A 143,688-nucleotide genomic window follows, 5' to 3' on the forward strand; every position below is an offset into this window, starting at 1 on the left:
CTTCTGGAATGGCAGTGTGAGGGGCCTGTGGACCCATTCCCCAGTAAAACAACCACAACTGCTGAAAACTGTAAAAATAACCAGCTAAAGTTTCTGGAAATTGTCCTAAAAGCTGACAGCAAATGAAGAAGCATTTACTAAAGAAAATCTACTACACCTCCACAGGAATAAGGAGAATCTGTGGCCCGGGAGCCACAAAGCCATGACCAGCTCCTTCTTCCGCTCCTATCCACCCCTCCCCCTCAGCGGGAGGAACACGCCATTCTGGGCAAATGAGGCCAAAAAAATAGGGCCCCCTCTGCCCTTATCTCTCATTCAAGGGACAGAGTATCTCAGCAGAAAGGACAAGAAGCCAGTGTTTCTCCAACTCCGAGCTACAGAGGGTGCATTCCTGGTTCTACCCCTGCATGACCAGCTGAGAGTGTCTGAGCCCCAGGGCCTTTGCTCCAGCTGATCATCGGGCACAGCTTCCAGGCCAGCAACTTTCACATTGATGTTCACAGCAACACTATTCACAATAGCCAGAAAGTGGAAACAACCCAAACCTTCATTAACTGGTGAGTGGATAAATAAAATGTGGCATGTCCACCCAATGAAATATTATTTAGCAACAAAAAGTAACCAATTACTGATATGTACAATTACATGGGTGAACCTTAACCACATACTAAGTGAAAGAGGCTACACATGAAAGACTACCTAGTGTCTGATTCCATTTATATAACGTTCATAATAGGCAAATCCACAGAGACAGCAAGTGTGTCATGAACCATGGTTGCCTAGGGCTGAGGATTCCAGAGGAAATGGAGGGTGACTACTGATGGGGATGGGGTTCCTTTTTGGGGTGATGAAAATGTTCTAAAATTAATTGTGGTGATGGTTGCACAACTCTGTGAATATACTAAAAAGCTTTGGATTGCATACTTTAAGTGGGTGAATTGTAGAGCATGCGAATAATAGTGTATCGATAAAACTGTTATTTTTTAAAAGCTCTTATTACAAACAAGGAAGACAGTTGGAATGCACCTTTTAGAATTTGTGCTTCCTCTTCTACCTACCTGGCATGGAGCTGTGGAACCTGAGGCTACAAAAGCCACCTTGAATCTGTGAGAACAAAAGCCACATGCTAAGGCAGACTGTGCAGAAAGGGGGAAAGAACTGGGACTTCAGTGGGACCACGAGCTGATCCCCATCCTTGGAACAGAGGCAAACTACAAAGTCTTGTTTCAGTCACCGTGAGGCGGGCATCTGCTCATGTGCATCCACTTGAAAATCTTGGATGAACAACCACCCTCTCCGTCCCATCCCACTCTCAGAAGCACCCACTTCTACATTTCCAGCTCTCTTCTCTTTTTGTTTATCTCTTTACTTTCAACTTTGCTGACACTGCTATTTCTTGGTTCTTCAGTTTTAGACATTGTCCACTTCCCTTCATGACAGTTGCACATTCAGTTCTTAAGCCTTCATTTTGCTCTCCTCTTCCCTTGCCTCTGTTCTCCCAATATAGTTTATCACCAGTTTAAGTTAAACCATTCAGTGTTTAGGAATGTGTGGCTTTATCCGTGTCCTTCACTGCAAAGCCAAGGACTGAACTAAGATTATCTTCTTGTACTTTTATTTTTTTCATAAGTTAATAATCGCCTTCATTATTTTTATAATTTTTGCATAATTTTTTATATCAGGACCCTTTATCACATAACTTCAGTTCTATGAGTCTCCTTTTTTTTTTTTCCCCTGAAGATTGTCCTCCAGGTCCTCAGTCCTCCTAACACAGCCTAGAGGAACCTAGACAGCTTCCTCTCTAGGGTGACAAGGCCATCTACCTATAACTTTTCCTAAACAGTCACCTGAGTCAGTGCCATCATTTCCAGGATCCCACATCTCTCTCTTTTGTGATTTGCTCCCTTGACTTGCAGAAGCACCTCCTCCGGTAGCTTCCTGAGAAAGGAATCATCAGATAAATACCCTGAGCCCTCCATCCTGGACAGCGTTTATGCTTTGTACTCACACTTGATTAATAGTTGATAACGCTTCTGGCATCAAAAGTTGCTTTCAAGAGACACAGACATTCTTATTCTTGTTGCTTTACATGTGATTTCTTTCTCTTTGTTCATTTTTTTTCTCTTCTCTGGATGCTTATAAGACCGTTTCTTCCCTGGTTCTAAAATTTCAACACGATGTGAGTCTTTTGTGCATTGATCTTCAAGGAGCCATTTCGACTTGAAAATGAATGTGAATCTGATCTGACAGACGTCTTGTGTGATTTCTTTGATTATTCCCTTCCCTCTGTGTTCTCTATTTTCTTTTCCTATAAATCCTAATAATTGACTTTTTTGTCTTTCTGGGTTGATCCACCAGGGTCTTCCATCCGCTTGTCATGTGAATCCATCTTCTAATAGATTCTGCTCACTTTAACTTCCAGCACTTCTATTTTCTTATTAATTTTGACTCTTAAAATTTTAACTTCCAAGAGTTCTAATTATCAGGTTATTCTTACTTTACAATGTCCTGTTCTTGTTTATCTCTACATGTAAAATGTTAACTTTTTTCTTTTAGTTTCCAGCTCTTTTCTTTTTTTATGTTTATTTCTTTACTTTTAAATTTGCTGACACTGCTGTTTCTTGATTTTTCGGTTTTAGACATTGTCCACTTCCTCTGCATTTTTCCTCTGCATTATGTTTTCTCACACTTTTTTTGCCTCATCTTGCAGATTTTCCTTCAATTCTTCTTAAGCTTTCTTAAAGGTTTTCCTCTAGATCCTTGATCAGGGCCAGCCCCGTGGCTTAGCAGTTAAGTGCGCGCTCCACTGCTGGCGGCCCGGGTTCGGATCCTGGGCGCGCACCGACGCACTGCTTCTCCGGCCATGCTGAGGCCGCGTCCCACATACAGCAACTAGAAGGATGTGCAGCTATGACATACAACTATCTACTGGGGCTTTGGGGAAAAAAAGGAGGAGGATTGGCAATAGATGTTAGCTCAGAGCCGGTCTTCCTCAGCAAAAAAATGAGGAGGATTAGCACCGATGTTAGCTCAGGGCTGATCTTCCTCAAAAATAAATAAATAAATAATAATAAAATAAAATAAAATAAAATTTATAGATCCTTGATCATCTGTTACACTTAACAGTGAGGCACTAAAATAGGAGACTGAGGCTCTGAGGTCACGGGTGAGGCTTATAAACCGGGCATGGGGAGCTTCTCTTGTGGCTCTGGGTATGGAACTCCGTTTTAAGGGGGATACTCCAAATTTAAGGATGAGGAGGTATTTTCTCTGGATGCATCCCGTCTCTCCAGACCGGAGTCCACTGATCTGCATCAGCGGTCGACCTTTGGCTGCTGAGGTTCTGTAGTTACCGGGCAAGCTGACTTCTCAACTCCTTTGTCCCAATGTGTTCTTCTTAATCCCAGCCCCCTCTGCGCACACTACAGGTGGTAGTTTCTTCTGTCCCACATCATTAGTTGTCACATAGAGTGAAGACTGAAATGTATATACAAATAGTGGAAGTAAGCAAAGGAGGACTATTTTCATCGTCTTGGATTGGTAAATGCTTTTAAATTATGATACAAAATCCAAAATCCATAGAACACTGGTAATCACATAAAAATTAGACATTTTTTTTCATGGCAATAAAAAAGACAAAATTGGAAAATAATATCAGCAAGAGAGAGTCAGCTTTTAAATAAATAAAGTGTTCTTACAGATCAACCCAATAAAGATTAACATTCTAGTAGAAAATAAGATAGACAAAGAATTTAAACACATAGTTCACAGAAAAGACAAATACACAAATGGCTTATAAAAATATTTTAAAAATATGCTTAATTGTACTGATAAACAATTAAAAATTGAAACAAGAAATCATCTTTTTATATTTCAGAAAAGTAAAGACTAAAATCTTTGGTAAAACACAGTGTTGGCCAGAATGTGGGCAGATAGGGACCATCATCCACTTGAGAGAGCAGACTGCGGGAGTGTTTTCACAATGAGACCGAGAGCTGCCAACATTTCATGAATCCACTGAACCACTATTTCTGTTTCTCAGAATTTATCCTGCAGATGTATTTGTAATGTACACAAAGATGTTCACTGAGACAGTGTCTGCGACATTTCAGGACAGGGAACAAGCTGGCGTCCGGCTGGAATGACCACAGGTGAGGCTCAGCCCGGGAACTGGCTTTGACCACGCTGAGAAAAGAATCTCGTGCTGGCATCTGTGTTGCCCACTCGACTCTGCTCCCTGCCTCAGAGAGGGGACCTGTTGAGGTACGTTTGGGTCAGCCTCTTGTCCCCTGGACTGGCACATTCAGTCACGCTGGTTCTGGGACTGTATAAATCAATGTGGCTACAACCAAAAAATGTGCAGTCTCGAAAAAGAATGAGAAAGAACTATTGAGTTATTTTTACAGTTAGGAAAAAAAAATCTTGAGTATGTGTGTATGTCTCCAAGATTAATGCTATTAGATGCTTTTATTTGTGTAAAAGGAGGGAAAGGGATGTTTAATCATGTATCTATATTTCTGGAAGATGTATAAGAAATTGGTCTCAGTATTTGCCTCTGGAGAGAGGGACTGGGAAAATAGAAATCTGAGGGAAATGGAGACTTGCTTCCCACTGTATGTATTTCATTGATAGCATTATAATTATTTGACCACGTGCACATACAAATAAAAGCAGAATTTTTAATAATTAAATATAATAAACATTAGAAACACTAAAAAGAAAGAATTAAATAGTTATTCTACCTCTAGATGTAAATGGATGAATGGAGTCTGTTTAGAAGCAATAAGAGAAGACACCAAGAAAACAAATTGGCTAAAATATTTACACATTTTAAATATCTGTATACAAATAAATGTATAAAGGCAAATAAAATTTTTGAAAGCTATATGAATCAGAAGCCTTTCAAAAATGTCATCCCCAAAATGGATGGTGGGGCTTGAAAATTCATGGGTGCAAAACTGTCTGTTCCTGAAGGAAAGTGAGTGAAGGGAATCCCAAAGAGGGTTCATGGTAGATTTTCAGTAAGCACCATACTACAGTTTAAAATCTCATGCCATTCAAATACAATGTGATATGTCCATGCTATGGAATGCTCCACAGCTGCTACAAAGAATGAAGTAGTTTATACTTTAATAAACGGGTTATTTAAAAAAACCGTGGCTCCACCAAGGTGGAGAAGCTCCATCCCAGGTCCTCCTTACACCACCAAAGACCCCTGGACACAACGCAACAAACACACACTGGGGTCTCTGAAAGGTCTGAGGAGGGCGCGCCGCCTGGGGCTGTCACGACTTGAGGAACTACAGGGCGGCAGGGCCCCTGGTTTCTTTGTTCCCCCCGACCATTCTGGACAGGGCTCTGCAGAATCCTCTGATGGAGTTCAGGACGCCTACCCTGAAACATGGCACACCGTGTATTGAAGACTTCAAGCTGGGGGAGTTGAGAAACAGCAGGTGCAGGAGGGACTCTGTCCTTCCCCTGAAGCAGGTCATAAACCCTTTACCCGGGTTCCACCCAAGGGACAGAAGCATCCTTATCTCCAAAGAAGGAGGGACACAGACAGGAATCTGAACCTCAACAAGTTTCAAATTTAAACAAACTGAAATCATACCGAGCACGTTCTCTAACAATGAAGGATTAAACTAGAAATCAACAGTTAGGATCATAGGAAAATCTCCAAACCCTTTTCACTACCACGGGCCCAGATGTAGACAAGCGTTTCTAGATGAGAAGGAACACGGCCTCCTGCTGGCCAGCCCACGTGCCCACACAGTCCAAGCGAGGCGCAAAATGAGAATATTGGTAAATGTCTATTTAAAAAGAGCAAAACCCCAAGGAGGAGCGTTGAATGGGGAGATGTGGGCTGTACAATAAGCATTGAAAAGTGTATTTCTTGTCAGTAACCTGAGAGAAAGCAGGTTGTGTTAAATATGCTTTAAATTTTTTTAAACCATAAATTGCAGACAAATAGGAAATGCCATCTAATATACAAAATCGCAAAACCTGAAGCTATCCATAAATACGTGAAAGCTAAGTCTGAGTTGTACAACTTTGGGGCAAATGTGGACGAGCATTGGGCAAACCAGTGTTAGGTGAACTGACTTTTGGGCAACTGGCCTGCTTCTGACAGCAGGGGCATTAGGGAGGGACCCCTGACTTGAAATATGCTTCCCCAAGCTGCCCAGCTCATGTCCAGAACAGTTTTTTCAGAAAACACGTCCTTTTATCCCATGTAAAAAATGCAGAGGCTCAAATTCACATCACTTATAAAGGACCCATCAGCACCACCTCTGAGGATAGATGTTGGTAAAAAAAAAGGGCAGAGTTGGCAGAGTTGGGAGGACGAGTCGGGGTGGATGAAGGGAGGGGCCTAGAAAGGGACGAGTACTGGGAGGACCCTCTTGGCGAGCTTCGAGGAGAGGAGGGAGAGGCCTCAGGGCTGAGGAGGACATGCAGGGAATAATCTTGGAAGAGAGAGGGAGGGAAAGGAAGACTCGAGTCTGCCTGCAAGCATCCTCCTCCACGGTGCAGGTGAGAAGCCTCCGGCGAGGTAAAGCTCACTCACGCTCCGAGGATGGACGCTCAGGTTGTCTCCATCTCATGGCTACTGTGACTAACGCTGCAAAGTCCACAGGGGTGCAGACATCTCTTTGAGGTCCTGTTTTCATTTCCTCAGATATATACCCAGAAGTGGAATTGCTGGATCATATGGTGTTCTATTTTTAATTTTTTGAGAAACCTCCATACTATTTTCCAAATAGCTGAAACAATTTACATTTCCACCAACAGTGCACAAGGATTATAGTCAACAATACTGTATTACATGCTTGAAAGTTGCTAAAAGAGTAGATCTTAAATGTTCTCACCACAAAAAAGAAATGGTAGGGGCCGGCCTGGTGGCGTAGTGGTTAAGTTCGCATGCTCCACTTCGGTGGCCCGGCGTTTGTGGGTTTGGATTCCAGGCACGGTCCTACATACCACTCATCAAGCCATGCTGTGGTGGCATCCCACATACAAAAAAATAGAGGAAGGTGGGCACAGATGTTAGCTCAGGGACTATCTTCCTCAAGGAAAAAAAAAATAGAGATGGTAATTATGTGACATGATGAAGGTGTTAGGTGAAGCTAGGGTGGTAATCATTTTGCAACACATAAATGTATCAAATCAACAGGTTGTACACCTTAAACTTACACAACGTTATATGTCAATTATATCTCAATAAAGCTGGAAAATAAATAAATAAAAATGAAAAGCGTTCGAAGTAAAAACACATATAGAAAAAGCTCATTCAGCCTCAGAAGCCCTCCCCGGGACACCCCCCGGGCAGGGCTGGGCTTGTGTCTCCAGAAGGCCTGTCCCATGCAGATGCTTCTTTCTTCCCATCACACAACCGTAAGCACTCGTCCATTTCCAGGCCACGCGGTCCTTGTGCCACACGTCTAATATTCTTTTTCTATGTAACTATTTTGTTCAAAGCACAATATTGTTGCAAGATATTTCCAAGTATGATAGGATGTTTAAAAAAAAAAAAAATCCAGCCTTTCAGGTAATAGTGAATAGTGACAAAGACTCACTCCTTGACCAAAATTTACTCGGGCTCCTGTGAGTCGTCTTCTGGACCAGGCCTTGAAATTGGCCCTGGTCCTGTCTTCTGCTGGCCACACTAGGCTTAGCAAGAATCCTGCTGGGTTGTCCCCACCCAGATGTCTGATGCCCCTGGACGTCTGATCAGGTTTGTCATCCCCACTCTTGGTGTCTACGCCCTTGGCGGCCTTTAGCAGGAATCCCCCTCCCCAATGTGTCCTCTTAGGAATCTTCCATCCTGCTCACTGGCCCCTCACCCTCTCGTTAGTATCAGTCCCCAGCTGTCTTTGCTGTCGCTGGACTTCAGCTGGATCTCTCTCCCCCTTCGTGATACCTCTATCACAACAGTCCTGCACAAAGTCCTCCTTACCGCTTTAACAAGCGTCAGACTAAGTTTTTCTTTAACAACAACTGTTGCACAAGCTCCTAATGGTATAACAAACCCCGGTTCATCTAGAATCCCAGAATGAGGTCATTGTGCTAAGAAAAAAACTCCAAAGTTTTGTGTCAGGTCAGATATTTCCATCACTGTCTTTTTTGTGCCCATAGAAATAAACGTATCATTGCTCTGGACCTTGAGTTTTCTGTAAAAGGAGGCCTATTCAAGGTAAACATTGAAAACAAACCACGATTTCATAACCGTGCTTTGTCATTTCTTGTTTTTTTTTAACGCACTGAGATTCTCAAAGCAAAAAAAAAGAAAGAGAAAGAAAAAAAAATGGAAGTGGCCTGGAACTGCTGTCACAACACTTTTGCTGCCCACGTCCAGGCACTTCTCCTTTCCAGACCCTGGCTGCAGCCGCGTCTTGGCCTGGGGGTCTCAGCACCTCTCGGACCTGGCCTCTCCTTTCCCCTCTGGGACTGCGAGTGACAGGGGCCCGGCCTGGCCTGCCACCCCCGCAGCTGAGCTGCCTACCCGCTGCTGCTGCCCTCTGCCGGCCGCGGGTGTCAGTGTCCCCCAGGTGACAGGAGAGGCGAGGACCGGAGGAGAGGGCGAGCAGGAGCAGAGGGCAGCCAGTCACTGAAGGAGACAGCGTGCGAGGCGCCGACGTTCCCAGGAGAGGCGACGGACCGGCCACCGTGTTCCTGGATGAACCTTAACGCGGTTCCTGCAGGGGTGGGGAGAAGTGGGCGGACGAGGACAGGCGGGAGCCGGTCTCCTATGCGGTGATTAACCTGAACTTTTGTGAGAAGGGCATTTGGTCGCAAAAGCAGTGAGTCCTGACATCTGAACTCTACACGCCTTCGGGCACAGCTGCCGCGCCCGGAGCAGGCTGTGGGGCGGCCCCCCCACCCGCCCGCTGGGAGCCCCCGCGAGCCCGGGGCTGTGGGGCGCACACCCCCCGCCCGCTGGGAGCCCCCGCGAGCCCGGGGCTGTGGGGCGCCCCCCCCCGCCCGCTGGGAGCCCCCGCGAGCCCGGGGCTGTGGGGCGCCCCCTCTCCTGCCGGGAAGCGGCCGAACGCCCTGCGCCCGTCCAGCTCTGCCGTCCGGGAGCCCAGGACACCCGCGGAGCTCCCGGCGTCCCCTGGCCCTCAGGGCGGGACCCAGCCTCCCGCGGGGCTTGCTCGGTTCTTCTGTCCCGGGCGTCAGGGACCCTTCATTCGGGTCAGGTATCCGACCGCACCCCCGGCAACCTTTCCATCTGACCCTCTGCTTCGGATCCCATCCCTGAGGAGAGACGCCGCCAACCGGGCGGAACTCCCGGGCGCTGCGGACATTGACCCGGCGGGGTGGCCCCGACACCCTCCCAGGGCGGCCACTGCCCTTCTGTCCACCCCTCAAAACCAGGGCACGGGAAGGGCTCTGCGAACCTGCGTGCGGAGCCACCTTCGACTGTCCGCAGATGAAGAAATATTAGAAATCACCCAGTCTGCTCTCCTTCCTTGATAGAAGGCAGACTGAGGCTCAGAGGGGTCAGCTCGCTCCGGGTTAAACACTCGAGTGAGAGCAAAGGTTGTCAAGAGTTGGTCTCAAGGCCGCTTTACACTGTCAAACATGAAAACCCCAGGGCGCTCCTGTGCGAGGATCATATCTATCAACATTTACTGCACCAGAAATTAGAACCGAGAAACAATGGTTAAGTACTCATTAATTTATTTAGAAATAATAATAAACGTGAACCTAAGTAACAGTTCTCATTAAAAAGACTATTTCCCGGGCGGCCTGGTGGCGCAAGCGGTCAAGTGCACGCGATCCGCTGCAGCGGCCCCGGGGTTCCCCGGTTCGGAACCCCGGGCCCGCACTGAGGCACCGCTTGTCAGGCCATGCTGTGGCGGAGTCCCACATAAAGTAGAGGAAGATGGGTACGGATGTTAGCCCAGGGCCAGTCTTCCTCAGCAAAAAAACCAGAGAAGGATTGGCAGATGTTAGCACAGGGCTGATCTTCCTCACTGGAAAAAAAAAAAACAAGAATGTTTCCCAAAACAAACGTCTAGTGAGAGGTGACACTGGTTTACGCCTTGCACACCTCACGACGTTGATTCAGTGGACAACTACTCGTTCTCACACCTGGGCTGACACCTCACGACATCTGATTCAGTGGACAGCTTCGCGTTCTCACACCTGGGCTGACACCTCATGACATCTGGTTCAGTGGACAGCTGCATGTTCTCACACCTGGGCTGATGCCTCACGACGCCTGATTCAGTGGACAGCTGCACGTTCTCACACCTAGGCTGACACCTCATGACATCTGATTCAGTGGACAGCTGCACGTTCTCACACCTGGGCTGACACCTCATGACATCTGGTTCAGTGGACAGCTGCATGTTCTCACACCTGGGCTGATGCCTCACGACGCCTGATTCAGTGGACAGCTGCACGTTCTCACACCTAGGCTGACACCTCATGACATCTGATTCAGTGGACAGCTTCGCGTTCTCACACCTGGGCTGACACCTCATGACATCTGGTTCAGTGGACAGCTGCATGTTCTCACACCAGGGCTGTGCTCCTCTGCTGCAGCATCACACATCACGTAGCCTGTTGACAAAGCCACTGTGCCCTCGTCTCAGTGTTACCCGGAAATAGTTCTGACCTTGCAGATCCCTTGAAAGGAGGCAGGGTTCCACGTGGGTTCCCCGACCACAGTTTGAGAACTGCAGTTGTACACCTGGAGTGCATGTTTCCCAAATCTCCACCCGCTGCCTTTACATCCTGTGACCATTGTGGGTTATGTTATCTCCTACCTACGAAAAAATCAAAATTTCTGTTAGAGCTTTATGGAAACATCTGGAAAACGTATTAGGGATGTCAGGACTGAAAAGAGAAGTTGCGTGAGTCACTTCAAAAGGACGGTCAGTATTCTCTTCACAGAAACCGAACTGGAATTACGAAAGATCTTCAAGTGCTGCTGTGGGCGGCGAAGCAGGGGTTTCCAGCACAGCCACTTGCTCGGCCTCCAGATGGGAGCTCTTCCGTGGGCGCTGAGCTGTATTTCGTAAGGAAACTCTACGTGGTACGGTCCAGGGTAAAACTGTCCTGCTGTCTTTAATTATATGGCAGTTGGTGGTTTAGGTCAAGCAGTTTGAGCCCACCAGTGACTTAAGGATTTTTTAAGTCTTCATCTCAGCATTAGGAAGCCGACAAAGGTCACTGCAGGGAGGGAAGCTTTGGTCCTAGGACCTACAAAATGAAGAGAGGGCCCTGCAAGGCGGGTATCTGCCTGTCTCCCTCTACCTCTCACCAGCTCTTGGCTCTGCTTGGCTCTACCTTCTTCTACCTATGCCCTCTGCTCCACGACCCAAAGGCAGATGCCATTTTCTCCAGGTTTAATCCGGATATGCTGAATATAGATGCAAAACTGATAAACAAACACAGACACCCAGACTCAGCAGCACATCAAAAGACTAAGAGTGGGGTGAAGGAGAGTGGGCGAGGCTAAGGATACAGTTAATAAAATTCAACATCTTTATTGATTTTTTAAATATTCGCCTATTATTGATTTTAAGTACTCTTTAAAATAATAATATAGTCATATGACCACTTACACGACATGATGACAAACATATCTGTCACCACCTGTTATAGACTGACTTGATATGTTGCAGTCCTAACCCCTAGCACCTCAGAATGTGACCTTATTTGGAAACAGGGTCATTGCAGATGTAATTAGTTAAGATGAGGTCCTACTTGAGTGGGGTGGACCCTTAATCCAACGTGACTGGTGTCCTTATAAAAAGAGAGGAGACGACGTGAGGACAGACACACGTCGGCGGCTACGTACCCACAGAGGCAGAAACTGGAGTAGGGCACGTATAGGCCCAGGAGCGCCCAGGGTGGCCGGCCAACACAGAACCCAGAAGAGGCAAGAAAGGAGCCTCTGCCACAGGCTTCAGAGGGCAGGGCCTGTCCACACTCCAATTTCCGGCTTGTGGCCTCCAGAACGGTGAGCCAGGAATCGGCCATTGTTTCCAGCCACCTAGTTTGTAGCACTTCGTCACCGCGAAACACATACAACATCCACGGGTCCACATCGTGCTGAGTGAACCCGAGCACAGGTGGGGACAGGACAAGTCTGCCCACGACTGCGTAACCTGCCCCAGAAGCAGTGGCCTCACAATCAGATGAGAGAGAAGTAAGAGTATAAAAATTAAAATGAGGACACCCAATTGTCATGCTCTCCAGATCATCTGATAGTTTACTTGGGAAATCTGATCTCCTAACCAGAGAATTAAATCGGAAATTGTTAAAAATGAGGAGAATTAAAAATTGCAGCTGAACACAAAACCAACAGGCAGAAACCAATACATTTGACATATAAAAATTAAAGGTGAAAAGGAAGAAAAATATATTTATAACAGCAAACAAAAATAACAAATACCAAATAGGTAGATTTTACTTAACAAGAAATGTGAAGAATGACACAAAGAGACATGTTAAGAGGTCCTGAGGGGCACCAGGGAAGACGTGAACTACACTCTCAGCCAGAAGACTCGGTCTCAGAACTGATCAGAACTGACCCCGCTCCCTAGTTCATCTACATTGTTAATGCCTTTTTTATTTGAACAATACAGAATTATGTGAGAAGAGCCAGAAAACTCTAAAAAGAAAGAATAAAGAAGGAAGACAAATCCCTCCAGAGATTAAAATATTTTAGAAACCAGAGCTGGCCCTTAGGGGCAGGTTCCTGCCCTGCAGCCTCTGCACTCTGGGCACCTCCCTGGGGTGGGCACCGCCTTCATCCGTGTATGTTCAGCTTTCCAAGCAGACGCTGTGTCAGTCCCGGGGCTCATTCCTCTCTCGCATCCAGTGCCCAGGAGTGCTGGACCACAAAAGGAGCGCAATAAACAACCCAAGGAGTGACTCCTCTGCGCACCCTCCCTCTTCCCACCTGGCCTGCGGGGCCGCAGGTGTGAGGGTGGGTGGCAGGGCCGTGAGGCCAGGTTGGCAGCACCTGACGTCTGCGTGCCCTTGCAGGTAGAGTTCCCTTAGGTGTCATCTCCATTACACCTCCAAACTTGGAAAGCAGAGACATCAGTGAGCTTCTCCACTCACAGCACAGGAGACCTGTGGGCTTTCTGAAAATAAAGGAAAACCTCGTTTAAAGTGGAGAGGGAAGCCCTGAAGGGGAAGCTCTCATGCACGCCCCACTCGTCGCAGCCGCGCAACCAGGAAGAAGGAAGAGAGCAAGGGCTGTTGGTGTAGACTTCTCCGTACACAGTTCTCTCGGTCTCAGCCTCTTCTCTACAGTGATAGGAATGTTATTTTTCTTCTAGTACAAGGAGGATATTTTTCACACGGGAATTTCATCTCCCGCTTTTAAGAAAAGGAAGGGAGACCGCCCCCTGGCCCAGCAACAGCGCACCCACCAGCACCTGCAGCCACTGAGAGCCCGCCACAGCCTCAGCTCCAGCTCTTCTCCAGTGAACACAACCCTCCCCATTTCCTCCTAAAACCTAATAAAAGCTGACCTTCCCTTTGTCTCTTTGGACTTGCCTATGGTTCGCCATAGTCTGCTTGTCCCAGACTGCAATTCCTCTGCTATTCCCAAATAAACTCATTACTTTTTGAGCTTGCCTCAGTTTACCTCTTTATTTAGGTTCACAGCTTTATGGGAAGTTGCTCTCCCAGTCAACTCCTTTCCCTCCTTACAGTGGCCTAGCTGCCCAGCGTCTCTCCCCAACTGAGGGCACTTGCAGTGCTGGGCTCCTGTCCAACACCCTCAGGAGGACAGACAGCCCCTCTGAATCCTGGAATCCTGGAAATCCCCACCACCCACACATCTGTTGTGATGCCTAGAAGCCCCCACCTCCTGAGCGTGCCTGCTGAGATGCCCATGTTATGGGAAGCTCAAGGGATCACTGACCACTAGCTACTTATCCTGAGCTGTTCTAGCAGCTCCCAAGATCCCCAGGGGCCTGAAGCAATGGGATACGGCAGCGCTGCCAGCCAGCGAGTGCTCGTGTGCAAGCCCGAGCTCACTCACACACAGCAGCATGGCTCTCATCAGGCCTCGGGGCGTGCGTCCGACTCTCAGGGCCCCTTTCCTTAGGGGTCAAGTGAAAGCAAGAACTGAGGTGGCCCTGTAGTCTCTCCCAGCCTCTTGACCACATAAAGCTCTAGTGCCATGTCCCCTGGGTTATGGGCTGAATGATGTCCCCCTCCTCCAATTCATATGTTGTAGTCTTAGCCCCCAAGACCTCAGAATGTGACCATATTTGGAGACAGGGTCTTTAAAGAGGTAATTACAGTTAAATGAGGTGACTGGGGTGGGCACTGATCCCACGTGACTGTGTCCTTACGAGAAGAGGAGATGAGGACACAGACACACACAGGGACGACCACATGAGGACACAGGGAGAAGACAGCCACCTACACGGTGGCCAAGGAGAGAGGCCTCAAGGGGAACCAGCCCTGCCCACACCTGGACCTCTGACTTCCAGCCTCCAGACTGGGAGAAATAAATGTCTGTGATTTGAGCCCCCAGGCTGTCTGTTACAGCGGCCCTAGCAGACTAACACTTTCTGCCACCTCCATGCCTTTTTCCTGTCCATCCCAGTGTTCAAAATGGGGGTAGTACTGGCATTTTAAGAGGGGTAATCTAGGGCCAGCCTGTGGCGTAGCGGTTAAGTGCACAGGCTCCGCTTCAGCGGCCCCGGGTTCAAAGGTCTGGATCCTGGGCTCGCACAGATGCACTGACTCACCGCTCGTCAAGCCATGCTGTGGCGGTGTCCCATATAAAGTAGAGTAAGATGGGCACAGATGTCAGCCCAGGGCCAATCTTCCTCAGCAAAAAGAGGAGGATCGGCAACAGATGTTAGCTCAGGGCTGATCTTCCTCACAAAAAAAAAAGAAAAAAAAAAAAAAAGAGGGGTAATCTACTGTGAGGCAGACCCTGGCCCCTGCCCACTAAGTGCTAGTGGTGCTCCTCAGTCCTGTGACACCCGGAAGCCCTCACCCATACTGCCCTTGCCACCCACAGGTCCCCATCTGGACTGTGTAAGGCACTCACAGGACAAGGCAGGCTTGACTGAAGCAGCTGGTAAAGACTCAGGGGGCCACTTTCAGGTTCAGACACTCCATTACTTAACACAGCAAAAGGAAGAACAGCCACGGGGGCTGGCTCCCATGGCCCTCATCCCACACACCAAAAAGACAACATCCCAGCAACAGGGGCAAGGTGGGGGATGCCCTTTAGCAGGAGCCCATCCTAAATTGCAGTTAAGCAGTTTTATATTCTGCAGCTCTGTTCCCAGCGGGGCAGGCAGAAAGCCCCACACCTCATTAGAACCCAGAAGGTCCTGAGAAACAGCCTCATGACAGCCTCCCCCAGGACAGAGGGAGGTAAGTGGTAGATGGCCTCAGAGCAGCTCCTTACAGGCTTACCATGGTCTCGTGCTCTGCAGGATCGCAAGGCATTCTTCCAAGACTCAGTGAGCTGTGGTTCAAGCCTGTGACGGACTGAACGTTTGTGGCTCCCCCAAATGCATATGTTGAAGCCCTAACCCCAATGTGATGGTGTTTAGAGACGGGCCTTTGGGACATAATCAGTGCTGGATGGGGTCCTGAGGGTGAGTCCCAAATGAGAAGAGCAAGAGAGAGAGAGAGATCTCCACGAGTACAAAGAAGAGGTCACACAAGCACACCGTAAGATGGCGGCCACCTACAAGAGAAGAGGCCTCAGAATGAAACCTGCCTTGTCGGCACCCTGACCTCAGACTCGCAGTCCCCACAACTGTGAGATATAAGTCCTGTTGTTACAGCAGCCGAGCTCACTGAGACAAAGCTTTGCCTGCGTGGCTGTGTTGCCTGGGCCCCGTGGTAGATCCACGGCCCTACCGTCCCCTCCCTCCAGCACTCCCCAGCCTTTGCTCTATCACCAACACACTCTTGGTGGCCCACCTCGGATGGCTGACCTCAGGTGGCTGACCCTCCGGCACCCACTTCCGGAATAACTCAGAGGAAGTGAGGAGGAGGGAAGAAGCTGATGGCCCAGTGGATCAGATGGTCTTGCTTTTCCTGGTTTCTCAAGTATCTTTATTCCTAAGTGTGAAAGCACATTCCCAGTCTACTCCACACACGGCTGCCTCCTCATCTGCCTCTCCCAGGATCTGGCACCAGGCTTCGCAAATAGTAAGTATACAATCAGTATCTGTTGGATTATACACATTAATTTAAAAAGATTCCATTTCTTTTTCACAGTAGTTTCAGGTAATCATCATGGAAAACCATGGGCCAGGACTATGCAAACACTCTGCCAACATCACCGTATTGAACCCTCTAAACTGTTTTTACTCACACTCCTGCCACCAAATGTGTGGGTTTTTCCTCCAACCAAAAACCAATTCTCCAATTCTCCAGACACCAGCTGGGGGTCTTACAACTCGATTCAGATACTGTCTACCTAGAATTAATGTCAAATCTCACAGGTGAAGGGCTCAGTTCCACAAGACTGTCCCCACTGGAGATGCCAATCACAAGTCCAGGTTGTCACTGGTACTTCTAACTGACCAGCTATAAATTCAAGGGTTTCCAGGCTCGCTTTCCACCTCAGGTTCAATAATTTTCTAGAATGACTCACAGAACTCAGGAAAGCACTTTACTAATTTATCGTAAAGAATACAACTCAGTAACAGCCAAATGGAAGAGAGACATAGGACAAGGTATTGGGGTGGGGGGCACAGAGCTCCCATGCCCTCTCTGGGTATGCCACCCTCCCAGCACCTCCACATGTTCACCAACCTGTAAGTTCTCTGAACCCTGTCACTTACCGGTTTTGTGGAGGTTCCATCACGTAGCCATGATTGACTAAATCATTGGCCATTGGTGACTAACTCAACCTCCAGCCCCCCCCCCAAGGTCTGGGGTGGGGCTGAAAGTTCCAACCTTCCAATGATATGGTTGGTTCCACTGGCAACCAGCCTTCATCCTAAAGCTATCCAGGGGTCCCACCTGGAGTCACCTTGTTGGCATAAATCAAGTAGGGTTGAAAGGGGCTTGTTATGAATAACAAAAGAAGCTCCTCCCATCCGTGTCACTGAGGAAACTCCAAGGGTTTTAGGAGCTCTGTGCCAGGAACTGGAGACAAAGACCAAACACACACTTCTCAACTACTAACACTCACAGCCATCCTCCCTGGTATGCACTGTTATTATCGACATCCCCACTCTATGGATGAGGAAACTGAAGTTTAGATAATAATCACGGCATGCACTACAGTGCCTGTTATGTGTAAGCAATGGTTTTGGACAGACCATGGACTGCATTCTAAATTATACTATAGTCTCTATACAATCACTTGTATACGATGTACAAGACAGTACTCTATAATCTAGGAGTATTATACATCAGTATGTGTTATGGCATTAGATAGCACATCTATTAAATGTTCTCTTCCAACAATAACCCTATCTGGTGAGAAGTATTATACTATGATTTGACAAGTGAGGAGACTGCACTAGGAAAATAATGTGCCCAAGACCACCCTGCAGGAGGCAGGCACCGAGCTGCTGATCTAAGGCTGCACAGCCCAATCCTTTGCTCTAACACTCACCAAAACCATCCTCCTCCTCCGTGAGTCCCGGGCTTGAGCACGGATCTGTCTCAGGTTCTTAGTCGCCATGCTTCCTACCACATCAGAGACCCTTCTTCAATTTCACAGTATTCTCTCCCTACTTCAATTTGAAATGTTTATCCCCCAATCACTTATTAAAATACCAGCTTCACATTTCCTAGATTCTAAATACTGTATTTGACCAAAGATGTCATTAAGTCAGAAAGACAAATGGTGAAGCATATATTTGTGAAAATATTCTCATATTATATAATAAATTATTAATATCCAAAAGGTGTAAAGAGCTCCTAAAAATAAACAAGCAGATAAGAAGACACTGTATTTGATATCCGTTGCCATATGTATAACAAATGGCTTAAAATAACACATATCTGTTATCTCAGTGTCTGTGGTTCAGGAATGTGGGAGTGGCTGAGTGGGTGGTTCCGCCTCAGGCTCTCCGGCAGCTGCGTCTGAGCCACGGGAAGGAGCCGCAGTCATCTGAGGCTTGCCTGGGTCTAGAAGACCCACTTCCAAGCTGGCACTGGGCCCCTGCCAGCAGGAGGCTTCAGTTCCTGGCTGCAAGGCCCTCCCTGCAGGACTGATCACCATATAGAAATCAGCTTCCCTGGAGCAAGTGACGAGAGAGGGAGAGAGCACAAGCCTTGTGTGAGCTACAGGATGAAAGCCACAGCCTTTTAGAACCTAATCCTGGAAGAAACACACCATCCCTTCTGCCATATGCTGTTGGTCACACAGACCAACCCTGGTACAAGGGAGGAGGGGCCGTGCATCCTGTGAGCAGCAGAGGATAGAATAGGGGCATCCTGGATGCTGGTTGCCATCAACATAAAAACAGTTATCCGTATAGAAAGATATTTGTCTCCACAGTGATTAGGAAATACAAATTATATAATAAACCCATTTCTCACTTGTCAGGTTAGCCGAAACATTAAAAGTTTGATATTTTCTGTCAGTGACCACAACGTAGGCAAATGGGTAGCTTCAGCCTTGTCCTGGAAGTGTACACGGAAGGACAATTTGCAGTAACCTCCAGGCATCTCTCCTGAAGGACTGACTCATGTTCATACGACTTACGTTCAAGGGGGCTCAGGGAAGAACTGTTTGCTGAGAGAATAGAAACAAACAATGCCCAGGAATGGGGAATCGTTATTTCGTAGCATATCCACAGTGCATGTAATGTGTTGCCAAGTGAAGAAAGCTCCATGTCAAATATGTCTTGTGATCCAACTTAAGTAAAATAATTTTTAAAAATCGTTTGTGCAGGTAATACATACACACACACACACACAAGTTAACTGTGAAAGCACAGGAAATTTGTGAGCCTTGTTCACAGCTCAACCCCAGGGCTGGATAAAAAGGATACCCCCAAATATCTGAGTATAGATAAAGATATATCTGGAAAGATACATACTCAATTATAGAGAAGAATAATGGTACGATCAGGGGACCTTCACGTGTGTGTGTGTGTTTTATATATAAAACAATTATGGGCTAAAGTTTTGTGGTTTATTTCTTTCTAATGATGTTGTCACAACTCTAAAAATCATGAAACTGGCCAATGTCAGCCAGACTGATGGGCTTTTCAATCCCAAATTCAATATGAAGAAGGAAGACAGAAGAGGAGGAAGAGGAGGAAGGAGAGGAACAGAAGGAGGAGGAGGGGAAGACCAGGAAAGAAGAGGCAAAAGGCCCCTGTCTCTTCTTTGCTTCTGCAAAGCGAAGGCCCTCCGGAGGAGGGTCCCGGTGGCTCCCTTCACACAGCGAGCACAAGAGCCAACATGCTTCCACAAGGGGCGCAAGGAAAGAGACCTCGGACTTGCTCAGCTGAACTCAATCCTGTACCTCTAAGTCAAGAAAAGAGAAGAAAAAGGAAGCCCTGCCAGGCGCCGCGGTGTGCTGGTCCGGGGGCCCGTGTCCGAGGCGGCAGCCAGGTGGGCCCCACGAGGGGACTCCGGGGACCGGGCGCGCATCTTCCGACACGTCGGTCTCGCCGCGCCAGCCGTACAGATTGGAGGACCCGAGTCAGCGCCGCGAAGGGAGCCCGGGCTCCGTGGGGAACCACTCGCCAAACCACTTTCTAGCCGACCGGCTGGACGCACAACGATTTTGAACCCGATCGCAGAAAGCGCCCTAAGCATCTGCGCCGCGCTCTGGTGGTGACAGCAAAGTACAGCTGGTGGAAAAAGTCACCTCCAGCTAAACTCCGGGTGGAAGGGATCGATTTATGACTCCTCTGGGAGGACAGTGCACAACTCTGCAATTTGTTTAAAAAACGCCCAGAGCTCATGGCTCTCCACCGGTCGCCGTTTCACCGAATGTGCACGTTTCAGCTTATCCGGTGGTGGGTGCGACGTCCGCGCAGCACCTGAGCGGCTTGCGCCCCTCTGGGGCCTGAAACCTGCGCGGCAGAGGGGATCGCGCGTCACCGCGTGTGCGTCCTGTCTCCAGGGCCTCTGTGCGCATTCGCCGGACTCCTCCGGATAACCTTTGGCGCAGAGAGGGTGGCTTCCCAGGATCTCCCCACGAGGCGGCGCGCGCAAGACACTAGTTTTAAAAACGTTGTTCAGCCTTTGAGCCGGCAAGCCACTTTAATTTTAGAAGAGTACACAACTGCTAATGCGCAGTGAGAGCCGACGTTTGCAGGGAGCTCATAACTGAAAACGCCCCACTCCACTACCAGGGGTACCGGGGTGCCTCTTGGCCCTCCCATTCCTGGGGAGCAAAGGGAGGTGCGCTCCGGGAAGACCTGACGTCCACCACGGAGTTGGGGCAGGAGAGTGATCCTCAGGCTTTATAGCCCCTCCCTGCCCGGGAAGGTTCCTTTTGTTCCACATTAAAATACAATCGTTGGGCCAGCCCGCTTGCTTAGCGGGTAAGCGCGCCCGCTCCTCTACTAGCGACCCGGGTTCGGATCCCAGGCGCGCACAGACGGTCGGCTTCTCCAGCCATGCTGAGGCTGCGTCCCACATACAGCAACTAGAAGATGTGCGACTGTGACATACAACTATCTACTGGGGCTTTGGGGGAAAAAAAAAAGGAGGAGGATTGGCAATAGATGTTAGCTCAGAGCCGGCCTTCCTCAGGAAAAAGAGGAGGATTAGCACGGATGTTAGCTCAGGGCTGATCTTCCTCACACACACACAAAAAATATATAATGGTTGGTGGTGGGCGAGGTGGGTGAAGGTGGTCAAAAGGTACAGACTTCCAGTTATAAGATAAATAAGTCCCAGGGATGTGATGTACAGCATGGCGACTATAGTTAATACTACATTGTGTATTTGAAAGTTGCTTAGAGAGTAGATCTTAAAAGTTCTCATGACAAGAAAAAAAAATTTTGTAACCATGTGTGGTGATGAACAGTAACTAAACTTACTGTGTTAACTAATTCCCCAATATATACATATTTCAAACCACTTTGTTGTACACCTAAAACTAATACTATGTCATATGTCAATTATACCTCAATACAAGAAATACAATGGAGTTTTAGTATGTACCAAAATCACCTAAAGCAGTGGTCTTCAAACTTTTGTTGTGCGTAAGAAACTCATCTGGGGAACTCATGAAAAAGGAAGATTTCTTGGCTCTAGGAAGGCTTGGCATTAATGAAAACCCCAGGTAGTTTTGATGGGGTGGGTTTCCACTGCATTTTGAGAAAAACTGATGGACCGTAGTGCCAAAATGGGGACTCTAAAGGGCCCCTCCCAGCATTTCCCATCCGGGAGGTTTGCAGAAGCCGTCAGGAATCAGCATTGTTGTTATACACACGATTTGGATACAATAGAGGAATTCCACAGACTGCTCCTTAAGAACTCATGGTCTGGGGCCAGCCTGGTGGCGTAGCGGTTACGTTCACGCGCTCCACTGCTGGCCGCCCCGGTGCGGATCCCGCGCACGCACCAAGGCACCGCTTGTCAGGCCGTGCTGTGCCCGCGTCCCATATAAAGTAGAGGACGATGGGCACCAATGTTGGCTCAGGGTCAGTCTTCCTCAGTAAAAAAAACAGAAGAGGACTGGCATGGATGTTAGCTCAGGGCTGATCTTCCTCACAAAAATTAAAAAAATAAAAAAAAAAAGAACTCATGGTCTAATATGGTTACTGTCTTTCACAATTTTTAAAATTGAAAGTCAAAGAAAGAAATACATTTAGCATTATATCTAGTACTATGTATTTATGTGTATGTAAATATGCACGTCTGTATAAAATGGGAACATTTCAGGGAACAATACTTACCCTGACAGTGTGATGAGAAAAGCAACCCTTCTACAATCAGAACTTTCTCATGTGTTCTAAAGGTTAAAAACTTAACAAAAAACTCCTTACATCTTCTTCCCTCCAGGTCCAGCTTCTCTTTGTTGTTCTGAAGAAAGCTGGGACTCCTCTAACTCCTCTTTTAAATGTATATTTGATGGCTTTTCAAATGCACATTCCACCTTATCTATGGTTATTTAGGGTGGATTTCAAAACGTGTACTACTTGAAGAGCTTTTCAAATGTATTTTGTGTGTTTACATCTGAGGACTTCCCCGGCTCCACCTTTTGGGGTAGATTCCCAAACCACAACTATTTATGGAGGTGGGCGTCTTCTTTTGTTCTGGAAAAGAACCCACAGATTTGTGGAGATGAAACTATGGTGAGGTACCCAGCAGTCTCTGGCTGGTGGATGTCCTTCTGTCAGATCCAGGATGTCATAGGATGAAAGCCCTATTTCAGAAACACCAGAGCCTATGGGGGCATTTCCAGAGCTGGGCAGTTGGCTCCTCCATTAACAGATAATAACACTGGCGTTGGCCCAACTCTGTTGACTAAGCCATGCACAACCCACAGGGTGGAACACGCCAGTCCGAGGCCTGTAGGAAGGGGATTGTTGGAGGTTCCAGGTTTAAAGAAGGGCTCCTCTCCTTCGGTGGTGTTCAGCGGACCCCCAGGAGCTGGGCCGGTAACTGTCCAGAGAAACTGAATGCGGGAATCTTCCAAACGCCCCCAGTAGGAAAGACGAGCGCAAAGGTCTTAGCGTGGCGCTGGGTATTGGCCACGCTTCTGAAGAGGAAGAAGGAGAGGGAAGGCTGCACTGGCCCCGAATTCACAGGACCCAGTGAGCAGCTGGATTTCAAGTTGAGGATGCAAGCCCAGACCCAGAGGTGAGAGCCCCAGGGCAGCGGTCCTTGCCTCCGGAGCCCACTTTCCATTTGCGAACGGGAGGCCCTCCGCGGGGGCGCACGGCAGGCGCAGTTCCACGCCTTTCGTTCTCGCCTGTTCCTTTAATTTCTGTCATCAACACCGCATCGGAGCAATCCAGAGGCACAAGCATGCTAGCTTTCTTTTTTAAGAAGATTCTCTGGCACAACTATTTGCTTTTTAAGTTTCTTCAACCTTCCGCCCTAGAAATGAGGACTGAAATTGTGGTTAATGGGGATTTCCAATATCTGCATGGCAATTTGGAGATAAACATTCATCCCAAGGCCTCTCCCATTCATCTGTGGGGGAGGGAGGAGCTACCTGGCACCCCAATTCCACTCCTTTGAGGGTGCGGGGCCTGCGCGAGCCCATCCCACCGCCGAGTCCCGGAACCCAAGTTGGTGACCGGCGGTGGCCAACAGTGGAGGGTGGCCCCAAGGTCGGCGCGGCGGTTCTACACCCTCCCTCCGCCGCGGGGCCCGCGTGAGGTCTGGGGGACGTGTCCCCCGCCCGAGGACGCAGCGCTGGCCAGGCTGGTGCCCAGAAAGACCCGTCCCGGGTGGGGGCCTCCAGCGGTGATGGGGAGGGCCGGAGGAACCGGGGGAGGGCGTGGAGGGTCCGCCCCCGGCGAGCGTGAGGCTCTGAAGTTCTGGAGACCAGGCGGCGGTCCTTGGAAAAGAGCCCAGGAATCGGGGGTCAGAAGCGCGTGGTGTCCGCAGAAACTCCTCGAACGCCGTGTGGGTGCTTCACTTTTCCGCGCCTTGGTCTCCACACTCCGATGAAGGAGTTTGATACTGGATAATTTTCTGAGAATGTATCAGGGTATTAATTCTGTGTTTGGAAAAAAAATATCTTTTAAAGAAATTATACCAAATAGTTGGGGTTAGTAATAACTGATCCTGAGATACAGACTTTTTTAAAGTAATGCTGAGGACACAAGTAAATTCTAAGCTTGCGGGGGAGAGTAAGGAATGTAGAGAAAGAAAATGCAAGAACAAGGTAACATTTAAACATCTCCCCTTAGGGGCTGGCGGGGTGGCATAGTGGTTACGTTCTCTTGCTCTGCTTCTGTGGCCCGGGGTTCATAGGTTCTGATCCCCGTGGGGACCTACACACCACACATTAAGCCATGCCGTGGTGGCATCCCACATGTAAAGTGGAAGACAATGGGCACAGATGTTAGCCCAGGGCCAGTCTTCCTCAGCAAAAAGAGGAGGATTGGCAGATGTTAGTGCAGGGCTAATCTTCCTCACCAAAAATAAATAAATAAATAAATAAATAACATCTACCCCTAGAGTGGGAAACCTGGGTCATGCGAGCTGTGCAAGAGGCACTGTAGTCACATCATGTTAGCTACATGCCTGCATCTGTCCATTTAAGTCCCTTGGCCTCCCTCCAGCACAGCTGGGGAGTCAGTCCCAGGATGGCCACAGTGTGAGCCAGACTCAGAGCCACCTCACGGGTGCGGGTTCTAGCTCCTACCATTCTGGGTGAGGTTTAGGAGCCAGACCTTGTTCCCAAAGCCCACAACGCAGGCTTTTGGATGCTCTTTCTTGGTAAGCTACTACAAGCTGAGGGTTTTTGGTTCCCAGACATTCTGCAGATCTGGGGGAGAATTTTTACCTGACCATGTCTTTCCACAGCCTGCCAGTGGCTGAGACATAGAGGGCCCCCTTACATGACTGCTGGACTCAATTACAGGTAGGGGGCAGCTGTCTTTCCAGCCTTCAACTCCTGTACTAACAATTGTCTATTCTCTCATCATGCCAGTGAGCCCCAGCCCACACTTCTCTCTCCTGGACTTCCCAAAAATGCCAACTGAACCTCAACACCTCAAGATCCCTTCAGCCTGATGGGAACCTGCCATCAACCCGCCATTGTATGAAAAGACCTGTTCCAGCACATGTCTTGAGCGTTCAAGACAAAATGGTCATGACCCTTGTTCAAGCACGGTAAGGGCAGGGGATGGGTGTAGGAAGCTCTGCAGTGGGGTCTGGCCCTGGGGGAGAGAAATGGGCTCAACTCTGAATACAAGGGGAGGGGGGATTTATAGCCAAGGAGCACGTGGAGGGTCAGTGGATGGATAATTACTAAGAGGAAACCTCAGGGGTGAACATCTGGCTAAACCAGCCTGGCCTGAGGGGGGGTCAGTGGATGGATAATTACTAAGAGGAAACCTCAGGGGTGAACATCTGGCTAAACCAGCCTGGCCTGAGGGGATTCCTGCTGAAGGCAGGCCCCGTGACCAGACATCCCCAGAGGGATGGCAGCGAAGAACCTGCTCAGACATCTCAAGAGTGATCAGATATCTGGAGGGTGGGGGTTCTGGTTAAGCTGAATTAGCAGGATTCTTGCTAAAAGTGGACAGTGCAGAGATGAACATGAAAGCCCCAAAGGCAGGTCTTGTTGAACAAATGCTCAGAAAAGCCAGAGTAGAGTTCAGTTGAGGAGAGAATCTTTGCCAACAGCAGCCCAGCCTTTTCCTAGCAGAACAGAGCAGAAATTATGAGACTGAATTGCCATGTGTGTGCCTTTCTCGGCTGCAGGCAAAGAAGTATGAGCGACGCTGGTCTGCAGAGTGAGGTCCACACTCTTCAGCCTGGTGTATGAGGGCCTCCAACCTCACCTCTGGGTTTGCCACACAGCTCCTTCCAAATAGCAAGTGTTTTCAAGAGGCCTCGCCTTCGCATAAGCCCCCAGGATGCCCTTCCTTCCAACTGTTAAGCTCGTGAACCCCAAAAACCTGAACCAAATGTAACCAATGCCACAGTGGAGCCATTCCAGGCCGACCTTGCAGGGAGGTCCTGGGGGCCCCCACCAGCCTGCTGGCTTCCCTGTCAGTTCCCTTCGAAATGCAGAGGCCCTCCTTCCCTGCGGGCCTCCCCTCTGGCTGGAAACACCCTGCAGGGGATGAGGCTTCTGCAGACCTGTCCTGCAGTGGGACCTGGGGCCTGGGGCAGGCCTGGGAGGCATTTTGTTCCTGTCCCGGAATGGTGATCACCTTTCTTTTTACACAGTAGTCCCTTGTTCTCTTAATTCGTCTTCGGCTGGTCATGCCTATGAGGTTTCATGTCTTCCAGAACAAGCCCCACTTGTTCACCCATGAGCCAGGCTGCTCTGAGTGGACACCCAGTAAATGCTAAATTGAACTAACTCAAAGAGGAGAAAAGTTAGGACAGCAGTCTTCTGGCAATTATCTCAGAACTCCAAGGAGATGACTCAACAAAGACCAGCAGAATGCAAAGAAGATGGGAGGACATTGTCAATCTGACCAGTCAGATGTGGGAGAGAAAGGGCAAGACAAAGCTGGAGGTGACAAGTTTCAGGTCTCATTGAAGGGTCTCAAATTTATCTACAAGAAACTGAATGAGAGACTGGAAATAATCATTATAAAACAAGCAGAAAAGTAAGATTGTCAACACGTTTCCTAACATTCAGGCCAAGTTCACGGTGTGCCTACATGGGTGTTTCCAGGCATGTGTTAGTCCTGGGGCTGCCGCAACAGATTGCCACAAACTGGGTGACCTGAAACAACAGGAATTTGTCCTCTTACAGTTCTGGAAGCCAGAGTCTGAAATTAAGGCATCGGCAGGACCAGGCTCCTGGGGAAAATCCTTCCTGCCTTCTCTTGGCTTCTGGTGGTCACCAGCAATCCAGCTGATGCCGGCTCAACACCAGGTTGACGTGAGGGAAGCCATATTACAGAAAAGAAACCCTATTGTAACTTTGAATGACCTCTGACTAACTGACCCAGACATGCTCTGTGGATTTTATGGCCCCTCCCAGCTGCTACAAGTTGATAACTTTGTTCTTTTGAGTTCTTTAGGAATGTGATGACCCCTGGGCAGAGTCTATGCTGACAGCCATCATCAATGACAACTGAAAGATCAGGGTATAGGGTGTTGCTTCAGTATCTGATGTGTATCAAGTAAAACAAAAGACTGTCAGGAACTAAGACCAGCTGCCTCCTCCACCCAGAGACCAGCCCCCTATATAACTGGCCTGTAGTCTTTGTTCTGTAAGATGGTTCTTTTGGACATGAGTCTGCCATCTTCCCTGTTGCTACCAAGCTGTAATAAAAAGTCTTTTCTCTCCTACCTCCTTGCCTCTTGACTATTGGCATGTCTTGCAGTGGGCAAACGATACCCACCTTGGGCGGTAACACAAGGTGATTGATCCTTGCCTCATGGATACATCACTCTGGTCTCTGCCTCTGCTGCCACATGGCCTTCATCCTGCGCGTCTGTCTTCACATGGCCTATTTACAAGGACACCCATCACTGGATTTCGGGCTCACTCTAATTCAGTATGACCTTGTCTTAACTTGTTTACTTCTGCCAAGACCCTATTTCCAAATAAGGTCACATTCCCAGGAATAAGAGATTAGGACTTAGACATACCTTGTTGGGGGCACATTTCTAACCATTCAGCCCCCTCACTGCCACCCCGATTTGCAGATGAAGTAAACTGAGCTGAGGGAATGGGGGTGAAGGGAGACTGGAAAAATTGGAAGGGCCAGTAGCTGGAGAGTGTCAGGAAATTCGTGGAATAGGTCATGCTCTGTTTAAAAGATTTAGTGAAAGCACTTGGAGTGTTTGAGGAATGAGGAGTAACTGAGAAGTCTTTATGTCTGGAGTAAAAATATGTGGTGGCCTCCAGTGTTTAACAGCAGAAAAGAACCTGAGATACACTAAAATAAGAGGTGTCAAACACTAAAAAGTTTAAAAGTTCACCTGCCGCTACTGAAGGGACTGAGGAACGTGCCTGTTGAGTATCTCGGGCTCTGTGCCGGGGCACTCAGGTAAGCTGTGTCTGATCCATTTGAGCCAGGTGTGTGTCACCATATCGTGAACAGAGAAATTTATCCACTGCCTCCAGCATCTGAGTAACTTACACAGCAAGGAGGCGGAAACTGGACTTCTCTGCTCCTGGGACTCACTGAAGGAAACACCCCAGGTAGGGGCTCCATGGTCATATGACAAATTGCACCTCAGTGGGCAGACTGGATTAGGAGATGGAGGGGCCAGGACAAGGTCTGTGCTCTTAGATGGGATCAGGATACAGATCAGAGTGTGGGATCCAGGAAGGGATCTGTGCTCTGAGATGAGATCAGGACACAGATCAGAGTGTGGGGTCCAGGACAGGATCTGTGCTCTCATGGGATCAGAACACAGATCAGAGTGTGGGATCCAGGACGGGATCTGTGCTCTGAGATGAGATCAGGACACAGACTTGGGCATGGGATACAGAGAGGGATCTGTGCTCTGAGATGGGATCAGGACACAGATGAGGGTGTGGGATCCAGGAAGGGATCTGTGCTCTGAGATGAGATCAGGACACAGATCAGAGTGTGGGATCCTGGACAGGGTCTATGTTCTGAGATGGGATCTGGACACAGATCAGGGTGTGGGGTCCAGCACGCAGCAAGCCCTTCTTTCCTACAGGACAGAAGCCAAACTCTCTATGTGGTACTTGGGGCTCCAGATTCTGGGGATTCTGGTGAGAATTAAGCAATAAATGCAGGGGCTGGCTCTGTGGCTTAGCGGATAAGTGCGCGCGCTCTGCTATTGGCGGCCCGGGTTCAGATCCCGGGCGCTCACCGACGCATCGCTTCTCTGGCCATGCTGAGGCCGCGTCGCACATACAGCAACTAGAAGGATGTGCAACTATGACATACAACTATCCACTGGGGCTTTGGGGGAAAAAAAAGGAAGAGGATTGGCAATAGATGTTAGCTCAGAGCTGGTCTTCCTCAGCAAAAAGAGGAGGATTAGCATAGATGTTAGCTCAGGGCTGATCTTCCTCACAAAAAAAAAAAAAAAAGGCAATAAATGCAGGTGATAAGCCTGCAGATGCTGGACATATTGTGTGTGCCATCTCCCTTCTCCCCACACACATCCATGCAGCACTGGGTCCTGGACCAGTGTCCTCTCCCTGAGCCTCAGTTTCCATCTTGAAATTCTAGGATCTTGGGATTCACCTCACTTGGGAGCATATAGAAAGGAGGAACTCAGAAAAATGGAAACATCCAAAGAAGTGCAATGATCAGGGTGTTTCCCTCCTGAAGAAGTCGAACCCTGTCCAGGAGTGAAAGCCTGAAAATGGGCGAGGACTGAGAAGAGAACAGGCAGGGAGGACGGACCCAGGAGAGCAGCTTCGTGTTCACAAAAAACGGTCTGCCCCACCCCTGTTCTTGTGGCAGCTAGAAATGCCACTGTGCCCCATCTCGGAGTGACTCCAGCTTTCTTACCATGACGTCCCGGATCCACTCACGTCGCTCATCTGTGGCTCCAGGGCTGAGCCACCCTCACCTCACGATGGCCCAGGACCCCAGTTAAACCCCCTCCTGAGCCCCCTTCTAAACAGTGCTAGATGCGGAAGTGACCACACTTCCCGACACCCTCTCCCCCTCCTCCTCCTCCATTCGTCAGCTAGGATCAAACCTTTCAAAAGACGCCTCCCTTCTCCCTGTATCCAGCCTCACTCAGCCTCCTCGGGTGCCCTCCCTCATGGCACCAGCACAATTAATCTAGCTGTTTCCGTTCATCTAGATTTTTCAAACTACAGGCTGGTCCCTGGTGGTCTGGCTGAGCTGGCATTAACACCCCGATGCTCATGGCCAGCTCCCCAAAACTGATGTTTGGGGTCTTGGTTTTGTTTCCTTGACCACAGCACCCAACACCTGACTTCAAGGGATGGCACCTTTCCCTAGTGACAACTGGGGCATTTCAGAGGGACTTTCATTGGAGCCCCTGAGCAGTTGGCCTGTGTGTAGTTCTTCACATCTTTTTGCCTTCAGCAAAAGGAAAAAAAACCCCATAAAAATAGACGAGCAGGGGCCAGCCCGGTGGCGCAAGCAGTTAAGTGTGCGCGCTCCGCTGCGGCGGCCTGGGGTTCGCTGGTTCGGATCCCGGGCGCGCACCGGCGCACTGCTTGGCAGGCCATGCTGTGGCGGCATCCCATGTAGAGTGGAGGAAGATGGGCACAGATGTTAGCCCAGGGCCGTCTTCCTCAGCAAAAAAAGAGGAGGATTGGCGGATGTTAGCACAGGGCTGATCTCCTCACCAAAAAAAAAAAAAAAAAAAAATAGACGAGCAGCCCTCTTATGCAGCTGGGAGGCCTGTAGCGAGAGAAAATCAACCAAGCCAAGTTCCTGCCCTGGGTGGATCCTCACTGAGCCCTCTTCACGGGCCGTAACCTCTGCTGGAGATGGGGGCTCCAGGGCAGACCCGCTCTCCTGTCTCCCGGAGCCTGTGAACAAGTCACAGGCATATTTGCAGTGATATTGTTCCCAGGACTGCTAGTGATGGGGCAGGCTGTGCTTGGGGCCCGAGGCTTCTGCTTCTAATGAGCCCCCGGGGAAGGCAGATGACGTGGCTGGCCCAGGAACTGGGTGGCGAGGTGGCACATCCTTACACACCTGTAGTTGTGGTCAGGCCACAAGCATATTTGTGTAATGATGCCCTCCTCCCCGGGGGAGAGGTAACTGCTGCCCTTCCGTACGGAGATCCTGGCTATTAGGAGAGCTACACAGGGTTCCTTGCTGTGCACAGCTCACTTTCCACGTTGGGCATAATTTGTTTCCTTTGCTGCAGCTCATTCACCATCCCCCTCTGCAAGGTGAGATGTTACCCCTGTTCCTCCTCGTCAGCTGCGGGCCCAGGGTATCATTTAGGGTTCTCCAGAGAAGCAGACCCAATAGGATGTGTGTGTGTATGTGTGTGTGTATATATAGAGAGACAGAGATTTAATTTAAGGGATCAACTCATGCAGCTGTGGAGGCCAGCAAAGTCCCAGAGAGGAGCTGACGTGGCAGCTCAGGACTGAAGGCAGCTTGCAGGCAGATTCCTTCCTGTGGGGGTGGGTGGGGAGAACCTCAGTCTTGACTCAAGGCCTTTGACTGATTAGATGAGGCCCACCCACTATGGAGAGCAGTCTGCTTCACTCAAAGTCTACTGATTTTAATGTTAATCTCATCTAGAAAACATCTTCACAGCACATCTAGATTAATGTTTGACCAAATACCTGGGAACCCTGGCCTAGCCGAGAGGACGCTTAACGATGAAACATCACACCCGGCCTCTTATTCCCAGGAGTGTCAGAGCATCCAGAGAGGTCCACCTGGACTGCCTCGGGGCCCGGCCCCTCCCCTGCTCCTCTCCCTTCACAGTCGCTTGGCTCCGCCCAGCCCTACCTCCTTCAAGCCACACATGGTAATTTCTCCATCTTTAAGGGACCCACGTTCCCTCTGCCAGCCCACCGCCACTTTTCTCCGCTCTGCTGTCTCCACTCCCTCATTCCTTCTCCCTCCAAACTGTGCTCCAGCCCAGCAGCCCGCCCGTCCCTCTGCCCCAGCCTGGCTGCCAATCCCACGGGCAGGGCATGCTGCTGCCGGGCTGTGTCTCGTCTAATCTGATCTCCTAGCAGCACTGACCCCCACCGGCCACCTCTTTCTTAAGACACACTCGCCTGTCTGAGGCTAGGAGGCTGCTCCCCGCCCACCTTCTCCCCTTCCTCCTGCCCCTCCCCATCAGCACACCCCACCTTCCCAGTCTCTGCGAGGCTGCTTCTCTCCTGCCCTTGCAGTGGTCCATCCCAGGGTCTCAGCTCCGGCTCCTGCCTGACTCCAGACGCCTCTCCAGCCTCGGCTTTCTCCCGAGGGTCATCACTACTTGTGCTTGGGCACTTCAGACCCATAGAGTACAAAGCCCACCATCGTCTCCCAGCCCCTTCCCAGAAACTGCTTCGCCGTCTCCCAGACCCTCCAGTCACCCAGCTTGGGCCAAACCAGAGCCGCTTCTCACTCTGTAACGCCGGCAGCACACCGGAAATCTCTGCCACGCCAGCCAGCTCTGCCTCTACCGCCCACTCTGGAAACATCTCCTGCCTGCATTTCTGTGGCTGCTTCTAGCGTGGCCTCTGCTTCCTCGTTCTCTCTCCAATCTGTTCTGCACAGTGGTCATGGCAAAATGAAGGTCCCATCAGGCCAGGCCCCTACTTGAAACCCTCTGAGTGTAAAATCCACAGTCACTCCACTCCAGCCTCCCCTGTCTCTCGCTGTTCTTGAGTCGAGGGGGGTAAGCTCCTGCTCCTCAGCCTTTGCACGCGCTGTTCCCTCTGCTGGAATGCTCTTCCCACGCACCTCTGTACGGCTCTCTCTCCATCTGCTCTCTCATTCAAATGTCACTCCTCATAGAGGGCCTACCTGGCTGCCCTGAAGGCCCCCCCTTCCCTGCTTCATTTCATTTTTTACCTGGTGTCCATCACCAATGATATTACACCGCACAGTCACTTATTTATTATCTGATGCCCCTTCCAGCTTCCAGAAGCCAGCCTCTTCTGTCCACCAAGGTCTCCCCAAGGATGGAAGAATCCTGGCACACAGCAAGCATTTCATAGAAATATACACAACCAGCAACTGTAATATAAACTGAGTAAACGCAAAGTGTGAGGGCTGATGGCTGAGAGCAGGGTTTACACACAGGGCTCTCTTCCTGGGGCTTCGTCCATGGCATCTGACACAATCCCATCTGGTGACAAGGAAAGCTCCTTCCCATGGCCTCCAGTGCCCCCCAGCTTTCTGATGCCCTCCCCTTGCTCACTGGCCCCCTCACTGTGGCCCCCTCAGGGCCTTTGCTGTCGTTGCAGTGGCCTCTACCTGGGACCCTGTTCTCACCCAGGCCTGAGCTTGATCAACTCCTTCTCAGATGTCACCGTCACAGTGGAGCCTGCCCAGACCTCTTCTTTAATGTGACAGTCGCCAGCCCATCCCCAGCGCCTGTTACGTGACGCTGCTCCCCTTCCCTTCTCTTCTGCAGCATGGTTCAAACACAGCTGATCGTGTTATTGACTCTGCTAACTGCTTGCCCCACCCCCTCCTCCCGCACTAGCCAGCTGTGTCCACAGGTGTACCCTTCGCACCTGGAACGGTGCCAAGCACCGTGAGTGCTTAGCAGGTCTCAGTATACGTTTGTTGAATGACTAAATGATCCCACACATCCACCCAATGAGGTAGACAGCATCATCTGTTTTCTGGATGAGGAAACTGAGGCACAGGAAGGTTAAGTAGTCTGAGATCACCTGGTCAGGAATTGATGAGGCAGGATCTAACCCACAGGCTCCGCGTCAACCCACGTGGTGAGCAAAATGCAGAAGAAACCCAAAGTCAGGGCATATTCTGAGCAGAGCTGCACAGGGCCTCGTCAGCCCAGGGGAAGGAACTGGCTGGGGTGGGGAGGATTGACCTGATGCTGTGTGCTAGCATCTCTGGGGTCTGTATTTCACCTGCTTTAGGGCTGCGCTGGGTGGAGCTACGAGCACTGAGTCCCAACAGTCGACAGCTGGGTGCTCCGCAGAGTCTGGCCCCCAGGATGTCTGCTAAAGCACCGAAGCCCGACCTGCCATGGCTATCCTGGATTCCTCCTCGGGGAACCTCTCCTGCAGGCCAGGCGCCTGGCTGATGCTGGGAGGGGGCCTGCATGAATCCTGTTGGCGCAGAGTCCAGTGAAGCCCAAGGGGCTGGCTCCCCCTGGCACCCGCAGGCTCCCGGTAAGATCTCCAGGTGGCGTGCCTTGTGTCTCACTCTCATTTGGGGGAACAACACTGTTCACAAGGAGCTTCCCGACTCGCGTTGGTCCACCCCCACAGTCAGGTATTTGACAAACGGTGGCTCCCAGTAACTCCCCTAGTCAGGAGCGACTGTTCGCACCCCTGCCCCCGGAAGGAGGAGAGCAACACAGCCCAGGGGTCCTGCTCCTCAGTCCACCCACCTTCTCCCCACCTGCTCCGCCAGGCCCCTTTCTTTGGGGGAATTGGTTTTGTTGTGCTTGCCCTTGAAACAGGGTCTGAAGGAAATCAGAGTTATCTGCAGTAGGATGTCCCTCTGGGAGGTGAGACCGTCCTCTGCCGTCTCCTCTGCGGGAGAGTCCAGCTTCAGCGTGTGGCAGATGGAGGAGGAGGAGGGTTGATGGGACTCAGACCTGCTCGAGCACCGGGCGCTGCGCTTTCTCCCAGCTCTGGAACTTGGAGGATGAAGGAAGGCCCAGGAAGACCCCCTGCGCTTTGGGCTGTGTTCAGCATAGAGCAGTGGCAAGAAGCCCTGTCCAGGGGTCTGGAAGCCCTAATTCCTGCTTGCCCCGCGCTGCCTCTTGACTTCACCCTCTCTCTGCCTCTGTGTGAAGAGCCACATCCTTCACTTCAGCGAGCAAAGAGCTCCTGACCCCCACTCGGGGCCGGATTAACCACAGCCCCTTCGTGCGCTCCAGAGGGCGCGGCGGGCAGCCTTTCTTAACTGACCCTGCGCAAACCGGCTTACCCCCGTGGAGGCGCGGGCTGCCACCATGGGCGTCCCACGGAGGGCGAGGCGTGGAGGGTCCCCGCTCCTCCGGTCCTGCTCGCCCTTCAGCAGCCGCGGGCCGGGCGGAGAGGAGCGGTCTGGGCTGGAGGAGGCTGGGCCTGCCCGGGCGCGGGCCGGGTGGTCTCGGGCGGATTCCGAGTGGGGCGGCCCAGAGCGCGCGGGAGCCTCCCTCTCGCCCCCTCCCAATTCCAGCGTCCAGCCGCGGTCCCAGATCGGCCCTCCGGGCGTCCCCAGGACCCTGGCGGGCGGAGGGGAGAACAGCCGAGAGAGCAGCCCCCCACCGGGCTGCCCGCAGCGACTCCCACGCCCCCGCCCGGCGCCCCCCGTGCGCGCGTCCCCGGCGCGGTCCACGAAGCCCCCGGCCCGGCGCCGAGGGGGCGCGCGCGGAGCCGGGCGGGGCGGGGCGGGGCGCGCGGGCCGGGCCGGGGGTGTCGGATGTCACCCCGCGCACACCTCGGCCGGGGGGCGGGGGAGCGAACCACTGAGATGCGGAGACCTCCCCGGTCCTAGAGCGGAGCAGGAAGTGTCCCAGGGGAGGGAGCGGAGGGCTCCGGCCTTTCCTTTCCTCCGCGTCCGGCGGGCTCCGGCGGCGGCCAGGCCTGCGCGGCCCGCCAACGGGGACGCGCCGCGGGGGTGAGTGCGGCCCGCGCGCCCGGGCCCCGGCCCCACAGCTCCGCGCGCCCGGGCCCCGGTCCCGGGCCCCACACCCCGCGCGCCCCCGGCCCTTCAGCCCCGCGCGCCCCTGTCCCCGGGCCCCGGCTCCGCGCGCCCCGGCTCTCCGCGGGGGCCGCCTCCTCTCCCGGAGCCGAGCGGCCGTGAATCTGCGCGCGGGGGATAAGGCAACACCAGTGTTGTTTCCCAGGCGCCTCCATTTGCTCCCACTTCTTCCTTCCCAGGCGGAGCCTAGGTTTTCCGGATGAGCAGGAGACGGGGGCTCGGCTAGCCGGGGACGGAGCCTGGCCCTGCGGAGAACCCGCCTCGGGAAGGACGCCCGGGAGCCCGGGCTGGAAGGATGAGGAGCTGCCGCCCTGGACTTCAGACGCAGCAGAAGGGATCTGAGTTAGACGCTGGGAAGGAGTTCCAGGCTGGGAGGTGAGGAGCCGGGAGCCGGTTAACCGGGAGGCGTGTGTGGGGGTGTCTGTGTGTGGTGGGGGAAGCGGGAGCGAGCGGGAGCGAGGAGAAGCTTGCTCCTTTCCCTGGCTTACAATGCCCTCCGCTTTCCTTTCTGCTCACCCAGCGCTGTCCCTCCTCCCAGAGCTGCTTTAAGACGCCCCGCCCGCTGCGGGAAGCCTCCTGGGAGTAACGTTAGTTCATTCATCGCTCACTCCTGAGCCTGCTGCGTGCCAGGTGCCAGGGTGACAAAGAGGAGCGGGCGTCTGGTGAGGGGTGATCCGCAGAGCCCAGAGCGGGATGCCCTCCGGCGGACACTGAGTGCTGAGGGTGGGGCCGCGTCCCCTAGCTGGGGGCGGACCTGAGGAACCAGAGGCCCTGCAGGTGTGTGGTGGCTGGGCTCTGGGAAGATTGGAGATCCGGGTCCAGATGCAGGAACCTGAAGGAAGTCCCGCGGTGGGGCCAGCTGCAGTGTGTCCCTCCTGTCACCGAAGAACCTCTTCTGCTGGTTTGTGTTTGTTGTTCCGTTGGAAGCAGAGAGATCCAGAGACCCTGGTTTTTCTGACTGCCATTCAGTGTCCTTGTTGCTCCTCTGGCCTCACTTGTCTTCCTGTGGAATGGGAGTGAGGTCGGTATTCGGCATTGGACCGTTGGGGGCACTGAGCTGTTGGAGGTTAAGGTGCTGGCGTGGTGGGGTGTGGAGGAGGTGGGGAGGTGGGTGACCTGCCCCGGAGGTCTCAGGGGCCTGAGGGTGGGGAGGGGACTGAGCGTCCCGTTTGCCCTTCACTTTCCCTCGGTCCCACAGTTGGGAGTAGTGGCCACTCTCTGGTGTCACCCTGTGTGTGTTCGCTGGGCAGGTGGCGTTGCCGATGAGGGGGCTGTGCTGGGAGCGTCCTCCCTCTGTTCTGCGTGAGGGAGGGCTGTGAGCTCCTTTGTGGTTTGAAGATGATAAGGGTGGGGAGGGTGGAGGCGAGGTTGAAGGTCAAGGCATCTTTAAATGTGTGCTAAAGCATGGTATTCAGGCTTTGGAGTGAGTTGGGCGGAGGCTGATCTGAAAGCTGATGTTATTCTTCTCTAGTGAAGTCAGGATGTGGCTGCTGCTTTTGACTCTCCCCATCTCTCGCCTGAGTATCTTCTCGGCTGTCTGCTTCGTCCCCTGCCCCCGGTGCAGACTTGGCTGGGCGGGGCGGGGCAGACCGGCTCTGTGTGGGTCCAGCAGGTCCAGCTCCAGTCGGCCTGGCCACCAGCAGTGTGGATGTCCCATCCTGGATCTGCTTGAAGGCTCTCCCATGCGTCCCTGTCTTTGTCTTTCCAGCTCATTCTGTAAAGCTCTCAAGGGCAAGGACGGTGACTTTGGCTCTGAAGGCTCAAGATAGCGGCCTGCTCTGCTTGTCCATCTCAGGTCCTCTCCAGAAGGACCTGGCCACCGAAGGTACCACGGAATGTTAATTATGTCTCTCTCCTGTATGTGGCCCCGTTGGTCTCCTGGGATGCTTGAGACACCAGTGTCACGTTGAAATGCAACTGCTTTTCTGCCTTGTTCGTCTGGTCACCCACTTAAGGGAATCATGTAATGATGCTTTTGGGGGTGGGGTCCTTCTCTTTCTCCTTCTGTGTAAGGACCAGCCACAGTGGCACTTCTCACACGTCCCAGGGCTGGTCTCTGTGGGCTTTGTCACTTTCCCCATAACCACCCCCCAAAAAACTACTGCAGGAGACCAGAACATTGAAGCCAGCGATTTCTGTTTGGAAATAGGGTCGTCTTCTGCTGCTGACCCCCATCAAATCCCATCATGCCCACAGCCCTGTGCCCCCGAGTCTTGGCTCCAAAGGAAAGTGAGGAGCCCAGGAAGATGAGGAGCCCACCGGGAGAGAACCCTAGCCCCCAGGGGGAGCTTCCCAGCCCTGAGTCTTCCCGCCGCCTCTTCCGCCGTTTCCGCTACCAAGAGGCGGCAGGCCCCCGGGAGGCCCTGCGCCGGCTCTGGGACCTGTGCCGGGGCTGGTTGCGGCCCGAGAGGCACACCAAGGAGCAGATCCTGGAGCTGCTGGTGCTGGAGCAGTTCCTGGCCATCCTGCCCCGGGAGATCCAGGGCTGGGTGCGGGCCCAGGAGCCTGAGAGCGGCGATCAGGCTGCTGCTGCGGTGGAGGTGCTGGAACGGGAGCCAGGGAGACCCTGGCAGTGGGTGAGCAGAGTGGCTGGGCTGGGCTGGCTGGGAGGGCGGGCAGGAAAGGGAGAGGGTGGCCACCCTGTGCTTAGATGCTTTGGCAGAGTCACGCCCCCTGGCCAGGGAGGAGGATTCTGTCCAGAGCTACACACTTTGGTTAGGTGCACACTAGAGTTTGGTTTCCCAAGAAAGCAGATTCCATTCCCTAAAAGCACTAATTTGGGGCACGGTTATGTCGTCCCCATTTACAACCCCATCAGAGGCCCGGGCTGAGCCTCTAGCCATCAGCCATGGAGTCAGTGGTCATCAGGCTCGGGTAGGGGGGTTGCCCATCCTGGCACAGCCACTGGCCCTCCTCTGGGCGAGGACCTCTCCACTGAGCCTGAAAAGCTCTCTCTGGGATTGCAGCTCAAGCACTGTGAAGACCCTGTGGTGATTGACGATGGGGATGGTCCTCCGGACCAGGAGCAGGAGCAGCTGCCGACGGAGCCTCATAGTGACCTTGCAAAGAGCCAGGACGCCCAGCCCATGGCCCTGGCTCAGGGCCCTGGGCTCCCAAGCAGACTACCAGGCCAGCTCAGTGGGGACACAGGTAGGTGGCCGGAAGGAGTGGGGGAGGGGCGTTTGTATCTGCCCTTTGGGCTTGGCAGGGGCTCCTGACGTGCGTGCGTAGTTGTCTCCTGTCTGCTGAGGAGCCGTGAACCGTTTTCAGGGTCTAATCTTTATCTAGAGTGATTCTATCAGAATCTCAGGAGAGTGTCTTCTTCATGGTGCCAGGTCCACCCGAGGGGCCTCTGCTGTAGGAGGGTGTCTTTGAAGCTGCACCATGTCATCTCTTTGAGGGCACATCTCTGGGCTTTGTTGGTTGGGGGCAGCTTGGCACCATTGCTGTCCCAGTAGGGCTTGTGTGGGGAGCTGAGTCCTCTTGTCCCTCTGAACCTCTCAGTGCCCAGCTAAACATCTGCTCCAGGATTGCTGTGATCCTGCAAGGAAATAAAAAATGCTTTGGAGGAACCGGGGTGATGTCTTGAGGGTCTGGGGCCTGAGTGTCACCTAGACACGTCTGAATGCCTGCTTGCAGTGCGCTGGTGGCTCTAGGCACGTGGTTTTGGCCCGGCTAGCTGTGACCGGGGCATGCCTGTAAACCCTCCAAGCCTCCAGACCAGTTTCCTGGTCTGCCCAGTGGAGATAGTCATCACCCTTGTTGGGTTTTTTGAGGACTAGAGGATTACACCCATAACATACCGAGCAGGGGCCTGACCCCCTACGATGTTTAGTTGAAGCATCATCATGGGTTGTTGTGGTGCCCGAAGGTTGAAGGAGTGGCTTTCGAGGTGTGAGCTTGGCTCCGTGGACTTGCCACGTTGCGCTGTAGTTACAGATGGAAAAAGAGAGTGTGAGGAGGCCAGGAGTGCGTTCTTGTGATTCGCAGGAGTTGTCCTGGGCGTTGTAATATGCTTTTCAGTTTAAAAAAAAACAAAATGTGTACAGTTGGCCTTCTGTATCCGAGGTTACATATCCAAGAATTCAACCAACTGTGGATCAAAAGGCCTACAATGGTGGTGTCTGTACTGAACACGTTCGGAATTTTTTTGTTATTATTCCCTAAACGATACAGTAACAACATTTACATAGTATTTAGGGGGGATATGCCTAGGTTGTGTGCAACTACTGCACCATTTTATATAAGGGACTTGAGCGTCTGTGGATTTCCGTCTCCTCGGGGGGTCTAGGAACCAATACTCTGTGGATACTGAGGGACGACTGTATTAAATTTCTCTCTGTGTGAAACTATACTGACTTCTGTACAAATCAAATAAACTCTTCAGCCTCTCCGTGGTTAAAAGTCAAGACAGGTGTGTGAGTCAGCTAGGGCCGCCAAGACCAACACCACAGCTGGGGCGTCTGAAACAACAGGCGTTCATTGTCTTACAGTGCTGGAGGCTGGAAGTCAGAGATCCAGGTGTGGGCAGGGCTGGATTCTCCTGAGGCCTCTCTTCTTGGTGTGTAGACAGCCGTCTTCTCACTGTGTCCTCACGCGGCTATCCCGTGTGTGTGTCTGTGTCCTCATCTCCTCTCCTTATAAGGACACAGTCATGGGGGCCGGCCCCGTTAAGTACGCGCGCTCCACTGCTGGCGGCCCGGGTTGGGATCCTAGGCGCGCACCAACGCACCGCTTCTCCGGCCATGCTGAGGCTGCGTCCCACATACAGCAACTAGAAGGATGTGCAGCTATGACATACAACTATCTACTGGGGCTTTGGGGGGAAAAAAATAAATAAATAAAATTATTAAAAAAAAAAAGGACACAGTTATGTTGGGTTAGGGCCCACCCTGGTGACCTCATTTTACCTTAATCACCTCTTGAAAGACCCCATCTCCACATACAGTCACATTCTGAGGTCTTGGGATTTAGGACTTGAACATGTGAATTTGGTGGGGACACAGTTCAGCCCGTAACCACAGGCATGAGGGAAACAACCATTCACCCTAAATAACAGTGCATGTGCAGGCAGCCTGGGGTGCCGCCGTGGGTGGCCAGGGGTGGGTGGCCAGGGGTGGCCCGCAGCGAGCGGGCTCTGAGAGTGCCCTCAGGCGGAGGGGGAGGAGCGAACTGTGGCAGCCTGGCTTGTGCATCCCTGTGAAGCTCTGAGATAAGCCGGCTGCCAGGAGGGGCTTTGGGTCAGAAGGGTCAGCCCTTCCATTTTCCCTGAGCAATAATAAATGGACGAGGGAGTTGTGAGGAGACGTAGTTGTTAGGAAGACCTTAAACACGCTGGTGATTTGTCATTGGGATGAGCTTCCAGTAAAAGCCATTCGGTTCCTGATCTTGAAGATCTTCCCAAAAGGCTAGATTCTGTTTAGAGGCCAAAGCTTTCCGAAGTGATTTGCAAAGTGTCTGTGTACTCGTTTATCGTGGAAAAGTAGGGGAGGGCTGTGGTTCATCCCCCAGAAGGTGGCAGGTGTGCAAGAGCAGAATTGAAACGCTCCTCCTCAAATCCACGCCCACTCAGCCTGAGCGTCGGGCAGCAGCGTGAAGAGGCAGCCTCACACCTGGGACCCCCGATCTCACCGCTGGCTGAGCTGGCACCCAGCCTCTTGTTCCAGGTAGCCACCCCTGCTGTTGGCTGAAAGCTTTGCGTCCCAGGTCTGAAAGGTGAGGGACCCTGGCCTCCGGTCTTAGCTTTGACGCTGATTTCACATGTGACCTGGGGTCAGCCTCCAGGATTTTCTCTAAACCGAGAGCCGGAAGTGCAGCTTTCCGAGTGTGAGTCTGTGAGAGGAGCACCTTCTGAAACAGCTGTTTGGCTCACTGCTGACGGAAGCCTGAGCAGCGTCGATGCTGGTCAGCAGAGAGAGGTCAGAGTGGCTGTGGCCGAGGCCCACGGTGAGGGAGAGGGAGATGGTCCCACTCCCACGGCCTACATGTTCACGTGATGGAGGGCACTGTGCTAAATGCTCCTCCAGGGGCACCCATGATGGTGACGGCAGCCTTTCGTATGGAGCTTTGCAGTTCATAAACTTACAAATGTATGAAGTGTGTATGGCCCTGGGGTCCCACGTGATCTTCATCAACTCCCCAGAGCTCTAACCCTTGTTTTCCCCATATTGTGGATGGACAAAGCTGAGGTCCCTGCACCTGTGGGCAGTCGCATAGCTACTTGGTGGCAGAGCCAGCTGGGCATTCCTCGTCGAGTCTTGTCGTGTCTGAAAACGGAGTGAGGGAAGTCCCGGTGGTCTGTCTCCACGTCGTCACCCTCCGACAGGTGAGAGGAGACCAGGGTTTCATGGATACCTTGTCCCATCTCTTTCAGGTCCACAGGACACTCCCCTGCTTCAGGAGGCGACTTTGAGGGATGCACAGCAGATGGCCGCCCTTCAGCTGCCCCCGGTGAGTGATTTCTGCGAGAGTCCTTGGGAACCCTCGTTTGCCTCTCCGTGAGCTACAGGGCAGCATTGCCGGGAGCCCGGCCGGTTTGCCATCTGCCGCCCAGGCTGTTCAGCCCCGGCCTGGAGAACTAACACAGGAAGACTGAGTTGATGGGACGCCCATCCCTCCTCCTGCCCCCATAGTCCCAGCTGCTCACAGGGCTGGCTGTGTGACCGCCACCTTCGAGCCTTGGTACAGACAGTGATGGCTCGAAACAAATGCCCTCCAGTGCCCCGTCATCCTCTTGGCATCCTAGGGTCCCCTCTGCGAGACAAGAGAGACCTCTCCACTCTGACGTCCCAGGGTATTTTTTGTTTCATAATAATCACAGTAATGTGTTTCAGAAATGCTAGAAAATGGAGGAAAGCACACAGGTGATCTCAGCGCCATCACACGGGCGCTGCTGGGTGTTTGGGGGGTTTCCTTGGCGTTCCCCCTTGATGTTTCTGCACCAGCGTCCTCATGGATGGGGCTGGTCTTGGTCTGGCAGGTGCCCTCACTCACTTCTTCCCAGCCTGGCTTCTGCCTTTGGCTGCGGTTTCCAACCGTACCCCTCATTTGTCTTCCTCTCCCCAGCTGCCGTGATGTGTGGTCACTGCAGCGTCATCTTCCGTGAGAGAGTGGGCTCTGTGAGGGGGCGGCCCTGTTTTGTCACTTGTTCCCTGGCAGACGGGAGACCGTCTGAAGGATAGAGACACACAGTAAATGCACCTCAAGCTTGCCCTCAGCACCATGTATTTGATGTGACTGTAAGCTTGGGGAGCGATTACTGGGGTACAGGCCGGGGTGTCTCCGTTCCTTCAGTGCTGGACCCACGGGCCTGTTGCTCCGCTGAGTTTCCGCATCTGCTCTGCTCCGATAGCTGTTGAAACACGAAGTCTCAAAGGAAGTGAAGCCTGTAATTCTGATTGGAAGTTGATGCCCTTCACCTCTGCCACTTTCGGGGGTCTGATGACAGACTTTAGTGTCTGATGAGCTTGGGGGTGCGTCTTGGATTTTCCTCAGATTCCTGTAAATGCTGTAGTGAGCAGACGGTAGAGATTTTGATAAATTGCTGCTGTTTTGTCTGTTGAAGATGGTTTTGGCCCAGTGCACCAGAAGTCACCGTCATGAAGCTCTTATTTTTTTTAAGAGTTTTAAAAAAGATTTATTTTTAATTGTGCTAAAATATACATAACATAAAATTTACAATGTTAACCATTTTTAATGCACAGCAGTATTTTTGTGTTCAGTAGTATTAAGTATAATCACATTGTTGTGTAGCCAATCACCACAAGTTATCATCATCCCAAAGTGAAACTCCTCACCCATTAAGTCATAACTCCCCATTCCCCCAAACCCCAGCCCCTAGAAACCACCGTTCTAGTTTCCCTATGAACTTGACTATTCTAGATTGCTCATGTAAGTAGAATCAAGCAGTATTTGTGTTTTTGTGACTGGCTTATTTCACTCAGCATAACGTCCTCAAGGTTCATCCATGATGTGACGTGTGTCAGGGTTTCCTTCCTTTTTAAGGCGGAATAATATTCCATGGCATGTATATAATGCATTTTGTTTATCCACTCATTCTTGATGGACACTTGGGTTGCTTCTACCTTTTAGCTATTGTGAGTAATGCAGCTATGAACATGGGTGCACATAAAGTTTTTTTTTTTTTTATCTTTTTAGATAATCGTAGATTCACATGCAGTTGTAAGAAATAACAGATATCCCTTGTACTTTTTTTTTTTTGTGAGGAAGATCAGCCCTGAGCTAACATCCGATGCCAATCCTCCTCTTTTTTTTTTGCTGAGGAAGACTGGTCCTGGGCTAACATCCGTGCCCATCTTCCTCCACTTTATATGGGACACCGCCACAGCATAGCTTGCCAAACAGTGTGTCAGTGTGTGCCCGGGATCCAAACCGGCGAACCCCGGGCCGCTGCAGTGGAGCTCGCGCACCTAACCGCTTGCGCCACCGGGCCGCACCCCCGCCTTGTACTCTTGATACTAAGTGGTCTTGTGAAATATAGCACAGTGTCACAACCAGCATATTGACATTGAGACACGCAAAGTACGAGACATTTGCTTCGCCAGAAGGATTCTTCATGTGCCTTTTACAGCCACACCCACTTCTCTTCCCTCCGCCCTCTCATCAGGCTCTGACAGCCACTAATCTGTTCTCCATCTCCAAAATGTTGTCATTTCAAGGGCATCGTATCAGTGGACTCATAAGTATGCAACATAAAACTGCTATACACATTTGTGTGCAGGTTTCTGTGTGAACTGCAGTCTTCATTTCTCTGGGATGAATGCCCAGGTATGCAGTTGTTGGATTGTATGGCAAGCGCATATTTCGTTTTGTAAGAAACCGTTATATCCAGGGCCAGCCCCGTGGCTTAGCCGTTAAGTGCGTGCGCTCCGCTGCTGGCGGCCCGGGTTCAGATCCCGGGCGCGCACCTACGCACTGCTTCTCCGGCCATGCTGAGGCCGCGTCCCACATACAGCAACTAGAAGGATGTGCAGCTATGACATACAACTATCTACTGGGGCTTTGGGGAAAAAATAAATAAATAAAAAGTTGTTAAGAAACCGTTATATCCATTTCCAGAGTGACTGTACCGTCTTACATTCCCACGAACGATGTGAATGATCAGCGTTTTCCACATTCTCGTCAGTGCTTGGTATCACTGTGTTTTTATTTTAGCCATTCTGATAGGTGTGTGGTGATACCTCATTGTGGCTTACATTTGCATTTCCCTATTGGCTGATGATGTGAATCATCTTTTCATGTGCTTATCTGCCCTGTATATCCTCTTCTGTGAGATGTCTTTTCATGATTTTTGCCCAAGTTCAGATTGAACCATTTACTTTTTTACTGTTGTTTTGATAGCTTCTTATACATTCCAGATACTTGCCCTTTTTTGGGTATCTGTTTTGTAAATATTTCCTTTTGCACTGGAACTTGTCTTTCCATCCCCTTTAACAGGGTCTTTAGCAGAGCAGAAGTTTTTAATTTGGACTAAGTCTGGTTGGTCAGTTTTTCCTTTTAAGGATTGTGCTTTTGTTGTCAAGTCTAAGAACTCTTTGCCTAGTCTTAGATCCCAAAGATTTTCTCCTCTGTGTTTTGTAAAAGTTATATAGTTACACCTTTTACATTTAGTCCGTGATACATTGGATCCATGGTGTGATCCATTGCATGTAAGTCCGTGAGCTCTCATTTGGCGTGGGGTGTGGGCCTTGGCTCGAGGTTCATTTTCCCCCGTGGACGTCCTGTTGCTCCAGCACCACTTGTTAGGGGTTCTCTTTCCTCCGAGGAGTTGCTTTTGCTTCTGTCAAAAATCGGTTGAGCAGATGTGCGGGTGCGTTCCTGGGTCTCTATTCTGTTCCATCGATCTATTTCTCTACACCAGTGCCACACAGTCTTGATTACTGGAGCTATACAGTAAGTCTTGAAATGGGGTGGATTGCTTTGTCACATTTTATTCTTCTCTCTCAAAAGGATTTGAGCTATTTTAGTCCCTTTGCTTTTCTGTGTGAATTTTAGAATAGTCTTGTCCAAATCTACAGTCTTACTGAGGTTTTGGTCGGAATTTGTATATCAACGTGGAGAGTGCAGACGTTTTTACCATCCGTGTCTTTCCTTCTGTGAATGGATGTGCCTCTCCATTGGCTTATTTCTTCTTTCCTCTCCTTCATCGGCATTGTGGGGTTCTCAGTAGACAAGTCCTGTACGCGTTTTGTTAGATTTATACCTAAGTACTTCATTGTTTGAGCAGTTGTAAGTGTTAGAGTTTTGATTTTGATGACAACCTATTCATTTCTCGTATAACAAATGCAGTTGGTTTTTGTATGTTCGTTTTGTGTTCTGTGACCTTGCTGGAGTCACACATCAGTTTAAGGAGGGGTTTTTTGTTTGTTTTCAAATAGAATTCTCTGGATTTTTCTATGTAGACAGTGGTTCCATGTGCAAATAAGAGAAGTTTTATTTATTTCTCTCCAATTTCTGTGCCTTTATTTCCTTTTCTTGCCTCATCCTGCTGGCTAGGACTTCCCGCACAGAGGGGAGAGCAGACTCCTTTTGTTGTTCCTCATCTCAGGGGGAAAGTCTTCATTCTCCCACCATTAGGATAGTGTTCACTTATGTTTTTCTAAATTCTCTTTATCAAGTTGAGGAAGCTCCTCAATTCCTCTTTTTCTGGAGTTTTTATTATGTGTGGTTGTTGAAGTTTGTCAAAGCTTTTTTGCTTCAAGTGATATGATCATGTGAATTTTCTTTAGGCTGTTAGTATAGTGGATTATATTGATTGATATTTGAATATTGACCCAGGCTTACATCCCTGGAATAAACCCCTTCTTGTCCTGGTGTAAAATTCTATTTATATATTGCTGAATTTTATTTGGTGTTATTTTTGTATCTCTCTTCATGAGGAGTATTGGTCTGTGGTTTCCTTTTTCTTTGCTGTCTTTGTCTGGTTTTGGTATCAGGGTCGTACTAGCTTCATAAGATGAACTGAGAAGTGTCCCCCTCTTACTTTCTAAAGGGGTTGTGTAGAATTGGTGTTGGTTCTTGGAACATTTGGTAGAATTCTTAGGGAAACCACACGAACCTGGAGATTTGGTGTGGGTGACCGGAAAGTGGTATTTTAATTACAGATTCGACTTCCGGAATGGTTATAGGGCTACTCATTCTTTCTGTTTCCGAGTGGGCAAGTTGTGGGAGTATGTGTTTTTCAGAGAATTGGTTCATTTCATCTAAGCTGTCAGTTTATGCGTGGAGAGTGATGTGTAGACTCCTTGGTCTGGTGTCAGCAGGTTCCTTCCTGATATTGGAAATGTGCGCCTTCTCTTTTTTCTCTCTGTTCGTCTTGATAGAGGTTTTCAGTTCTATTGATCTTTTCAAAGAACTAGCTCGTTGTTTCATTTTTTCTCTGTTTTTCTGTTTTCACTTTCATCGATTTCTGCCCTTGTCTTTATTATTCTCTTCGTTCTGCTTTGGGTTTGTTTGGCTCTTCCCTTTCTAGGTTCTTGAGCTGGGAGCTTAGACTTGAGTGGTGACTTTGCCTCAGAGGTCAGCATTGCTAAGGTGGACACTTCGCACTGTGAATGGCCCTCTCAGCCCTGCGTTAGTGACAGCACACGAACTGGAATACGATGTATTTCTGTTTTCATTCATTTCAGTGTATTTTTTAATTTCCCTTGAGCCACCTTCTTTTTTTTTTTTTTTATAATTTTATTTATTTATTCATTTTGCCCCCATAGCCCCAGTAGATAGTTGTATGTCATAGCTGCACATCCTTCTAGTTGCTATATGTGGGACACTGCCTCAGCATGGCCGGAGAAGCGGTGCGTCGGTGCGCGCCCGGGATCCGAACCCGGGCCGCCAGCAGTGGAGCTCACGCACTTAACCGCTAAGCCACGGGGCCGGCCCTGAGCCTCCTTCTTTGACCCAAGGATTATTTAGAAGTGTGTTGTTTAACTTCCACGGCTTGCGGATTTCCCTGTTATCTTTCTCTGACTGATTTCTAGTTTGATTCCATTCTGATCAGAGAACACACTGTGATTCCAGTTCTTTCACGTTTGTTGGGAGTGTCTCCTCCTTCCAGAACTTTGACCCGGTGTGTGGTCTTGGTGTGTGTTCTGTAGGCACTTGAGAAGGATGCATATTCTGCTGTTGTTGGGTGGAGTCTTCTATAAATGTTGGTGGTTGAGCGGTTGGTGGTGCTCTTGAATTCTTCTATTTCCTTGCTTATTTTATGTGTAATTGATTGTTCGATCAGTTGTTGGGAGAGGACGTTGAAGTCTCCAACTAGAGTGGTTGATTGTTTCTCCTTTCAGTTCTGTCAGTTTTTGCCTCATGTCCTTGGCGGCTCTCTGTTAGGAGCACACAAGTCTAGGATTCCTGTGCCCCTTGATGCACTGGCCCTTTTATTATTATGTGTAGTCCCTTTCTGGTGCTTTTCTTTGCTCTGAAGTGGGCCTTGTCTGGTGTTAGTGGAGCGACTCCTCCTTTGGATTAATGATTGCATAATATACATCTTCATCTTTTTACTTCCGACCTGCCTGCAGTATCACCTTTGAAGTCAGTTTCTCTTAGATAGCTTGTAGTTGGGTCATGTTTTTAATCTCTGTCAGTTGCTGTGTTTTAACTGATGTATTTTAATGTAATTATTGACATTAGAGCTTAAGTCTGTTTTTTGTTTCTGTATTTTCTTTTTCTTGCCTTCCTGTGGATTACTTGAACATTTTGTAGAATTCCATTTTGACTTACCTAGTGTGTTGCTGAGTGTGTATCTTTATATTGTTAATGAAAAAAACCTTACCACACTCTTACGCCCCTTCACTCTCCCCCTTATAATACAACTGGTTTAAATAGTTCCTGTGCGTACGTGTAGAACCACATCAGACAGTGTCATAATTTTTGCCTCACTATCAAAATTATTTAGAAAACTCAGAAGGAGAAGGAAAGCCTGTTGTATTTACCCATATTCTAGCATACCATTTTTCTTCTTCATTTCTTTCTGTTTAGAGAATTTCTGTTAGCTATTCTTTTAGGATAAGTTGCTGGTGGCAAATGTACTTATTTTTGGTTCATGTGAGGATGTCTTGACTCCCCTGTTCATTCCTGAAAGATATTCTCCTCAGATGCAGGATCCGCGGTTGACCGATTTCTTTCAGCACTTGAAAAGTATGGTGCCCTTCTTCTGGCCTCTTAGCTTCTGATCAGCAATCTGCTGCCATTTGTATTTCCTTTTCTCCTACAAGGAAGGTAACATTTTTCTCTGGCTACTTTTAAGATTTTCTCCTTCTTTTGTCTTTAGTTTTCAGAAGTTTATTATGACGTATCTTGGCCTGGACTTCTTTGGATTATCTGTTTGGAGTTTACTCTGCTTCTTGAGTCTGTGGTTTGCATTTCTTTCCAAATCTGGGAAGTCTTGAGCCATGTTTTCTTCAAGTGCTTTTTCAGCTCCAGCTTCCGGAACTCTGACACAGGTTTTGGGTCTTTGGTTGCAGTTCCACAGGTGCTGAGACTCTGTCCATGTTTTTCCAGTCTGTTTTCTCCCTCTTGTTCAAATTGGACAATTTCCATTTTTCTGTCCTCAGGTTGACTGATTCCTTCCTCTGTCCCCTCCAGTCTGCTTTTGAGCCCATCCGGTGAGCTCGTCATTTCAGTGTTGTGGTTTTCACTTCTAATGTTTCCATTGTGTTGATCTTTATATTTTCTGTTTCTTTCAGAGGCTTTCTGCTTTTTCACGGGTTTTGAGCATGCTGGTGATTGCTTGTTGAAGTATTTTGATCATGGCTTCTGCTTTGGCAGATGGTTCTCACATCTCTGCCATCCCAGTGTTGGTGTTTGCTGACTGTCTTTTCATTCAGTTTAAGATCTTTCTGGTTCTTGGTACCAGTGATTTTCTTTTGAAACTTGGACATTTTTATATTATGTTATAAGACTCTGGATCTTATTTAAGCCTTTGGTTTAGCTGGTTTTTTTCTTTTGACACTGCTCTGGCAGGAGAAGATGAGAGGGGCCATTGTGTCACTGCCAAGGGCGGGAAGAAGTTGGGTTGCCTCTTTGGTCTCCGTTGGCACTGAAGGGCGGGCTCCCAAGTGGAGGTGGGATCCCAGTTCTGCATGTGGTCTCCACTGACACCGTGTGTGTCTGTGTGTGTCTGTGTGTGTCTGTGTGTGTCTGTGTGTATGTGTGTGTGTAGACCTTCTCCCTAGTGAGGGAGGCAAGGTGCTCCATTGCAGTGAGGGCGTACATCTACATCCCGCTGCTGGTGTGAGCGAGGCTGTGGTGCTTGGCTGGAGTAGACCAGTCATTGTCCCTCCCTGGTCTGGGGCTGAGAGAACAGGCACCTGTTAGGGTTATTTCCACCTGTGCCCACTGGCCTTTCTGGTTGCCAGCGCCTTCAGCTTCAAGTTTTGATCGATGAGGCAGGAAGAAAACCCCGGGGACTCACCGTTGTGTCATTCCTTAGGACCCGAGGCCCCCGGCTGTCCTGCCTTCCTCTCTCACCCTTCAGTTGTCTTGTGTATGTTTTGTGTGTAATGTCCCAGGATTGTGGTTGTATTGAGTGGAGGAATTAGGGAAAAGTATGTCTGCTCCATCTTCAAGAAGGCAGCAGAGGTCTCCTCTGAAAATCTATTTTAAATAGACATTTACTCCCCCGTCCATTCTCATCATAAAGTTGGCGAGATTTGGAAAGTGGAAGGGTGTCACAGGTCCCAGTCCCCTGACGAGTTTTCTGCCGTTGCTGGGAACACGCTCTGGGCCCTTGCGTGCTGTGTGCATGCTTCTCCCCAGCATGTAAGCGTTTCCCCTCTGATCCGGGCGGCCCTAGGGGATGACCCAAGCATCACTGACCGCTCACCTGCCCTGGCACTTGGGTCTGCTTCCACGATGCCGTGAGCATCTCTGCTGCCGTGTTTTGTTCCTATTTCCACTTTGGGGTAGATTCTCAGATACCTACCTAAGGATCAAAGGGAAAAAACATCCTTACCTCTTCAGATAACACATATTGCCATTTTCCTTCAGAATCTGTAGAACCAGACCCCCCGTGGTGCTGCCTTAGAGCGGTGATTTCTGTCATATTTCATCAGTAGTGACGTTTACCATCTTTTCCTCATTAAGAGACTGGCAGGGAGGAAAAACACTTTTTCCTGTACTCTCTTAGGTTCCGTGGCTGGGGCCCTGCAAATTGAACTGATGAAAGACAGATTAACAGGGGAAAAAGATTTGTTTTGTATGCCTGTGGGGTACCTCACAGAAATGACATGAAAACCCCCAGAAGGCAATCAGACCTCAAGGCTTATGTACCATTTTCACCAAGGGCGATAAATTTCTGGAGAAATGGCAAGACACAGGAAAAGGATTTTGAGCTTCAAGGAGTGGTACATTGTGGGAAGGCCAGTGAATGTGGACACTGATGGAAGATCGGGTTGTTTGGTCAAGTTTGTTGTGCTGTTTCAGGGTGGATGAGAGTCTAGCATTTGGCCCGGGGATTAAGAGTCACCGCCCTTCCTGGTAGGAAAGGAAGTGGGATTCCTTCACAGAGGGGAGTTTACAGCCTGCTGTTAGGCAAACAGGGGAGGGTAGAGCACTCTCTCTCAATCTTCTGTTTCTCAGTTGCTTTCAGCTCCTTATGCCAAAGTGGCATGTTTTCGGGTGGTGTGTCCTGATCCCTTCGAGACTGACACCAAGTTCTTTCCTGCGAGCCCATGGCTTGCTGAGGCCTGTCTTCCATTCTGTGTAGCTTGTCTGGGAGGACAGGCTCGCCCACAATGGCCTCTTCCAGCAGCAGAGCCACATGGGGACTCCTTCAAACGCAGCCCCTCCTCGCCCCCCAACCTACTGAGGCAGGACGTGCATTTTCACCGAGATTCCCAGGTGATTCATATCTACCTCCGAGTTTGAGAAGCCCTGTTCCAAACTCCTGATTCAGCTTCAGACATTTTTGAAATATTCTATTTATTTATGTTTAGCTTTTTCTTCACAATTAACTTCAGACTTGGGGAAGATTACAAGATTAGGACAGAGACTTCCAAATACCCTTCACTTTAATTTCCATATTCCTTCCTTCCCTATGCCCCAGTCTCACCTCCTACACCCTACACACATTTTTTACTGAATCTTTGGAGAGTAAGACGCAGACGTTCATGCCCCTTTATCTCTTGATTGATGCCACTGGGGCATATTTCCTAAAAGCAAGGACAGTTGCTGACATAGCCACAATACAGTTATCACATTCTGGAAATTTAACATTTAAACGCATCCAGGTCATGCTTCTCGTTTAGTTGTCCCATCCCCAACATCTCCTCTGGGTTTGCAGTGTCTTTCATGGCGTCGATGATTCTAACGAGTGAGACGGGACCTCGCCCAGGTAGGGTAGCTCTGCCTGAGCGCCAGGCTGGGCTGTGTCCTTCCCAGCGCGCTGGGCGTGAGGCCTGCAATGGTGCACCCTGTGTGGGCCGTGTCAGCTCTGATCACTGAGTAAGAGTCTCAGGAGACTTTTAATATGACATAGATACAGAATTCATGTATCATTGTTACATAGATATGTTTTTATATTAACATTGTTTTTAATCATCACCAAAATGATGACAGAAAATGGTCTATTTTTACTTTTTAAATCTATTTTGAGCTATAATTTGCATACAATACACCTGTTTTAAGTATAAAGTTTACAGAGTGTTTGACAAGTGTCTACGCTCATGTGACCCTCACCCCCACCAACATGTAGAACATCTCCCTCACGCTGGAAGCTCCCTTCTGCCCCTTTGCCGTGAAGCCACGCTCTCGTGCCCAGGCCAGCACTGATCTCCTTGTTTCTTTGCTGAGGAAGACTGGCCCTGAGCTAACACCCGTGCCCATCTTCCTCTACTTTACCTGGGACGCCACCACAGCATGGCTTGACAAGTGGTGCGTAAGTCCACGCCCAGGATCTGAACCTGCGAACCCCGGGCCGCCAAAGCAGAGCGCACGAACTGAACCACTACACCGGGCCGGCCCTGAATTTCATGGTTTTTGATGCTATTGAAAGTGGTATGGTTTTTTACATTTCATCTTCCACTTATTCATATATAGAAATATAGAAATATAATTGATTTTTGTATATCAACCTTCTATCCAGCAATTTTGTTAATTTTGCTTACTAGTATTGTAGCTTTTCTGAAGGTTCCAGAGGATTTCTATGATTAGGTTGTGGGAATTTTCGCCTCTAGGCTAAGGTGGTGTTCAAATGTTTCTAACACATTTTTACGTATAATGACCAGATGATTATTGATGAGATTTTGTCCCTTTTCTCCCTGAATCTTCATCAAAGCAATGATTGGTAATAGTATTTTATGTACGTTTTTCATGTACTAGTGAAGTGGAGCTTTTTTTCATGTGTTTTAAAGTATTTACTTTCTTGGTCCCCTCGTATGTTGGGATGGAAGGTGTTTCCAGCTATGTTGTAAGCTCTGTATATTTGAGGTCCTCTTCGCCTTTCATAAATAGTGAACATTGGTTCCCAGTTCACCGTTTGTCTTTTGATTTCTTTCATGCTGTTTCACTACTGTAGATATTTATAATTTTTATGTGGAGCATCTGCCAGTTATTTCTTCATGTGGTGTCTCTATTTTTAGTCTCTGAAAGCCATTTTTTTTTTCTTTTGGTACTTCAAGGTTTTTATTTTTATATTAGATGAAGGATCAGAATCTAGTCTTAATTTCTAAATAGGCAACCAACTATATCAGGCACATTGGATAAAAATCATCTTTCTCTTTCCCCATTGATTAGGGTTCTGTTTTTTCTTGTAGATTAAAATTTTGTGTGTACTAAATTTTGTTTCTGGACTCTTTCTTCTCTTCTGTATTGGTCTATTTTTGTTCCAAAACCACATTTCTGACTTTGAAGCTATTTCATCAAAATTATCACCATACTAATTTGTTAAACATTTTCTTGCAATTCATCCTATACCATTAATATTACTGATTATTTATATCACCATAAATTGATTGCAACACATTTAGAATTTTTTTTTAAATTTTAACATTGAAATACTGTTATACTTTCTTTTATGATAGTGAAGTATATCCACTACTTAAAACAAGCGGTTAAAAGAATAGGAACAACAACCAGTTAGAAAATAGAAAAATAGGCAGAGGAAATAAATAAGGATCTCAAAGAAGGCGAAACTCGATTAGCCAGTAAACTGAGGAGATGCTCATCTACTGCCCTTACCGCCACCATAGCAGCCCCGCCAGGACCTGGACGTCTGACCATACCGCGAGTTGGCAAGGCTTCTGGAAACAGGAGTGTGGGGCGCTGCCTGTGGGGGTGTAGTTCAGGGGCTCCACTGGGGGAATGATGTGGAAATATTTGGTATCCATGAAGATGTGCTCCAGACGGTCCAGGAGCTCTCCCTCCACACGTCCACCCTGGAGACACTTGCACACTGATAGGGAGACAGACTAGTGTTCACTGAATTGCTGCTTGTAATAGCAAATACTTGGAAAAACCTAACTATTATCAACGGAAGAATGGGTAAAATCAACTGTGCTCTATGAAATTCTACACATTAGTTTAAGTCAGTGAACTAGACCTCCATGGACATGAATAAGTCTTATACCAAATGGAGAGTATAAGGCAAGTTGAGCATTTAAAATCATACGAAACAGTGCTATGATATCATTTTGATGCTTATTCAGAGGTAATGAGAGTTTAAAAGGCAGGTGCTGAATACCAGACACCAGATCCAGGGTGTGCCCTCCTCGAGCAGGTCCCATCTGTGAACCAACACACCCTTCAGAGAAGACGGGAAGCAAACACTTACCTGTCAGTAGTTCTGACATCTTAGTGTTGGGTACATGGGTATTTCGTCTCAATTTTTAATAATAAAATATAAATGATACTTGCTCATGGTAACTCTTAAGACACTAGCGAAAAGCATAAAAAAGAAAAACCTCAACATGATTCTACCAAACAGTGCATTCTGTGTTCTTTTACGCATGCCTTTGCGTACATCTCTGATGATTTCCTTAGGAAAATGCCTAGAAATAGGATTACTGGGTCACAGGGTGTGCTCCTGTTACATTCTCCCAAATACTGCTTGCATTTCCCCCAGGCACATATAGGAGCCTGTTTTCCTGCCTCCTCAGGGACCCAGGGAGCATCACACTTCTAGTCTTCTGCTCAGGTGGGCTTGGGCAAAAACCCACAGAAAGCAAAAATACCCAAGTGATTGTACACATGTGACCATTGAATTTCACTTGTGTTCCTGATGGTTGACATTTAAAGACACAATCTCTGTTCAGCAAGATTTCTAGGGCCCATTAGAAAGCTTTAACCCACCAGTTCCCAGCCTCGACTTCCTGTCACAGTCACCTGTGGAACCCATCGTAGTTTTTTCCTTGAAAAGGTAATGCTGTTTCATAATTCGAAAGACACCAGATGGTGTTGCTGAACAACGTTTAGTTTGTTGGGTGTTGTAGAGCAGTTTCTCGACCGTGGCTCTCTTCACAGTTTGGCCAGAGAGTTCTTTGTCGCATGGGGCTGTCCTGGGCACTGTAGGGGGTTGAGCAGCATCCCTGGCCTCCACTCACTCAATGCCAGTAGTGCCCACCCCCGAGTGGTGACAAACAGAAATGTCTCCAGGAATTGCCAGGTAGCCCTGGTGCAGAATCAATCCACTTTGGTTGAGAGCCACTGTGCTAAAAGCATTGTGCTAGTGTTGGAGAAGTAACTTTTCTTAGGAGATTTCATGCTGGTGCATGTGGAGGTAATGTATCCTGGTGTCTGCGGTTCCCCAGTGATCCAGGGCAACGAGTAGACATACCCACCTACCACGTGTGTGAGAGGGGCTGTGACAATGGCCAGTGTCAACTTGATGAATCCAGTTGGAGGGTTATATGCCCTTCCTGTTCATTGTATTACTCTCTCTGTTTTCTCTAGGTTTAATTTCAAAAATTAAAAAGTGTGTATGTGGGGGAAGAAGAGTCCAGAGGTACCGGAGGACATTCATTGAAAATTCTCCTTTCCCAGCCCTGTCCCCACACACACCTGTCCCCCAGGGCAGCCATGTGGCAGTAACTGTTAATCTTCCAGAGGCTGAGGCAGGTGCGAGGGCAGAGGTTTAAAATATCATGAATTCTTTTTCACTTTTTTTAAACAGATGTTAGTTTATGGTACAATATTATATGGGTTGCATTTTTCCCCCTAAATTTTATTTTGAAGTCCTTTCCAATTAACTGTGTAAAGGACTTGTTTTTATTTAACCCAAAATGGAATTTTATTTTAAATACTTTGAAACACCTTGCAGGAAATATGTGCCTTGTTAAGCCACTATCCAGTGAATGCTACATGCAGACAAATTCTACGACCATGTGTGTGTATATATATATATATATATGTATAGTGACACACTTAGTAGAAATAATAGATTTATGTATTTCTGTTCTGGGATTAGAAGGTACAAACAGAAATGTCACCTAGACCAGTAATTCTCCATCTTTCACATTTTACTTTTTCCAAATATTCTATCAAATATTTAAGGTTCAGATTGTTGCAAACAAAATGAATAATTTTTCAATGACATTTATTGTTACCATCAATCTATTGTCATATTGATATTTACAGGAAGTTTGAGACCCTAATTTCATACTTCAACTGGCAAAGATCTATATTTCTGTTTTGGAAAGAACTTCCTTATCTTTATGGTCTCCTGGTACTGTATGGTTATGCCATCATTTTTTAAATTAAAATTAAGGTTTGACCCATTCCCGTGGTCCATGACTCAGAGTGAAAGAGAAATCTCTCTGCTTGCCTAGCCCGGGCCCCTGCCCATGGGGCGTCTAGACAGCCTCTGATGGTGCCTTTCATGTGACACTCACTTTGGAAGGACTCCTCTGTAGTAGGAGAGGCCCTCGTCCTTGCTAATGGGGTGTGGTCGGGCCTGGCAGGATGGCCTGTGGTTTACTTCAGCAGTTCTCTGCCCATGGGCGTGGAGCATTTCAGCCTTCACTCGTCTCGCGTCATCGATGCTGCGGTGAAGCAGTGTGTTCAGACCTCACGCTGCACAGTGCAAAGTAAACTCTAGAGATGGCTTCTCTGCCTCAAAGGGTGAGCGTGTCGGAAGTCTGCCCGCCTGGGGCCGTGGGGCGTGGCCTCCCCGCACTGAGTGGGGGGACCATTGCTTCACATCCTTGGCCACTGGGGAGGCATCCCCTGTTAGGGTTCGGCCGTAGCACCTGGGTCCGAGATGGACCTCAGGCTGGAACTGGGAAGCCAGAAGCCCCGGAGCAGCCCGTCCACCTTCCCTTCCTCCGTCTGCACGCGTCGCTGGGCTCTGCCCTCGGCCCCAGCTCGCTCCAGGCGTGTCCCGGCTTGTCCCTGGACTGAGGTGTGCCTGTTCTGTGCTTTCAGAATCGGGTTTCTCCTTTCAAGGACATGATCTTCTGCTTCTCGGAAGAGGACTGGTCCCTCCTAGACCCTGCCCAGACTGGCTTCTACGGAGAGTTCATCATCGGGGAGGACTGCGGGGTCTCGCTGCCTCCACGTAAGCCCCGATTCCCCCTCTCCTGAGACAGGGAAGCGGGGGGCCCACGTCTGCTGTGGCTGTACACAGAGGTCACCTGTACACAGTGGCCCCAGGATGCTTTGCAGGTTGACTGTCGCCTGCTGTGGTCGCTTGTGAACCAGGCTCCTGGCTATGAGACCAGATATACCGCCTTGCCCGCGGCCGCTCTTCTCCTGGTGTCCTCACCCTGTGGCTCTCCCCACTTCTGGTTTTCTAAGCCCCAAGCCCGCCGCTTTACCTTTAGGGTGCTCCCTCCTCACCTCCCTGCTTGCTCCGGCTTTTCTGCTTCTCTGGAGCCTGCGCGGCCCCATCGGTGCCCTGCCTGTGGTGTGTCCCTTCAGCTCCTCTCTCCTGGACCTGTCCCAGAGTCACCACGCTCCATCTGCCCTGGTTTCCTGCGGAGCAGATCACCGATGAGTGTGTCTCCCCCCTTCTGTGAACAGATGACCCAGCTGCCCAGCCGGACATCTCCCAGGGAGAGGAGGACGAGCCTCATGTGGCAGAGCTGCAGGACCTCCAGGGGAAGGGCGCACCCCAGGTCTCCTACTGGAGTGAGTCATGGGTCAGGGTGGGGTGGAAGGCTGGCCCGCTCCCTCTGCCATCCCTCTGCAGCCCCGTCAGCCCTGGACTGGGTCTTGGTGGACGTGTCTTGCCTCTTCCCCGACTCCTCGCAGAAAGGATGTGGGATTTCAGTTTTGCCAGGTGGGGTTGTGGGGTTGCACTCCCTCAACCAGGGGCCAGGATGTGACGGGAGTGTCTTTCTCCTCTGCTGTAAGTCGCACCTCGTTTGAGCTGACGACCCAGCGGCCCCTCCACACCTGAGGTCAGATGCTCTCCAAGAGTCAGGTGGGAGAGGAGAGGACGTGCCTCCGCTTGGCTGGGCACTGGGCACAGCGCCTCTGGACGCCCACCTGGCTCATCCTTCCAACCACATGCTGCAGGTGGTGTGCGGAAACCGAGGCCGGGCAGGTGCCGGGGCCTGGACGACATGACCCAGCTCGGCAGCAGCTGCTCCTGGCCTCCCCCTCCCCTGGCTCGCTGTGTCACCAGAACCGGAGTCTAACCACAGGGCTGTACTGCCTTGGGGTGTCTGCTCCTTCAGGGGAAAGCTTCATAGGCATTGGCACAGCCCCGGGCCCCCTCCCCTTTGGGACCACAGAGCAGCACAGGTTTTGGCTCACCATCCCCACTTGGAACAAACTTCAGGAGCCTCTGGTGTGGCTGCCCGTGCCATCTCTGTGCAGGCTGCGTCTGTGGGGCCCTGGGCCTGTGGGTGCAAATGAGTACAGGGATGGCAGGTGCTTGTGCACAGTCAAGTGGACGGGGCAGAAGCAGCATCCACGTTGCTTCTGTCTAGCTTCAGCCCAGGGCTGCCTCGCCTCGCGGCTGGGCGTCTGTTAACGTGCTCCCCAGGTGGTGCTGCAGCTGCGGGACAAATCGATTTTTCCGTTTTCTTCTCCGGAAAGACTTTCCCAGCCTCCAGCCATTCCAGGTAGAAGAAAGAAGAAAACGGGATGAGCTGCAGATGCCAGAGCTCCAGACCTGCCAGCAGACGGCACTTGCCCAGAGCACCTGCCCCGGTAAAGGAGCGAGGGTGGGGTGCCTGTGTGTGATGTGCGGCGTGAGTGTGTGCGCGCGTGCAGCTGTGTGTGTGTGCATGCGTGTGGTGATGATGTGTGGTGTGGCGTACGTTGTGTATAGTATGTCTGGTGTGGTGCGTGCCTATTGAGTGTGCATGTGCGTGGTGTGTATGAGCATGCGTGTGATGCACGTGGTGAATGTGTCACGTGTGTGGTGTGTGTGCGTGAAAGTGGTGTGTGTGGTCTATGTGTGCATACTTGTGTGTGGTGTATGTGTGCATACATGTGTGGTGCATGTGTGCTGTCTGCATACACGTCTGTGGTGTGTGCGCATACTTGTGTGTGGTGTGTGTGTGCATACATGTGTGGTGCATGTGTGCTGTCTGCATACACGTCTGTGGTGTGTGTGTGCATACTTGTGTGTGGTGTATGTGTATGCACGTGTGCTGGTGGGCGTGGTAGGGACCTCAAGGGCACGCCCTCTAGCCGCCCTTGGAGTAGCCAGCACTGAGACTGAGTCATGTGGGTCACAAGTCGCCACCTCCAGAGGCAAAGACTGGAATCCAGGTGTCTTGAACGTCCTCGGGGTTCAGACGCCCTTCCACCATCAAACCCCATCTGTGGTTCTTGCTTGAACGCGTGTGTTGTGGTTTTCTGCAGCTGTGGAGACTGACTCCCCAGTCTGTTTCCCCATGATGCCTTTTGGAGGCAAAACTTGCAAGGCGTTGTGGTACTTCCACCCAGCCCTGTGCAGGGCTCGCAGCCCCCTTTCACGTGTGGACAAAAGCGATTTGACGTTAGGTAAATCTACGGCGGATCTAGAAGGACGGTACCCCACACACACAAGCTTCGGTGCTGGCCCTGGTTTGCTCAGGAGCCTGCTCTGTGCTGGGGGGACCATCGTGTGTGGCCCGTTCTCCGTCGGGCTGCTGAACGCTTGGTGCTCAGATGCATTTCGAGCCCTATTTGGCTCCTGCCTGCCCGCAGCCCGTCCCTCAGCCCTGTCGGCTTCTAGAAGGCAGATGGTCATGTCACAGGGGTCTGCAGCTGCACTGCCCCTTTCCTTGGCTCTGACACTGAATCTGCTTTGAAATGGCAGGAAGCCAAGGGCTGCTCTCTGAGAACAGGGCGAGATGATGGATTGCAGAGAACAGGCACCGTTTTCATTTTGGTCGCTCCTGCCCATGCCTCTGACAACAGGCGAGGGGTCTGCGTCCCCGCATCTGCCTTTGTGCTGGTCCGACCAGCGCTTCGTCATGCTGCCCGGAGGGGGAATGTGGTCTCGTTTGTCGGTTTTCTCTGTGAATTGCCTGGTTAACATTTAGTCCCTGCTTCTTTTCTCCTCCCTTCACGTCTGGGAGCCCTGTTGTGTCCCAAGCACTGCACAGTGTGCAGTGTGGGGCACCCGTGTAAGGTCTTGCAACGTTGTGCCGTGTGTCCTCGCAGAACCTGCTGAGGTAGGCACTGTCTTAGCTAGCACCGGTACTATAGCAAAATACCAGGGTGGCGGCTAAAACAGCAGACGTTTATTTCTCGCAGTTCTGAGTTTGGGACATCTGAGGTCAAGGCAGAAGTGGATTCGGTGTCTGGTGAAGGCTCTCTTCCGCTGGTGACCGCCGCCTTCTCCCTGTGTGCTCATGTGGCCTCTCCTCGGTGCGTGCTCATGGACACGGAGAGAGCTCTCGTCTCTTCCTCTTCTTGTAAGGGCGCTAATCCGGTCACAAGGGCCCCCGCCTGTAAGACTTCATTACACCCATTACCTCCCAAAGGCCTCACACCTCATCCCGTCACCTTGGGGGTTGGGGCTTCAGTGTGTGGATTTTGTGGGGACACATGCATTCAGCCCATAGGCGGCACTGTGACGTCTCTGTTTTGCAGCTCGGGCGCTCGAGCTGGAGTTGCTTGCCCACGACCCACACTCACAGGCCGTGGGTATGAGACTGTGGCCTGAAGCGTGTGATTGGGCTCCATGCTTTTTACTCTGCATTATCGAGCCGCACCATGCTTGTCCTGTGGATTTGTGGGAACTCAAAATTATGGGCCTGAATCTGTTCCCTCTTACGCATTTACACATAATTCCTCTCATTTTTAAACTTTGGTTATGTGTGTTTCAGGACATAAATGTCTTTTTTCACATTTTTAAAATGCAAATACACTTGTTCATCATCTCTTTTTTGGCTTTATGTCTTGCTTAAGAAAGCCCCACCATCCTGACATTATAAGAATATAGTTTTATGCAACCTTTGTCATTTGCTTCCTACCCTCCCTGCTTCTCTCAGCCCCTGCAGATCCCTGCGAGCTGCTCACACCAGCCCAGAGGGCGCCTTCCTGAGGGGTCAGGCACTGACCTGGGCCCGTGCCGTCTCCCCCCCAACACGCCAGCAGCCTGGCGTTCCCTGGCCACGCACAGCAGGGCTGCGGGCTTGGGTACCCCCTCCCCGTTTGTACTCGTCAGTGCTGAGCTCAGAGCTCCCTGCTCGTCCTCTCTGTGCATCTTGGGCGCACCTCTGAGGCTCAGCTCACCTGCTGGGAATTCTTCACACTTGTGTCGATGGCACACAGCATGATTGTTGATTTATTCCCCCTTTTTAAGAAACTCTGCATCTGTTTTTGGTCATTTGGCTGATCTGAGGGGATGTCATCCTGTGTGCACGATGTTAGTCTCCTAGGGCTGCCATAACAAAGGAACACAGACTGGGGCTCAAACAACAGAAATGGATTTTCTCCCAGTTCTGGAGGCCGGAAGTCAGAGATTCAAGGTGTCAGCTGGGTGGGCTTCACCTGAGGCCTCTCTTCTTGACTTGTAGATAGCTGGTTTATGTTTCGTTTTGTTTTGTTTTATTGTGGTAACATTGGTTTATAACATTATGTAAATTTCAGTTGTATATCACTATGTTTCATTTTCTGTGTAGACTACATCATGTTCACCACCCAAAGACTAATTACCATCCATCACCACACACAATGCGCCCAGTCACCCCTTTCACCCTCGTCCCTCCCCCCTTTCCCTCTGGTAACAACCAATCTAATCTCTGTGTCTATGTGGGTTTTTTTTGTTGCTGTTGTCTTTATCTTCCACATATGAGTGAAATCATACAGTATTTTACTTTCTCTGTCTGACTTACTTTGCTTAGCATGATACCCTCAAGGTCCATCCATGTTGTCACAAATGGCTGGGTTTCATCATTTCCTATGGCTGAGTAGTATTCCATTGTGTATATATACCACATCTTCTTCATCCGTTTGTCCCTTGATGGGCACTTATGTTGCTTCCAAGTCTTGGCTATTGTGAATAATGCTGCAGTGAACATAGGGGTGCATATATTTTTTCAAATTAGTGTTTTTATGTTCTTTGGATAAATACCCAGAAGTGGAATAGCTGGGTCATACGGTATTTCTATTTTTAGTTTTTTTGTGTGTGTGAGGAAGACCGGCCCTGAGCTAACATCTGCCAATCCTCCTCTTTTTGCTGAGGAAGACTGGCCCCAAGCTAACATCCATGCCCCACCCTCCTCCACTTTACATGGGACACCACCACAGCATGGCTCGACAAGTGGCATGTTGGTGCGCACCCGGGATCCGAACCTGCGAACCCCGGGCCGCCGCAGCAGAGTGCGCGCACCCAACTGCTTGTGCCACCAGGCTGACCCTTCTATTTTTAGTTTTTTGAGGAGTCTCCATACTGTTTTACATAGTGGCTGCACCAGGTTGCACTCCCACCCCAGTGCATGAGGGTTCCCTTTTCTCCACGTCCTCTCCAAACCTTGTTATTTCTTGTCTTTGTAATAATAGCCATTCTGATGGGCATGAGGTGATATCTCATTGTAGTTTTGATTTGCATTTCCCTAATAATTAATGATGTTGAACACTTTTTCATGTGCCTCTTGGCCATCTGTATATCTTCTTTGGAAAAATATCTATTCAGATCCTCTGCCCATTTTTTAATTGGGTTGTTTGTTTTTTTGTTGAGTTGTATGAGTTCTTTATATATTTTGGAAATTAACCTCTTGTTGGTTATATGATTTGCAAATATTGTCTCCCAGTTGGTGCGTTGTCTTTTCATTTTGTTCCTGGTTTCCTTTGCCTTGCAGAAGCTCTTTAGTCTGATGTAGTCCCATTTGTTTTTTTTTCCTTTTGTTTCCCTTGCCTGAGTAGACACGGTATTTGAAAAGATGCTGCCAAGACCGATGTCAAAGAATGTACTGCCTATAATTTCTTCTAGGAGTTTTATGGCTTCGGGTCTTACATTCAAGTCTTTAATCCATTTTGAGTTGATTTTTGTGTGTGGTGTAAGATAATGGTCTACTTTCATTCTTTTGTATGTGGCTGTCCAGTTTTCCCAATACCGTTTATTGAAGAGACTTTCCTTTCTCCATTGAATATTCTTGGCTCCTTTGTTGAAAATTAGCTGTCCATAGATGTGTGGGTTTATTTCTGGGCTCTCAATTCTGTTCCATTGATCTGTGTGTCTGTTTTGGTGCCAGAACCATGCTGTTTTGGTTACTATAGCTTTGTAGTATATTTTGAAATCAGGGAGTGTGATACCTCCAGCTTTGTTCTTTTTTCTCAGGATTCCTTTGGCTATTTGGAGTCTTTCGTTGTTCCATATAAATTTTAGGATTCTTTATTCTATTTCTGTGAAGAATGTCATTGGGATTCTGATTGGGATTGCATTGAATCTGTATGCTTTAGGAAGTATGGACATTTTAACTATGCTAATTCTTCCAGTCTTCTTTTTTTTTTGTTTGTTTTTTTTTAAAGATTTATTTATTTATTTTCCCCCCAAAGCCCCAGTAGATAGTTGTATGTCATAGCTGCACATCCTTCTAGTAGCTGTATGTGGGACGCGGCCTCAGCATGGCCGGAGAAGCGGTGCGTTGGTGCGCACCCGGGATCCGAACCCGGGCTGCCAGTAGCGGAGCGCGCGCACTTAACCGCTAAGCCACGGGGCCGGCCCCATCTTCCAGTCTTCTTTGGCTCAGATCTCTGCCCCTGCCTGGGCCTGTGTCCTCAGGGCCCTGTTGACAATGGCAGCCTTGTAGACCTCTGAACCGCCTTTGGAGTTGTTCTTCCTTTTTCTTAACAACGTATGTTCCAGCCAGATAGTTCTACTGACCCATTTGGTGGAATCCCAGAAGTCTGACAGCCTTCCTTCAGTTCATCCTTTGTCCTTTTTAGTCCAAGCTGATAGGGTTTCTGCTCATACAAAATTCTCAAAAACATAGTTGGTCTACCATGCAGTTGACAGGGGTCCTGGCCGTCAGACCAGAGGGTCCTCTACAGATCTTCTGTGGATTACCTCATCTCCATTCCTGGCTCCGCCTGAGAAGGCTGATTGGATCCATGGGTCACCCCCATAATCTCTTGAGCAAATGGTCAGTCGGCCACATCCTTGGTGTCCTCTCCAGAACACACACTCTCATTTTTCCAATATGGATGGACTGGGAATTTTCTGCATCTTCCAGTCTCCCTCTGACTCCCCAGCCTCATATTCTTCCCGACCCCCTTCCCCTTGTCTCACGGATGGACAAATGCCGCATGGGCTCTGCCACTGCCCGATGTCTCTCTTTCTCTGTGGCTTCTGGGTCTTCCTGCCCTGCTGCTGTTCATCCAGCTCCAGCTGCCCTCAGGTTCCCTGACCTGCAGAACTCTCCTCCCTCCAGCAGTCAAGTCCAAAATAACCATATTCCTACTAATGTCCTGAAGGGCCCAGCACCACTACCCCCCGTTCTAGACCTGAGCCCCACATTTCACAAAAGGGAGGAAACAGAGGCCGGATGGGAGCTGTGTGATGGGCTCTGGGCTGCAGGCCAGGACCTCGTGCCCGTTTCCCGCTGCCCACCCGCCTCCTCCCCGTGGTACCACTTTCCATCACAGACTTGGGATCCATTGAGTCAGCTTCAGTCTAGGTTATGAAGTCCAGAATGTGTCTCTACCTGTTGCCACTGGTGGCTGCTGGTGGGCCTCAAATGTGACGCTGGGAGGCAGAGATGCTGGTGGGGGACTCAGTGGTCTGGTGGTCTGGGACCATTGGACGCCCTCACGTCCGACAGCACAGCAAGGCGCAGCTCCCACTTCACCCCTGAGCCCTGATGTGTACAGTGTGGTAAATAAGGTGTTATCGGGTTGGGTTCAGGAGCAAATGGGGCTGTGCATGTCAGAAGTCTCGCACAGCCCTGGAGCGTTGCAGTGCTGAGAGCGTGGTAGCCGGCCCCGTCCTGGCACTCTGCTTTTGGAATATCTGGTCTTCCTCTCTCCAAAGTCCTTAATATGCCCTGAAAGGATTTTCCCACGCTTGTGTAATATGGCGGTGCCAAGTGGTCTGTGAATAGCCGACTTTACAAAGATAAATACAAACTCTTAGAGCTTGGAGGAGTCTCAGTGGCTAGAAAAGGAAAAAAAAAGGATGGGGCTGAGGGCTTAGGGGAAAGGGCGGGGAGGGGGAGAGGAGAAGAGGAGGACGGGTGGGTTCATTGTGGCCCCCGCTAAGGATTTCTTTCTCAGGCTGCAGCAGAGGTCCCCACAGGGGAGAGCTCCCTTGCAAAAATGTGGGTTTCTGGACCCAAGAGAACCCTCCTGGTGGCGTTCACAGGGGCTGCCGTGCGGCCTGGGCGGCACTGCTGACTTCCATGTTGCTTTCCTGTAGCCGCAGGCAACGCGCCGTCCCTGGAGCCCGGCCTGGAGGAGGAGGTGACCATCGAGATTGTTCTGTCCAGCTCCGGGGATGAGGACTCCCAGCTCGGCTCCTACTGCACCGACGAGCCGCGGAGCCCCCCGGAGAAGCCGCGCAGTCTCCCCGCCTCCCCCCGGAGCGGCGCCGAGGGGGCCGAGGTGCAGACCTCCTCCAGGAAGTCCTACGTGTGCCCGAACTGTGGCAAGATCTTCCGCTGGAGGGTCAACTTCATCCGGCACCTGCGGAGCCGCCGCGAGCAGAAGCCGCACGAGTGCTCGGTGTGCGGGGAGCTGTTCAGCGACAGCGAGGACCTGGACGGGCACCGGGAGACCCACGAGGCCCAGAAACCCTACCGCTGCGGCGCCTGCGGGAAGAGCTTCCGCCTCAACTCGCACCTGCTCTGCCACCGGCGCGTGCACCTGCAGCCGGACGGCCTGGCGCCGGTGAGGAAGCGGGAGCGCGCGGCGCCCGGGCCGGCGGGCGGGGGGCCCGGCGCCCTGCTGGGGAAGGGCCGGGCCAAGCTGGGCTTCCAGTGCTGTGACTGCGGGCGCGGCTTCCAGCGGCCCGACCACCTGGCCCGGCACCGCAGCGCCGTCCACGAGAAGAGCAGGGCGCGGCCCCTGCAGTGCCGCTACTGCGTGAAGAGCTTCTCGCAGAACTCCGACCTCCTCCGCCACCAGCGCCTGCACATGAAGCGCCGCTCCAAGCAGGCCCTGAACTCCTACTGAGCCGGTCCCGGCCTGCAGGTGCAGCCCCGGCCCACGGGTGCGGGCCCGGGTGCGGCCCCAGTGTCAGGTGCGGTCCCAGGTGCGGTCCGCTGGTCAGGTGCAGCCCCGGGCCGGGTGCGGCCCACTCACGCCTGGTGCTGCCTGGTCCCAGACCCCTCCCGCCGACGCACCTCCCCAGGACAGAGACCACGTCCTCCTGCCCTGTGCTCTCAGGTAGAAATGGGATAGTGGCCACATGAGCATCGGTTCTGTGGCTGTGCCAAAAAGCAGGGCGGGCGTGTCACCATCAGCCCTGATTTGCCGTGTTTCTGGGTCTTACAGAAGCCCGTCCAGTGCTTCCCAAGCGGCCGAGGGACTGGCCGCCCGGCCCGTGGTGACCCCTTGCAGGGTGTCCCTCCCAGTTCTCTCCTATCCGCCCTGTCTGAACCCCTGGTCCTGAGGTCCTGAGGTTGGAGGGTAACTGCCTTCCTCTCTGACAGCCTGTGGGGTGAGGACTAGGAGGAAGGCACTGACGCTGGGACCCGAGGGCACACGGGTGGCAGGGCCGAGCACACGGGCCAGGCCACGTCATTAGAAGTCTGAGTCCCCATCACCATCTGGACACAGGAACGCCCCGCAGTTATCAGGCAGCCCTTTCAGGCTCAGAAGCCTTGGGGGTGGCTTTATGGCTCCTCCTTGTGGAAGGAAAGCTGTGTCATACCCTTTTATTTGTGGGGGCCACTGGTACTAGGGACTGTGAGCTCATCAAGGGCAAAGCCCACGTTTTAGACTGTATGTGGCACACCTCCCCAAAATGTTCTTTGTCCCTAGAGGTTCTTGGTCAGTGGTTGTGGGGCGGAAGCAGAGTGGTCATCATTTGAAAGGCACTTAAGTTCCCCTCCCCATTCCATGTGTCTGGGAATGGAGAGCTCAACCCCTGTGTGGGGTTCTTCTGTCTGGGCAAGCTGAGCGGGGAACAGAACCTTCTGTGAAGTCGTGCTCTGCACATGTATTCACTTGGTGTGCCGGTTGTGTTAGTTTGTAGGGCTGCTGTAACAGTACCAGAAACTGGGTGGCTGAGGACAACAGAAATCATTGTCTCAGTTCTGGAGGCCAGAAGTCCAAGATCAGGGTGTCGGCAGGGCTGGTCCTTGTGCTGGAGGGATCTGTTCCAGCCCTGTCCTCTGGCTTCTGGTGGTTGCTGGCAGTCATTGACGTTCTCGGGCTTGTAGGAGCGTTGCTCTGTCTCTGCCTTCGTCTTCACATGGTGTTCTGTGTGTGCATCTGTCTCCAATGTCCGTTTTTTTAAGGACACCAGTCATATTGGATTAGAGTCCACTCTGGCTACTGCAGTACGTTCACATCTTACCTGATTACTCCTGTGTGACCCTGTTTCCAAATAAGGTCACATCCTGAGGTACTGGGGTTAGGACTTGAACATATGAATTTCAGGGGTTGGGGAGACACAGTTCAACCCTCAATGCCAGATAATCCTGATTCACAGATGAGTCACTCAGTACAGACTGGCGTTAGTGCTCCATCCATTGGAAGCAGGATTCAGACCCCAGCCTCTGCTTCCGGGGCGACTGTCCTCTGCACAGTAGTAACCTGGGATTCTGGACTGGGAGTGACTGGGTATCGAAACCTCAAGCAGTGAAAACCGTGGTTGTCTTGTTCCTGGAAGACTGGCAGTGTCGGCTGGGCTCAGGGACGGAAAGCTTGGGATTGTGGAATAGCTGTGGCTAAACCTGAAAGCCAGCGACCAGGCGGGTGTTTCGTGGTACTTGTGTGTCGGGCCCCATCGGCGGGCGGTGAGGCTGGGTGAGTGAATGCAAGGCGGCTTGCTGCTTGTCACCCACTTCATCGTCACCTCGAGACCCTACTGCCACAAACCGGATGAGAGGGCCACAGGGTTTCATAATTCAGTGACTGTGCCCACGTAGTTGCATCTACGTGCCCGGGAACCGTAAATGCAATAAAACGTGCGGTCATGCCCTGAACCAGAAATAAACCATCAGGCTCTTTGTTTCTAAGCAGTTTACCTCTAGTGTTGATGTGCCAGGAAAAGGGAAAAAGTGAGTCTTGAAGGCTGAGGGAGGGAAATTCCAAATAGAAGCCAGACTGTGCACACCTGCACCTGTGCCCTCTTGCCTGAGAGTTGTACAGCGGGAAGGCTGTTTACCCACCTGCCTCGGACATTTGTCAAAAGAGGAACATTGCTCTACTCGCTGGTGCATTTTATGTGTAAGATCTAATCATAAGGGGGACCGGCCCGGTGGCGCAGCGGTTAAGTGCGCACGCTCTGCTTCAGCAGCCCGGGGTTCGCAGGTTCGGATCCTGGGCACGCACCGATGCGCCACTTGTCAAGCCATGCTGTGGCGGCGTCCCATATAAAGTAGAGGAAGATGGGCATGGATGTTAGCCCAGGGCCCATCTTCTTCAGCAAAAAAAGAGGAGGATTGGCATCAGATGTTAGCTCAAGGCTGATCTTCCTCAAAAAAAAAAAAAACTGATCATAAGAAAGACACAAAGGGATAGGAGCAGGACTAAGACCCTCGTGGAGGCTGTGCATCTCGAGTCCCACCACACCCTGTGAGGGAGCCCCCGGTGCCCTGCTCAGAGCTCACCAAGGTGCCTAACTAGTCCCAAGTCACATTGCCCCTGGATTCGGAAACCCTCCCGGGTGATGCAGCTCAAATCCCACCTTCATGCCATGCAGAAGTCGGTGGGGTTACCTGCACTGGGGAAGCTCCAGGTGGCCCTCGGCTTCACCTGAGGAGAGCTGACACCCTCAGTCCCCTCCCTTCCTCCCTGGGGCTGGGCAGGCAGGTGAGCCACGTCTCTACCTTGCCATGGAGGCTCAGAGACCCCCATCTGAGAGGCATCTGCCCACCCTGTTCTGGTCCCTCGGCATTGTTCCCACAGACTCAGAGGTGAGGAATAAAGACACGGCCTGAGTTGATATTCACCTTAGACTCTCCTTGTGGTTAAAGCAGCATGTGCAGCACGGCTGGCAGATGGTCTCTTGGCCTGACAAGGCCCTGGAGGTGGGAGCCTGCTGCTCCAAGTGGCCCTCTGGTCCTCAGACACACCTTGTGAAATGGGCAGATCTGGTCACTGATCTGACCTGTCTCCAGAGGAGAGAGAGTAACTGCATACCTACACCAGGGGCAGGTCGCGCTCCTGGTCACACCACAGCCGTTCTCGGGTATCCCCCGACTCCAGAGCTCACCCCAGCGGGGAGAAATAATGTGAGGCCAGTGGTGGGAAGTCCCTCGTCAGGCTGTCACACTGGGAGAAGGCTCCGGTCCGTGCCTGCAGCCTGCGGAGTGTGGTCCACGTGGCTCTTCCCTGGGAGGTGGTTTCCCCACTGCCAAAAGCAGAGTTGAGATCAGGCACAGGCCTCTTGGCTGCAGCGTACCGAGGGGATTCAATGATATTATGTCACCTCCCCGATTCCATCAGACAAGCCCAGGTACATTTTCTATTAGCAACAAAAGTCGATACTGTTTTGTCATAAAGGTGATGGTCACTGCCCACCAGCGCTCCCTGCATACACGCCACAGTTTAGGGAACATGCACAAGAAGGCAGGCTGGACAGCAAAGGAGCACTGGGAGGAAGACGGTGACCAGGCTGCCCTGCAGCCCTGCCCGCTCAGGGGCACCCGGTGTCTGCAGGCTGGTTGTTGGGGATCATGAGCTCATCAAGGGCAAAGCGAGGGGTCCATGCATGCCTGCTTTGACCATGCTGTACTGACGGAACTTTAGCCTTTCCCTGAACCATGGCCTGCACCCAGGGCACCATGACTACTGTGCATGTAATCACCATGATGCATAGAAGTCATAGAAATTCCTCATAAGAAGATGCAGAACTGTCTTAAGAAGAGAAGGGAAAGCAGATTCCTCAGTAACACCCCCAGGTCTGAAGGGCCGGAGGCTTACCTCGCTTCTCCTGGCTACAGCCAAGGACACCGTGGGCAGTGGTGACGTCTGCAGGACCCGGCTGTCTCCTCAGCACACAGCCAGTTGGCGGGGCTGCGCCCTTCATCACCTGCTGAAAGACGGCTTGGTGTAGTCGTGTCTCTACTAGTCTGTGCAGGTCTCACCGCATCTCGTTCAAATGTGGAGGGGCTGTGACACTTGCTCCGAGAGCACTGAGGTCGGAAAAGGTGCAGCTCGCGGGTGGGGTAAAGTGAGCCCTCAAACCGCGCTGGAGCCCCTGGCAGTGTCTGTGAGCTCTGAGGAGAGACGAGCTCCCCCCGCCCACTGAGGGTGAATCCAGAGGGAGATCCCTGGGTATTTTTAAGTGTTGCCGAGTGAAGATCTGGAGTGGGAAAGAGCTTGAGCTTGTGGATTCACGCCAGCACTTTGCGTCTTCAGCAAACACTGGCCTGTCGACTTGCGGCAGGGAAGCATGGCTGGACCACGCTGATCTTGGTCTCTCTCTGGGCCACTCATATTTTTCTAAAATGGCTTGGCTGATGTTGGGGCGATATTCTGTGGTCATGATCTGAAACCTTCCCTAGCAACTTCCTTTAAGTGTCTGTGCTCAAGAAGTCAAAAATCTGACCAGACACGCAGGCATCAAATTTACGGAAGCAGAACCAGGCGCTCCAGCAAAGACGGCCGCCTAGACGGGGCGCCCGGGGCCCCAGCACCCTTCAGGCAGTTTCCCGTCCCTGTGGGGATTGTCGTGTGGCTGCCATTGTGACGGCAGAGAACTCTGGCCTGTGCACAGTCTCTGTCCTACGAGAAGGTGTTAGGTAGGGGGGCAGTCTTGTGCTCAGAGAGGGTGGGCACAGACCCCCGCTGTCGTAGGGAAGAAGAGATACCTGATGCATCTCTGTCTACGCTGTTTCCACTGCTCTTCACCAAGGGCAGAGACCTCGTGGTATTCGTCTGTTTACATCTTCAGCTCAGTGATACAAAGTGGGACCTTGACACGTGCTGTGTAAGGCGCCCCCAACACCTCTGCCCTCCCGAGAGAGGCTGGACTCCCACTGGAGCAGGGGCTTGGAGACCAGCTTGTCCTGGAGCCCAGGAGAGCCTGCCGCTTCAGTTGAAGTCCTGCCTGATTCTCCGGCACCAGCTGGGTGTCCAACAGTTCAAGTCCACACTGACACTGACCACCGGAGGAGGCACAGACCCCACGGGTTAAGGGGAAGTCCTGCACAGGACCACCCCCACTTCAGACACCAGTCTTGAGTCTCGGGGTTCACTTGCACTTCTGCTAGGCTGGCTACAAATTAGGGGGTTCCAATGACCCCCTCAGGTTTGATTTTCCATTAGAACAACTCACAGAACTCACTGAAAGCTCTGTCCTTACAATTAGATTTGATTCTAAAGGATACGGCTCAAGAACAGCCAACATTAGGGATGCGCTTGGTGAGGTCTGGAGGGTCCCGATGCAGAGCTTCCGTGTCCTCCCAGCACAATCGGCAAGCTGAGCTGAGCTCTCCAGGGTACTTGTGGGGGTTTCCTTCTGATACCCCACCCCACGATTGACTCCATCTGCAGCCCCTTGCCAGAGGTTGGCCTGGCCCAAAGTCCCAACCCTCCAAATCGACCAGCCCTCATCCTGAAGCTATCTACCCCCACCCCACTTGAGTCTCAATTAGCATAACAAAGATGCTCCTATTACTCAGGAAATTTCTAGGGATTTTGAAGTTCTGTGCCAGGAACCAGGGGCAAAGACCAGATCTATTCTTTATTGTGCAAGAAGGTGCCTTACAGAGCCTCCTTCAGAGAGGACTCTCTGGGTGCGGCCCCATTGTGCTCACATGGTCAAATCTGTCCCCACTGCCTGTCACCCCGTGCCGGCTGCAGCCCGCCAGAGTTGTTCCCTTAAGGCCCCCGGCTTGCTGTTCCCAGACGCTGGTGGAGCTCTAAGCCCAAGAGCGGCATGCACCCTGGAAAGGGGGTTAGTGGGAGGGGCTGCTCCTGTTAGCACTTACGAGTGCTTCAACCATTGCAATTTCTGGCAGGTGAGAACATCACACAAGGAGAACAAAGTGGCCTCTTAGGATATTGCTCAGAGATGGTGGACTCCTCCCTAAGGACGTGGCTTCGCATGGACAGATGCCACTTCCTCCCTTGTTCTGGGCACCCTGTGCATGCCACGGTGGTGGTGCAGTGGAGGGGCCAGCGGGTCAGCCCCAGGACTCCAGTGTCCAGATGGAGAATCACGTCCGAAGGTTGGGCATGAATATGGAAGGAATGCGTGCAGGCGACCGTTCTCATGTGTCAGACCTTCAAGTCCTAAACGTTTCTAACCAGAGACGACCCTAAAAGAGATTTTTGGAGAAATGCTTCGTGCTCAGGAAGTTGAGCTGGTGTGGTAAGGTGTTCCAGATGCCTGGGCTTAACGCCGAGTGACTTCAGAGCCGCTATCTGCACCCACTGTCCTGTCTCTACAGCAGGGAATGCTCATCTCCTCTGCCTGTCGTGGAGACTCTCATAAGACGCACTGGATGGTGAATGGGGTGTGAGGAGGAGTGTGCTGGACTGACACCCTCAGGGCCACAGGAAGCCGGGATGCTGCAGTTCCCATCCACAGTTGACTTCCTCGGTTTGTGGAAAACTTCCTTTGGATTCTAGTAGTTAGAAGTGGGCGCTGGAAGCAGACACCTGGTCTCTGACCCGTGACCCAGCTGTGGTTCCTTCAGTCTGCAGAGGGAGCTCCCGCAGAGTCGCACCTCTTTTTGGATGGTTTTTAGCCCAGGTACATGTTTGCAAATCCTTCACTGGCCTAGAGAAGAGAAATGCGCAGGGTGAGCACGGTCATTCTCTGAGCTGTATTCACCAAGAGTTACTCTGATTGGGGTGCTTTCCCGTGAGGCCCACTCCCCGTGTGGAATCTTCCAGGTGCCGCGTTGCAAACAGCTCTCAGCAAAGCAGCACAGTGTGGGGGCAAGGCGGGCCCTGACCCCAGGGAGATGAGCGTCAGGAAGCCTCTTCTAGCCTCTCACTATGAAGCAAAGTCGTGAACGACTTTAGGCCGCGGTATGTCCATGTGACTCAGCGCCCCATTCCAGGTACCGGGTCTTCCCTGCGTCTCTAATCCCTGCACGGGTAGTTTATCCACAAAACCCTTGGAAACAGGAGCCCTTCTGTGAAGCTGCCAGCGGGGGCACATTATAAAGAGGTGAGGGACTGACGTAGAAGGAAGGAGGTGGGAGAGGGGTCTGCCTCATGGGGGCCAGAAGGCATTAGGGCACGAGGCTCATGGGTGCTGGGTCCGGCTCCTGATATCAAGATCCCGTCTTGATCCTGGATGCCCTTCCTGGGACTGCCCGCACCTCGAGTTGCCACAAGGACCACCCCTCACTGCCCAGCGGAGCTCCCTGGGCTTCACTCCGAGGAGCGAAATCACAAGTGAAAGCAAATACTCTCGGGAGAGAAAGTCAAGGTTTCTGAGTTCTGGACTAAGCAAGGTAACAATAATGATTACAACCTGCATATAAAATGGGTTAAACACAGCCCAGGGGCAGGAAGAGAAGACTCCAGGAACTGCAGGGGGTAAAGGGGGCGGTGCAGTGGGGTGAATTTAGTCCCCAAAGACCTGTCTGTGTCCCACCCAAACAGGTGGCTTAAAACAACAGAAGTACCTTCTTTCGCAGTTCTGGAGGCCAGACATCTGGGATCAAGGTCTCGACGGCTCTAGGGGAGAATTCTTTCTTGCCTCTTCCACCCCCCGGGGGCTCCACGCGTCCCTCGGCTTGTGGCCGCATCGCTCCAAACTCTGCCCCCGTCTTCACATGGCTTCTCTGTCTCATAAGCACTCTTGTCACTGGATTCAGGGCCCACCCAGTGATCCTCAATGATCTCATCGAAAAATCGTTACCTTAACTACATCTGCAAAGACCCTTTCTCCCAAAACGGTGACATTCACAACTTCCAGGCAACAGATCTTCAGGGGACCCCATTCACCCTGCTACAGTGATTCTTGATCTGATTCTTTCACGGGAGGATTAAAATCAACAATGTCCTGTGACTGTGGCAAACAAAGCTGCCCTTGACATTCTGGTTTTCTACAGGAAAGTGATGCTCCCCAGAAGATGATTGTCTTCAGTCAAGAATCCAGAGTGTGATGGGCCGGCCCCGTGGCTTAGCGGTTAAGTGCGCGCGCTCCGCTGCTGGCCCGGGTTCGGATCCCGGGCGCGCACTGACGCACCACTTCTCCGGCCATGCTGAGGCCGTGTCCCACATACAGCAACTAGAAGGATGTGCAGCTATGACATACAACTATCTACTGGGGCTTTGGGGGAAAATAAATTAAAAAAAAAAAAAAAAAAAGAATCCAGAGTGTTAAACCTGAAAGAGACTCGATGAGTCACCTGAAACCTTCCTCAGCAGGGGGCCGTTTGGTTAGGGTTTTGTCCAGGATCACAGACATGTGGGGAAAGAGCCCGGTGGGCCAGGATCCCAGGTTCTGCTGCAGGAAGTGTTGAGGGATGGGGTGGGGGAGACAGACGCCTCAGTGTGTCTGCCAGGACTCCCCAGAGAGAAACGGCACTAATGGGACGTGAATGTACAGAGAGAGGGTTATTTTAGGTAATTTCCTCCCGTGAATGTGGGGGCTGGCCAGTCTAAAATCTGTAGGGTGGGCGGCTGGAGACCAGGGACAGGCTGCAGTGCAGTCTAAAGGTAGTCTGCTGGCAGGATTCCTTCTGTCTTGGGGAAGGTCAGTCTTCGTTTTTATTAAGGCCTTTGTCTTAGTCAGTTTGGGCCACTATAACAAAAATACCGTAGCCTGGGTGGTTAAACAGTGTTTCTTAAGAGAAACATTTCTCACAGTTGTGGAGGCTGAGGTGTCCAAGATCAAGGGACCAGCAGCTCCGGTGTCTGCTGAGAGGTGTCTGGTTCCTAGACGGCCGTCTTCTCACTGTGTCCCCATGTGGTGGAGAGCATGAAGGAGCTCTCTGGGTCTCTCTTATCAGGGCACTAATCTTATTCATGAGGGCTCCATCCTCATGACCTAACCACCTCCCAAAGGCCCACCTCCTAACACCATCACACTGGAGATCAGGTTTCAATGTGTGGGTTTTGAGGGGACACAAACATTTAGCCCATATCAGCCTTCAACTGATTGAGTGAGGCCCACCCACACTATGGAGGACGATCTGCTTTATTCACAGGCTGCTGATTTAAGTCTTATTCTCATCCCCAAAACACCTTCCCAGAAATGTCTAGAATAATGCTTGACCAAATATCAGGGCACCAGGGCCCAGCCACATTGACACGTAAAGTTAACTATCATGGAGTCTGTGTAACAGAAGCCAAAGGCCTGCTTTCCCAGGTATCCACTGGCCAGTCTTCAGCGAGTTGAAAACTTGGGTTCAAAACAAGCCCTACACCCAGGTTAAGGGCTGACCGGGCCTGGAGTCGGCCCTTCATCATGAGAGTAGTCTGGATCCAGTCACGACAGTGCTCCATTCCAAGCCTCTCGATTGGTGCGGAGATCCTCAGGGTGCTGTCATACTGGGACCACCAGAGCCAGCCATCGGCAGAGCCAGGGAAGCCACAGGCCAGGGCCACACACAGCCCTGGATACCCAAGGAAGACTGACCTTCCTGGCCGCTCACTGGTCCACACCGGTCCCACCCCGCCAGGGGCTGTCCGCTCCCCTCCCTGCTGACCTTGTGTGCCAGCCTGGGAAGAAAGGAGAGAGTGAGAGGTGACCCCATATTACCTCTGTAGTGCACAGGAGGTCCTCATGATGCAAGTTTTCACAGAATGATCGAACCTCCACAGGGTGAAGAAATGGGAGCCAGGACAATGAACCTCAGAGGTGAGATGGACCTTCACTGAGGTACTAAGATGCTGCGTGGTGAGATCCCCGTGCCTCAGCCACAGAGGAAGTGCGGGGCCCACCTGGATTCTCCCCACGAGCTCTGGATGGGCCTGACGTCCCTGGCTCCCCAATGCCCCCACAGCAGGCTTTGGGCCGTACTGGACAGCATAAAGTGGGCAGGTGGACACGATGCCCCCTGTGAACTCCTGGCATCCGGACTCCAGAAGGCTGTCCCCTGACCGCCTGCCCCGCTCCACACCTGGATGTCCACCCAGAGGCCCCAACAAACACCAGCCCTCTGCTCTCTGGGCTCTCATAACCCACTGCCTCGAGTTGGCTGATGCAGAGCAAATGCCCCATGAGCCCCTGCCTTCCTCCCTCTACCCTGGCCACCGGCCTGCCCGTCCCTGCCCCCAGTCCTTCCTGCTCAGCCCCTACATCCTTTTGCACGGGAGCTTTTCCAGGCCCGAGAAACAGGAAGGCAGGCTGAGAAGACTTGTCTGGTGGCCTGCTGTCCTGTGCTCAGAGTCCGCTGAGCTCGCTGTCAGGGACCTCCACCCAGCTCTAAGCTCAGCCACTGTTTCCACTCTGAGGGGCAAGATTAAAACTCCATGCCTCCCTCCTCCCCTCCTCTCTTACCTGCCGCCCAGACTGAATCACCTTGAGTGTCGACGTGCCTCTCAAGCTGAGCCACACTCAGCTGGAGAATGGGGCCCCTCGTTTACACGCCTTGCTTTTAAAGGCCCTTCTTGTGACCCGTCATTTAGAACAGAATGAGAGGGACAAGGGGCAAAACATTAGCCCAGCAAGGAGTTCTCCAGAATGAATTCACCGTCCCCTCGTCAGGGGGAAGTGGTTCCCAACGCTGGTATTTGCATAAAGGTGCGTTCCTGGCCTTGAGGCAGAGGGTTATAGAACCACTGGACGCCTTAAAATCAGCAGGCTCGGCCCACGCCTTCTGTTGACAAGGGAGCTGAAGCCCAACGAGGTCGAAGCAATTATTGTTCAGAGTCTGTTGGTCAGCCGTGGGACGAGGTGCACGTCCTTGTGCTGGGGCCCCAGCTCTGGTGCTGGCACCTGCCTCCAGGTTCGTGGTCGGCTGCACCTCCTGCTCTGTCTAGACCTGCGTTTCCTGTGGCACCTGCCTGCCTCTCAAAGCCCGGTTCTGTGCATGGTCTCATATTCGTTGAGCACTGTTAGGGAGAAAAACTTTTTCTTGACCCTCTTGTATTCAGTAACTGGGGGCCGCAAATTAAACTGACCAAAGAAGATAAGCAAGAGAAAAGACATATTTTTATTCACTAGTATGCAGAAATTCACAAACATGTGACTCAAATTGGTGGTTAGAATTTGGGGCTTATATACCATCTTACTAGGGGGTGGGAGGAGGAGAGGGCACTTTTGGGGGAACAAACGACTGTTTAGAAGGGTGGGAGGAGAGCACTTATGGAAATACAAAGGACTTTTTGAAAGATAACTGAGCCTTTAGGAGAACAGACGGGAGGCGAGATACTTGTGACGACTGGCTTGGTGTGGTGCGACTTCTGGTCTGTCTCCTGGATAAGAGTCAATCTTCCTTGGTTGATGGAACTCCTGCAGGGGGAGGGGACTTGGGACAACTGAGTTGTTTGGGAGGCTCTGCTTTCAGGCCGTTGAAATGAATTTCGAGGCAGATGGAGCCTGTCCGGTGGGTGCTGCGTCAGCAAACAACCAGAGGTAATGCTCACGTCCCCGTGAAGGCTCCGCCTGAGCAGAGAGCAGGGTACCCAGTCAGCTGGTTCCCAACCAGGCCAGCTCTGGGCCTTCTCCCCCCAGACAGGGTGGACTCTGTGGCCCCAGCCAATCAGATGCTTTCTGTTTGTCTCTTCCTTGTTCTTGATTCTTTGTCCTATTGTTTATCCTTCTTTCCTCCACCCCATTTTGCACTTCTCCCAATGAGACTGTCCCTTCATGAAGTGTGCAATAAAGTTTGTTTGTATCACCTAAATTGTCTTAACCGTTTTTTAACAAGGCAAAGAAGGGACTTCAGGAGCCACAATGCCTTCTGCTCAAGATAGCTCTTATGCCACCACAGCACAGTCGGGTTCCCGTCCTGATGTAAGTGAGCACTAGTGAGGCCATCTGGTTATGCTAAATGGCCCCAGCCCCTCCTCTGTGTGACTTTGCACATACTCTAAAAAATTCACATGCTCTCCTGATATATGGCCTCCATTTATGTATGTACTCCCCGACAGCTTGATAAATTAAAACTTTGTTCTGTGAGTTTCTCTCCAGGAACAGGCAGGAAACACACCTACAAGGTATCCATCACAGCTGACAGAAGAATGGAACAGTGTAATGCCTGGAGCCCATCATGTCTGGAGACCAACATCCCTGGACTGCCTCCTTACTGCCCATCTTCCCTGTATAACTGCCTCAAGATTCTGTAATCCTTGAAGATGGGTTTGTTGAGACATTAGTCACCCATCTTCCGGACTATGCCAGCTAACCAAATTAAAACTTCCTTTCTCAATCCCTAACTCGCTGTGATTGACTGGCTCAGGTCACGGTGAGCAGAGCGAGCCCAGTGCTTGGTAGCACTGAGCCCCTGCGCTTTGGACCCTGAGAGGGCTGGCTCCAACTCCCTGCCTCTGCTGCTGCTCGTGGCCCACCCGCCACAGGCCGCGTCAGGTGCGGGGTGGCTGCGTAGGCCTTGCTCATCTCCACTGCCCGCCCTCCCACCCCCGTGGCCTCCCCCAGGGGAGAATAAATGTCATAGATGCAGTCCCTCTCCCACCAGACAGACCACTGAGAACATGGCACACAGGCTTCCGTTTGTCGCTTTCTTGGGCAGAGGTGAGACTTTTTTGAGCTGTGTTTTAAGGAGAAGCAGAGGGAACCAAAATTGCTATTCTGCAGTTTCTTGTGGCACTGGCACATGGGAAGGAGAAGTCCAAGACAAAGGCTTGTCTGAAGCCAGACGGCTCCTCCTCCCCACCAGACTCAGGTCCCTCAGCCCCGGGAAGGGCCCTGGGGCGGGGGGAAGCGCGGGCGGGGCTTAGCCAGCACTTCCCCCAGGCGAGGTCAGGGATCTGCACAGGGTGTGGCTGAAGACAGACCTGCATCTGGGCTGAGCTTCAGGCTCTGGATAGCAAGGTAAAGTCATGATACACCCAGGGAAGAAAAAATTTACCTTTAATAAGACCCTAGTCTGTGTTGAAATGGGGCAAGGGAGGAGACTTTCTGGGGAGAGGACTTGTTTGGCCTGGAAATGCTTAGGAGCTGCCCTCACGGCCATCCTTCTTGGCCACCTCGGTGGTCGCCAGTGGGTGAGGGACTTGTAAGGGCCAGGACGCCTTGGCGACACCTTGGCTTGGCTGCCGGGGGCTGATGTGTGGATATTAACTCCTGGGTGCCTCCTACCTCTCCTCAGAGGGACAGCTCTCTTTGGGACCCCAAAGCGTTGCTTTTGGCCCCAGTTTATTCCAGCAGGGCTGCAGCAGAGGCATGGTGGTGGAGGGGAGAGGGGGGTCTGTCTGGGGGTCTGTCTCCTTGTGCACTTTTGTCTTGATAATCAGGTGAGCATCCACGAGTCATGGAAACACTGACTGCAGATGTCTGGGAGGTTCAGCTCTCCCAGCTCTAATCTCCTGCCCCTCCTAGCCTCTGTCAGTCTGTCTGTCTGATTTTCCCAGAGGCTGGGAGTGCAGGGGAGAGACCCAGGAGGAGGCCTGACTGCATCCTGGTCCCACCCCTTTCTGCACGGCCCTGAGCAGCTCCCTGGGAGTCACTGAACTGCTCTGCGCCTCAGGGTGAAGCGGGGACCTGAGGGTTACTGTAGATGTTCAATAAGAACACGATTGTCTTTCGACCTTGTTCCCGGCACAGACATAGATGAATCTTGTCAATCTACTGTTTTCTGGTTTAACTTGAGTGGTGACTCAGGTCTCGAGGGTTTGTGAGCTTGTTTTGCAGAAGAAAGAGAACGAACGCCTTCAGGAGGTTGTGATCACTGGATGGCCCGCCCCCAGCAGCCACTAAAGCCCAGAAGTCAGGTTGCCCAGGGGCTTAGCAGGAGTGACCCCTTTGTTTCTCCGAAGCTCCTCCTGCCAAGCCCCCTGCTTTTTGCTCTGGTGGAGGTGGATTTGAGCGAACCCAGGCTCCCACCTTCTCGTCTTGGCCAACTTGAATGGGGCCTTCCTCCATCTCTGAGCACCCACGTCTCAGTGTTTGGCTTGCTGTGCATCGGGCACAAGAACTTGAGATTAAGAGGTTTGGTAACAAATTGTCTTTCACTCTAAAGAGATTACAAAACTGTAAACAAAAGTCCACCAAGTTAACAGCCTTTCAGTCACCCCATATCTACCCTTGAAGGGGGGCTCCCATATGGACCCTCCTGGGGTTGACAGGACTCTTGAGGGATTTTCTGGTAAACTGCTACGTTATTCCCTTAAACAGCCGAGGGAAGCTAAAATTAAAATTTGTGGAGGGCCAGCCCCATGGCTTAGCAGTTAAGTGCGCGCACTCCGCTACTGGCGGCCTGGGTTTGGATCCCGGGCGCGCACCGACGCACCGCTTCTCCGGCCATGCTGAGGCCGCATCCCACATACAGCAACTAGAAGGATGTGCAACTATGACACACAACTATCTTCTGGGGCTTTGGGGGAAAAAAAAGAGTTTAAAATTAGTGGAAAACCTTGCCAAATTCTGGTACACACCAAAGCCTGCAGATGGGATTCAGGGAAAACTGGCAGAAACCAGTGAAGAGTGAGAATTGTTACTGGAAGTCAGCTCTCCTAAATGTGTCTGTAGTGCCTGGTCAAGAGAAGAAAACAAGATTTCACGTTGTCTCGTTCTTTGCTGTTTGTCCTGGCTGAACTGACAGGATATTTGAAAGGATTTTTTTTCAAAGTAGCTCTGTGGTCAGAAATTGGCCAGATTAAAAGCTGATATTCAGAGCCTGACAGGAACTTGTTTCAGGTCTTCCCTCAGCTAAATGTACCCAGAGGAAAAAGAAAAAAACTTCTAAAGCCTCTGTGGAAGGATTTACTAAACATTCTAAACATTCTAGCTCTAAATCTAGAACATAGGAATCCTTTTGATTTCCATTTTAGTTGAAGATCTTCTCCCTAATATATAAAAGAAGAGCAAATTGAAGATAATATAGTGGGACAGATGGATCGACCTATGTTGCAGCCCAGTTCTTTGAGGAATTAAAAACAACTGTCCTTGTCTTACAAATCTTTGCAAAATCAGAAATGCAGCTTCAGAAACAATTCAAAGTCCTTTTTGCCAATCCCCAAACCTCCCCTATTCGTCTCAAAAGGCGGTAAGTATTGTAAAATTCTGGCCTTAGGAAACAAGAGTCCTTCTTAGAGGAACTTGCATTCTTTCCCTGTGCCTTTGAGATGTAAATGTTCTACCTCCAGGAACTCTTATCCAGGCCATCTCTTTGAAATGCAAACTTCAGAAAGGTTAATTCTTATAAAAAACAAACAAAAGAGAGAAAGATTATTTGGAATTTAGGCAAATGAACCATCTCAAGTGTCTTCACAAATATTAATAGAAAGCTTTAACTATCTGAGCAGGTAACCTTAACCCATTCCATCTGCCAAAGACACGATTTGGATCCAACTTCTTTTATAACTAGTGAGTTTTGTATTATTGTACCTGATTCATGGCTAAAATTTTACAACGGAAACTATAATGTCTCTGTTTATATCTGTCTGTAGGTTTATGTGTGTCTCCATATATGTGTTGTAGATATGTGATAATTTTGTGATTTTTTTTTTTTTTTGTGAGGAAGATCAGCCCTGAGCTAACATCCGATGCCAATCCTCCTCTTTTTGCTGAGGAAGACTGGACCTGAGCTAATATCCGTGCCCATCTTCCTCTACTTTATATGGGACACTGCCACAGCATGGCTCGACAAGCAGTGCGTCGGTGCGCGCCCAGGATCTGAACCTGTGAACCCTGGGCTGCTGCAGCGGAGCTCGAGCACTTAACTGCCTGCACCACCAGACCAGCCCCTATGTGATATTTTTCTACCCCTGGATGGTATTGTTAAAATTAATTTGTAGGAGAGATCTATCTTATTGGCTTAAAAACAAACAAGTACTTGTTACTGCACCAGGTCCGTTTTTGCCCGCAGCCCAGAAAGCCAATCATCGAGACGACGAGATTGCAGAGAGAGAGGGGTTAATCACAAGGCAACCAAGTGAGGAAAACGGGAGAACAAGTCTCAAATCTGCCTCCCCGAACATAGGGACTCAGGGGTATTTATGGGGAAGGGGGAAGGTGGTCTGAAATGATTGGAGGTGAGGAGGGATGAGGTAATTGATGATCTGGGCAAGCATAGTCAGGCTTCACGTTTCTTTGTAGGGCACATCTTCACAGAATGGCAGCATTAGCATGCCCTGAGGGTGGAGTTCCAACCTCTTGCCATCAAAAGGGCCAGTTGATGGGTTGGTGGTCTCAATCCAGCCTGAAGTGGACAAGGGGTTCAGTTCCTGAAAAAAAAATAGCTCAAACACCCATTACCATAGTAACCCAGGCTCCAGGGAGATGTCATCTATAGGAACCTAGTGGGAGTCAGATAGCATATTGCCCAAACAGCACAGTTAACAATGAGTAAGTTTGTCATGCAGATTTAAGTCCTTGCCTTCCATTCTGATAAGTTTCTAGGTAAGGCCATTCTCCCTTCTTCCTGGTGCAGGGAAGAAGATACCTTTACAGATGGAGATTTTCTTTACAAATGTAAATGTCTCTCATAAAGGGTAACCAGAACTAACAATGGGCTTAGCATGACCCACCCAGGTACCTGGAGATATCTATAGTAATGGCCTATTCTGGGGGCAGGCCTCCCATCCCAAACTCCTTTGGTCAGTTAGTGGGGGTGGGGGCCAAAATGTCATTCAGGCAGAGACATATTTTGAGTTCACAAATTCCAATCCCCCATAGTTACCAGATGCTTAATCATCAATGGCTGTTTGCCAGTTTCACACTTATATGATTAAGGATTCCTAAAATTCTCAGAAGTATAAAAACTAATCCAAATGTATTCAAGTTTACACGATCTAGGAAAATATTTGGTATTAAAGCTAGTTTAAGGTTGTTGGTTGAGTTAAAACAAGTATGTCTTCAGAGTTATCAGCGTTAAAATAATGCAGACCTGCAGCTTTTATCCTCCCTGGGTTTACTAGTCAGATAAGTTCATGTTGTCACTGCCACAAAATTTGTCAGCAAGAGAAATAACTTGGTATGATGAAAGTTTCATGAATAACCTAAGCATAATTGTTGAGAACAGGTAAATTAAATAGATTTAATTGTAAGTGGGATAAAAGTTTTTAAGTGAACTTTTTAAATAGTTTCCCCAAATGTTTTTGGTAATCTGAAATTTAAAGTTTTCTTACTTAAATAATGGGTAGTCATTGAATATCTATATGATTTTCAAATAAAATAGAATACTGAAATATTATTTACTGAACATAGGTTTATCTACTTTTGGCTTCTTATTACTGAGAAACTTAAGATATTTGGGTCTATTAGTAAACATGTTTAGTGCCACATTAAAAAAAGTTTTATAAGGAAGAATATACTTCTAGAAATTATGAAATGTATTTATGTCTGCCAATCCATGGAATGTTAGTGTAAGAGACAGTCCACAGTTGTTTTTTTCTTTTCACTAGAAATTAAGGGTTAAGAATTCTAATATATATAATCAAAGCTACTAGAAATAATAAGAGAAACATCTCTGCCTGAAAGGAAAGTAGGATGTGTGTTTTCAGTAAGAGAAGGTATGAGAAAAGGGGATCATTTTTGTTGAGAGAAAAGAAAGTAATTTTGTTCTAAAGTGAGGCTGGTTATTTCAAAATGAGAAAGAGGGAAAAAAACATCGGACAAAATTGTAGAAGGTTTATTGGAAAAGGAATCTTGGGAAAGAAATTTTATGCTTGGTTGGATAAGATTGAATGAATTTGTTATAAGGGTTTTAAAAATAAGCTTCAATATCAATAGTGTACTTACGTAAAACTAAACCTTAATTTTCTTTCATCTACTGAAAAGACAAGTTTTCTTAGATTATTGGTCTGCTCTTAACAAGAAATTGTAAACAAAATTTTTTCTTTACCTTTTAAATAATCTGCCTAGGAAACAAAGATTCTGTATTTTGTCAAAATAATTTCAGTTTCATGTTGTCTTTATTAAGGTTTTGATTAAGAAAACTGAGTCTTCCCTATTAACAGAGCTAAGATTATTATTTTTTTTTTTACAGCTATTTAACTCTGTATTTACCTGTGAACTCTTTAATTGTCACTATGGTTAAATGGATAACTAAGTATTGTTTCACAGTGACCTTATAATCCTATTTGACTAAGTGTTTAAAACTTTTTGATATTTTTGACAAACTTCTCCCAAATCAAATTCTAAATGAAATCTTTTTGACCTGGAGGTAAGTGGGATTTTCCAGAGGGACCCTGGAACAACCCAAAGATTTGTTCTCTCTCCTTATAAAAAGAGAGATGTTAAACTAATTAGGCTTATTTGATATGTTAAATTACACAGGAAGCATTGTCAAATAAAAAGTAATACTAAGACTTCTTTATGTTGTGTTTGTATAGGTATATGTCATAAGTATTCCAGAAATTGTACGGAATTTCTGGAAATCTGATATGTTCTGCTATAAAGTTGTCAGTCATAATACCAGTTATTATCTTAAAATGTTGTATATCACAGAAATAACTACATTTTCATATCAAATGAGCTCTCATCAGATCTTTAACAATGGACATTTTAAAGTCTTTTATTTACAGACAGTTACTGTTTGACTCTGATGTTTTTGCAAAAGTGAGACTCATTAAAAGGACCTTCCCAAGGGCTCCTGGCTGCTGACACTGCTGCAAATCTAGAAGGTATTAAACCTTGAGTGCACATCTCACAGCTGAAGAAGGCTCCACCTGACATCAGTCCTGTGCCAACTCTGAAGACCTCCGAATCCAACTGACTAGGAAGAGAAGCAGCTGACATCAAAGTAGACTGCTTCCGCCCAAGATGCCAGATCAAGACTTCAAACCTGAACTATCCATGAAGCCCGTTCCTCTTCTCTTTCTTTCCTTTACTCTGGAATTGGCCTGGAAAGATAACACCGTCATTCGTATCTCCCAGACCATTGCCAAGGAGGGTAACCTTTCAGACTGCTGGATTTGTCATCAAAAACTGCAATCTGTCTATGATGCTAGAGACCTCCTGGTCCTCCCTGTAACCAATTTCTCTTCTATTCCCAATGTCACCATAAATTACAATCGACCCCTCTTAGCAGTCACTTACAGAATCTGACTTTTACAGCCAGAACATTCAGTGCCTTGTTTTTACCTTTCTCCAATTATAACTGTACTTGCTCAATTACACACAAATACCTATGCAAATCATAGTACATTTGCACCCCATGTTCTCAGGATTATCTAATCAGATCTGCCCCCAATCAAGAAAAGACCTCACCAGCAGCACCCATCTTTGCAAGGAATTTGGGACAACTTTATTTCAGGCTAGAAGATTTACTTCCCAAATGTGCCAAAAACCCAACTGACCCCTGGCTTGAACAGGCAAATCCCTGTGAATGAATGCATTAACAGTGCCACTGTAGCAGAAGTGGTTTGTGCCCCGATTGGATTTATCTTTGCCGGTGGTGGTTACCATTCTCCTTGGGCCTATGAATGCGTAGATGGCTGTCGTATAACTGGGCGATGCCTCTTAGGTTATGTAACTGTGCCGCAAACTGTTAACAAACTGAGAAAACTCGCTAGTCAACTCCCCTGAATTTACACTGTTGACTTAGAAGGGACCTACCAGGAGGAGTTCAGGATTCATTTTCTTTGGCAGGTCCCTACTTCCCTGGCTGGGAATATGTATGAATGAGGCTATGATCAGGAACCTATCCTTAACTCTTGAAGACATTGCAGAATCTGCTGCTAAAGCGTTAGATGCCCAACAAAAATCCTTAGACTCTCTGGTGGAGGTTGTTCTTGATAATAGGACAGCCTTGATTATCTTGTAGCTGATCAAGGAGGTGTCTGTGCTGTGGCCAACACCACCCGCTGCACCTGGGTTAACACTTCTGGGGAAGTTGAAACTCAGCTACGTGAGATCACTGAACAAGCCACTTGGCTTAAGAAAGTGACTCCTTCAGTGGGGTCTTTCTTTGATGTATTTGATTTTGATTGGTTTGGGTCTTGGGGACCGTGGCTCCAAAGTGCACCCCAGACATTGAGAATTATCCTGCTTACAATAATCATAGTAGTCTCCTGGTGCACTGTATTCTCTCAAAGCTTTAAATGCATGTTCACAGCTGCTAGCCCCCAAGCAAATCATCTCTCTGAGACTGGAACATCAGAAAAGGAACAAAGAGAATCACTGACTTAAAGAACATGCACCTGAAGTTGTGACCTGTGAATACCACACAGAGGACCAGCAAAAAGTGTGAGAACTCCAGAGCAGCAGTGGGGAGTGGCACTAATGCCTTAATTGTGATTACGTCTCTCAGTTAGGCTGAGAGTCTGATCAAAAGAGGGTAGTTGTTTAAAAAGAGACAACAGGCCCAAAATGGAGTCACTTGTGCTAAGCCCCATGTCACCTAATTGAGACTTAGTACCTAACTCAATTACAGTTTCAACCTCTCCCAGGAGTACAATCTTAGACCAGTCCATCTGGAATCACCTGGTCAGCACTAGTGAGGTCATCTGCCTGACAGACCCCTGCTGTCCCCCAAAGGAATGTGACCTTGTCACAAACAATCCACTCTTTGCCACTAACTTCCTTGTTCCATCCCCTTCTGCCTATAAAAGTCACTCATTATCTGCAGCTCCTTTCTCTCTGCGAGATGGGATGCTGCCCAATTCACGAATCATTGAATAAAGCCAATAAGATCTTTAAAATGTACTCAGTTTAATTTTTTCAAACACACCTAACACAGGGATATGTTTTACAGAGTGTGTATTCAATTTTCCCTACTTGTCCCCAAATTGTCTTTTTTATTGAGGTGAAATTTACATAACATTAAATTCACCATTTTAAAGTGTATGATTCGGTGGCATTTGGTATCTTTACAATGCTATGCTGCCTCTATGCATAGCATATTCCAAAAACATTTTAATTAACCCAAAAGAAACCCTGTGCCTGTTAATTAGTCACTCACCATTCCTTCCTTTCCCTGTCTCTGGGAAACACAACCTGTTTACTAATCTGCATTTACTTATTCTGGATATTTTATATAAGTGAAGTCATACAGTATGTTTCCTTTTGTGTCTGGCGTCTTTCAGGTAGCGCAATGTTTTCTAGGTCTAGCCATGTGGTATTTCATTCCTTTTTGTGGCTGTCTTGACCTGAGTACAGCCATGTTTGGCCGTTCCATGGACCTACAGCCACCAGCACACAAAGAAATATAAAGCTGCTTTCTGTGTGGTGGAAACTGGCCCTTTTCCTGGGGACTGGCCCTTCTCCCACAGAGATAGTTGCAATTTGTAAAATTACAAGGCTCTTTGGGCATCGTAGCTCGGGAGGGACTGGCCATCCATGCCGGGCTGGGATGATAGCCTGGGGGCTCAGTGCAGGTACACAACTGATAACCGTTTGTGCATGAGAACACCAAATGCTTATTCTGCAAACTCTGCAAATGCTTACTCTGGAGATTACTGATGCTATATAAACTGCTGGAGACTGAGGCCTGGTGAGAGTCTCGCCTGTGAGGGGACGCCTTGCCCACGACCTCTGACGATCGGACTCCCGCCTAGCCATGTCAATTGAAGGGACTCTCCCCGGTGCAGGGGCATGGATGTTGTGAGTAACTGATCTGTTGTTTCTCTCTCGGTCGACCTGGTGTTTCTCTTTCCGGTCAATTTGTGTTATTTCCTTTCAGTCAATCTGGTGTTTCCCTTTTTGATTGATCTGATGTTTTTCCCTCTTATTATTTGACCTATTCGAATCTGCTTCTATCTCGATCGATCTGGTGTTTCCCTTTCTGATTGATTTGTGTCATTTCCCTCTTGTTATTTGACCTATTCGGATCTGTTTGCGGAGTATCACCTTTACCCTCCTCTATATAATAAAGTATGCATTCTGTCCATTTGTTTGGAGTGGAAAGTTTCTTTACGTCTCTGATCAAATCCACCAAACCTCTCAAAACAGTGGCTGAATAATATTCCACTATATGTATACAACACATTTACCCATTGATCCTTTGATGGACATTTGGTTTGCTTTCAAACTTTTTTCTATTGTGGATAGTTCTGCTATGACATTTGTGCATAAGTATTTGTTCTGGTTTTTAATTCCTTGGGTATATACTTAGTAAAATGTATACATAGTGGATCCTATGGTAATTCTATATTTAACTTTTTGAGGAACTGCCAAATTACTTTCCACAGTTGCTGTATCATTTTATGTTCCCACTAGCAATATATCAGGCTTCCAATCTCTCCACATCCTAGCTAATATGTGTCATTTTCCATTTTTTGACTATGGCCGTCATGGTGGGTGTGAAGCGGCTTCATTGTGGTTGTTTATTTGCATTTTCCTAATGGCTGATGATGTTGAGCATCTTTTCATGTGCTTGTGGGTCATTTGTATATCTTCTTTGGAAAAATGTCCATTCAAGTGCTTTGCCAATTTTTAAATTTGGTTATTTGCCTTTTTGTTATTGAGTTGTAAATGTTCTTTATTCATTTTGGATACTAAACCCTTATCAGATATGTGATTTTTTGAATATTTGCCTCTATTATTTAGACTATATTTTTACTTTCTGGATACTATCCTTTGATGCAGAAAAGTTTTTAATTTTGAGAAAGTCCAATTAATCTATTTTTTCTTATGTTGTGTATATGTGATTTTGGTGTCATTTCCAAGAATCTCTTGCCAAATCCAAGATAATGAAGATTTATCCTTACATTCTTTTCTAAGACTTTTATACTTTTAGTTCTTCCTTTTAGGTCATTGAACCATTATGAGTTAATTTTTGGAGATGATGTGAAGTAGGGGTCCAATTTTATTCATATGGATGTGGATATCACGTCCTAGCACCACTTGTTAAAGAGACTAATATTTCCCAATTGCTCATGGATGTATTTGGTACCCTTGTTGAAAATCATTGACTTGGGTTATGAGCTTATTTCCATATGTTCAATTCTATTCCATTAGTCTATACATCTCCTTATACCAGCACCACGTTGTTTTGATTTCTGTAATTTTGTATTAAGATTTGAAGTTGAAATGTGTATTCCAACTTCAATTTTTTTTTCCAATGTTTTTGACTCTTCAGGGCCCTCTTGAAGTTGAGGATCAGCTTTCCATCTCTGAAAAAAGACCATTGAAATTTTAATAGGGATTGCACTGAATGCATTGATCAATTTATCTAGTGTTGACATCCTAACAATAATAATTCTTCTAATCTATGAACATGGGATATCTTTCCATTTTCTTATGTCTTCAGATTTCTTTCAGAAATGTTTTGTAGATTGCAGTGTACAAGTCTTTCATCTCTTTGGTGAAATTTATTTTCAGGTGTTTTTGTACTTTTGGATACTCTTTAAAATGGAATTGTTTTCTTAATTTCCTTTTTGGATTGCTTGCTGCTAATCTATAGGTATAAAACTGATTTTTGTGTGATGGATGAAAAGAAATCTGTCTGCAACTTTGCTGAATTTCTTTATTAGCTCTAACAGTTTTTGTGGATTCTTTAGGATTTTTCTATATATAAGATCACACCATCGTTGAATTGCGTTAATTTACTTCTTCCTTTCCTTTTGAATGGCTTTTATTCCTTTTCTTTGCCTAACTGCTCTGGCTGTAGCTTCAACATGTGTTGAACAGAAGTGGTGAGGGTGGGCACCCTTGTCCTCTTGCTGATCTTAGAGGGAAGCTTTCAGTTTTTAACATGGAGGATTACGTTAGCCGTGGGTTTTCCGTAAATGCCCTTATCATGTTGGGGAAGTTCCCTTCTCTTCCTAGTTTTTAAAGTGTTTGTATCGTGAAAAGGTGCTGGATTTCATAAAAATATTTTTACTGCATTAATTGAGATGATTATATGTTTTTTGCTCCTTCATTCTGTTAATGTGGCGTATTACGTTGATTGATTTTTGTATGTTGAGCCCTCCTTTCATTCCTGGAATAAATCTCATTGGTCATGTTGCATAATCCTTTTAAAATGTTGCTGGATCCAGTTTGCTAGTGTTTTCTTGAGGAATTTGCATCTATATTCATAGGAATATGGGTCTACAGATTTCTTCTGATGTCTTTGCCTTTGATATCAGGATGATAATGGCCTCACAGAATGAATTAAGAAGTCTTGCCTCCTCTTCTAGTTTTTGAAAGAGATAGAAGATTGGTGTTAATTCTTCTTTAAATGATGGTGGAATTCACCAGTGACATTATCTGGCCCTGGGCTTTTCTTTCTTTTTTTTTTTTTGTGGGGAAGATCAGCCCTGAACTAACATCCATGCCAATCCTCCTCTTTTTGCTGAGGAAGACTGGCCCTGGGCTAACATCCATGCCCATCTTCCTCTACTTTATATAGGATGCTGCCACAGCATGGCCTGACAAGCGGTGCATCGGTGCGTGCCCGGGATCTGAACCCAGGCCACCAGCAGTGGAGCGGGCGCATTTAACGACTACGCCATGGGGCCGGCCCCTGGGCTTGTCTTTCTCTGGAGTTTTTTGATAACTAATTCAACCTCCTTACTTGTTATAGGTGTATTCAGATTGTCTATTTCTTCTTGAGACTATTTTGATAGTTTGTGTTTTTCTTGGGTTCTGTTCATTTCATCTAAGTTATCTGGTGTTGCTGTACAATTGTTCATAGTATTCTTCTGTAATCATTTATATTTGTTTAAAGTAGGTAGTAATGTCCCCACTTTCATTTCTGATTAAGTAATTTGAGTCTTCTCTTTTTTCTTAGTCAACCTAATTAAGGTTCTGTCAGTTATCTTACAAAGAAACAATATGCAGTTTTGTTGATTTTTTCTTTTCTTTCTTTCTTTTTTTTTTTTTGGTGAGGAAGATCAGCCCTGAGCTAACATCCAATGCCAATCCTCCTCTTTTTGCTGAGGAAGATTGGCCCTGGGCTAACATGTGTGCCCGTCTTCCTCTACTTTATATGGGACGCCGCCACAGCATGGCCTGACAAGCAATGTGTTGGTCTGCACCTGGGATCTGAAACTGTGAACCCCAGGCTGCCAAAGTGGAGTGCGCAAACTTAACCGCCACGCCACTGGGCCAGCCCCTCTTCTTTCCTAACGCAGAGTTTTAGTTATAAATTTCCCTCCAAGTTCTGCTTGTGCTGCATCCACAAGTATTGGTATGTTTGTATTTCATTTTTATTCCTCTGAAAGTATTTTTCTAATTTCTCTTGTTATTCCTTCTTTGACTCATGGTTGTTTAAGAGTGTGTTGTTTATGGGCCAGATCCGTGGCGTAGTGGTTAAGTGCACCCGCTCCGCTGCTGGCGGCCCGGGTTCGGATCCTGGGCGTGCAACGATGCACCACTTGTCAGGCCATGCTGTGGCGGCATCCCACATAAAGTAGAGGAAGATGGGCACGAATGTTAGCCCAGGGTCAGTCTTCCTCAGCAAAAAGAGGAGGATTGGCAGATGTTAGCTCAGGGCTGATCTTCCGCACAAAAAAAAAAAAAAGAGTGTGTTGTTTAATTACACATAGTTGGGCCGGCCCCGTGGCTTAGCGGTTAAGTGCGCGCGCTCACTGCTGGCAGCCCGGGTTCAGATCCCGGGCGCGTACCAACGCACTGCTTGTCCGGCCATGCTGAGGCCACGTCCCACATACAGCAACTAGAAGGATGTGCAGCTATGACATACAACTATCTACTGGGGCTATGGGGGGAAAAATAAATAAAAAATTAAAAAAAACAAAATTACACATAGTTGTGAATTTTGCAGTTTTAATTTATAAATGATTTCTAGTTTTATTCCATTGTGATGGGAGAAGATCCTTTAGATGATTAGCCAATTCCTAGAGAAAGTAAACAATTTGCCTGGGGGAATGCCCTTCAAATGGAAACCAACCAATCCGGAGCTGATACTCCCAACGCCCCCTCTACTGGCCCTCAAATTCTGGTCTACTGTCCACCTGCCCTGATGCCCCCAGGCCCAGACACCAGACAAGTAGGGACGGCCCTCCACCAAACAGCCTGTGAAATTATCCACACTTGCCAACCTAAACCTGCTTATCCTGCCCTGCCCTTTCCTTCTCATGGAAACCACAATAAACTCGCCTACATTTATCTCACTGTGCCTCCTGACTGACACCAGTGCCTCCCTGCATAGCCCCTGTGCACGGCCTGCCCCGTTCTCTTGGTACCTGTGTACAACATACTCTCTTTTCAACCTGTGTACAACATATTCTCTTTTCAATGGCGTCTGTCTCCTGATCTGTCGACCTTCCCATAGCTAAATAATAATAACAAAACCTATATTTTCAAGCACACTTTAGTTTCAGTGGTACTCAGAAATTCTGCTCCTTTGTAGCTCTATCCCTTTCCCTTTATTTATTGTTTTCACAAATTATATTGCTTAATGCATTTGCCTTTTAAGTCATACAGGAAATCATTTCTTTACATGGGTTTTTTGTTTCTTTGTATGACTTTGAGTTAATTTTTAATGTCCTTTAATTTCTACCTATTGGACTCTGTGTAGAATATCTTGTAAGGCATACATCTACTAGCAACAGTCTCCATTGGCTTTTGCTTATCTGAGAATATCTTAATTTCTCCTCAGTTTTTTAAGGATAGTTTTGTCAGATGTAGGATTCTTAGCTGACAGGTTTTCTTTCTTTTGGCTCTTTCACAATGCCTCTGCTTTCTTGATGCCATGGTTTTGGTAGAGAAATCAGCTGTTAATTTTATTAAGGATCACCTTTATGTGATCATCTCTTCTCTCTTGCTGCTGTCAAGATATTCTCATAGTCTGTATTTCAACAGTTTGATTATACCCCCTTGGTTTCGATCACTGTGCTTTTATACTTCTTCAAGTTCATTGAGTTTTTTAGACATGTAGATGCATGTCTTTTATCAAATTTGGAAAATTTTCAGCCTTTATTTTATCAAATATTTATGCCACCTTAGCTCCCCTACTTCTAGGACCCCCATGATGTGTATATTGGTTTGCTTAATGCTGTCCCACAGGTGTCTTGGTCTCTTTATTTTTCTCCATTTTTTTTTTTCTTTCTGGTACTTAGACTAGATAATTTCAATTGACCTATCTTTGAGTTTGCTTATTTTTTTTTTCTCTGTGTGGTCAAATCTGCTCTTGAATCCCCCAGAGAATTTTTCATTTTGGTTATTGTACTCTTTAACTTCAGAATTTACATTTAGTACCTTTTTATAATTTCTGTCTTTTTATTCATACTCTTTATTTGGTGAACCATCATTCTCCTGGTTCCCCTTAGTTTTTTGACCATGATTTAACTATGGTTCTTGGTCTATTAAGTCCAAAATCTGTTTGACCTTAGGGATATTTTCTGTTAATTTCTACTGGAAATAGAAATTGTTGATTCTTGCATGCTTCATTTTGTTGTTGTTGTTGAAAATTGGATGTTTGGAATATTATACTATGGTAACTCTGGAAATCCAGTTCTTTCTCCTCCTTATAGTCTGTTTTTGTTAATTGCTAATGAGTTGTAGTTTTCTGTTTAATTTCATTTCTAAACTATTTTTGTAAAGTCTGTATTCTGTGTTATGTGTGGTTTCTGAAGTCTCCATTTGTTAGCTGTGGTAAGCTAGTGTTTTGACAGAGATTTCCTTAAACATCTTGAGCCAAAAGATAAAAAGGAACAAAAAACACCCTTTTTCAGTCTTTGCACATAGGATCTGTGTTGGGGCGCTTCTTCCATGCTTGGCCGTCCCATTGACCAATCTGTCTTAGATTTCACTTCTTGCTCATGCTAACCCTAGAGATCAGCCAGACATAAACAATTAGAGTCCTCCCAGGTCTTTTCTGAGTATGTGTCCCCTCCTGGCCATGCACATGTCTTTCTAAATTTCCTGGTGTACACAGGCTCTTTTCAGTGTCCTCATTTTTCAAAGCAACTGTCTCCCCAGCTTTTCCTACCAGGCTGTAGTGTGTCTATTGTTTGCCTCAACTGTAATCTTTTTTCCCTCAAGTGCAATGTGTAGTTCATTTGCTTTACAATGTTTTGACAAGATTTCTCCGTGGAGTTGCTTCTCAGCCTTGAGAGAAACAAAGGTGAGTGCTTGCATCAGTCTCTCAGGTAGAGAGTTCAAAGCAGACAAGTGCAACTCTTTCAAAAGAAGATCTGCTCTCCTCCCTCTGCAGCCGGGGACCAGGGTCCCACACTGAGGATGTGAGCTGCCATCTTCAGGACCACTGGCAAACTGGTGGTTGCTGTGTGCAAAGATAAATAAAACATCTGCAGTTTCCTATCATTTTAAATTTGCCTTTTATAGATACAGTGTTCACTTAGTTTCTGTAAGCATTTGACTATTTTCCCTATGTGACAGTTAATTCTTACTGTTTTTGCTCAACTTTTTGGTGTTATGTGTTGGGGTGGGCTCTTGGAGGTACTGACTCCTCCATTTTCACTGATGTCACTCCCAAGTTGTCTTTTATAGTCTTTTGTTCAGATCAGACCTTACTCAATGACCTCCCTTTGACTTCTGTTGTTATATCATTTAGCTCTCTTTTACTTTATAAGAACTATACCATGGGTTATTTATTTATTTATTTATTTTGTGAGGAAGATCAGCCTGAGCTAACATCTGTGCTAATCCTCTTTTTGCTGAGGAAGACTGGCTCTGAGCTAACATCTATTGCCAATCCTCCTCCTTTTTTTTTTTTTTTTTTTTTTTTGCCCAAAGCCCCAGTAGATAGTTGTATGTCATAGTTGCACATCCGTCTAGTTGCTGTATGTGGGACGGCCTCAGCATGGCCGGAGAAGCGGTGAGTCAGTGCACACCTGGGATCCGAACCCAGGCCAACAGCGGAGCGCGCGCACTTAACCGCTAAGCCACCGGGCCAGCCCCAACCATGGGTTATTTTAATGAAACCCATTTTTGAAGGGACCTATCAGTGTCTTCTAACATATCCTATGTTCTGGACTTCTCTTAATGTTTTCTTAGGGTGTTATTTATTTTTTTCCTCTATAACTATTGTTTCCCAGAAACTGAAATTTATATCTCAAGGTCTGATTCAATTGAGGTTAAATATCTTTCAAAGGAAGACTTCACAGTGATGCTGTATTCTTTTTTTTTTTAATTAAAAAATACTTTATTACTAAAAAATGCTAACCATCATCTGAGCCTTCAGCAAATTGTAATCTTTATGCTGGTGGAAGGTCTTGCCTTGATGTTGATGGCTGCTGACTGATCAGGGTGGTGGTTGTGGAAGGTTGGGATGGCTCTGGCAATTTCTTCTTTTTTGTTTTTTTTCTTGTTCCTTTTTAACATTTTATTTTATTGAGGTTATTGGTTTATAACATTGTGTAATTTCAGGTGTACATTATTATGTATCAGTTTCTGTATAGACTGCATCATACTCATCACTAATAGTCTAGTTTTTATTCATCACCATACATATATGCCCCTTTACCCCTTTCACCCACCCTGGTGCTGTATTCTTCATGTTGTTGTATTACCTGAGAAGGCATGTTTTGTAGGCAGCATTCTAAGACAGATTTCACCATGTGGTGTACATGGCTTGTATAACCCACCACTGTGAGTGTGGATAGAACCTGGGACTGTGATGAGATGTCACTACAGGAATTATATTATGTTATATGGAAAAAGGAATTTTGAAGATATAATTAAGGTGCCTAATTTGTTGATGTTATGTGAAGCAAAAGGAAAGCATCCTGGGTGGGCCTATTATAATTAAGAGCATCCTTAAAAGAGGAAAGAGGTAGCATCAGAGGTCCTCCTGCTAGCCCCCAGAGCTAGCTACCACGTTATGCAGGGGCCAAAAGCTGTGGACCCAAGAGCAGACCCTTAGAACCAAGAGTAGTGCTGGCCTACAGCTACAAGAAAACATGAAATAATGCTCCCAAACACTTGAGGGAGCTTGAGTACCTGGCTAGCCAACATTTTGATTTCATATATTTTAGGACTCAACTAACACATTCTTTTTCTTTTTTTTCCCCCTCCCCAAAGCTCCAGTGCATGGTTGTATATCCTAGTTGTAAGTCCTTCTAGTTCTTCTGTGTGAGCCGCTGCCACAGCCTGGCAACTGACAGACAGGTAGTGTGATTCTGTGACCGGGAAACAATCCCTGGCTGCCAAAGTGGTGAAAGCGCCAAACTTTAACCACTAGGCCAGCAGGGCTGTCTCAAAACAGTCTTGACTCCTGACCACAAACTATGACTTAATAAATTTTTGTTATTTTAATCTGCTAAATTCATGCTAATTTGTTGCACAGCAATGTAAGACTAATACAGCACACAATGTATGATTGCCTATCAGTAGGGATTCTAAGATTTATTAATAGACAGGGTGAGACTGACACTAGCCTTTCATCTGTTTTATAACGCTTACAGCATGTCAATATCCTTCCTTACCCCTTTTTAGTGACACTAAGAATGGGATCATGAACATCCATCTTGGTAATACCATTCCATCAGTTCCAGTCATTATTCATTTTGATGTCCAAGTTCTTCAGCTTTGCCTCTGGAAGTCCCTAAATGATGTCTTCTCCGTCTTTTTGATACAATCTCACTAGTTTTGGAATGATTTATTCCTTTTTGACAAGAGTCCAGTTTGTGCATTCCTTGCTCAAGACCAAGGCACCACGCTCAGTCTTACAGGGAAATAGATATTTAGAAATCAAACTCTGGCTGGGAGGCATCTGATGCTTCTTGCTGTCTCCTTATCTTCAGACATTTCGGTGAGGAAAGCTAGGTAATATATGTTAAAAATCACAAGTTTGGATGATGTCATCATCATGGAGGAGTGAGCTTCCCCCATTGAACTCTCCCCATCTAAGACACAATAAAAAGGACATTCATATTCCAACAGAAGCTATTCACACAACACAGGGGACGTCTGAGGCACCCAGGCAGATGTACACCCGAGGACTGAGGTGTTGGAATCCCCAGAGTAAGTGGAGGAGGTAAGAGGAGCTCCTTTCCTTCCTCTAGGACTGCGACCCAGAGACTGAGACCACATGGCTCTCAGAGGAGGGGGAGGGGTGGCTCGCCATGTGAAAACTGGCACTCTCCAAGACCCCTCACAGCCCGGGGGGATCCCCCTACAGAGGGAGCGGAACTGTTGTGAGAGTAGTTTCAACAAGCTAGCCCCTCAGGAGAGCAGAGAGTGACCCCGCGAAGCAAGAAACCTCTGAGATCAGGGAGGTGAAAGTAAGCGCCCCTCCCCCACCTGGCCCACCCACCTGGTGCTTCAGCTCAGCCCCGTCCTCAGAGGCAGCAGCCCCCAGGTGCCCAGGCCCAACCAGCACCGAGGTGAGCCTGTTCCCCTGCACCAGAGGCAGCGGCAGCTCAGGCCCCACCAGGCCACAGCCCCAGCTGCTCCAGCTCCACTGTGCCACGGCCCCAGCTCCTTCAGCTTGACTGCCACCCCCCCCAGCTCCAGCAGCTTTGGCTTGGCCTGTGCTCAGGCTCCAGCTGACTTGGCGCCAGCAACATTGGCCCACCGCACTCCAGCTCCTCCTTCTTTGGCCCAGTGCACTCAAGCTCCTGCTTCTTTGGCCCAGCGGTGCTCCAGCTCTCCCTTCTTTGGCCCAGTGCACTCCAGCTCCTGCTTCTTTGGCCCAGTGGCACTTCAGCTGCAGCTGCTTCTACCCACCAGCACTTGAGCCCCAGCTGCTTCGGCCTAGCTGTGCTCCAGTCCCAGCTGTTCTCATGCTCCAGCTCCAGCTCCAGCTGTTCCCACGCTTCCCCCTAGCAGCCTCCACTCACTCACGCCTCAGATCAGCCAGAGGCCGACGAGAGTGCCCATGGATTGAGGCGGGCCAGAACACGCTGCCCTTGACCCCCACCCAGTGGCAGCAAGAGGAAACTGCGATCATATATTTTCATTATGAGGAAAAGTAAGCCAACACCAACAGGCACATGCAAAAATATATTAAACCTCCAGACCAAAAGAAAAATGACAAGCACCCAGAAGTCAACCCGGAAAGCACAGAAATGTATAACCTTAATGACAGAGAATTCTAAATAGCCATCATGAAAAAGCTTAATGAAATACAGGAAAACACAGACAGACAATTCAATGAAATCAGGAGTTTCTTCACAAAAGAGATTGAAACTGTAAAGAAAAACCAATCAGAAATCTTAGAGATGAAAAACACAATAGAGGAGATAGAGACAAATCTGGAAGCCTTAAACATCAGAGATGACAATATGGAGGAAAGAATTAGGAATATTGAGGACAGCAATGCAGAAATGATGCAGATGGAGGAGGAAAGAGAACTAAGACTAAAAAGAAATGAAGAAACTCTCCGAGAAATATGCAACTCAATTAGGAAATCCAACATAAGGATTATAGGTATTCCAGAGGGAGAAGAGAGGGGGGAAAAGGAGCAGAGAACTTGTTCAAAGAAATAATAGATGAGAACTTCCCAAATCTGGGGACAGAGCTGGAAATACCAGTGAATGAAATAAATAGATCTCCTAAATATATCAACAGGAAAAGACCCTCTCCAAGGCATATAGTAGTAAAGCTGGCAAAAGTCAATGACAAGGAAAAAATATTAAGGGCAGCTAGACAAAAAAAATAACATACAAAGGATTCTCTATCAGGCTCTCAGCTGATTTCTCGACAGAAACTTTATAGGCTAGGAGAGAGTGGAATAATATATTCAAAATTCTGAAGGACAAAAACTTTTAGCCAAGAATACTCTATCCAGCAAAAATATCCTTCAGATATGATGGAGAAATAATAACAACCCCAGATAAACAAAACCTAAGGGAGTTCATTGCCACAAGACCCCCACTACAAGAAGTGCTCAAGAAGGCCCTCATCCCTGAGGAAAAAAAGAGAAAAGGAAGTCAAAGTTTTGAACAAGGAGGAAAATATGTCGACAAAACCAGAAAAATTGCAGTCCTCTATCAAAATAGATTAGCAAACACTTAATTATAAAACCAAAGAGCAAGGGAAGGTAAGCACCAAGCATAAATATAACCTCATCACATTAAATACGAACTCACAACACAAGAAGGAATAAGATGTGACAACAATAACTTAGAAGGGGAAGAGGAATGGGACTGAATGGACTTAGTCTAAGGGAATAAGAGGCCATCAAAAAATGGACTATCACATCCATGAGATTTTTTATACAAACCTCATGGTAACCACTAACCAAATAATCAGAACAGAATCACACATGATGAAGAAAGAGAAAACTAAGAGAACCCCCATACAGAACTACCAAACTGAATTGGTAGTCTGAAACACATGGGATGAGAAAAAAAAGAAATGCAAAAGAACAGGAAAAAGAGAGATAAAAAAACAACAACAAGCTCCCATATATCAATAATTACCCCAAATGTAAATGGACTGAAATCTCCAATTAAAAGACACAGAGTGGTGGGATTGATTCCAAACCAAGACCCAACAATATGCTGCTTCCAGGAAACACATCTCAGCTCTAAAGAAAAACACAGGCTCAGAGTGAAAGGTTGGAAGACAATACTCCAAGCTAATGGCAAACAAAAGAAAGCAGGTGTTGCCATACTTATATCTGACAAAGTTGACTTCAAGATAAAACAGGTAATGAGAGACAAAGAGGTGCAATATATAATGATAAAAGGGACACTCCAGCAAGAAGACATATCACTTTTAAATATATATGCACCCAACACAGGAGCACCAAGGTAAAGCAACTATTAACAAAGCTAAAACGAGATATTAACAACAACACAATAATAGTAGGGGATCTTAACACCCCACTCTCATCAATGGACAGATCATCCAGACAGAAAATCAATAAGGAAATAATGGACTTAAACAAAAAACTTGATGAGATGGACTTAACAGATATATATAGAGCACTCCATCCAAACAGAGCAGATTACACATTCTTCTCAAGCACGCATGGAACATTCTCAAGAATAGACCATATATTGGGAAACAAGGCATCCTTATATAAATTTAAGAAGATTGAAATCATAACAAGCATCTTTTCAGACCATAATGCCATGAAGTTAGAAATCAACTACAAGGAAAAAACCGGGAAAGTGACAAAGCTGTGGAGACTCAACAACATGCTACTAAACAACCAATGGATCATCGATGAAATTAAAGGAGAAATCAAATCATATCTGGAGACAAATGAAAATGAAAATACACCGTACCAACTCATATTGGATGCAGCAAAAGTGGTCCTGAGAGGGAAACTCATAGCAATACAGGCCCACCTTAACAAACAAGAAAAAGCCCAAATAAGCAACCTCAAACTATGCCTAACAGAATTAGAAAAAGAAGAAGGAGGGAAATAATAAAAATCAGAGCAGAAATAAATGAAATTGAAATAGAAAAAACAGTAGAGAAGATCAATGAAAGAAAGAGCTGGTTCTTTGAGAAGATAAACAAAATTGACAAACTGTTAGTGAGACTCACCAAGAAAAAAAGAGAGAAGGCTCAAATAAATAAAATTAGAAATGAAAAAGAGAAATTACAACAGATACCACAGAAATACAAAAGATTATAAGAGAATACTATGAAAAACTATATGCTGACAAATTGGACAATCTAGAAGAAATGGATAAATTCTTAGACTCATACAACCCCCCAAAACTGAATCAAGAAGAAATAGAGAACCTGAATAGACCAATCACAAGTAAACAGATTGAAACAGTAATCAAAAACCTCCCAAAAAATAGAAGTCCAAGACCAGATGGCTTCTCTGGAGAATTTTACCAAACACTCAAAGACTTAATACCTATCCTTCTCAAACTATTCCAAAAAATAGAGGAAGATGGAACACTTCCCAACACATCCTACAAGGCCAATATCACCCTGACACCAAAGCCAGGCAAAGACAATACTAAGAAGGAAAACTACAGACCAATATCCCTGATGAACATAGATGCAAAAATCTTCAACCAGATATTCGCAAATCAAATACAGCAATACATTAAAAAGATCATACACCATGACCAAGTGAGATTTATACCAGGGACACAGGATGGTTCAACATCCACAAATCAATGTGATACACCACATTAACAAAACGAGGAATAAAAACCATATGATCATCTCAATAGATGCAGAGAAGGCTTTTGACAAGATCCAACATCCATTTATGATAAAAACTCTCAACAAAATGGGTATAGAAGGAAAGTACCTTAACATAATAAAGGCCATATATGACAAACCCACAGCCAAATCATACTGAAAACTGAAAGACATCCCTCTGAAAACAGGAACAAGATAAGGGTGCCAACTCTCACCACTCTTATTCAACATAGTACTGGAGGTTCTGGCCAGAGCAATTAGGCAAGAAAAAGGAATAAAAGGAATCCAAATAGGCAACGAAGAAGTGAAACTCTTGCTGTTTGCAGATGACATGATCTTATATATAGAAAACCCTAAAGAATCCATTGGAAAACTATTAGAAATAATCAACAACTACACCAAAGTTGCAGGGTACAAAATCAACTTACAGAAATCAGTTGTAAATAAAATAAATAAAATCTTTAAAAAAAAAGGGGCCGGCCCTGTGGCTTGGTGGTTAAGTGCGCGCTCTGCAATGCTGGTGGCCCGGGTTCGGATCCCGGGTGCGCATCAAGGCACCACTTCTCCGTCCATCCTGAGGCCGAGTCCCACATGCAGCAACTAGAAGGATGTGCAGCTATGACATACAACTATCTACTGGGGCTTTGGGGGGAAAAAATAAAATAAATAAAATCTTTAGAAATCAGTTGCATTTCTATATACCAACAACGAACTAACAGAAAGAGAACTCAAGAAGACAATCCCATTTACAATTGCAACAAAAAGAATAAAATATCTAGGAGTGAAAGACCTATACAATGAAAACTATAAGACATTATTGAGTGAAATAAATGATGACATAAAGAAATGGAAAAATATTCCATGCACTTGGATTGGAAGAATAAACATAGTTAAAATGTCCATACTACCTAAAGCAATCTACAGATTCAGTGCAATCCCAATCAGAATCCCAAGGACATTCTTCACAGAAATAGAACAAAAAATACTGACATTCATATGGGGCAACAAAAGACCCCGTATAGCTAGAGCAATCCTGAATAAGAAGAACAAGGCTGGAGACATCACAATTCCTGACTTCAAAGCATACTACAAAGTGATAGTAATTAAAACAGCATGGTACTGGTACAAAAACAGACACACAGATCAATGGAACAGAATTGAAAGTCCAGAAATAAAACCTCATATCTATGGGGAGCTAATCTTTGACAAAGGAGCTAAGGACATACAGTGGAGAAAGGAAAGTCTCTTCAATAAATGGTGCTGGGAAAACTGGACAGCCACTTGCAAAAGAATGAAAGTAGACCATCTTCTTTCGCCATACACAAAAATTAACTCAAAATGGATCAAAGACCTGAAGGTGAGACCTGAAACTATAAAACTCCTGGAGGAAGATATAGGTAGTACTACTCGTCATCAGCCATAAAGGGATCTTTTTGAATTCCATGTCTACTCAGACAAGGGAAACAAAAGAAAAAATAAACAAGTGGGACTTCATCAGATTAAAAAGCTTCTACAAGGCAAATGAAACCAGGATCAAAATGAATAGGGAACCCACCAGCTGGGAAAAAATATTTGCGAACTGTATATCTGACAAGGGATTAAACTCCATAATATATAAAGAACTCACACAACTGAATAACAAAAAAACAACCCAATCAAAAAATGGGCAAAGGAAATGAACAGACACTTCTCCAAAGAAGATATACAGATGGCCAATGGGCACATGAAAAGATGCTCAACATCACTAATCATCAGGGAAATGCAAATCAAAACCACACTAAGATATCATCTTACACCTGTTAGAATGGCTATAATCACCAAGACAAAAAACAACAAAAGCTGGAGAGGCTGTGGAGAAATGGGAACCCTAATCCACTGCTGGTGGGAATGCAAACTGGTGTAGCCTGTATGGAAAACAGTATGGAGATTCCTCAAAAAATTAAAGATAGAAATACCTTATGATCCAGCTATCCCACTACTGGGTATCTACCCAACGAACCTGAAATCAACAATCCAAAGAGGCTTATGCACTCCTATGTTCATTGCAGCATTATTCACTACAGCCAAGACACAGAAGCAACCCAAGTGTCCCTCGACTGATGATTGGATAAAGAAGATGTGGTATATACATACCACAGAATACTACTCAGCCATAAAAAAAGACAAAATCTTCCCATTTGCAACAACATGGATGGACCTGGAGGGTATTATGTTAAGTGAAATAAGCCAGAAAGAGAAAGACAAACAGTGCATGATTTCACTCATATGTGGAAGATAAACCAACACATGGACAGATAGAACAGTTTGGTGGTTACCAGGGTATGGGGGTTGGGGGGTGGGCACAAGGGGTGGAGGGATGCACTTATATGGTGACTGACAAACAATAATGTACAGCAAAAATTTCATAATAAGTAAAAAATCACGAGTTCATGTTGCTATTTCTGGTTCTCAGTGTGTTTGAGATGATCCTACATTACATCCATGCAGAAGGTAAAATCACGGTGTGAGAATTTTGTTTTGCTTGCCATGATGTAAGCACGTGAACGCCCCGGGTTTGGACATGGTGGGTTACAACATTAAAGTGTTCCTCCAGGGGTGCCTGTTTACCTTTCTATACTCTGAAACTGAAATCAGTATTTTTCCCCTTTGGAGACTCCTTCTTTCCAAAACAAGCAGACATTGCTATGCTTTAAAGGTAACATGAAAATTGCTCGTCTGGGGAGCCATGAGGTAATGACATCCTTTCCATATAACTGCAGCTTGCCTCTCCTCCCTTACCGGCCGACACACCCTCAAGGACAACTTGAGTGTCACTTTATTTTTTGTTCTGAGAAACAGTGAGGAGGAGGCAGTGGGAGAGAAAAAACTTGGATCCAGTTTCTTGCCCTCTGGATCTACGCAAGCGGGCACGGGAGGCAGGATTTTGTCTTAGGGTGTAGGGTAATTTATGAGAATGCTCAGAATACATTTAGTAGACTTTAGATGCAAGGCTCACTTCAGCAAAAACTTTCCAGAAACCATCAATTGCTAATTTTTATTTATCTGTATAAGTGAACCTTTTTACATTCTTGTTATGCGATTTTAAAAACTGAATGTTAGGGCCGCCCCATGGCTTGGCGGTTAAGTGCCCGCGCTCTGCTGCTGGCGCTGGGTTTCAGATCCCGGGCACACACCGACGCACCGCTTCTCCGGCCATGCTGAGGCCGCGTCCCACATACAGCAACTAGAAGGATGTGCAGCTATGACATACAACTATCTACTGGGGCTTTGGGGGTAAAAAATAAATAAATAAATAAATATTAAAAAACAAAAACAAAAACTGAATGTTAGACAGACTGAAAATCTGACTTTAATTCTTTTTGAGTACTTATTTATAGTATCTTCTGTAGAATATAGTTGTACTAAATGTAGGCCATTATGTTTCTTTAAAATGTTTATTTCCTCACGAATTCTAAAGGCCTATGTATTTCTTCTCACTTCCTTCTTGGAAATTGTGGGCAGTGGAGTCTATCTGAAATGTCCTGAAGGTGTTGTGAGGGGGAAGTGAATGGTAGAATTATTTTACTTGTGTGATGTCATAGGGCTTGGGTTGTTTTTTTTAAATACATGAGATAATATAATTTTAACAGGTGACAGTATTTTTATCTTTTTCGTCACTGTAATTAGTGAACATATTTTTATTGCATATGACATGTAACTTGAGGTATCTTCTTCCTGGTAGTTTAATTGATTTCACACTTAGGAAAGTAATTCATATTTAATTAGGGAAGAGTGTGAAGTCTCAATTATAGATTTTACTGAAATATTTTAATTTTACTATTTAAATTACCTAAAGCTATAAGGTATGATTGACCAAGTACTTTATATTAGTTTCAGTTCATTTTCATAATCAATGGATAAGAGTAAGTCAAAATAATTAGGAAAATTTCCTTCCTCTCATTCAAAGTATTTTATTTATTAAGGAACTTTTAATACACATTCTACCAAAAACCTAAATTGTATTTCAATGAACAAAATATTCTTCATAAAATTAGGTAATTTACCACAAATGTCAAGTTAATCATCCACAGTTAACCAAATCCTGCATATCCTCTGTAATTCTGTGCTTCGAGGGAGAAGAAAACTGTGGCTGGTCTGTGAGCATTGTGAATAAAAAAACAAAATCAGGATGGCAGAGATTTTCCTTCTTGCCCTTGAGAATAATCAATAAAATATCAGAAAACCCAAGTAGGAGAAAACCTACATGTCAGGCCATACATTGAGAAAATGTCCAGTTGTTCCTAAACTTATTCAAAGTGGAAAATTCCTTCCTCTTCTCTGCTGATGTGCAGCCAGATGATCTCATTAAGAAGAGAGGACAGGGGGCTGGCCCCATGGCTTAGCAGTTAAGTGCGCGAGCTCTGCTACTGGTGGCCTGGGTTCAGATCCTGGGAGCGCACCAACACACTGCTTGTCTGGCCATGCTGAGGCCGCGTCCCACATACAGCAACCAGAAGGATGTGCAACTATGACATGCAACTCTCTACTGGGGCCTTGGGGAGAAAAAGGGGAAAAAAGGAGGAGGATTGGCAATAGATGTTAGCTCAGGGCCAGTCTTCCTCAGCAAAAAGAGGAGGATTAGCATGGATGTTAGCTCAGGGCTGATCTTCCTCACAAAAAAAAAAAAAAAGAAGAAAGGACACACTGAGTTTGAGTGGTTCTGAGTTATGGATTTAAAACATCTTGTTTCCTCTTGTAGACACTTTCATGGCCCTAACTGTGAGAAAGGGCAGGTATTCTCTGTCCTTTACGACACCTGGGATGCAAAGAAATGAGGGTATTAGACTATGCAAATTGTTCAGCAAAAGATGTCAGGCTTTGGTCTCCCTGTAGTTTTTGTAGGTCAGGAAACACAGATTGAAATGTGGGTTTCCCATTGGAGTTATATTCTGTTTGTGGTAGGGCTCCTCCGGTTTTTTCCCATCTCTGTTTCCCCACTTCTCCACAGTGACACAGACGCCCTGGGATTGTGAATGTCCTAGTAGCAGGTACAAGTATGAACAAACCTTTTTTCAATTCACTTGTCAAAGGACAAGTGCTTGTCTGAGCCACGGTTTTGGGAATCAGCTCTTGTTCATTCAACCCGAAGGTCCCTAACGATCTTTTTGGGAGTGCATTGCAATTGAATATTTCACAAACGAATTTGCACGTCTCTGCTTTTGCCAAATAAGCCAGATGGATTTTACGATCCTGTCCATGGTTTCCTTGTTTTGAGGAAACACCCATCACCCTTCATCTCCACTACCCCTTCTCAGTGTTACTTTTATCTCCCAGATAATCTTTAGACCTTTATACTCATTATTGTGTTGAATAAGACTTTTTTCCCCATAAGATAATAGAGTAAATAACAAAAATGATGATGATATAGACCAAAATGATAATCACAAAGTAATCTGTCACTTCATGGTTGACCTGATTCACTTTTACCCCTGTATGTCCTAGTGCTGATTTACATGCTTTCTATAATATGTACATTTTATGTCCACTAGGATCCTAGGGACACTCTTACTTTCTAATTTTAGACTGTGGACACAGATGCACACAACTCATTTCCTCGCTTTCCATCACATCACAACACGATCATGTCTGCCAAGCCCAAGCTGGATCTGCTGAGTGGACCGCACTTTCTCTTCCCCTTCCCCTTTTTCTTGTGACACCTGGAGCACAGCCACTCACCCAGCTTCTTGTGATGGTGGTATGAATCATGTGACTGGTCATGACTAGGGAATGGTTTGCCGTGGAAACAGGGACTGCCTGCTCCCATCAAGGTGGGGTCTTGGTGCACGTCGGGGCTTACTCCCGCAACCTTCACCATCATCATGGGGTCCAGGCTTCATTTACCAAAATAAATACCCAAATTTGAATTTGAGAGTTCTAGTTGTTTACAGATCTTAAGGTTTTGTAGTTTTTCTGTAGAATCCATATAGGCTAAGTGCCAAGATATATGTGAGAACTCACTCTCCTACTGTTAATACTTACTGTTCAGTGGAAATGATTAGATCATTTTTCTTGGCTAAGATTTCTTGTGCCCTCAAATGCACCAGAGAGGGAGACATAAAGAAGACGAGCCAAAGATGGGAATGGTCCTGTTTGAATCTTTTACTGCTTCCACTTGCCAACTTTTTTTGCAATTATCCCTGGGCAGGATTTTGAGCATAGCAGAGATCCAACTTCCTTCCTGTCTTTGAGGTACTTACAAGTGGGAAAGAAACAATACTTTCCATTCATGGTGTCAATGTCGCTGTGTCGAGGGGCACAGGCTCTGTGGGAGCACAGGAAAGGGCACAGTGGGAGCACCACTGGGGTGAGGGTGGGAAACAGAGAGGGAGCATCCTGAAAAAGGTGTGACTGAGTTGATCTTGAATGATGAATAATAAACCACTCATATTCAATCCATGTTTTCAGGTGTAGAAACTACTGCTTCCAGATCACAGAGACTGTTGAAGATAGTGGTGATGATTGGGAACATGGCAGAAAAGGTGCTATTATCATAAGATTTATTGTTTTTCCTTTTTTTAGGAAAAAATTAATGAAGATGACCAAACTTCCTAGTTATATTGACATAAAAAACTTCTTTTGTCCACAAGCCAGCTTTGGGATCTCAGCAAACGCCTTCCTTCTTCTCTCCCACGTCTTCACTTTGGTCTTTACTCACAGGGTTAAGTCCATTGACATGACAGTTAGTCACTTGTCCCTAATACACATACTGCTGCTCTTCACCAAAGCAATATTGGTGTCCTCAGACTTGTTCAGGTCACGGAATATTCAGAACGATGTAAGGTGCAAGGCAGTAGTCTTGTTAAGTAAGGTGCTGAGGGGCCTCTGCATCTGCACCACCTGCCTCCTGAGTGCACTCCAGGCCATCACCATCAGCCCCAGCAGCTCCTCCTTGGCAAAGCTCAAACACATTTCTCCAAATCACACCCTAGGATTCTTCCTTTTCTCGTGGGTCCTCAACGTGTCCATCAGTAGCCACCTTCTGCTCTACACTGTGGCCACCCCCAATGGGTCTGAGGCCAGTCTTCTGTTTATCACGAAGTTCTTTTTTGCCCATGAGCTACATGCACAGGAGCATGTTTTCCACACTAACGACATTGAGAGATGTCACCTTCATAAGGTTCATGGTCCTCTCTAGTGGCTACATGGTGATTATTTTGTATAGACATAAGAGGTTGTCCCAGCACCTCCACGGTACCAGCCGCTTCCCAAGAGTCTCACCAGTGAAAAGGGCTTCTCAGACCATCCTGCTGCTGGTGAGTTGTTTTGTCTTCCTATACTGGGTGGACTTCACTTTCTCATTTTCAGTGCTTGTGACATGGATAAATGACCCTCTATTGGTGTGGTTCCAGATTAGTGTGGTCAATAGCTATGCCACCATTAGTCCTTTGGTGCTAATCCATGCAGATAAGCGAATATTCAAGATTGTGCAAACTCTGTGGTGGAAGAAGAAATAAGGTTTAAAAACGTTAATGGAAATTTACAACTAATATGCATTTGACAGTCCCCAAATAGTTTTATGTATTGCATGGGTTATTTTTCTGAATAAATTCATTGAGAGTTATTACTAATTCTCTGTTATATCTGTTATATAAACATTTGTAATGTGGTTGGCAAATACAATTGATTCAATTATACACATCAGTCATATATCTGTAGGCTTTTTTTTTAACTTTTTTTTGGTGTGTGTGTGAGGAAGACCAACCCAGAGCTAACATCCGATGCCAATCCTCCTCTTTTTTGCTGAGGAAGACTGGCCCTGGGCTAACATCCGTGCCCATCTTCGTCCACTTTATATGGGATGCCGCCACAGCATGGCTTGACAAGCTGTGTGTTGGTCCGCATCCAGGATCCCAACCTGGGAACCCCAGGCCGCCAAAGCCTAGCACGTGAGCTTCACAACTATGCCACCAGGCCAGCCTGCTTTCCATTCATTTTTGCATCTCTGGCCAGATTTCTGGGAACATTGTCTTTTTCTTCAATTATATTATTGGAAATTCTTTTATTGAACATTGATTATAGGTAAATGCCTCCCCCTTGATCTAAAATGTCTTTCTTTTATTTATTTCTTAAAGTCAAATAAAGTATAGTTGATTCTCGTTATTTGTGGGAGTTAGTTCTACAGTGTTGCTTAAAACACTGAATTAGCAGATATTGATCCATTGTTCCTAAGGAAAATGCAAGGTTAGGTTAGCGTGAGGCTCTGGTCACAGCACGTTCATCTACTGATGAATACACAAGCTTGTTTTGTGTGTGTTTCTATTAAAGACAATGTATTCAATATTATTGATTAACAGTGAACTCATGGCCACCAGCACTGTAACTCATGCCTCAAGGAAGTCTACGTTAACGAACAAATTTTTCCTGTAAAGCACATCACAGACTTCTGTGCTTTGTCACACTGGGCAGCACATCCTCACTGCACTTGGCAGCCATCTTAACAGCAAAATCACCAACAAAAAAAGCACAAAAATGCAAAAATGTGGCACTAAATATATCAGAAAACGACACTGGTTTACCGTATGAGAGCTGAAACAAGATCAGAGCATTGCCCTGTTGACTTATCTGGGAACGTGGATGCCAGCTGACTCAAGGTTTTGCTTTTCTGTGCACGTCCCCAAATCACTGTGAAAGTACTGGGAGTAGTGCTTTTGGGGTTACAAATGAATTTTAATGAATAAGTGAAATTACAAATATGGATAGTTCTGTGTTCACAATTTCTTATAGTGTTAGAATAAAATTTTCTTTTCTCTTGGCTTTCATTATAGATTTTGTGAATTATGCTGACATTCATGATATTTTTAGGTAGATTGTTTTCCTTCCCTCTGACTAAATTCAATTTTTTCCTTAACATTGGTGTTCCTATTACGTTGTGCTGTGTCTGTCTATGGACACCCACTTTTTAAAAATCACATTTATTTGATATCCCACATCAATCCCATTTCCTGTATTTGTCACTTCTATAGGATTCTAGATCTTTATTTTTTCAAATATTATATCTTTGTTTTCTCCACTTCTCTAATTCCGAATTTCTAACATATTGTAGAATACACCTTCTCATTTTATTCTTTGTATCTCTTAATCTCTTTTACATATTTATTTATGTTCTTCTGGTTTTATTGAGATACAATTGACGTACAATATTGTGTGAGATTAAGGTGTACAATGCGATGACTTGATACGTGTATATATTGTAAAATGTTTACCAAAATAAGGTAAGTTAATGCATCCTTTTTCTCACAAAATTATCATTTTGTTGTTGTGGTGGTGAAGACATAGAAGCTCTATTTCATAGCAACTTGCACGTATAGGATACAGTTACCTATGTTAACTGTGCTCACCACACCGTATGTTAGGTCCCTGGAACTTATTCATTTTGTAACGGAAAGGTTGTAACTGGGACCAACATCTCCTCATTTCCCCACCTCTCCACCTCCGGCAACCACACCATTCTATTCTCTGTTTTATAGAGTTCAATGTTTTTAGATTCCACACATAAGCGGTATCATATGGTATTTGTCTTTCTCTGCCTGACTTATTTCATTTAGGACAACGCCCTCAAGTCCATCCATGTTGTCACAAATGGCAGAATTTCCTTCTATTTTATGGCTGTATAATATTCCACTGTGTATATAACACATTTTCTTTATCCATTCATCCATCACTGGACACTTAGGTTTTTTCCATATCTTGGCTATTGTGAATAATGCTACAATGAACATGGGAGTGTAGATATCTCTTCGATATAATGATTTCATCTTCTTCAGTTATATATCCAGAAGTGGGATTGCTGGATCATATGGTAGTTCTAGTTTTAATTTTTTGAGGAACCTCCATACTGTTTTCTATAGTAGCTGCACTAATTTGCGTTCCCACCAGCAGGGCACAAGGGCTCCCTTTCCTCCACATCCTCACCAATGTTTGTTATCTCTTGTCTTTTTGATAATAGCCACTCTAACAGGTGTGAGGTGATATCTCATGGTGATCTTGATTTGCATTTCCCTGATGATTAGTGATGTTGAATACCTTTTCGTGTACCTGTAGGCCATTCATACGTCTTTTTTGGAAAAATGTATTGAGTTCCTAGGTCGATTTTTAAATCAGATTGCTTGTTTTCTTGAAATTAAGTTGTTTGAATTCCTTGTATATTTTTGATATTAACCCCTTATCAGATTTGTGGTTTGCAAGTATTTCCTCCCATTCCCTAGGTTGCCTTTTCATTTTGTTGATGGTTTCCTTTGCTCTGTAGAAGCTTTTTAGTTTGATGTAGTCCCACTTGTTTATTTTTGCTTTTGTTGCTTGTGCTTTCGGTGTCATATCCAAAAAATCATTGCCAGGACTGATGGCAAGGAGTTTTTTGTGTGTTTTCTTCTAAGAGTTTTAGAGTTTCGGGTCTTAAATTTAAATTCTCAATCCATTGTGAGCTAATTTTTGTGAGTGATGTAAGATCAGAGTCTAAATTCTTTTTTAAAGCTTTATTGACATCTAATTGACATACAACGTTGTCTAAGTTTTAGGTGTACAACGTGTTGATTTGATACACTTATATATTGCAAAATGATTACCACCATAGCATTAGCTAACACTTCCATCATGTCACGTAATTACCATTACTTTTTTGTGGTGAAAGCAGTTAGGATCTACTCTCTTAACAACTTTCAAGAACGTAAGACGTTATTGTTAACTAGATGGGCGTCCAATTTCACTGTTTTGCGTGTAGATATCCAATTTTCCCAACACCATTATTGAAGAGACTATACTTTCCCCACTGAGTATTACTGGTTCCCTTGTCATATATTAGTTGACCATATATGTATGGGTTTATTTCTGGGCTCTTGATTCTGTTTCATCGGTCTATGTGTCTGATTTTATGCCAGGGCCATACTGCGTTGATTACTATAGCTTTGTAATATAGTTTTTTTTTTTTTTTTAAAGATTTTATTTATTTATTTTTTTCCCCCAAAGCCCCAGTAGATAGTTGTATGTCATAGCTGCACATCCTTCTAGTTGCTGTATGTGGGACGCGGCCTCAGCATGGCTGGAGAAGCAGTGCGTCAGTGCGCGCCCGGGATCCGAACCCGGGCCGCCAGCAGCAGAGCACGCGCGCTTAACCGCTAAGCCACCGGGCCGGCCCTGTAATATAGTTTGAAGTCAGGAAGTGAGATGCCTCCAGATGTATTCTCTGTCAAGATTGCTTTGGCTACCCGAGATATTTTGTGGCTCCATACAAATTTTATGATTATGTTTTTTTAATTTCTGTGAAGAATGTCATTGGAATTTTGATAGAGATTGCATTGAATCTGTAGATGGCTTTGGGTAGTATGGATATTTTAACATATAACAAATAATATTGTCTTCCTATCCATGAACACTGGATGTCATTCCATTTATTTGTGTCCCCTTCAATTTCTTTCATCAATGTCTTATAGTTTTCAGTGTATAGATCTTTGACATCCTTGATTAAATGTATTCCTAAGTATTTTATTGTTTTTGATGCTACCATGAATGGGAATGTTTTCTTTAATTCTTTTTCAGATAGTTCGTTGTTAGTGTACAGAAATGCAAATGATTTTTGTTTGTTGATTTAGTGTCCTGAAACTTTACTGAATTCATTTATTGCAAACAGTTTCTTGGTATAGTCTTTAGGATTTTCTATATACAAGATCATGTAACCAGCAAACAGAGACAATTTTACTTCTTCCTTTGTGATTTGAATGCCTTTTATTTCTTTCTCTTGCCTAGTTGCCCTGGCTAGGACTTCCAGTGTATGTTGAATAGGTGTGGTGAAAGTGGGCACCCTTGTCTGGTCCCTGATCTTAGAGGGAAAACTTTTACCTTTCCCCATTGAGTAAGATGTTAGCTGTGGGTTTGTCACATATGGCCTTTATTATGTTGAGGTATGTTCCTTCTATACCCAATTTGTTGAAAGTTTTTATCATGAAAGTACGTCCAAGTTTGTTAAATGCTTTTTCCGCATCTATTGAGAGGATTATGTAATTTTTAGCTTTCATTCTATTAATGTGCTGTGCCACATTTTTCAATTTATGTAGGTTGAATCATCCTTGCATCCCAAGGATGAATCTCACTTGATCACAGCATATGATTCTTTTAATATGCTTTTTAATTCAGTTTGCTAATATTTTGTTGGGAATTTTTGCATCTATCCTCATCAAGGATATGGCCTGTAGTTTTCTTTTCTTGTAGCATTCTTATCTGGCTTTGGGATCAGGTTAATACTGGCCTTGTACCATTAGTCTGAGAGCGTTCTATCCTCTTCAAATTATTGGAAGTGTTTGAGGAGAATTGGCACATTTCTTTAAATGTTTGCTAGAATTTACCAGCGAAGCCATCTGGTCCTGGGCTTTTCTGTGTTGGGCAGTTTTTGATTACTGATTCAATTTCCTTACTTGTTCTTGGTATGTTCAGAATTTTCATTTTTTCATGATTCAGAATTGGTAGATGTAGGAGTCTAGAGATTTACTCTTATCTTCTAGGCTGTTCAATATGTTGGCTTGTAATTGTTTTTGGTTGTTTCTTATGAACCTTTGTATTTTTTTAGTATCAGTTGTAATGACTCCTTTTCACTTATAATTTTATTTATTTGAGTCTTCTCTCTTTTTTTCTTGGTAATTCTAGCTAAAGATTTGTCAATTTAATTAATCTTTTCAAAAAACCAACTCATAATTTGGTTGATATTTTCTATTGTTTTTCTCATCTCTTTTCATTTATTTCTGCTCTGATCATTTTTATGTCCTTCCTTCTGCTAACTTTGGGCTTAGTTTTTACTTCTTTTTCTACTTCCTTGACATATAAAGTTAGGGTGTTTATTAGAGATCTTTCTTTTTTCTTAAGGGAGACATTTATCACTATAAATTTCCCTCTTAAAATTGCTTTTGCTTCATCCTGTAGATTTTGGTATATTGTGTTTCCATTGTGGTTTTCCCCAAGATATTTCTCAATTTCCCATTTGATTTCTTCTTTGATCCATAAATTGTTCAATAGTGCATTGTTTAATTTCCACAAATTTGTGGATTTTTCCATCTTTCCTCTTGTTGTTGATTTCTAGTTTCATATCTTTGTACTCAGAAAACATTGTTGGTACAATTTCAATCTTCCTAAATTTGCTAAGACTTGTTTTGTGTCCTATCAATATAGTCTATGCTGGAGAATGTTCCGTGTACACTCGAGAAGAAGGTGTATCTGCTGCTGTTGGGTGGAACATTTTGTGGATGTCTGTTAGGTACATTTGGTGTAATGTGTGGTTCAGGTCCAACATTTCCTTGTTGATTTTCTGTTCTATGATCTATCCATTGCTGACAGTGGGGTATTGAAGTCCTCTATTGTGGTGTTGTCTATTTCTCCCTTCAGATCTCTTAGTATTTGCTTAATAGATTTAGGTGCTCCAATGTTGGGTGTGCATATATTTATGACTTTGGTATCTTCTTGATGAATTGACCCCTTTATCATTATATAATGACCTTCTTTGTCTCTTGTTACTGTTCTTGGCTTAAAATCTATTTTGTCTGATATAAGAATGGCTGTGCCTGCTTTCTTCTGGTTTCCACTTGTTTGTGCTATCATCTTTCATCTCTTCACTTTGAGCCTCTGTGTGTCTTTAGAGCAGAAATGGGTCTCCTGTAGGCAGCATATTGTTAGGTCTTGTTTTTTTTTTAAGCATCCAGCCATTCTGTGCCTTTTGATTGGTGAGTTCAATCCAATTACATTTAGAGTGACTGTTAATATGTAAGAACTTACTAATGCCATCTTATCATTTGCCTTCTGGTTGTTTTGTGTCTTTGTTGTTTCTTTTCCTCTGTTTCTGTCTACTTTTGTAAGTCAGTGGTTTTCCATGGTGATTTGCTCTGTTTCCCCTTTTTTTATGTTTCATGAATCTACTCTAGATTTTTGTTCGGTGGTTACCATGAGGCTTACATGAAACATCTCATACATAAAACAGTCCATTTTATGCTGATAGCAACTGATCTTTGTTCATCTATAAAGGTTCCACCCTTTTACCCCTCCTCTTTTTTTTTTTTTTTTTGGAGGATGATCAGCCCTGAGCTAACACCTGTCAATCCTCCTCTTTTTTGCTGAGGAAGACTGGCCCTCGGCTAACATCCGTGCCCATCTTCCTCCGCTTTATATGGGATCCTGCCACAGCATAGCTTGACGAGTGGTGCGTCAGTGCACACCCGGGATCCGAACTGGCGAACCCCAGGCCACTGCAGCTGAGTGCGTGCACTTAACCACTTGCACCACCAGGCTGGCCCCTGTGCCCTTTATATATATTTTTTTTCTTTTCTTTCTTTCTTTTTTTTTTTTTTTTTGCTGAGGAAGATTAGCCCTGAGCTAACATCTATTGCCAATCCTCCTCTTTTTTTGCTGAGGAAGATTAGCCCTGAGATAACATCTGTGTCAGTCTTCCTCTATTTTGTATGTGAGAGGCTGCCACAGCATGGCTGACGAGTGGAGTAGGTCCATGCCTGGGATCCGAACCCATGAACCTGGGCCCCCGAAGTGGAGCGTGCCAAACTTTAACCACTACACCGTGGGGCTGGCCACCCTTTTATATTTTTGCTCTAACAATTTACCTCTTTTTATGCTGTGTATTCGTTAACACATTAGGACAGCTAGTTATTTTTAACGCTCTTCCTGTAACCTTTGTGCTATAGTTAGGTGGATGACACACCGTTCCACTGTAGAGTTACAGTTCACCATTACCAGGGTGTTGTGCACTTTCATATGTTTCATGTTGCCAAACTTTTCCTCTCAGCTTGAAGAGCTCCTGCCACGTCTTGCAAGGCAGGTCTGGAGAGGGAAACCCTCAGCTTTTGTTTGTCTGGGAAAGCATTTACTTCTCTCTCATATCTGAAGGATAACTTTGCCAGATAAAGTATTCTTGGCTGGCAATTTTTATCTTTTAACACTCTGAATGTCATTCCATTCTCTCATGGTCTGTGGAGTTTCTGCTGAGAAATTTGCTGAGAGCCTGATGGGGTTTCTGTGATGGTTACTTTCTTTTTTCCCCTGGCTGTCTTTAAGTTTCTTTTTTTTTTTTTTTTTTTTTAAAGATTTTATTTATTCAGTTTTTTCCCCCCAAAGCCCCAGTAGATAGTTGTATGTCATAGGTTCACATCCTTCTAGTTGCTGTACGTGGGACTCGGCCTCACGTTGGACGGAGAAGTGGTGCCTCGGGGCGCTCCCGGGATCCGAACCCGGGCCGCCAGCATCAGAGCGCGCGCACTTAACCACCAAGCCACGGAGCCGGCCCTAAGTTTCTTTCTTTTTTTACATTTTGACCCCCTTCACCCATTTCTCCCACTCTCCACCCCCTGCCTCTAACAACCACCAATCTGCTTTCTGTATCTATGAGCTTGGTTTGTTTTGGGTTTTTTGTTGTTGTTGTTTAGACTCCACATATAAGTGATATCATACGGTACTTGTCTTTCTCTGTCTGATTTAGCTCACTTAGCATAATGGCCTCAAGGTACATCCATGTTGTCACAAATGGCAAGATTTCATTCTTTTTTACGGCTGAATAGTATTCCATTGTATATATATATACCACATTTCTTTGTCCATTTGTCCATTGATGGCAATGGACACTTAGGTTGTTTTCATATCTTGGCTATTGTAAATAATGCTGCAATGAACATGGGGGTGCAGATATCTTTTTGAGTTAGTTTTTTTGTTTTCTTTGGATAAATACTCAGAAGTGGAATTGTTGGCTAAGGATTTTTTCTTTATCATTGACTTTTGACAGTTTCATTATAGTGCCTCTTGGAGAAGTTCATCTTTTGTATAGAGATAACAGAGTGTCCTATTAGTCTCATGGACTCATCTGTCTGCTTCTTCCCAGGTTTGGGAGATTCTCAGCTCTCATTTCTTTAAATAAACTCTCTGTCCCCTCCTCCCTCTCTTCTCCTTCTGGTACACCAATTATTCTTATATTAGCCTTTCTGATCAAATCCAGTATCTCTCATAGAGTTTCTTCACTTTTAAAAAACATCTTAATTCTCTTTCCTCTTCTAATTGAATTATTTCTATATTCCTACCCTCCAAGTCAGTTATTCTTTCTTCCATCTGGTCTGCCCTGTCATCAACGCTCTCTATCACAATCTTCATTCCATCATTGAATTTTTCAGTTCTAGAAGTTCTGTTTGGTTCTTTTTCATAATTTCAATCTCTTTGGTAAGGAACTCCTTCTGCTCATTAATTTTATTCCTGAGTTCATTGAATTGCCTCTCTGTGTTTTCTTGTGGCTCATTGAATTTCTTCTTAACAGCATTTTGAAATCTTTGTCAGCTAGATCATGATATTCCTTGCCTTGTGTTTGATTGCTAGAGAGTTGTCATTTTCCTTTTGTGATATCATATTTCCTTGATTTTTCATACTTTTTGAAGCTATGTCCCACTTTCACATTTGAAGTAGCAGACAACTCCTTAATTAAGGTATTTTATATCTTCTTTAGTTCTTACAATTCAATAGGCTGGCTATTAGAAACCTTTCTTCTGTATTCCAGATTGTGGTGCTATAGTGCAAGTTTGTGGCTTCTCCTTCTGGAGCTGGCTCACGGGGATGCCTGTACAAGGAGCCAGCAGCTGAGTGGGGGCAAGTGTGGGCTTAGAACCTGGGGCTTTGCGGGTGCCCACAGCCTGGTGGGGGCATCCTTGACTGGGGTGCACCCAGAAGTCTGTGGGCAGACCTCTTGTTGAAGTCCCAAAGCACACAGCAGGAAATGCGTCTTTCAAAGCCCTCCAATATTCTTATCTGCCTCTTTCCCTTTCCTCTCCCTCCCCCAAGTCACAAAGGTCCCTCTTCAGAAATCTGGGTGCTGCTGGAGAAAAATAGGTCCCTCCAGCTGTAACCCACACAACTGGGGAGGCTGGGCAGTCACTCACCACTTTTGCTTTCCACCTCCTCCAGGGGAGAGACGCTGCTTCCATCTTCTCTGCCAGGCAGGCTGGTGCCGAAGCCCAGCCCCGTGCAGGGTCGCCTGGGCAACACTTGGCGGGTGTCCTCCATCTTCTCTGCCTCCAAACTCATCTGTGTCCCGCTCTGAGGGCATGCTAGCTTCTCCCTTCAGGCAGGCTGGTCCTCCACAAATTCTCTATCCCCGTGGGTACCCCTGCCAGTCTTGCTGCCTCCAGCTTCCCTCTTTCCTGAATGACTGAGTGGGACGGGTGGGCTCACTGACTCCCTTGGATCCACAGCCCCCAAAGTCCTGTCCTCTGCCTTTCAGATGCACAGGTGGTAGAAACCTCCCAGGTGTCCAGGCAGAGGCACTTTTGTTCAGGAATGAATGTCCAATTAGTTGTTGATCAGAACGGAGAGAAGAGAAGAACGACTTACACCACCACCGTGCTGATGTCACCCGAAAGCTTGTTCGAGATTGTATTTTTGGAGTGACTTATTAGTTCATGAACTTGGATGTCCAAATCTCTCACCAGGTTTGATAAGTTTTCAGCCATTATTACTTTAAATTAACCCTCTGCCCCTTTCTCTCTCTCTTCTCCTTCTGGACTCCAGTGATGTGTGGATCGTTTGTATTAACGCTGTTCCGTAAGTCCTGTAGGCTTTCTTCATTCCTCTTCATTGTTTTTTGTTTTTGCTCCTCTGACTGGATAATTTCAAAAGAATCAGCTCACTCGGTCTTCCTTCTGCTTGGTCCTGTCTGAGGTTGTAGCCCTCTATTGAGTTCTTCAAGTCAATCATTGTATTCTTTAGTTCCAAACTTTCTGTTTAGTTCTCTTTTATGTTTTCTATCGCTTTGTTGAAATTCTCATTTTGTTCTTGTTTTCCTGACTTTGTTAAATTGTGTCCGTGTTCTCCTGCAGCAATCTGAACATCTTTAGAACGATTATTTTGAACACCTTGCTGGGCGGTTCGTGGGTCTCCGTTTCTCTGGTCAGTCATCGAAGGCTGACTGTGTTCTTTTGGTGGTGTCATCTTCCTGATTCTGGATTCCTAGGGCCTTGCATGATTATCTGTGTATCTGAAAAAGCAGTCCCTCTGACTTTATGGACTGATTTCTTTAAAGAAAGACCTTCACCCACATGTGGGGCACGCTGGGGCGTGCTGTGACCCAGGCTTAGTGACGCAAGTCACCAAGTGCAGGGTGTGTGGTGGCTCTGAGTCTGGGGTATGTGGCATTTTGTTGGCTCAGGCTGCTGAGATCCGCAGCATCAACAACTCTGTGGCCCTAGGCGAGCACTGCCGGGGCCCGCAGTGGCTACAGGGCTTCTGGGGTCCTCAGCACCGCCTCCCAGTCCGGTGGTGAGGGCCAAGGCAGGCAGTGGTGCTGGCTGGAGCCTGTGGTATGCCCACGCTCAGCTGCAAGTGCCTGTGAGTAGCACCGGCTGATTTCTGATGCACACGTAGTGGTGGGCAGTGGCCCGTATCCAGGGCCTGGTCCACCCATGGGCACACCGGCGGCGGTGGGGGCCCAGTGGTCAGTGTGCACTGCTGTGGCTGCAGGCTCGTGCCCTGAGTGCACGGCGGTGGAGGCCAGTGCCTGGAGTCAGGCCTGGTGGTGCAGGTGTGCCGCTGGGGGCTAGCTGTGGGCGAGTCCAGCGGTGCCAGCCAGGGACAGGAGGCAGAGCCAGATGGAGCCCACTGTGGCTGTCGGGTGCAGGAGTGGGGGGTGGGGGTGGGCAGCTGGCCACCGTGAACGCGAGTATGTGTGGGGCAAAGGCCAGTGGAACCTGTGGCTGGCCCGCAGCGGCCCTGCTCGCTGTTGGTTTCCTCTGCAGGGCAGGCTCCTGGGAACTGGTCACTCCTGCTGCACGGCTGCTGCTGGTGCCCTGATAGTCGTCCTTGTTCCTAGCCATCTCCATACGTCTCAGCTTTGCCCTCCTGCGGGTGGGTGAGACCTAAGAGGGACCTTCGTGTGGTGCCCTGAAAGGCCGGGGCAGCTGCTTCCCCCCCACTCTTCCTTTCCTGGTGAGGGAACTGCTTCCAGCTGCGGAGTTTCCTCTTGGCGCTGAGCGGTGCCAGCCTGGGGACAGGCAGAGGCGGTGCAGGTCTGGGAGTGGGGACGCAGCTGTTCTCGCTTCCCTCTTTGCACAGCCGTTCTCAGGATGTTTGCTCCACTGTGCTGCCGGACTCTCCTGAGCTCTCCCAGAGTGTTGTGCTCGTGGGCAGCTGTCTCACTATTGAGCTTTGTGGAGAGACGGAGGCTGGAGTTTCCTGCTTTGTCATCTTGGTGACCTCACTGCTCACCAGGGCTGTGTCTGAGCTGACTGGTGACTTGTGCTTTAGGCCATTATGGGTCTTGGTCCAGGGCCCCAGCTCCCGCTGATTGGATCCTGGCGTTGCCTTGAGTCCTGAAACGGTCTCTCTCTTGCTCTGTCCTAACTACGCCGGTAGCACTGAAGCCACAACGATGATGTTTTCAGAGAACGCTCCTTCTAGAAAGCTGAATCAGCCAAGCCTGTGCTTTGAGATGCGTTTTCCAACAATAATAGAAGCCAGCAAGCTGAGCTGGCATTTTAGGAGCACGTTGTCTGTCACACACCTAGGACACTCACGCTGCAGGCTTAGAAAAGCCAGCAGGAAAGAATCCTTCCTGACAACTCTGGCAGAAAGACTCCCATGGTGGTTAAGGCCTGCCGTGCTCTGCTCAGGGGGCAATTACTGATCTGGTCGCTGTTTGAAAACAATGAGACCTTTGACTGGTCAGAAGGCAGTCAGATGATTTCTTCCCTTCTTCTATTTGGCAGCAGAGAAATGTGTTGCATGTAGCAAGGTGTGCAGTTTAACAGAACTAAGAAGCAACGTTGCCAGGCAGGCAAACGTTTCAGAGATCCTCTTCTCCCGCAGCGTGCCATGTTTCCTGACGACGTTGGTCACCACTGTCCAAACTTGCCATGTGCCTATGTCCTCTTTAGATGAATAACCTTGCTGAACAGGGCATTGTGAGGTGAGCAAGTTTATCTTCACTTCACAAAAAAGGGGTGGAAAGTGAAAAAATATACAAAAATGGCAACTCAGACCGTTTTACGTCTGGGTGAAGTCATTGAATACATCATGGTGACTATGCCCTGATCGTTTCCAGCATCCCCAGAGTGGCTGTCCTTAGTGATGCAGACCTGGACCAACCAGGCACCCGGTTTCCCCAGGAAGGTCACTGCAGGGCTTTTGGACCTAGGGACTCCATCTCCTCCCCGAAACTCTTTGGATACAGATGGCTTCCTAGAGAGGAGAAAATTGCACAAGGTAACCGGGCTGTGAAGGAGAACAGCAACGAGAACCATAGTTTCTGCTCTCAAGACCTCAAATCAGGGAAATCAGGGTTGCAGGGGCTCAGGTCAAGGTGAGGATAGCAGGGAGATCAGAGGCTGCTCTCCTCCCCCCACCCCGCTCCAAGGATGAGGCTCATCCCTGGCGCGGAAGGCCGAGAGCACAGGGGCCTGGCTCGCCCTCTCCCAGCTCGCTTGTGCGGCAGAGCCTTCCCTCCGCGAGAGAGAATCAGAACGCCGCTCCGCACGGCACCCTAAGCAGGGGTGTTACTCTGAGTGAAGTGCGCCATTGTCCCCACCCCACTCCACTCCAAGAATGTACCAGAGAGACAACAGACAACTGAGAAACTCTCCCCACAAACTGCCTTTATTTGGAGCAGAGCTGAGGAGTCTGGCCCTGATTAAACTGCTGTGTGATTTTTCAGGCCTGACCACAGGCAATTGCAGAGGCTCTACCTGAAGAGGCCCTCTCCACTCCAGACGTGCCGCACAGCCCAGCATTGCAGGCTCTGAGGGAGTTTCAGTCAAGGGCTCAGGCCCTTGGCCGGTCGTGCTGTTTGCATTCTTGCATTCCTGCTCCAGGCCCCTTGATTCCTTGCTTTCTCCATGTCAGGTCTTTGGCAGAGGCCTTCTTTAGGTGCCTCTGCTGAAATACCCTTACGGGGGGAGGAGGGGAAGGCCTTGAAGTCACCTTGCATGTGAAGGGAAGTCCTTCACAGCACAAGAACGTCCCGAGAGAATGTGGGGCCACCACCCAGAAGGGGAGGAGGGAAGGGAAACCCAGCAAGAGCGGGATCAAACCTGGCAAGAAGGGGCCTTCGCTGCTGCTGCTCTGCACCCTGCCGCCCTGGCCTGAGTTGGGACTTTGACCCAGGCCAGCTGTGCGTTTTGACCCCTGGTCCCAGGCTGCTGTTTCATCCTGTCTCTCCCCAGGGACAGAGTCACTACTGTGAGCTCCAGTGACCCAGACTCTCATTCCGTGCTGATTTTCACATGCCCACATCTCAGACACCAGCACCACTGCCACAGCAAGTTCTCTTGTGCCACTGCACTTCTGCGTGCCCCTGAGCCCAGGACCCTGACTCGGCTGCTGCGCTGAGCACCAGTGGACCAGACCTGGCACGAAGAGGAATTCCCTCAGCTAGAACTCCCCCAGTGGGCACAAAAGGAGAATAAGAGGACCCCAGCATCTTTCACCACTGAGGGCCCAACAGCTCTAGCTTCCACTGCCACCACACACACCTGCAGTACCCTCATCACCAGGGTCACTGTGGACCTCACAGTCTTTGCTGAAGTTGACCTCAGCTGACAGAGCCTCATGGAGACTACAACACTGTGCTCTCCAGGGAACCAGAGTTGCTAGACCCCACCTAGCAGGTGCCCTCACAGCCACCTTCAACTGAAGGTCTTTCCCCACTGAAGCCAGTCCATAAAGGCTAGAAGAGGTGACTGCCCACTCAAAGGCACAGATATCAATGCACAGCCATTAAACACAAAAAAGCAAGTAAACATGATAGCACCAAAGGAACACAATGATTTTCCAGTAAATGACCCCAAAGAAATGGAAATCTCTGAGTAAATTGGAAAAAAATCCAAAATAATTATATTAAGGAAGCTCAATGAGATTCAAGACAACACAGACAACTCAATGAACTCAGGAAAACAATGTATGAACGAAATTAGAAGTTCAATAAAGAGATAGAGTCATAAAAAAGAACCAAACAGAAATACTGCAGGTGAAAAATATAATGATTGAAATGAAAAATGCAATAGAGAGATTCAATAGTGGGCTCACTCATGCAGAAGAAAGAATCTGTGAACTTGAATACAGGTCTTTTGAAATTATCCAGTCAGAGGAGAAAAAAAAAAAAATAAGAATGGAAAAAAGTGAAGAAAGCCTAGGTGAATTACGGGATGTCAATAAGGGAAATAATATTTGCATTATAGGAGTCCCAGAAGGAGGGGAGAGAGAGAGAGAGAAGGGGCAGATAGCTTATTTAAAGAACTAATGGCTAAAAACTTCACAAATCTGGGGCAATCTATGGACATCTTGATACACGAAGCTTAGAGATCCCCAGATTCAACCCAAAGAGATCTTCATTGAGATAGTTATAATAAAACTCCAAAAATCAAAGACAAAGTCAGAACTTTGAAAGCAGCAATAGGAAAAAAAAACTCATCACATAAAGGGAACACTGATAAGGTTATCAGAAGATTTCTCAGCAGAAACCTTGTAGGTTAAGAGAGAATGGGATGGTATATTCAACATTATCAATGAAAAAAACTGCCAATGAAGACTAATTTACCTGAGAAAGTTTTCTTTCAGAAATGAAGGAGAAAGAAAGACTCTCCCAGACAAACAAAAGCTGAGGGAATTCATCACCACTAGAGCTGCCTTACAAGAAATCCTGAAAGGAATTCTTCACGCTGAAATGAAAGATGCTAATAAGTGACATGAAAACGTGTGAAAGTATAAAATTCACTGGTAAAGGCAAATATATAGTTAAATTCCAAATACTCTAATGTTGTAATGGTGGTGTGTCAACCACGTTGAAATCTAGTAAAAAGATTGAAAGACAAAATTGTTATATTATAGGTACAAAATATTGTTAATGGATACATAATATAAAAAGAGATAAAGAGTGACAAAAACATAAAGTGTGAGGGGAAATAAATGTATAGAGCTTTTTATGCAATTGAAGTTAAGTTGTTATCATCTTAAAATAGACTTTAATATCCAAATGATGTATTATGAAAGCCATATTGTAATCACAAAGCAAAAACCTATAGTAGATACACAGAAGATAATGAGAAAGAAATCAAAGAACACTACTGCATAAAATCATCACTTCACAAAGGAAATCAGCAAGAGAGAATGAAAAGAACAAAGGAACCACAAAATTATCAGAAAACAATGAACAAAATGGCAATAATAAACCCTTACCTATCAATAGCTATTCTAAATGGAAATAGTTTAATTTTTCCAATGAAAAGAAATACAGTATTGAATGAATTAAAAAAAATCAAGTTTTATGTTGTCTATAATACATTCAAATAAGACTAAAGGACACACACTGGATGACAGTGAAGGGATGGAAAAGTATTCCAGGCAAATGAAAACCGAAAGTGAGCAGGGGTAGCTGTACTTGTGTCAGACTAGGTGGGCTTTAAGTCAAAAGCTGTAAGAAGAGACAAGGAAAGCCACTATACAATGATAGGGGGTCAATTTATCAAGAGGATATAGCAATTGTAAATATTGATGCACCCAGTACTGGACCCTCTAAATATATCAAGCAATTAATAGCAGACCTGAAGGCAGAGATAGAGCAATGCAATGTACTATGGGACTTCCATCTGCCACTGTCAACAACAGACATCACATCAAGAATCATTTCTGACCACGACGGCATGAGGCTATCACAGGAGGAAAGCTAGGAAATTCACAAATATGCAGAAATTAAACAACATGCTCCTTAGCAACAAATAGGTCAAAGAAGAAATCAAAAGGAAAATTTAAAAAAATCTTGAGACAAAAGAAAGTGGAGACACAACGTAGCAAAATTATGGGATGCAACAGAAGCAATTCCAAGGGGGAAGATATAGCAATAAACGCCTATATTAAGGAAAAAAAGGGATCTCAAATAAACAACTTTACACCTCAAAGAATGAGAAAAACAAGAACAACTGAGCCTATTGTTATTAGAAAGAAAGAAAGAATAAAGATTAGAGCAGAAGTAAATGAAATAGAGACCAGAAAGACAATAGAAAAGATCAATGAACTAAGAGTTGGTTTCTTGAAAAGATAAACAAAATTGACAACTTTTAGCTAGACTAAGTAAGAAAAAAGAGAAACCACTCACATAAATAAAATTATAAATAAAAGACGAGCTATTGCAACTGATATCACAGAAATACAAAGGATCATAATAGGCTAATATGAACAACTACGTCCAACAAATAGGATAACCTAGAGGAATAGGACAAATTCCTAGAAGCATACAACCTACCAAGACTCAATTATGAAGAAGTGGAAAATCTGAGCAGACTAATAATAACTATGGACTTGAATCAGTAATCCAACACCTCACACCAAATTAAAGCTCAGGACTCGATGGTTTGACTGGTGAATTCTACCAAACATTTAAATAAGAATTAATACTCGTCCTTCTGAAACTCTTCCAGAAAACTGAAGAAGTAGAAGCACTTACAAACTCATCTTATGAGGCCAGTATTATCCTGACGCAAAACCAGACAAAGACACTGTCAGAAATAAAATTACAGGCCAATATCCTTGATGAAAATAGATGAAAAAATCTTCAACAAAATACGAGAAAACCTAATGCGAGAGCACATTAAATGGGTTGTACACCATGATCAAGTGGTATTTATCCCTCAAATGCAAGAATGATTCAACATATGAAGATCAAGGTATGATACAGTATATTAGCAGAACAAAGGGAAAAATTCATATGATCATCTCAGTAGAGGCAGAAAAAGTATTTGACAAAATTTAACATCCTTTTATTATAAAAACTCTCAAAAACTTGGGTATAGAAGGGACATATCTAAAAATGATAAAGGCCTTATATGACAAACTGACAGTTAACATCCTACTCAATAGCGAAGGATTGGAAACTTTCCTTTTACATCAGGAGCAAGACAAGAGTGCTCATTCTCACCACTCTTATCAACATAGTACTGGATGTCCCGAACAATAGGCCAAGAAAAATAAATAAAAGGCATCTAAACCAGAGAGGAAGAAGTAAAATTGTCTGTTTGTAGATGACACGATCTTGTATATAGAAAATCCTAAAGATGCCATCAAAAAACTGTTAGAGCTAATAAATGAATTCAGTTGCAGGATACAAAATCAATATACAAAAATCAATTGCATTTCTGTACACTAACAATGAAATATCTCAAAGAGAAATTAAGAAAGCAATTCCATTTACAATTGCATCAAAACATTAAAATACATAGGAATAAATTTAACTAAGGAGTTGAAAAATCTGTATGCTGAAACTATAAGACATTTATGAAAGGAATTGACGAGGGACAGAGATAAATGGAAAGATCTCATGTTCTTAGATTGGAAGAGTTAATATTGTTAAAATGTCCATGCTACCCAAAGTGATCCACAGAGTCAAGAAAATTCCTATTGAAATTCCAATGGCATTTTTCACAGAAATAGAACAAACTACCTTAAAATTTGGATGGAAGCACAAAAGACTCCAAATAGCTAAAGCAATATTGAGCATGAAGAAGAAAGCTGGAGGCATCACACTCCCTGATTTCAAACTATATTAGAAACTATGGTAATAAAAACAGTATGGTACTAGCATAAAAACAGGCACATAGATCAATGGAACAGATTGAGAGCCCAACAATAAACCCATGCATATGTGGTCAACTAATCTTTGACAATGCATCCAAGAATATTCAATGGGGAAAGGATATTCTTTTTAATAAATGATGTTAGAAAGCTGGATGCACACATGCAAATGAAGGAAGCTGGACCACTATCTTAGACCATTCAGAAAAATTAACTCAAAATGGATTAAGGACTTAAATGTAGGACCTGAAGTTGTAAAATTCCTAGAAGAAAATGTAGGGAAAAAGCTCCTTGACATTGGTCTTGAAGAAGGAAATCCTGTCATTTGTGACAACATGGGTGAAACTGGAGGGCATTATGCAAAATGAAATAAGCTAGATAGAGAAAGACAAATACTATTTGGTATTACTTATAAGCAGAATTTTTTAAAAAGCTGAATTTGTAAAAAGAAAGACTATAATGGTGGTTGTGAGGGGCCGAGGGTAGGAAAATGGGGAGACGTATGTCAAATAGTACAAACTTTCAGTTATAAGATGAACGAGTTCTGAGGATAATGTACAACATGGTGATTATAGTTAATAATATGGCATTGAATACTTGAAATTTGCTGAGAGTAGATATTAAGCATTCTTATCACACACACACAAAAGATTTAACTATATTAGATGATGGATGTGTTAATTATCTTGATCTTGGTAATCACTTCATAATGTATAGATTTATGAAATCATCACATTGTGCACTTTAAATGTATATCATTATATTTGTCAATGATTCCTCATTAAACCTGGAAAAATAATAATAATAAAAAGATGAACAACCCCATTAAGGACTTGAATAGACATTTCTCTAAAGAAGATATACAAAGGTCACACAGGCACTGAAAAGATGCCTAACAACATTAGTCATTAGGGAAATGCGAATCAAAACCACAATGAAATACCACTTCATGCCCACTAGGCTGTCTAAGACAGAAAAAACAGACAATACATGTTTGCAAAGACGTAAAGTAATTGTAACACTCACACATTGCTGGTGGGCTTGTAAAATGGTATGATCACTTTAAAAAACTGTGTGTCACTTCCTCAAAATGTTACACATAGTTACCATTTGACCCAGCAATTTCACTCTTAGTTATATACACAAGAGAAATGAAAATATACGTCCACACAAAAATTTGTACATGATTGTTCATAGCAAATTATTCATAATAGACAAAAAGAGGAAACCAAATACCCATAAGCTGATGAATGTATAAACAAATGGTAGTTTATCCACACAATGGAATATTATTTAGCAATGAAAAGGAATGAAGCACTGATACATGCTACAACATACATGAAGCTTGAAAACGTTATGCTAAGTGAAAAGAAGCCATACACAAAAGACTACATGTTGTACTATCTCATTTATATGAGTTTTCCAGATTAGGAAACAGAAAGCAGATTAGTGTTGGCCTATGGCTGGGGAAGGGAAGGGTGGAGACTGACCATTACTCGATATAAGATTTCTTTTTGCAATGATGAAAACGTTCTAACACTAGATTGTGATGATGGTTGTACAGCTCTGAAAATACTAAAAAAATTTAATTGTATACATTACATAGGTGAATTTTATTTATTTATTTATTTATTTTTGTGAGGAAGATCAGCCCTGAGCTAACATCCATGCCAATCCTCCTCTTTTTGCTGAGGAAGCCCTGAGCTAACATCTATTGCCAGTCCTCCTCCTTTTTTTCTTCCCTTTTTCTCCCCAAAGCCCCAGTACATAGTTGTATGTCATAGTTGCACATCCTTGTAGTTGCTGTATGTGGGACGCGGCCTCAGCATGGCCGGACAAGCGGTGCATCGGTGCGCGCCCAGGATCTGAACCTGGGCCACCAGTAGCAGAGCATGTGCACTTAACCACTAAGCCATGGGGCTGGCCCCATAGGTGAATTTTATGATATTTGAATTATACCTCTATAAAGATGTTTTATAAAAGACATGATTAAGAGAATAAAATTACAAGCCATAGAGTGGGAGAATATATCTGCAAAGCATACAGCTGACAAAGAACTTGTATGCAAAACATACCAAAAATTCTGAATTATCAATAATTAGAATATATACATTAAATGGACAAAAGATTTGACCTGATAATTCACCCAAAGCAATTAAAAGATGATCAAACCTATTAGTAATTTGAGTAGTACAAATCAAATTTAAATCACATAACATACCACTACGCATGTTAGAATGGCTAAAATCCATAACTGACAATACCAAATGCTGGCCAGGGTGGGAAGGCAAGATGGTACAGCACTTTCAAAGGCAATTTCACAATTTCCTGTCAAGTTAAATACACACTTGCCATAAAAACCAGCACTCCTCCTCCTGGGTATTTACACAGTGAATAAATAACACGGTGTTGGATAAGTAACACAAGGTTTAACACGCATATATATCAGACCATACTCACGAAAATGAACGGTTTAATAAATAAATGGGGAAGAAGGGACAAAAATTCCTTACAGAATTCCAAATAATAAGTAGGTAGATACTCCCTGAAGGGGGAGCTTAAGTCCTTACCCCCTTGAATACGGACTGCACGTAGAGATTCAGTCTCAAAAATGGAGTATGGAAAGGGGAAAATAGTAACTTTAAAATGGAAGATCCTGATGTGTGATGTGTGATGAAGGTCAACACACCACCGAGAACGCGTGCTGATGTCATCTCTGCCCTGGTCTGACACACGCCATCTGTACAGTAACCATCCCCAATGCACAACTCCAATCCAGCCATAACAAAGCACCTGAGAAACTCAGATGGAGGGACATTGCACCAAATATCTGACCAATACACTTTGAAGCGTCAAGGTCATGAAAAAGTGGGAAGACTGAGAAACTGTCATGGATCAGAGGACACTAAGGAAACAGATGACTGAATGAAATGTGTCCTGGATGGAATCCTGGAACAGAAAAAAAATGACATTAGTGGAAAAATTGGTGAAATCCCAATGAAGTCTGGAGTTTGGTTAACAGTAATGCAGCAGTGTTAACTTCTTAGCGTTGACAGACTCACTGTGGTGACATGACGAGGAGCTGGTGGGTGGGGTTCTCTGTATTATTCTTGCATCTTCTCTGTAAACCTAAAAATCATTCCAAAATAAAAATGCATTTTAAAAAGCTAGACATGAGGCATAACCTCATATGTGTGTATATTGAATAGCAAGAGGTCAGATGATGCACAACAATTTGTTATCAATAATTACCTCCAGGGAGAGAGGTGGAAGAGAGAGGACGATAGGTGGATTTCACTAGTTACTCCTTGTAATTGTGTATTTTAAAAATCTTTTACACTGCAAATATATTTATAGATTACTTGTGGAAAACCATTAGAAACGAAATTATTTGAAAACCAAGATGGCCAGGTTTCATGATGGCTGTTTGTCCTGAGGGACAAACTTTTTGAATCTGCAAGAGAGAAATATCCCCTCCATATGCGGCGGCTACTGGAGAAAGTAAATTTCACCGTCTTCATGTAAATTCAGTAAGAGTTCACAAGAATATAATTTCTTGTTGATGACTCAGAAAATCAATCCCAAATAAATGAAACCCCAGGAGAGGCCAAAATATGGAACATATCCAAGCAACCCAGGAGAATAAAGTCCTGGATAAACAGGGTAATTTCCCCCGTAGAGTCTTGTTTTGGGCAAAATCCACTGCAGTGGAGGTAAACAATTCAGTTAATAGTGCTTAGGGACCGACCTCCTCTGTGGTTTCCTATTTGTCTCCAGGACCCTCTGGGCACTTGCTGTCGTCATATGATCTCAGAAATACTGCCTGCAGGTGGAAACCAAAATGCTCAAGTCTCCCAACATCAAGCCTCTCTCCAGAAGTAACCGGGAGCACTGCTACTTGGGAACACGATGTGCTGAGGAAAATCGAGAGTGTGGGCATGCGAGCTCAGGTAAATGAGAAAAAGATTGACCTGGCTTCCAACCATCACATCTGCTGGTTTGCCCTTGTCTGGATCGTATTTCCCCTTAATAGAGTCCTTTGTAGCAACTTGAGAAGCCAGGGGACAATATTTAGTTCAATTAACTGGGTGCAACTTTAAGAATATAGAACAGGGGCCAGCCTGGTGGTGCAGTGGTTAAGCTCGCGTGCTTGCTTCGGTGGCCCAGGGTTCGTGGGTTCGGATCCTGTGCGCGGACCTACACACCACTCATCAAGCCATGCTGTGGCATCCCATATACAGAAAATAGAGGAAAATGGGCACAGATGTTAGCGATGGCCAATCTTCCTCACCAAAAAAAAAAAAAAAAGGAACAAACATTAAGAACATTTTTACAGAATTAAATCTCCTCTTGGATCTGGCTCCTTCTTCAGCTCCCACTTCCTTGTCCCTAAGAGCTTTCCGTATCCTCTACCTGGAAATACTGTGATCAGCTGATGGGAAGACAGAATTATTGGGTCCTACAAGTAAATGAACCTAAAAACCTCAACGAAGCAGCGTTCACAGTAAGTCCTCAGTGTATCTTCACGTTTCGATAAGAATTACACATCACCGCTGGTGCGCCAGGAAACCTCTTGGTGGTGTTGGTTGGGAGAGTGGGAATCTCAGTGGACTGTTCATGTCCCAGTCAGTTTTCCTTTTGAAATTTGACCTTCACCCCACCCTTAACTGCATTCTCCTACCCTACAGGTTTGTTGTGGATTTATGTTTCCTTAATGCCTAAATACCATCTGAGCAATTAGTGACATGGCCATAAAACAATTCATTCCATGCTCCTAGCTGCTTAGAGTAGAACCTCCATTTCTCCTTCCATAAACTTGTGGGAGGGGTATCCTCCCTCTCGAGCATAGGCACAATCTACTCTCTCATTTACAGCTTACGGAATCTGATTCAGTTATTGTTTCTGGATTTATCCTGATGTGGTTCATATTGTGTTTCTATGACTAAACCTAAAGGAAAACAGAGCACTGACTATCCGCTCCTTCCTTGGTTGGTGTGTACTACTAAAGAAGATGACCTCCCAGGTTCCATTCGGGTGTGGGGAGAACAGGGGCATTTCGCTCTCTTCTACATCTACAGTTTCTTCCACGGATATATGTAACCAGAGCCACAGGCCAAGGCCCGCTAAGAGAAGAGCTCATGCGGTTGTTTGTTGCTTGTCTGGATATATCAAATGACCACATATGACCTCAAGGCATTCACCACAGTGAAATTAGTTTCTTTCTTTTCTTTATTTTTTTTTTTTGGTGAGGAAGATCAGCCCTGAGCTAACATCCGATGCCAATCCTCCTCTTTTCTGCTGAGGAAGATTGGCCTGGGCTAACATCTGTGCCCATCTTTCTCTACTTTATATGTGACGCCGCCACAGCATGGCTTGACAAGTGGCACGTCGGCACGCTCCCGGGATCTGAACCTGCGATCCCTGGGCCACGGAAGCAGAGTGCGTGCACTTAACTGCTTGCGCCACTGGGCCGGCCCCTGAAATTAGTTTCTGATCATAGGAAATCCATAGATCTTCATCATTGGAGCTTAACAGAACACATTAAACAGAAGACTAAGAATTAAATTATGGAATATCTGAAAACCCAGCATTAAGACCATGACATTGAGGATGGGGGTGCTAGGAGCTCTGAGGGACATCTTGTATTAATTGCTTCCAATTTCTTCTTCCCTCCCCATCCTTTTATGGTTCACTGTGGATGGTGTTTATGTCCGCACCACATTGATATTGGGCTTCTATGTGTGACTTGCTTTAGTTGGTGAAATGTGGTTGAAGGTGATAGTCAGTTCTGAGCTCAGGCCTATGGGGAATCTGCTTCCCCTTTTTGGCTTCTGCTGTCTTCCTTGAGAAGAGCAAGCTCCAGAATGAGAGATGTGTGGTGGAGTACATCTGCACCTGACTTGGCAGCCTAAAGCAAAAAGCCTTAGCTGACCCGCAGACGTGGCAGCAAGAAAATGCCTGTTTGCTGTCATAAGCCACTGAGGTGTGGAGTTATTCTTCACCTCAAATTATTACAGCAATGACTGACCGACAGAAAATACTTTGCAAGGGCCTTGTACCGTTTCCTTGACTTTGTTCTCCTTGCCTCTTCCTTTGGTTCCACCAGGTCAGTCTGAGCCACGAGGGAGGAAATGAGACACTAACAGCAGATTTTATTCTCTCAGGGCTCTTCCCCAATATGAAGTACGTCAGCATCCTTATCTACACCACCATCCTGATCTACCTTGCTGCAGTCGCTGGGAACTTGATTCTGCTCCTCCTGATATGGGTGGACCCGAGGCTGCACACCCCCATGTACTTTCTGCTCAGCCAGCTTTCTCTCGTAGACCTGGCCCTCATCAGCAGCACTGTTCCAAAGATGGTGATGAACTTTTTCTCTGGAAGGAAGAACATCACACGTCTGGCCTGCGGAACACAGATATTTTTCTTCTTCACTTTTGGGGGTGCTGAATGCATCCTCTTGACCCTCATGGCCTATGACCGATACGTGGCTGTCTGTAACCCCTTGAGGTATGCAGTCATCATGAACCACAGGGTCTGTCTGCAAATGGCCATATTGTCTTGGATTGCAGGCATTTTAGCTTCCACAGCCCACACATCCTATACCATGAATCTGCCTATCTGTCGCTCCAGAGAAATCCACCATTTCTTCTGTGAGATGCCAGCAATCATGAAGATCTCATGCAAAGACACTTCCACCTATGAGCTGGTGGTCTTTGTGATGGGCGTTGCATTTATCATCATCCCTTTTGGACTTATCATGGCTTCCTACACCTTCATCTTCCTCACTGTCGTTTGTATGAAACCCCTCCAAGGCCGGAACAAAGCTTTGGCCACCTGCTCCTCCCATCTTACAGTGGTAAGTTTTTATCTAGGACCATGTGTTTATATGTACATGATGCCTGGTTCCTCCCACAGCCCTGAGCAAGAGCAGGCTGTGTCTGTATTTTGCACTGTCCTCACACCCATGTTAAATCCACTCATCTACAGCCTGAGAAACAAGGATGTGGTGGGCGCTTTTCAGAAAGTCCTGAGGAAACGTCCAGTATCTAAACAGAACACAAAAATATCACAGTAGAAAACAACTGTTGAGAGGGTCAAAGAGCAAGGACTCCAGGAGCATCCACAATCGCGTTCTCCAGCGCGAGGAAATTTGCTGTAGCCCCGTGGGCAAACTGTCGTTGAATTCAACTGACAATATTAATTCAATAAATAACAGTTTGTTAAGAGATTTTTCTCAGTGTGTAAACATTTGTTTCCCAAATGGATCAGTTCAATTGCTATTCTTCAGACCAGTTCGCGAGCATAGACTAAGTTCCAATCATCTCTTTTTATACCTGAAATACTTAGACATTTCTCACTGCCCTTGAGTCTCAGTCCTGGTGGGTGTTATTGGTGATTCGGTTTCCATTGTTAGAAGCACCAACTTCCGGGAACAGACAGATGTGACTGGTATGTAAAAAAGAATGGATCTCGTCAGGGACAATTGTAGCATAACTTTGTTTCTCTCTTGAATACCCTGGCAAACTCAACATGTTGGCTCTATTCTCCCTACTTGTCTTGGGTAGAAACTTTCCTGGTCATCCTCAGATAAGCAAGAGTCCTAAGCTCAGGTAAAGTGCAAGAAGACTCTCCCTGTGGAGACTGACACACCTAGCTTTGAGTAAAAATATTGTCTGCCATGGGCAAGAGAAGTGCAGTTGGCTTTCCTCTAGACTTTACAAGCTCCCCAAGCCCTCACTGGCTCTGGCTTCAGATCCCTCGTCCAGGGAGTGCAGTTGTAACTCAAGATAGGGAGTAGAGATAAGGGCCTCAAAAAGCTACACCTACCTGCTGCCTATCTGGAGAAAGTACCCTCTGGCCATGGCAAATATTCACCAGACTCTCTGGAATCAGTGCATATTCAGAGCTGTATTTTTCTTCATGGGATACTTGTAAGCTCTTACAAGACACTGTTATTCATCTATAATAAATGTGTAAATAGGTCACCTTTGATGCAGAGAGATAAAAGTGATTGGAGTCTTTTTGGGTTTGGCAGTCTATGTAAAGTAGTTGTAAGATTCACCAAAGAATGGAACAGGTTGAACCATGAATAAGGGTGAAGTGACAAATAGAGATGAGCAAAGTTTCATAGTTGTTATATGAACATTAGAGAGGTGTTGGGTTGGACTCCTCAGGAGATCCATGCCTGCTGTGGACACACGAGCAAACACCAACGGCTGCCTCAGACCGGAGTGGATGATGCCTCCACTGCACGGAACATAAGGTGGAGACAGGAAGGCTGACTAGCTGCTGCGAAGACCAGGGCTGTGAGGGACATCCAGGCAAGGCTTGTCTCTGACATTGTGACAGTGCCGTCTAAAGCAATCCCACCTTTCATATGACAAAAGAGGATAAAGTCCTGTTGGAATTGTGAGTCCCAAAAGTAAGGCCCAGGTCAAGATTCTCCTGATGAAGAAGGATTTTCTTTAGTTTTTCTGTGACCAAGGAAATGGTTCTGATATCAGCCCATATGAATCCTGATGAAACTTAACGATTGAAATATATTGCAAAATCCATTGTCATCAATAGGCAGTTGTACCTCACAAAAAATTACAATTAAATTGTAGTATATATTATTTAACGTATGTCAGATCATCAAAAACCAAAAAGCACTCTAAAATCTACTGGTGGATATGACGTGTAGAAAACGGCAACTTTTGCTTTGCTAGTATAAATGTGTACTGTTATGGCCTTTTTGGAATGCAATTTATTAAAATTAAATATTGTTTCACATTCTTCTAAGGAATTCTCCTTTTGGGGATTTTCCAGAATAAATGAAAAAAAAAGTGTCAATACTTAACATACGTAAATACATGTTTATTGTGGAATTGTTAACTCAAAGACTGGCAACAACCAACAACCAGTGGTAATGGCTGAATAAATTGTGGTGTACCCACATCATGGATTGCATAGCTGTTATAAAGAATGAATGAAAACTATACCAGACAACTAGAAGGATCTCCAGAAGGAATTTTTGGGGAAGAACACAAGGGTTGGGGGGGAAACGTATATAATAAAAGTCTGTATTTTGGTAAAAAAATAACGACCCATAAGCTGCTATAGATGTGTACATTTGTGTGTGTGTGAGTGTACTCAACTATCTTTTTTCCAGATTTATTGAGATATAATTTACATACAACATTGTGTAAGGTTTAAGGTGCACAATACGATGATTTGATACATGTGTATATTGCAAAATGTTTATTGCAATAAGGTAAGTTAACACATCCTTCACTCACGTAATTATCATTTTGTCGTTGCTGTCATAGTAAGGACAGTAGAGCTTTACTCTCAAAGCGGCTTTCAGATATACCACACAGTACTGTTAACTAAAGTCGCCTCCTGTGCTGCAGATCCCCAGAACTTACTCAACTTACAGCTGAAAGTTTGTACACTTTGGCAAATACTGCCCATTTTCCCCACCCCTCAGCCCCTGACAACCACCATTCTACTCTAAGTTTCTATAAGTTTGGTGTTTTTAGGTTCCACATATATGTGAGCTCATTAAGTATTTGTCCTCATTTAGCATAATGTCTTCAAGGTCTATCTATGTTGTCACAAACGGCAGAATTTCCTTCTTTCTCATGGTTGAATAATATTCCATTGTGTGTCCATATTATATATATATATATATATAAACACTGTATCTTCTTTATCCATTCATCCATTGACAGACTCTTAGGCTGTTTCCATGTCTTGGCTATTGTGAATGATGCTGCAATGAACATGAGAGTGCAGGTGTCTTTGGAGATTATGATTTGATTTCCTTTGGATATATACCCAGAAGTGGGATTGCTAGATCCTATGGTATTTCTATTTTTAATTTTTTGAAGAACCTCCATACTGTTTTTCATAGTGGTTGTACCAATTTGCATTCCCAACAGTGCGCTAGGGTTCCCTTTTCTTTACAATCTCATCAGCACTTATTTCTTGTCTTTTTGATAATAGCCATCGTAACAGGTGTGAGGTGCTATCTCATTGTGGTTTTGATTTGCATTTCCCTGATGATGAGTGATGTTGAGAACCTTTTCATATACCTGTGGGCCATTTGTATGTCTTCTTTGGAAAAATGTCTATTCAGGTCCTTTGCCCACTTTTTGTTTGGGTTATTTATTTATTTTTATTTTTTGCTATTGAGTTATATTTGTTCATTGTATATTTTGGATATTAACCCCTTATCCAATATGAAGTTTGCAAATATTTTCTCCTATTCCATAGGTTGCCTTTTCAATTTGTTGATAGTTTCTTTTGCTGAGCAGAAGCTTTTTAGCTTGATGTAGTCCCATTGTTTATATTTGCTTTTGCTGCCTTTGTTTTTGGTGTCAAATCCAAAAAATAAGTGCCAAGATGAATGTCAAGGAGCTTACCTCCTGTTTTCTTCTGGGAGTTTTATGGTTTCAGGTCTTATGTTCAAGTCTTTAATCCATTTTGAGTTGATTTCTGTGTATGGTGAAAGAGAGGTGTCCAGTTTCATTCTTCTGCATGTGGCAATCCAGTATTCTCAACGTCATATATTGAAGAGACTGTTCTTTGCCCGTTATATATTATCGGCTCTTTTGTTGAAAATTAATTGACCATTTATGCATGGGTTTATTTCTTGGTGCTTGATTCTGTTCCATTGATCTATGTGTCTGTATTTATGCCAATACCATACTGTTTTGATTACTATAGCTTTGTAATATAGTTTGAAATCAGGCAGTGTGATGCCTGCAGCTTTGTTCTCTCTCAAGATTGCCTCAGCTGTTCGAGGTCTTTTGTGGTTCCATACAAATTTTAGAATTGTTGGTTCTATTTCTGTGAAAAATGCTGTTGGAATTTTGATAGGCATTGCATTGAATCCATAGATCGCTTAGAGTGTTATGGAAATTTTAACAATATTAATTCTCTTATCCATGAGCACGATATATATTTCCATTTGTGTCTTCCTCAATTTCTTTCTTTAGTGTCTTAGTTTTCAACATATAGCTCTTTCACCTTCTTGGTCAAATTTATTCCTAAGCATTTTATTCTTTTTGATGCTAATGTAAATGAGATTGTTTTCTTAATTTCTCTTTCTAAAGTTTGCTGTTAGTGTATAGAAATGCAACTTGTTTTTGTATGTTGATTTTGTATCCTGCAGCTTTACCGAATTCTTTTACTGATTCTAACAGGATTTTGGTGTAGTCTTCAGGGTTTTTCTATATATAGAAACAGAGACAATTTTACTCTTCCTTTCTGATTTGATGGCTTTTATCTCTTTTTCTTGCCTAATTGCTCTGGCCAGGACTTCCTGAACTATGCTGAATAAAAGTGGTGAGAGTGTCATCCTTTCTTGTTCCTGATCTTAGAGGAAAAGCTTTCAGCTTTTCACCATTGAATGTGTCAGCTGTGGGCTTGTCATGTACGGCTTGTATTATGTTGAGATATGTTTCCTCTATACTCACTTTATTCAGAGTTTTTATCATAAATGGATGTTGAATTTTGTCAAATGCTTTTTCTGCATCTATTGAGATGATCATATGATTCTTATCTTTCATTCTGTTAATGTGATGTATTACACTTATTCATTTGCAGATGGCGAACCATCCTTGCGTCCTAAGGACAGATCACACTTGGTCATGATGGATGTATTTAAGGTGTTGTTGAATTCAGTTTGCTAATATTTTGTTGAGAATTTTTGCATGTATATTCATCAGGGATACTGGTGTATAGTTTTCTTTTCTTGGGGTGTCCTTATCTGCCTTTGGTATCAGTAAAATACTGGTCTCATAAAATAAGTTTGGAAGTGTTCCCTCTTCTTCAATTTTTTAGGAAAAGTTTGAGAAGGATTGGTATTAATTATTCTTTAAGTGTGTATAAAATTCACCAGTGATCCTGATGAACATAGATGCAAAAGTCCTCAACAAAATATTAGCAAACCAAGTTCAACAATACATTAAAAGGATCATATGCCATGATCAAGGGGGGTTTATCTTAGGGATGCAAAGATGATTCAATATCCTCAAATCAATCAACATGATACACCACATTAGTAAAATGAAGGACAAAAATAAAAAAATATTAGAACTAATAAATGAATTCAGTAAAGTTGCAGGATACAAAATCAATATACAGAAATCTGTTGTGTTTCTATACACTAATAATGAACTAGCAGAAAGAGAAATTAAGAAAACAATTCTATTTACAGTTGCACCAAAAAGAATAGAATACCTAAGAATAAATTTAACCAAGGAGGTGAAATACCTGTACTCTGAAAACTATAAGACAATGATGAAAGAAATTGAAGATGATGCAAATAAATGGAAAGATATACCATGCTCATGGGTTGAAATAATTAATACTGTTAAAATGTCCATACTATCCAAAGCAATGTACAGATTCACTGAAATCTCTACAAAAATGTCAATGGCATTTTTCACGGAAGTAGAACAAATAATCCTAAAATTTATGTGGAACCACAAAAGACTCTGAATAGCCAAAGCAATCTTGAGAAAGAAGAACAAAGCTGGAGGTATCACACTCCCTGATTTCAAACTATACTACAAAGCTATAGTAATCAAAACTGCATGATGCTGGCACAAAAATAGACACATAGATCAATGGAACACAATTGAGAGCCCAGAAATAAACTCACACTTATATGATCAATTAATCTACAACAAAAAAGGCAAGAATATACAATGGGGAAAAGACAGTTTCTTCAACAAATGGTGTTGGGAAAACTGGACAGATATATGCAAAAGAATGAAACTGGACCACTTTCTTTCACTATACACAAGAATAAACTGAAAATGGATTAAAGACTTAAATGTAAGACCTGAAATCATAAAAATCCTAGAAGAAAACATAGGCAGTGAGCTCTTTGATGTCAGTCTTAGCAATATTTTTTGGATCTGTCTCCTCAGGCAAATGCAACAATAACAAAAATAAACAAGTGGGACTACATCAAACTGAAAAGCTTCTGCTCAGCAAAGGAAACCATCAACAAAACAAAAAGGCAACCAACTAAATGGGAGAAGATATTTGCAAACCATGTATCTGGTAAGGGCTTAATACCCAAAATATATAAAGAATTCATACAACTCAATATAAAAAACCAATCTTATCAAAAAATGGGCAAAGGACTTGAATAGACATTTATCCAAAGGAGACATACAAATGGCCAACAGGCACATGAAAAGATGCTCAACATCACTCATCATCAGGGAAATGCAAATCGAAACACAATGAGATATCATCTCACACCTGTCAGAATGGCTATTATCAAAAAGACAAGAAATAACAAGTGTTGGTGAGGATGTGGAGAAAAGGAATCCCTTGTGCACTGTTGGTGGGAAGGTAAACTGGTGCAGCCACTTTGGGAAACACTATGGAGGTTCCTTAAAAAATTAAAAATAGGACCACCTTACAATTCAGCAATTCCATTTCTGAGTATTTATCTGAAGAAAACAAAAACACTAATTCGAAAAAATATATACCCCTTTTGTTCATTGCAGCATTATTTACAATAGCCAAGACTTGGAAGCAACCTAAGTGTCCATTGATAGATGAATGGATAAAGAAGATGTGATATATATATACACACACAATGAAATATCACTCAGCCATCAAAAAGAATAAAATCTTACCATTTGCAACAACATGGATGGACCTAGAGGATGTTACACTAAGTGAAATAAGTCAGACAGAGAAAGACAAATACTGTATAATTTCACTTACATGTGGAACCTAAAAAACAAAACAAACAAAACAAGACAGAAACAGACTCATTGATACAAAGAACCAACCGGGGAGAGTGGTGGGGGGATGGGCAAAATAGGTGAAGAGGATTAAGAGGTATAAACTTCCAGTTACAAAATAAATGTCATGGGGATGTAATGTACAGCATAGGAAATATAGTCAATAATATTGTAATAACTCTGTATGGTGACAGATGGTTACTATACTTGTTGTGGTAATCATTTCATAATGTATATAAATGTCAAATCACTATATTGTGTACTTGAAACTAATATAATACTGTACGTCAACTATACTTCAATAAAAAAAAATTCACCAGTGAAGCCATCTGGTCCTAGAGTTTCCTGTATTGGGAGGTTTTTGATTACTGATTCATTTTCTTACTTGTTATTGCTCTAGTCAGAATTTCTGTTTCTTCCTGATTCAGTCTTGGTGTGTTGTATGTTTCTAGGAATTTATCCATTTCTTCTAGGTTATCCAATTTGTTGGCATATAACTATTCATAGAGTTTCTTATGATCCTATGGATTTCTGTAGTTTCAGCTGTAACCTCTCTTCTTTCATTTCTCATTTCATTTATTTGAGTTTTCTCTCTTTTTTTCTAACTTAGTCTAGCTGAAGGTTTGTCAATTTTGTTTGTCTTCTCAAAAAACCAGCTTTTAGTTTTGTTGATCTTTTCTACTGTTTTCATCATCTATATTTTATTTATTTCCACTCTGATCTTTGTTATTTCCTTCCCTCTGCTAACTTTGGTCTTATTTGTTCTTCTTTTTCTAGACTTGAGATTTAAAGTTAGTTGTTTAGTTGAGATCTTTCTATTTTCTTAATAAATGTGTTTTTTCTCTGTAAACATCCCCCACAGAAATCCTTTTGCAGCATCCCATATGTTTTGGTGTGTTGTGTTTCCATTTTCATTTTTTTTGAGATTTTTTGATATCACTTTGATATCTTCTATGACTAATTGATGTTCAGGAGAGTGTTGTTTACTTTCCTCTTGTTGCTGATTACTACTTTCCTAACCATTACGGTCAGAAGAGATACTTGATATGATTTCAATGTTCTTAAATTTGCTAAGGTTTGTTCTGTGGCCTCTCATGTGATCTATTTTGGAGGATGTCCCATGTGGGCTGGACAGGAACGTGTCTCTGCTGCTGTTGGATGGATGTTCTACATTTGTCTGTTAGGTTCATTTGGTGTAACGTACAGTCCAGGTCCAATGTCTCCTTGTTGAATTTCTGTCTGGATGAGTGTTCAATGCCAACAGTGGGGTATTGAATTCCCCCACTATTATTGTATTGTTGTCTATTTCCCCCTTCAGACCTATTAGTATTTGCTTAATATATTTAGGTGCCCCATTGTGGGATGCATATATACTTATGATTATTATATCTTCTTGATGAATTGACCCCCTCGCTGTTATATAATGACCTTCTTTGTCTCTTGTTACCATTTTAGGGTTAAAGTCTATTTTGTCTGATGCAAATATAGCTACTCTTGCTTTCTTTTGGTTTCCACTTTGCATGGAATGTCTTTTTCTATTCCTTCACTCTCAGTCTGTGTGTGTCCTTAAAGATGAAGTGAGTCTCTCATAGGCAGCCTATGGTTGTGTCTTGTTTTTTTTTTATTCATCCAGACACTCTGCACCTTTTTATTGGCGAATTCAATCCATTTACACATAGACTAATTCTTGATATGTAAGCACTCACTAATGCCATCGTATTAATTGCTTTCTGGCTGTTTTGTATCTCCACTGTTTCTTGTCCCCTCTGTTTCTGCGTACTGTTGTAAATGGGTGACTTTCTGTGATTTTCCGCTCTCATTCCTCATTATTTATCTTTTGTGCATCTGCTCTGGTTTTTCTTTGCGGTTACCGTGAGGCTTACATGAAAAACCTTATAGATAAAAGTCAATTTTAATCTGATAGCAACTTAACCCAGAGCGTGTGTGAAAGATCACCCCTTTTCTACCCCTCTTTTGTATTTTTGATGTCACCATTTACCCTTTTTGTATTCTGTATTCATTAACAAATTATGGTAGCTATTAGTTATTTTTAGTACTATTTTCCTTTAACATATACTGTATGGTGAAGTTGTTAACACACCATCCTCTTATAGGATTAGAGTTTTCTAAATCTGGTGATATTTCCCTTACCAGTGTCTTGTACACCTTTGTGTGTTTTCATGGCACTGATTAGCATCTTTGTTTTTTTTTTTTTTTAAAGATTTTATTTATTTTATTTTTCCCCCCAAAGCCCCAGTGGATAGTTGTGTGTCGTAGCTGCACATCCTTCTAGTTGCTGTATGTGGGACTCGGCCTCAGGATGAACGGAGAAGTGGTGCCTCGATGCGCACCCGGGATCCGAACCCGGGCCACCAGCATCGCAGCGCGCGCACTTAACCACCAAGCCACAGGGCCGGCCCCTGATTAGCATCTTTGAATCTCAGCTTGAAGGAATCCTCTCAGCACTTCTTGCAGGGCAGGTCTAGTGGTGATGGACTCTCCCAGTTTTGGTTTGTCTGGGAAAGCCTTTAATCCTCTGCCATATCTGTAGGATACCAGCCGAATAGAGTATTCTTGGCTGTCAATTTTTTTCTTTCAACACTTCGAATATGTCATTTCATTCTCTCCTGACCTGTAGGATTTTTGCTGAGAAATCTGCTGATATCTTAATGAGGGTTCTTTTGTAGGTTGCAATCTCAATTTCTCTTGCTGATTTTAGGATACTCTCTTTTTCTTCAATTTTCTATGGTTTCATTATTACATGTCTAGGAGAAGTCTTTTTACATGGAGATTATAGGGTGATCTATTAGCTTTGTGAACTTGAATGTCGAAGCGTCTCTCAGGTTCTCAGCTATTATGTTAAATAAACTTTCTGCCTCCTCCTTCTCTTCTCCTGGTACTCACTTGTTCCACATTTGTACGTCTGATGGATTTCCATAGATCATGTATGCTTTCTTTGCTTTTGTTTCATTCTTTTCTTTGTCTTTCTCTGATTGGGTTATTTCAAGGTTCCTCTCCTCTAGCTCACTGGTTCTATCTTCCATTTGGTCTATTGCACATTAGATGCTCTTTTCATTTTTGAAAAGAATGCTCTTTCATTTTGAAAAAATGTTCTTTGCATTTTTCATTTCATTCATTAAATTCTTCAGCTCCAAAATTTTTATCTTTTAAAAAGGTTTTAAGTGTTTTCTTTATTTACTTTTTGTTGGTAGTCACTTCTGTACTTTTATTTTTAAATTGAAATATAATAGACATAACTATGTGTAACTTTAAGGTGTACAACATGTTGGTTTGATACATTTATGTATTGCAATATGATAACTGCTGTAGCATTAGCCAGCGTCTCTACCATGTCACATAATTATCATTTCTTTCTTGTGGTGGGAAAAATTAAGATCGAGTCTCTTAGCAACTTGAAGTTTTTAATACAGTACTGTTGACTGTAATCACTATGCTGTGTATTAGCTCTTCAGGACTTATTTATCTCCTACTTCCAAGTTTGTACCCCAAACAACATACCCCAACTCCCAACCTCTGGTGACCGCCATTCTACTCTCTGTTTTTACAAGTTCAGCATTTTTAGATTCCACATATAAGTGATATCATACAGTATTTTTGTTTCTCAGTCTGATTTACATCACTTAGCACAATGTCCCCAAGATCCATCCAGTTGTCACAAATGGCAAGATTTTCTTCTTTTTTATGGCTGAGTAATATTCCATGGTATGTATGTATGTGTGTGTATATACATGGTTGTTTCCATATCTTTAGTATCTTTCTATAGTTATTTTGAATAGTGCTGCATTAAAATGGGTGTGCAGATATCTTTTTGAACTCCCATTTTCATTTCCTTTGGATATATACTTACAAGTGGAATTGCTGGATCATATAGTAGCTCCAATTTTAATCTTTTAAGGAACCTCCAAATGGTTTTCCATAGTGGCTGCACCAATTTAATTCCCACCAACAATGCACAAGGGATTCCTTTTCTCCACATCCTCACCAACAC

The 143,688-nt window shown here is 46.1% G+C and overlaps 3 protein-coding genes and 2 long non-coding RNA genes across 8 annotated transcripts; 4 read left to right on the top strand and 1 right to left on the bottom strand.

The window, feature by feature from the left end:
• Positions 1–22,187: 22,187 nt before the first annotated feature.
• LOC147917373 (uncharacterized) lies at positions 22,188–26,877 on the top strand. The gene is made up of 3 exons (XR_015552058.1): positions 22,188–22,743; positions 24,551–24,732; positions 25,327–26,877. It is a non-coding gene; the product is annotated as an uncharacterized LOC147917373 (long non-coding RNA).
• Positions 26,878–35,046: 8,169 nt separating this feature from the next.
• ZNF496 (zinc finger protein 496) lies at positions 35,047–67,375 on the top strand. 4 transcript variants are annotated; one of them, XM_087430244.1, is made up of 10 exons: positions 35,047–35,228; positions 35,374–35,874; positions 36,562–36,678; positions 37,003–37,429; positions 37,820–38,003; positions 41,227–41,303; positions 56,229–56,361; positions 56,826–56,933; positions 57,849–57,962; positions 64,609–67,375. In XM_087430244.1, the coding sequence occupies exons 4-10, from the start codon at positions 37,040–37,042 to the stop codon at positions 65,361–65,363; spliced, it is 1,761 nt and encodes a 586-aa protein (XP_087286370.1). In that variant the 5' UTR covers positions 35,047–35,228; positions 35,374–35,874; positions 36,562–36,678; positions 37,003–37,039; the 3' UTR covers positions 65,364–67,375. The 4 variants fall into 4 exon arrangements, with proteins under 4 accessions (XP_087286370.1, XP_087286371.1, XP_087286372.1 ...); XM_087430245.1 differs by having other exon boundaries at positions 35,054–35,228; positions 35,374–35,754; XM_087430246.1 differs by having other exon boundaries at positions 35,054–35,228; positions 35,374–35,630.
• LOC147917374 (uncharacterized) lies at positions 66,288–73,510 on the bottom strand. Its single transcript, XR_015552059.1, has 3 exons — positions 72,950–73,510; positions 69,285–72,090; positions 66,288–68,712 (listed from the first exon to the last, which is right to left on the bottom strand). It is a non-coding gene; the product is annotated as an uncharacterized LOC147917374 (long non-coding RNA).
• A 33,283-nt stretch (positions 73,511–106,793) lies between these two features.
• Positions 106,794–107,804, top strand: LOC101404514 (vomeronasal type-1 receptor 5). Its single transcript, XM_014794353.2, is given in 4 exon segments — positions 106,794–106,875; positions 106,878–107,507; positions 107,510–107,553; positions 107,556–107,804. Coding segments are annotated over 4 exon segments (993 nt in total). The 5' UTR covers positions 106,794–106,805.
• A 14,660-nt stretch (positions 107,805–122,464) lies between these two features.
• LOC106800008 (olfactory receptor 2T27-like) lies at positions 122,465–132,997 on the top strand. Its single transcript, XM_087430342.1, has 2 exons — positions 122,465–122,474; positions 132,048–132,997. Exons 1-2 carry the CDS (start codon positions 122,465–122,467, stop codon positions 132,995–132,997), a joined length of 960 nt encoding a protein of 319 aa, XP_087286468.1.
• Positions 132,998–143,688: the final 10,691 nt, after the last annotated feature.

This window comes from Ceratotherium simum, chromosome 4 (genome assembly GCF_057802395.1).
Source record: "Ceratotherium simum simum isolate JZ-2026a chromosome 4, ASM5780239v1, whole genome shotgun sequence".
NCBI classification, from domain to species: Eukaryota; Metazoa; Chordata; class Mammalia; order Perissodactyla; family Rhinocerotidae; genus Ceratotherium; species Ceratotherium simum.

Excerpts from the sequence above, each read along its gene's own strand:
- ZNF496 (XM_087430244.1), top strand. The coding sequence starts at position 37,040 with ATGCCCACAGCCCTGTGCCCCCGAGTCTTGGCTCCAAAGGAAAGTGAG. Across the intron at positions 38,004-41,226 it reads CCAGCTCAGTGGGGACACAG|GTCCACAGGACACTCCCCTG; the intron begins GTAGGTGGCCGG and ends CATCTCTTTCAG. Across the intron at positions 57,963-64,608 it reads TGCCCAGAGCACCTGCCCCG|CCGCAGGCAACGCGCCGTCC; the intron begins GTAAAGGAGCGA and ends GCTTTCCTGTAG.